At 40.0% G+C, this 129,744-nt stretch overlaps 2 protein-coding genes and 1 long non-coding RNA gene across 3 annotated transcripts; all 3 read right to left on the bottom strand.

Annotated features, from left to right (window-relative positions):
- Positions 1-3,378: 3,378 nt before the first annotated feature.
- Positions 3,379-23,582, bottom strand: tmem164 (transmembrane protein 164). Its single transcript, XM_071915229.2, has 6 exons — positions 22,755-23,582; positions 11,646-11,695; positions 9,330-9,396; positions 7,905-7,983; positions 5,552-5,652; positions 3,379-4,953 (listed from the first exon to the last, which is right to left on the bottom strand). The coding sequence occupies exons 1-6, from the start codon at positions 23,190-23,192 to the stop codon at positions 4,747-4,749; spliced, it is 942 nt and encodes a 313-aa protein (XP_071771330.1). The 5' UTR covers positions 23,193-23,582; the 3' UTR covers positions 3,379-4,746.
- LOC144541799 (uncharacterized) lies at positions 16,982-18,291 on the bottom strand. The gene is made up of 2 exons (XR_013506858.1): positions 18,097-18,291; positions 16,982-17,979 (listed from the first exon to the last, which is right to left on the bottom strand). It is a non-coding gene; the product is annotated as an uncharacterized LOC144541799 (long non-coding RNA).
- A 17,680-nt stretch (positions 23,583-41,262) lies between the features above and the next one.
- gabra3 (gamma-aminobutyric acid type A receptor subunit alpha3) lies at positions 41,263-119,992 on the bottom strand. Its single transcript, XM_071915215.2, has 13 exons — positions 119,884-119,992; positions 119,518-119,747; positions 117,827-118,061; positions 81,572-81,617; positions 81,045-81,166; positions 76,560-76,627; positions 59,902-60,122; positions 54,784-54,866; positions 53,717-53,860; positions 50,695-50,847; positions 47,904-48,109; positions 41,721-41,759; positions 41,263-41,583 (listed from the first exon to the last, which is right to left on the bottom strand). The coding sequence occupies exons 1-13, from the start codon at positions 119,990-119,992 to the stop codon at positions 41,263-41,265; spliced, it is 1,977 nt and encodes a 658-aa protein (XP_071771316.1).
- Positions 119,993-129,744: the final 9,752 nt, after the last annotated feature.

Raw genomic sequence — 129,744 nt, forward strand, 5'->3', positions numbered from 1 at the left:
TACTTCAGATTGATGAAACTTATCACGGTCTTGACAAGTGTTCCAAAACCAAATTACCATTGGGACGAATAAAGCTGAAACTTGAAGTTGAACTCACCGGGGTTCACAGCAGGAGGTACTGATGCTGAGTCATGTGGAATGTTACTTGTGATCTGCACTGAATAGACCACTATGAACATTTAAATACTGACTATTGATTCAAATTGATATTTATTTGTCTATCCGATCCTGTCCTGCAATACATTTTTAATTTCAGTAAATTTGTTTTTTTGATTTTTTTAACTGGACTTATATTGTGGCTGCACCTACTGTAAAAATGTTAACTTTCAGGACTTGTTACCTTGATTTCCATTGTTTTTGTATATTTACTTGTATGTTGTTGGTTGACCATTCTTATTTTTTACTTTTCATACTTTTGTACTGGCAAGACTCCCAAGAGCTATAGCTACATCTCTGAGCTGCAGCATGGACTGTGGTGAGGAGACCGGCCGCTCCCCCCGCCAACCCCTCCGCCAACTCCTCCACCCTTCTCCAGCAGCAAGAGCAGGAGAAGTCTGGGCAGGTGCATCTGAAAATACTTTGTCACATGATATTCTGGGGTGAGTTAACAAAATGCACTTAAGTGACCAGAGGTAGTTGGGTCTGCCGCTCACACATGTACCCCGCAACGCTGGCCTGAATCCCACCGGTACTTTCTCCCCTGTGTCTCTCTCTCAGCTTTCCAACTGTCTGAATAAATGATACTGGTTAAGTGAGCAGACTGCCCTCTTTCCTTTTGAGAAGTGTTAAAAAGACAAATGTGCTAAAGGCTGCATACAGCGAAAAGAAATACATGGAAAAACAATCTAACCCGTAACATTCTCTCACAGCAATGGGCCACTGACAGCATCTGCCTGCCTTGTGATAACTCAGCTAGATAGTAGATATATTTGCTCTCACTAATTTATGTTTATTTCCACTTCCCACGCTTCATATCACCTCTTCTTCTTCCTCCTTTATCTCAACCTCTGTCCAGCTGTACCTGCAACAACTACAAGGTCTGCCAGATTAACACACATAGATACACACATGCACGCACATATATATATTTTTTTTTTTAGCAAGCAATGCATTAGTGTTTCAGTCTGGTGCAGCAGAGCCACAGCAACACTGAGCACTGACAGACACTGCAGTGTAGTTTCCTTAAAGTCACAATCAAATGGCATTTTGAGAGCAAAATGTGATGTATTTCCTGTTGAAACAGGATATTGGAGCGGGACATAATGCAGAGAGGGATCATTCAAAAGTCGAGACTAGAGTAGAATAACGGTTTTATTTGATGGGAAGGTCGGAGGGGCGGGATTGTTCCAAAATCTGTGATGGTTTTATTGGTTCGAATTTTTAGGTACGCCTCCTGGTACACAAAGTCACCAGTAAAGATATTCTGTTTTCAAGGAAGTTAAAGAGATTTTGATATAAAAAATACATTACACATATTTTTTTTTTGTTTTTGCATTTTTGGGGCATAAATTGTCAAATAGGTATATGGTATGAGGAGCTAAAAAGGCAAAAAATCATCAGTCATCAGTCATTTTTCATTTCAGTGTGACTTTAAGTTATTGGACCACACACAATATTTCCACTTCCATTCCATGTAATCCTCATTTGTTTTATATTGTCTTACATTATATTTGTGTTATGGAATGTTTGAACCTAATCCTAACCCCTTCTCCATTCCCTTCCATCCTAACCTTTATTTAACCTCAGTGAACACTAATCTTGTAATTTTTTAAACCAAGTGGAGCCTCCTTCTGTTTACTTTCTGAGAGCGATGCCATATCATCCAAGATGTTGTACCACTCATCCTACCCTGCACATACAGTCACAGTATGTTTCTGCATTCACAACAAGGCCCAGTCGTGGTAGGTGTGAGAAAAGAGATTGCGAGACGTGTTGTAATCCACTATCCTCACCCCGGTGCCAGCAGAAGGTGTTATGGGAATAATTTGCACTGGGAAATGTATGTTACATGGCAGACGATGGATGTGATCACAAACCTGGGCAATACAGATTTGGGTTGCCTGTGATTATGTAGATCACCGTATCAAGCAGTCACAGACTAAATAAACAGCATGTGATCAGCACTTTCCGTATGGGAGTTTTTGAAAATACTTTTTTTTTATGGCGTTTGGGTAAGTCCGAGTAGCGAGAGACAGGAAGGATTAGGAGATAGAGGGGGATGACGTGTGACAAGGATCTCAGGCCGTATTTGAACCCTGGAAGTCGTGGTTACATGGCACGTGCCTTAACCAGCTGAATCACCAGGACACACCGGGCTGTATTCTTTTTGAAGTTGTGTATTCTCTACAAATCAGTTTATATCAGCAACTGTGACGCTTTATCTGGTACATGTTCCGTTGCACTTGGACACATCAGCAGTGATGTAACCTGGGGTCTCTGGGTGTTTCAGATATTTTGGGGCTGAGGTTGATCCATCCCAAGCTTGTGTCCTAGCAGCATGTGCAGCACACATAGTACTGCTATTGATCCACAGTCATATTGAGGCTCTCTCTACAGCCTTTGTAGTGGTTTTGATCGCCCAGGAACTACAGGCCATGCAGAGAGACTCAATGGACACACTCCCCTATCCCATCTTTCCAGAGAACAGTAAACCCAAACATACAGTACATAGCCATCTGTCTTATTGTGTCAGATGGCAACGCAATGTCTGGCACAAATGTAGTCACTTTGATGGTGTCTGGGTATTTCAGCTCTGCAGGTCAACCTGTAGCCGCCAGTTTCCCCCTGTGCTGTGAATCCCTGTTAACACTCTTGGCCAAGTCGGCGGCATTGTTTCAGTAGCTTCCAGTTCATTCCTAAGTCATCACTTGTAAAGCTAAGAGGATTACCCACCGTGCTAAAGGAGGCACAGAGTAGTTCTATTCCTTGGTGGTTACTAGTGTGATTCCCCACTTTACCTGGGGGTAAATAAAGAGTAACAGGTAATAGAGATTAATGCTTCACAATATGTGAAATATTTATAAGACAACAATAAAATGACAAAACAAAACAATAAATCTAAGAGAGTACTTAATTTTTAATTTGTATAAAGTCAATCAGGTACTAGTATGTTAACAATTATATTGACTTCTTTTAATTCTTTTGTTTGTTCTTATGTTAACATAAGGTTAGTTACTGATTTGTTAGTCAAGTGCTTGAGCATTAATTTAGGGGCCATAATGTGAAGTCCTACCATTTGGTCTACAATGATAAACAGCCTGTTTTAGGCCAGGAGACATTTAAAATGAGGAGAATAACTGCTCTTTTTTCACACATGCACTCTAAATCCTTAAGAGGAAAATGAATGTGAAATAGATGATGAGGACCCTGAGCAATTGATCAACTGAAATCACTTTTATTGTCAATACAGCACAGTACACTTGAACCCATAAAAATACAAAAGTTTGTCTTATCCCTTTTTTTCATATAGTTAAATATATGCTACAGTAACACACACACATCCCTCATACTTGAAATGAGATACCATGATTGAAGTGTTCCAATTTCCAATGCTAGTTAATACTTTCTTTAAAATGGGCACTCAATAAATGACCCAAATTAACTTCATGCAGATCTTTTGATGCATTATTTTCCAGGTATATAAAACATAGTATGTGACTCATTACACTGACACTGTTGGACTGAATTTAGAACGTCCTGTCAAGCAACAAATTATATTCAAGTGTTACGATGCGTGACTCCAGCCCACATAAATATTTTGTCAAGAACTACCTCATCTTGGCGACATACTATATTCATACCAACAATGCATTGACCTTTACACCATGTTGAATATGGTCCAGGATCACTAGGAGACCTTTTAAAAAAAATAAAAAATAATAATAATAAAATAATAAACATCCCAGTGTAAATGTATAGCACACTGCTCCTTGTTCATCCCTTTGAATCTCAGCACAAAACAACATCCTCACGTCCCCTGATCATAATAATCTGAATGATCCTCATAGGCTGGATGGGAGAAACTGCAAGAGATGCCACTTATTAACAATGTGATGCTTCCTTAACCTGTACACCTGCGTAGGTAAAGTGGGGACAGAAAGATACCATGTATAAGTTTCTATTTTCAGTCATGACAACACCGAGGTGATCACAAACGGCTAACAGAAAGCTACTCCGACCATGGACCACAACTCTTCAAACTATATACAAGTGATAACTTTTACAACAGCTCACATATCACAATCTGTTTAAAAATGTTCTGGAGACAAATAAAATGGCAACTTTACCCACTAACGTATGAACTAGCGCAACTACCACATAAAGAACTGAAAGTGTAACAATTACAGATCAGTAGTGACATTTGGGTTAGCCCCATTTTCTGTCTTTAGAACAATACATTTACAAAAAGGCAGCTTGAGAAATAAAGTTATTTCTCACAAATTCACTTACTTATTCTGGAAACCGTATTCCCAAAAGAAGGCTAAATCTGGCCAGCTCCACAATGTTGACTACCAGCCTTAATAAAATGTCTCTATTATGTTTGTGCATGCAAGTATGTATGAGAGCCAACTATAACACTAAAAGAATGACACATTGATTCATTGACCCTGAAATGCTCACTTGTTACAGTAAAAACAGATGGTTAAAAGATGCATTAAAATGCTCATTTAAAAAAAGAAAAAATCCACAATATAAGAGCAGGCATTTGGAGTGAAAGGCGATGTCTGTGTGCATCTTTGCGGACATTCAGTCGACCTTCTTGCTGCGCAGGCGGACAGTGTCCAGCAGGTGTCTGCAGACGGGGCCCGTGTGTTGGGAGAGGAGGGTGAGCAGCTTCCCGTGGATGAGAGTCAGCAGGGTCTGGTGGCCCGCGGCCCAAACCCGGTACCAAGGCCCGTAGAACGGATCAGACACAGCCGGACACAACATGTTGTTCAGATTGACCTCAGTCACCTGGAGGCGAACAGAGAGAAAGAAGCAGGGAGAGAGAGAAAGAGAGAGAGAGGTTGACTAAATGCATCCTCCCAGCTCCTAGCTGGATGCTTATTTCATCAAGTATACTACTACCAATCATAATAATCACAAGTATTACCCAACTGGATAATGAGTTTTTGATACAAATAGCGTGGTCGACTTCACTCCGCATATCTTACTATATTTATCCGTATCTACCGGATTTTTGCTCCATAAACTTTATCAGTAAGGAGACTGAGGGATGAGAGTCGATGGCATGTAATTTTATAAATGTGAGTATTTGACTGTGTAGATCACTGCTTTACATTGCTGGATCTCTGACTATTGAATGATTTATTTCATTTTATGATGTTTGTATTTGGCTATCTAACCGCTTGTTGCCATTTTATAATAGTTATTCTAACTTAAGGACAACGGTCTCATTGTTAACCCTCCAGATGAAACTGGTGACACGGCTAACAAGTGATGGAGGCTAAAGCTATTTGTACACATCATTCTGTTGAGGAATGTTTCCCAGATGTGAGTGTATTTTTCATGGTGAAATATCACATATGTCCAGCAGAGGGCTCTGTCTTACCAGGCCCAGAACCTGCAAGAAGAGGAAGTGATAGAGGAACAGGATGCCAGTGGATAGCAGCGCCCACCACATGTCCCCCAGGGGCTCCGGCTTGTACACACCTGCAAAAAGAAAATGCTCATGAAACATTTGAACTCATTTCTAGGTTAAAGAGAACGAAAGTGCACCGAATGTATCTTCTACTGCCAACGCTGGCCACCTGTTGCCAACACTTGGCCAAGCAAAAAAATAAAAAATAAAAAATAACTTAACAAAGAAGCCAAATGCTATTTCCACTCACTGATACGGTTCAGTTCATGCCATGTCAATTAAGTCAGCAGACCGAAAGCCGTGCGACTACAGCGGAGCCGGCGACAGGGAGATGTAATGGAGATAAGGTGGCAAACATGCTGTTCATGTTTCCTCCCTGGCAACAGACTACCACTTTGTTAGTGTAATGCCAGGGGAGTCATGACACACATCCGGATACAACACACATCTCATTTCAGCTGAACTAGAACATGTTGAATATTTCCTTTTGTGGTGCTCCAATATCATGTTACCAATGAACACTGAGGCACTGCTGGAGAGTTTCCACTCGTCTGCTCTGCCTTAGATAATCCACTCTGACGTTTAATTGGCTTCTTCCAATTAAAAACACAGGAGGCAGAAGAAGTAACCTTGAAATTACAGATGTGACCAAGGAGACATAAAATGGAATCCTATCTGTCCTTGTGTTTGTACTTTGTCTTGTTTATACTTCAGCTCTTTTTAAGCCTTCTTTAAACCTTTATTTATTCTTCAAAAATTTTCCAGCAACGCCCTGCTTCACATTCACACAGTTCAACAAATTCACACCTGGCAGCTGCCCAACGTAACCACAGTCCTGTACTGCTCCAGAGGGTTTAGTGCCTTGCTTGTTGAGGGAGGGGAGAGTGTTGCTCTCACTTTCTCCACGCTGAACCAGCCACTTTCTAGTCACAAGCCTGCTTCTCTAACCTCTGGGATACCACACCCACCAGGTAATCACTCCATGAGGACAATAAACATTCACTCAGCTGAGGAACATAAAACTGTGTTACACATTACAGCCTCATTTCCCTGATAGGTTAGATATTGCAGTGTAAACTTTAAATTTGTTCCATGTTTGCATACACTTTGAAATACCCTCTTTGAACTAAATTCCAAAATGGCCTCTAAAACCAATTGACTAACTTAAATTGAGTCCTAGGTGAGAACTAGAGCTAAATAAACAGAGGCTCTAGGCTTTAACAACTTCCTTAGTTACTGGAGTGTTGGTGGGGAACAGAGGAAATTAGCAATTTTCAGTCTTTAGTGAAATAACCGCTGCCTTTGTACAGGTAAAAAAAAACTGGAAGTTCAAGATCATGATGTAACCTGCAACGGTTTGTAAAGGGGTGCAGAGTTTGGAAGTCCCCAGTGAATGCAAATGTGTCTTTACTGTCATAGTACGAGCAGTTTTCCCTCATACCACTCAGAAGTACAACAGGTTATGGCTATAATCCTGGCTCATTAACACAAGAAAAATAGGTGCAATTTCTGGAATACGGGATTATTATGCAATTGCAGAACTTGAAGCTCTACACAACCTCATCTGAAGGACAAGCGAGTCATTTTTACATCCAGGGAAGGCCCCGGGTTTTCACCTCGCAGGTTCCAGGGACCAGAGAGAGGGGTCCAGTTTGTCCATGAGTGTGCTCTTCCTCGAATAGTTATGACCAGAGGAAGGGTGGGACCTTCCCCTGACACACAAATGATGCATTTGTTCTTTGGGCACAACTGTAGAGTGATTTAGCTACATTTCCCTGAGTGTAGTGACAACAGGAAAACCTTTTAAAAAAAGACGGCGGTGGATTGGTTGATGATTTAAATCAAAATTTGTGACATTTTCATATAAATAAATTCTCATTTTGCTACTATCGCTGATTGATATAACACAAAAGTGATTCAACCTCTACCCAGTCCATGAAAGCTTTTGCTGTTCTAAAGTCTCAGTAGGTAGCAGGTAGGACTTTCCAGGCAAAAATCCTCTGGTGCAAAGGAAGCGATACATTTTACGTTACCAGAGGCAGCAACAGAGGTTTGTTTGGAGTAAACAGAAGAAGAACTGGGTAGTTGGCAGCACCAGTGATAGCTACCATGGCTGAACAGACAAAGAAAAGTCCAGTGCCTACAGAAACTCCAAGGAAAAAGATGCCACAGTACTGACTGCACTGTCCAGGTAAAGAAACTGGAAGTCCAAAATCATAACTTCTTGACAATTAAATTCTTGACCGCTTATCACCAAAGATGGCATCTTGGGTGGCAATGACTGCAGACAACAAAGGTGTAATTACAAAAGAGCAGCACTCACCTCCTTTCCTTAAGAGGTAAAGAGGCACCAGGTAGAGCATGGAGTGCTGGATGTAGTAGATCTCCTTCTCAAACGGCAGCTGAGGAGAGGAAAAACAAAACTATTTAAATTCTGCAGAACCTTCATTACCGCTGGCGTATTTGTGATCCCCCAAAGACAAGATGTGCAGAGTAACAAGCTATAACTGCTCACATCTCAAATGGTTAGTTCAAATTTTTTTGTTCAAAGCAATATGAGAGTCTGTATAAGTTCTACTTTTATAAACAAATAGTGAAGGAGGAGTTGAAGATGCCGCTGCTTAAGAGCTGACTGATGACTTTCTATGTTTTCATGTTGTTGGAGGTATCACCGATACTTCATAAGGAAGTATTTTCTTTTATGTAATTCTTGTAAGTACATTTTCTATATAATTTATTCTTTTACTGGCAGATTTCTGGGGATCTGATGCAAGTTCTCAGGCATTCATAAAGGCTGTGACGCAAAGTTGAGTCCATTAACATCAGAACTGAGCATGCTGCTGCTCAGACCTCAGACTTGTGTTTGGCACATTTGGTGTATGAACTATCTTGAGAGTCAAAGCTGACTAACCAAGCAGCTAACACTTGCATGGTGAAAAGTACAGCACGGAAAATGCACCACCATCACCATCACACCTCACTGCGTCTCTCAAGGCATACTTCCCTTATTCTTAGAGTGCTACACGTTCACTAACTGACAGGGAAGTAAGTTCATGGCTATTTTAAAATTTTGCTTTTGTACGATTTTTTGCAGTTTCTCTTCTGTAGTAGGAACATCTGATCTTTAAAGGAATCATATTAGAAACTGAAAATTTCCTATATTTATGTGAAGACTGGTTAATGAACACATTGTCAAAATTGACCAGATAGATTTTTAAGTTACTGCATACATCCATTGTAACTGGTCGTTATTGGCAACCGTCGCAGAGAGAAAGCCTTCCTATCAGGCAGGGTTGGAGGATTTGAATGATCCCCTCTAGTTTGCCTCCACTCACGCAGCGGATTTGCATGATTATAATCATGAGAGCTCGTACTGCCTGCCACAAAAGTACTCCAGCATTTTGACTTCTGCATGTTAAATGTACTAAAACACTAAATGTACTAAAACATCACAAAACATATTCATATCATAAGACATATTTGTAAATAAGTACATAAAATGTGATCTTTGACCGTATCAAAGCTAAGGTAGAAAACTTTGAGTCATATTGAGTTGTAATAAAAATGCAATAGAAGGGATCAGGCTATAAACAAGCAATCCATGTTTATAGTCTGATCCCGAAACTCACACAATGAAGAAGACTTGCAAATGGCTGCAAAACCGGATCTTACAGGACAAAAGTTGAAGGCTTATTGAAATTGAAAGCAAGGTTTTATTGAAGATTTCTTTCCAGTATTGATTACTTACCAGTCTAGTGTTGACTACAGGGAACATTAGAGCCAATAACGCACCATTCAACATGTGGACCTGGAGCCTGAAAAAGACATGTCAAAAAATAAGTTCACTTGACACTGAAGAATTCAGTCCACACGCAACTTCTGGACAAATGCATGTTAGGCTACTAGTTGTGCTCTACACTACATGACTGCATCAGAGAGGACAGCATGTTAAACAGCCTGGAGATCTGCTTCATGTCCTCGGCAACATCTGCCTCAGACTTCTGTGAAAAATCTCAACAATCATTTCCACACTCCACACATCATCTCAACTAGAGGCTGACTGATTTATTAGTTTGGCCAATTAGTTAGGGTTGATTAGTGCCTTTATAAGCACGCGGTAATAGGTGGATGTGAGCGCAGATTATGCTCTGTGTTGTTGAAAATAAATCAGAGAGCTCCCTGGTGCTGTTAGCGGCAGCTGCCTCTCAGTGTTTGCTTGGCACTCTTTTGCAGGGTCAGATCCTCATGGAAGTGTTGATTGGGGAAAGTCAAGTCGGTGACCGTACAGGCGGTAATTGAATCCTTCATTCTATGCGCACGCTTTGGAGACTTGACATTTCTACCATCCATTAAGAAATCACACAAAATTGCAACAATCATCATGATTCTGATTAATCAGTAACTCTAGTTATTCATTCATAATTAGTATAATTTTTCACATATTTCAGCCTTTAGTTAGCACATATTCTTCTACTGCTCCCAGCTCACTCACCATTCAATACACACACAGCCTGTCTGCTCCTGCAGACAGAGGGAGTGTGATGCTTGTTTAGTTAACTTGCAGAGCTGCACATCCAAAATAAGGATAGATGTTTGTCTTCATCAACAATAACCTGCATATAAAAAAACTCCAGGACCTTCTGTGTAAAAGTCTCGACCTTAGTCGATCTCCTCTGATTTTACCGTTCTTTTCATCTCTTGTTGTCCTTGAGCTTAATGAGCCAAATTAACTGTTGTGACAACCAAGGACACTGGGAAAACACAGCAGTGCTGCTGGAATGTGTTCAAATTCCCCACCTGCCATTTTGGGGGCCTCCAGAACATTTAGAAAAAAACATTGAAAATATTACTTCAAAATAGACAATTTGGTTTTTGTTTTGAATTTGAATTTGTTCACAAATTAAATGTGGTACTAAACAAGAAGCTAAGTATAAATGCTATTCCAATGTCATAGGATGGTTCAATCAGTACTTAGGAAAATGAACGACTCTTTATGCAAGCCAGAAGCCAGGACTCAAATCTCTGATGTCAAACTGATATACAAGCTGGAGCCGCTCCACTGGATGAAGAGGAGACCGAGTTTATGAACTGATTAACACTTAAACAACCATAAAAAAAAACATAATTTAATCTTTCCCCCAGAAAATCATCCTAGTCACAGTCACATTTCCCATCCTATAACAACCTCTGCAGTCTTTTTTCTGGCAATAGTACACATATACTGATCAAGAGTAATCTAACATGACATTTAGGAATGACATATCCAAAGCTGTAACGTAACAGTCTTTCCCTTTAACCTAAAAAAGGTGGTTGTTTGCATCCCTTATTGAAATCAATGAGCATGGCTTGTCACATGTTGACATCTTAGCTAGTAATGGCAAATACTGACACTTGAAGTGCAAATACAGTTCTACTTGATTTTGCATTTTTGAGCTGCACATAAAAAGCCACATACACACAAGCTAAAAATGACATAAGGGAGTCTCCTGAACCAGATCTAATTCCTTGTGCACCCATTGTACATGGTGAAATAATCTGATGGGAAACCCCGTAAAACACCAGGTAAGCTGATACTGCATTATGAACTAATTCGCATTATGAAAGAGCATGAGAGCGATGACCCCGCCCTGATAATTAAAATATCTTATCTTACCATCTGAGGTGGCTCACTTAAGTATTTTCATGAGAGGTTTGTTGGGGAGTGTTTCATCACAGGTTTATTTTTAGTGCTTTATGGTAATTTCCGGCAAGACAGCAACAGATTGCCTAGATATCGCAGCAGCCACTCACTGTTTGATTCCCATGGGCTGTAGGAAGAGAAAGTGACCCTGCCTGTATTCATTCCTGAGCTAATCCCACTTCATTTTCCCCACTGACAAATAATTTCTCATGAATAATTAACTGCCCAAACCATAGTTTAGATAAATAAAGTTAAAAGTTATGTCATAAGTCATAATCCCCCAAAAAGTTGATTGAAATAAAGCACTGTCAAAACCCAATTCAATCTGTAGCAGCCTGTAAGTAATTACAATCAATTACAATCAAAAGACGTCTGAGTACTCACCTAAATACAACCATCGCTGTTTTACATGGTGGGCAGGCCAGCAGGAAGATCTGGTGAGGAAAGCACAGAGACAAGAGAAATGTCAATTAAACTCACTGAAAGTTAAACTCATGTTCAATCATTTTCACCATAACTGTAGGGATTATTGGACAGAATGTTTTCAGTGGTTAGAGCGCTGAGTGCTATAAATTAAAAACTATTTTAACTTTCAGCAAAGGAGACTGCTTTAAATGAGTTTTCTATAGTTTCACAGTAACAGCAGTAGTCATGAACAGAGCGCATCCCACACCCAACTGTTAAGTGCTTCTAGCCCAAACAAATAAAAATTAATTAAAAAAGAAAGTGCTGAGTAAGCACAAGGACTAAGAGCGACACACAGGAGGATGCTACCACAATTAGTGTAGGATTTGAAAGCATTAAAATGACTGCCAGTTGTTGATATAAATGTATTTTATTGATCGTTTGGTTTTAAAAAGGACTGTTTGGCTTGACAGAAACCTCCTTTATCTGCAACTCATTGCTTATGGAAGAGAGAGAAGGTTCTACAATGCAATCGATTCCTGTCAGAATAATACATCAGACGTGTACTAATTCAGGACTGGTTGGTCCCCAACCGCTCACAGTGTTAAAAAGGATTTTGTGCTTTCCTCAGCACTGTTTGACCTTTATGTTAATGGTCTTGCTTGTAAGGTTACAAAACAAAACCCACGGACTTAAGATTCTAGGTTAAATTCCCAGCTTCTTCATGCTGGTGTTTCCTCTTAGCAGAATCAGAAATAGTTTAACAAAAGATCCTATATATTTTCAGCTCTTAGTATTCAAAATGGAGGCTACTGTCAAAACTGAAGTTATACGTTCTAGAAGAAAGGATACGCTGTCAGTTACAGTCAGTCAGTTACAGTTAGAAAGGAGACATGTCATTTTCATTTCCATTTCCATACCTCTATTTCCCTGTCATACACGTTCATAGTATAGAGCTAGTTTTATTCTTGAATGAGCATTTAGGTTATAAGCTCGCTACCAGGATCTGCTGGTGGGAGCGTGCTGTCAGCGGCTCACAAATTGATGTAAAGATCTTGGATGTGGCTCGTAGTACCAGTTATATAAGTCTCATGTATGCCCAGTGATGGACTATGTGGCTTGCAGTATCCTCTAAGCGTCGGCCTAAAGGATACTGCAAACGTGGATTGGTTCAAAACACGGTTCGACACAAAGAAGAGATGGTTTGTCTATGGAAAAGGTTGAAAACTGAATGACCAGAAAGCTATTTATTTGGGACTTGTCGTTACCCATGGGCCATGCAGGGAGCTTTTGGATTTTTCTTTAAAAGGAGACTGATCTGCAGTATATACAGTATATATCAAACCAAAATTACCTGCAATGTGAACAGAACTTTAGTTATTTATGTTCAATTCTTATATGTATTAAGTATTTTGCAGAGGCCATCTGTAACAAACAAAAACTTGAACATATTGCAAGACTCACTACTACTATGTATAATCCTGAAACTTATGTTTATGTTGACTATGGACCCTGTGTTCTTCAAACTATGGATGTTTGATAATGCTCATTTCTATTTCTGAGGAATGAGAAAAAATAAAAATAAGGTACTTTACGAAAGAAAATTGCTTGGCAAAGTTGAAAGTTGTCATTGCTCGATCTAAATCTTGAGTTGTTTCTCTCACTGTGACTCACTATTATGGTATAGCCTATATGTTTGGGATTATGCTGCCATGCGGTAGAACAGTGATTCTCAACCTGTTTGGCTCGTGAACCCTTAAAATGAAGCGATGCCACAGGCTGCATATGCAGAGTGGTGAACAGTTCGACCAAATAATGGTTTTCCCTTTTCAGGTTGACTCATTTGATTTATTATCAGAGGAGGCCTGGAGGCTGAGAACTACAGTATTTCACAAGGAAAAAAAAGCATAAATACACAAAATAAATTTGTATAGTAGAAATATTTTTTTCCTATCCCATAAATCATCTCAAGACCCCCCCAAAGATTATCTTGCGACCCCCTGTGGCGTCCCGATCCCCAGGTTGAGAACCACTGCTGTAGAAGTTTGCCACTTGTTGGACTCTTTGTCTTATGCCAGAGAATTAAATAAAGTATTTTGAAGTGGCACAATGAGGATTGGCATTTTTAGGTACTATACCCAATTACATACAGCTCTTACTTTCAAAATTAAAATATGCAAATTAGTACCTACATAACACAAAAAATACAGCGAGCGGAGTCATGATCTTATCTGTAAGCGAGTACTACCTGAACAGAACTACTTGCACATAATCCAGTGCAGCACATACTCACTGGAACCAAGAAGGGAGACGAGACCCTGAGCTTTCATTCAACACACAACACTTGTGTATCTGATGTATTGAGGAATTTGCATGAATTTGCATATAGCATATGCAAAACAGTACCTAAACCGAGTACTGTGTCAGCTAAGGGCTTGATCTACCACTCTGCTCCTCTTCAGCTGTAGCACATCGAGCTACAACACTGGAAACGTTGTCATGGGCTACGTGACAAGGGCTGCGCTCCATAGAATTCAATCAAATATCTTGCAAAAAAATAATACATTTAATGCATACTTTTATTTTCCTCACATTAACCCTGAAAAACCTGACATTTCTTTGTCATTTCATGGAGATTTTCCCCATACCCATTTGTATTATGTGGGTGTAATAGCGCTTTGGCAGTGGCAGACAAGAGCTGATATTGCAGATGGCAGCTGTTAAACTTACTGTGAAATAGCACTTCCCTGCTGTGTGCTTTTACTGTCATCATTGCTAAATCCCCAAAAATGTGGTGAGACAGCTAAATTTTGAAAGAAATTGAGCTTCGACTTAATCAGCAACTTGAAGCAGTGGGTTTAACCACTGTATCTAAGCCTGAGACATCAGAACAAACATCTTTGGTACAGTTTGTTTTTACTACTTGCCCACGACCAATTACACACACGTCTACACTGTTTCAGACCTGCACAAAAATATCTGCCCAAGTCTTAACAAATAAGCAGCATCGTTCAGTTAAGAAAGGAGATTCAGTGACATTCTTTGTATGCAAACTCACAGCCGTTATCTGCTGATATGCATGTGGTCGTTTCCAAAGGTGGTTCTATAATTCAAACGCACAGCAGGAAGGTAAGAGAAAATTTGCATTCTACTCTCAGACGGTCAAACAGAGTCATTTGTATTGGGCAGCGCTTTGCCTCAAACAGCATCTTCACTTGCTTATCCAAAATAATTAGAATTACAAATTCACTGTCAGTGACAGCGTCTCCTCTGATGTGATTATTGCAGCTGTGTTACCAGCTAAGCTATTTCAAGAACTAGCAACTTAACTGACAACATCACACAAATACATATTTTGTCTGAAGTTTCACCTTCTTGTAGATCGTGAAAAGTTGTTAAAAGATGGTTTGGCAAGAAATTCCAATGTATTGACCTGTTACACGGAATCATTATTCATTATTTTGTTACAAATCAAACAATGGTAAGGATCTTTTTACTCATGTTCTTCTACCTCTGTACATTTTCAAAATTACAAGGTAACATCTTATTCCAAACACATGTCCCAATCTATACAGAAGTTCAATCAATAAACATTGAAACAATTATATGATAAAGCCACTTGCACTATCTGGATAGTGAGATGTTGACTTTCAAACATGTAGAAAATGTAAAATGGGCTATATTGGCTGAAATAAGTGTTCAAGCCTTAAGAGGTCAACATACTTCAGCAGCTGCCACTGAACCAACAGCCATCATCTTCTTCATCACAAGCTTCTGCAGCTCCGATGAAGAATGAGTATCAAACCAGCCTTGATGCTCCTGCTACAGCACTAAAAGACAGTTAACTTTAATGGTTGCTTCTCTCTACTAATTTTACAACTGAATTATAACTTTATCTGGAGGTACTCTGTGGCACAGCAGGCTGTGGCGTATGCCATCATCTCTCTCCTGTGTTTCCTGTTGCTCTTCTTCTATTTACTGCTCAGTGGAAAAAGACATGGAATAATCTGAAAAAAGAAAGCAAAAAAAATTGCAGTGTTGTAACAGAGAGTATCTCTATTTTGTTACTGTACAGGTGAAGACTGCTTTCATCAGAATGATAGCAGCGGGTAACAAGAAGAGGCAAGATATTCAGGGAGAGACCAGTCAAACAGGTGCTAGAATGACAACTGTATTGTTTCCAAAACAAAGCACGATCATCACATTTCCCAAGCCCAGACTCCAGAAAAACACTGCAAAGAATGAATGACCAGCCAGTGTTGAGCATTTTTGGTAGATTAAGCAAGATTGCGCTACCTTACCTTCACAATAGGCATGTGTTTATTGCAAATATTATAACTTAATTGTGATTGGACAAAAAAGCGATATCATTATCTTTGCATGTTAAGGGCTCATTACAGATTAAGCAATTCATTAGTGGTGAGTTATTACTTCCTTTTGATTTACGCTAGTGCTTTTTATAGGAAGCTATCTGATGGGGTCAACAATCCATTTGGTTGGTGATAAGATTATTGCTACATATGGCTACCATTACTGATAATATTGATAGTGTAGACTGTAACACAGATACTGTAACATATCAGAGTTTCTTGCACCCAGCGTGTTAGCGGTGCGGCGCTTCAATTTATAGATGAGCTCTACAAGGCAAAGAGCTGAGTCATTGTTTCACGTTAAGGTGCAGGTCACAGTTATGGTTGAAATGATATACAGGTCAAAGCTGCTGACCTTATGTTCATTGCTCCATTATTCCCATAACCAAGGTGTTAGACTATTTTTAACCCCTTCACAGCCACTGCAGAAATACCTAACGCCCGTTTGGAAAAAGGATAAGAGTTGTTTCCAGTGGTTATACTCCTTTGAAAGTTTACAGATGGTATTGGGAGGCTGGAGCAATATTTTTCGTCATCACCCTACCAAAAATTCATCATTACTGTATCAGTGTTTCAAATAATCAGTATGCTTATGCACATTAAACCCGTGGCAGGTTCTTCAGGGGAATTAAGTTCACTTGATAAAGGGGGTTGGGTTTTTTTTCTAGTGATTACTTTATCACAAATCAAAAGAACACGTTCACCTTCTGGGAGCCAGCGTAGAATCCTGTAGGTCAGGAGTCATTTGGACAGATAACGCTGACCACACACACACACACACACACACACACACACACACACACACACACACACACACACACACACACACACACACACACACACACACATACCAATACCAATACCAATACCAATACCAATAGGGGAATTCCATTACTTTGACCTAATCTGTCATCCTTTAAGATCCACTAAATGATGAACTATGACACCAGTCTATACTCCCTTTAATGATATTTAGTGTAGAGGACAACCAGGAGGCCAGTGCCAACAGGACGCCACCTCAACAATAATGACAAATTCAACCATTCAAGATTCAAAAACGCTTAATTATAAACATTGGAATATATTCACAGTTGCGTTCAGTAATTTCACAATGATCAAAGTCGTTTTTTGTATGTGTACACTAAGCATAGATACATTAAGATAATTTTGGCATTACAGACAATTTCTCTGTGTAAAAACACTTAAAAATACACAAATCCTCAAATCTTTGAACACCAAAACCAAAACACCCATTACAACAGGAAAAATGATCCAAAATCAATAATGTTTTTGCAAAACACTTAAGCTATAATCACTATTATTTTGAAAATATGTATATATAAATCTAACTTTGTATACAAAGCTAAGATCTTCCATTCCGGCTTTCATTTCTTATGAGCAGTATCCTTTTTTTGGGGTTGTGATGACTGAAATGTCACAGAGTCCAGGTCATGTATTCCCTAGTTAAACCAATACACTTCGAATCAATATTAGCTGTGTAAATAGATAGCCTACCTAAAGAAGCAAGTTTGTTTTACATGTGTTTTAAGTAAAGAATATAGTGAAAATACTGTCTGGGCTAGGAGACCAGAGGTAATGAATTGAATTCCCTCTTTGAAAACACTATCTGTTTAATTATCTAACATTGTCAAGGTGCTGAAGTGGCTTTGGGAGAGAGTAGAGTTATGCTATTTCTTCATGAATCACAGTAAAATAGGACAAATCATATAGCCATGATGGTGTGTCATGATCCAGCAGCTTCTGTAGGGTTATTGTATGCCTGCCTTTGAGCTCCATCCATCCATTAGGAGAGCTTGGATCAAATTGTTGTTCATTGTCCTCCAAGGTGCTCTCACAAGGTCCTAAGTGGCGGTCCCAGGGCAGCTTGCAGGCTCTCTCACAGTGAGCAGCTCTTTGGCAGCACCGCCATATGTGGACCAGCTCTAGTATGTTCAAGGGAAAAGATTATAAGGTTTAGTTTCAAGTCTGGAAAACATGAATATCAAAAATGATTATGTTAAATGTTATCGCTATAAAATCACATAGTGCTGCTTGCCTACCTTGTAGTCTTGCTTGTGTCGTCTTGATGCATCTCCATCAGGCCAGTGAAACCTTGGATTCCCCCCCCCCACACAACAGGAAGCCTACAAATCGCCGCACAGCGTTTCACAATGCTGTCTGTGCTCAAGTGGTGATTCACCTTGATGCAAGATGAGCTGCATGCCAAATGGGCTTGGCAGTAATTGCAAAACACGATGGTGCCGACAATATCTAGTCTGGTCAGATGAACCTTTCACACCTCACATTAAATTCGTCCCACTGACTCCCACCACCAGCACGTCTAAGTCAAAGTGGTGGGAGGTACCTTGACCCCCCCTCCCCGATCGGTTTGTCCTCATCACCCTTTCAATCAAAATGAAATCTCGTTGGCTTCATTGAAAGGTCTTCCACAAGTTCTGACTGGTGTGATGATTGCTGAAAGATTAAAAGAGTTTTTTTTTATTTATTTTTTTTAACAATGATCAACAGTAACTGCTTTATAACAAAGGGGTTCGGGGATGCATTCTCTAAAATCTTCTCATACATTTAGAAAAAAAAAAAATTCCAAAGCAAGTCCAAAACATCTTGGTCTGGTACATAATCACCAATCAATCAACCCATTAGAACAAACTGAAAAGAAAATGCATACAATTGTCTGAATGGTGAAAGTGTCATGAAAACCATATCAGATCTCAACAAAGAGTTAGGAAAACACTGTCATTACCCTGATTTTTCCATCACATCCATATTGCATGGTGTCATCCATTTGATCGTGGCTCAAGAACAAATTTGGTTTTGTTTTTTTGTGTCCTGACCAGATCCATGGGATGCAACTGAAAATGCATTATTGTTTCCCCACATGCAAGATGTGGGCATCAGGAGCCAAATTCAGGTCAGTCAATCGATCAGTCAGTCAGACAGTCGGTCAGTCATCAGAACTTAAAACCCTATATATCAAGGATGGGGCTAATGGGGTGACACCCTCCCCCCATCGGGTCAGAACACTGTCAATCAGACTTATTGACTGGCGATGTGGAAGACCGTCCCTGCAGCAGTGTGACTGCTCCTGCTCCATGCAGAGGAAAACATAGCAGACATCTCTGTGTTGCCAGCAACTGTCAAATGTGAGCTATGAACTCATCAATCAGTCAGTCAGACAGTCGGTCAGACACTTGACTCCTAACACCAACTGGCGCTCCCTTACCTTGTACTGAGTAATGCTCATTCGCCCGGTGTTACAGTCTGGCTAATGTGTGTAGACTTTGCAACTGCAGTGGCTAATCTATGCATGACAACGCATTATTTTTCACCAGGGAATGTAAAAATGCATCCATGATGTTGGAATTTTTGAGAGATGCAATGTCTTTTGCAGCTGGTTATGGGATGACAAGATTAAGGGCAAGCTTATCAAAACTGAAGCACACTAAAATCCAAGCCCTCTGTTTCACTGAGGAAGTGTTAACTTCCACCCCCCTCGTGGAGAACACCTCCACCTCTGCAAATCAACTGGCCTCATACTGCACAAAGACCACCTACAACAATGCAACATGCTCGTCACACATCCTGTTCCACACATTTTCTTCTGATCTCATACACTCAGGCTCCATCGACCCCTGGTGTTATTCCCCACAATAAATAAACTCCTCTAAACAGGAGGCGATCATATGAAAGCATTCCCAGTTGATAAAAACAACTCCTTCCTGTTATTTTTATTTAAAAATATTAAATAAAAATAAAATTTAATATTTTTTATATATTTTAATAAATTTACAACAAACCGACTGTTTCCACCTCCTCCCCGTCTCACTCCAAGTGCATCTCTTCCCTTTTCACCAACCGCCCTCTCTAATTTCTTCTCCATCTCCCTTTCTGACCACATAAAAGTGTTAACAGGCAGAACACCTAGTTAATCTAGACCTCAATGCTCATTCATCAAGGACTTCTTCCTACCATCAGTCAGCTCCTCATCACAGCAAGAAACTTATCACCGTCTACTGGCTATCACCCCCTATCTCTATGTAATCTGAAATAATCAGAATGAATCATTAATGTTGTTCTGTCCTTTCTACTCTCTGCAAGTTACAGCATCAGCGAGTGGACAGCATAGCTCCACTGCTCTTTGGAGGGAAGTGGAGTAGGCTAATTGATAGGCTTTGTTCAAATAGGGGGAATAGTTTGACTGCATACAATAATGTCTTGGCTTGAGTGGGCCCAGTTGCGATGCCTGTGTAAAATACAAATTAAAACACAGTGGAAAGTAACCTACTGCCTAGACCCGTGGTGTTGAATCGTGTGCCGCCATGGGTCAAATATATGCAGGTTTTCATTCCAACCAAACACTATGCCAGCTGACTTCACTAGAAGTTACCCCCTTTCTGGTTGAAGGTGTGAATGAATTACTATCTCTCACAGACACTTCAGCATCAACAAATGTCTGACTTCACCTGAGTCTCCCACGGTGTCCCACAAGGTTTTGTGCCTGGCATGTATTCTCTGCACTCTTCCCCTTGATCACATCATCTGCCACCATGGCCTCCAGTAACGCTCATATGCCGACGACTCTAAGCTCTACATAACTACCAAGTCCATCATTGCTGCCACCCGCTTGCCCTCACCAATTTACTGAAATAAAATCTTGGATGCAAACCACCTCTCTCAATCTCAACTGTGACAAATGAGAAATCATCATTATTGGTCCTGAATCTCAAACCTGCACCAGCCATGACTTCTCTTTCAGCACTGATAGCTCCACACAAGGCAAGCCAACCTTTGTGAGTTTTTGGATCGTACCCTCCGATTTGAACAGTACGTTAGCCAAATAAAAAGAACAGCACTTGCTCCCACCACCGCAACAACATGGCCCGCATCCATTCCCATCTCTCCACATCCTTCAAAATCTCCACTAGCTCCCTGTACAGTACCAAATTCAGTTCAATCTACTCTTCACTAGCTACAAAGCCCTCCATAACCCTGCCTCTTCTCTCACGGACCTCTTCCATGGTCATAACCCGTCCCACGGGCTCACATCATAAGACACCCAGCTCCTGACCCCCACCTCAAGGATTGAACTTAGGACAACAGGGCTTTCTCCACTGCAGCACTTTCCATCTTGTGAAAGCAGAAGTGCTGGAGAGATGGAAAGGTGATGCTAAACTACAGATGTAACAACTTTCCACTTCGTTTGAGAGTGTATTCATTCTGTACCTTTGACCTTATATCCAGTTTTGAGACTATGGGTGCTTAGCACAAGACTGCCACCCAGTATTATATGTTTGCAATACCATTTAGAGATTATGAAACTCAGCATGAGGGAATTCAGATGTGCAGGTGCCCCTATCTGATAGATACTGGGAGGCTAGGTGTCCTTGGGAAATAATGAGTGTTTATGACCAGAAAAGAGGGATTTCACCATTTTCTTAAAGTGTGCGTTCAACAGTTGTTACTGGTCGGCACTCGGCATAATGATGAAGTAACCTTTAACCAATGGTAGTGACATAAATTATCTGTATTCTCATAAACATGACTATTCAACACTACAAAATTGAAGTTTGAGGTTTTTTGGCTCCCAATCTGCAGATTGAATAAATTGTCAAAGTACCAACTTTCTCATTCCTGAGATTTCTTCAACAGTCAGAAACACCTCCCCAACATCACAGACTAAATCACTATCCATCTCTAAAAAAAGAAAAAAAAACTAAAATCCCTACTGTTTAAAGTAACTAATGATTTTTCACTAATGCCATTTTCTGATTTTTGTTACTTATTTTATAGTGGTCATTGTTGTTGTTGATAATATCCCTGTTGATTATTTTCTCCTCATTATTTACTGTTGCTGTCATGGTGACTAGCTCTTGTTTTCTGATTTTCAGGTGTTTTGTATTAGTAGTAGCAGTAGTATTTACAAAACGATCAAGCAAGTGGACAGACATTTTCCTCTCATCAACTTAAGTTTGGTCAAATTTGTGACTTGATTTGGATGAGTCATAAGTAATTGCACATGTTAGCATTGTTTATAATATGGTTTACTAACAGACAGTAAATATCATTGTTTACTCTTTTCCTCATACAGTTTTAGGCATTTCCAAAAAGGACCAAATTAAGCATCTAGTTAAATTAAATACCCTGGTTTTGACTGGACTTAAATATTTACTGAGTAGGCTAAGGGAAGATAAGCCAAGCAATGGCAAACTAACTTGTGCTGTTACTAACCACTCCATGTAAAATATATGTAAATTGATAACTGTTTTTGAACAACTCTGAAATGAAAACCTGGACAGCGCTGCTATACTTAGAAAGCTTTTAGTACAGTTTCAAGCACTGTAGTGTAGTGTTCAACTGACAGTCTTGGTGATTTTCTCAAGGAAGCAAAAAGTAATTAGGTAAAACTGAATGGAAAATGACTACATATGGTGTTTCACCATAGGCGGAAGAGATAAGGACAATGCAATGTGAATGCAAAACCACCAAAGCAGACAAACATCTTATGCAACTGATCATAAACTGTCACTCAAGTATGGCTAATTGTTCCGTTGAAAAGCAGCTGATTTACAGACATAATACAGATGTTGGCTAGTGCTTTAACGTTAGCTGTTCTCACTGGGAAGTGAAAGTGCAAGTACACGTTGCCTAAATAGTAAGAATATGCAAATCAGACATGACTCGGCAGTGTCATCCTTACCTGGACCATGGTCACAACATGGCATGGATTCAGCAGGTATATCACAGTCTTGGTCGCGAATTTGAACCCAACCTCCACTCCAAAAGTCATGCAAAGAGCCACCAGCAACAGGTTCTTGCCCAGACTGTCCTCCTTCGTCCTTGTCCAGTCTTTTCCAACCACTTTGAGGTCTTTCGAGATGTTTATTTTCCTTAGTGCCAAGACAATCTCCACGATGGAGATAAAAACGACGACAAGGCTTTCACTCATACGCTGTTGGGGTGCCAGGAAGGCGGCACACTCCGGGCCCCCGTTGCCCTCAAACTTCGGGTCCACACCGCCATAGACCCAGTCCAACAGACTGTATATGTTATATCTGGACATATTCCTCTTCTCGTGTTGGAAAAGATACGAACAAGACGGAATAAAAGACGTCGCACCGACTTCTTGGCGAAACATGAACTGCAAGATTTCTCTTTCGTAATCCGTCCTGTAGCTGAGAGGTAGACATGTATCCACCACCTTGTAATAAGCTAGCTAAATCACTAACCTACCTGCTCCACCTACTATTAACTGATGAGCAACTTTGCTAGCAGGAGGAGGAGGCAGCTGTGTAGACTAACCGTAGCTGCTGTTAGATGCAAGCCTCTGACAGTCTTCAAGCAAGCAAGCTAACTTAGCTAGTCACATTAGCATCAGCATTATATGAAGCGGGTACGCTGGCTGCCTACGTTTTAGTCGTGTCAAGATAGAAAGCAGTTTAGCTGGGGTTCAGTTAGCGTGTTAATGTTAGCCACAATGCCGAGTTTGCCCCGATAGATAGCTAGCTAGCTACCAAGGCTACCCTGCTGAGGAGAGCAAGGAGGAGGACACCCAAAACACGTGATGTCAGCCGATGGTGCGTTCAGGACAAACCTGGGAAATTGGGACACTTCCGACTTCGGTGTTGCGTTCAGGTTCATGTTAGCCAGAGGTTGCCACACACAGTAATGCCTCGAGACCTCCAGGCGTACTTTAGGGCAGTGGGTCTCAACGTGGGGTCCGGGGACCACCAGGGGTCCTTGAGGGGATTCCAGGGGGTTCCCAGCAAATGGATGAATTGTTAAACTTCACCATTATTTCATTTACAAGAAGTTAACACAACTAGAGAATGTAGAAGAAAAGACTGTTTTGATCATAGTTTGACTGTTATCTCTCTACCTACAATAGACTGTCATGGAATTCTGGACAAATCATATCTAACAATAAAAATATTCTCAGATTTGAGTCCGAGAGACAAAATCTCATCAAATGGGGGTCCGTGGTCCTAATGTGGACTAAATTAGGGGTCCTTGATAGGAAAAAGGTTGAGAATCACTGCTTTAGGGAGTTTCAAGGGTTCCCCAGCAAAATGAGGCATAATTTGATTTCACTAATATTTCCATCACCACATGTTAGCGTTATGTGAGAATGGATAATAATAACTATTTTGATCATGGTTCCTCTCTCCTGACAGTTACATCCTCATCTGTGGTATAGACAGTTATTCAGTTCTAGTTATTCACTTCTATTTTTGTAGTTTTTGCAACTACAAAACTGGGGTTCCGTAGTATGATGTTTATCTGTGTCTCTGATACGAAAAACTTGTGATCCACTGATGTAGGGAATGCAATTTTATCATCTGATCACGCCATTACTCATTAAAGGCACGATTCAGACTCAGTTAAGTTCCATGGGTCTTACACGGACTGAGATCTGCATGTTGGAGCTGTTCCTTTTAGGATTTTGAGGATGTGATCTGAGGATTTTGGGCGTGCCTATGCTTGCCTTGCACACAGGTTTATAGAGGTGAAACGTCCGCACCCTCTTTTTCAGTGGCTCTGGTTCCAGATATATTCCCGCTACTTGTCTCCATAGACATTTCAGGAAATCCTGATATACAGTGTTAAGCTTTGAACCAATCCAACCAGCAACGTGATGAATCACAAGCTTACAACATGAAAAATGGAAAAAAAGGCAAGGGTTCAAGACTGTGTACACCTTTTAAGAGGGAACAAACTACTAATCCCTTACAGCTTTGAGAATGACATTAATTCCCCTTCATTTTCAACAGTGTTACTAAATAATACTATAAGAGTGATTACTGATTTGTGATGATTTTTGCCCCTGCACACACTCCCCCCCTCGTCCCTAAAAAAAGAAATCATGTTTGACAGCAAAACCATGGTGGAATGGTGCCAATCACCGGTGCAGGTTGCTAGGCGACTAATGGTCTGGCTACCAACCATGTGCAACTTTTGAGCGGGTAACGTTCCTCTGGTAACCCTGTCGTTTACTAGATTGAACACTATGTTAAGGTAACAGCAAGCTCTCCTAGTGTTTTAATAGCATGGATGTATTACGCTAGGCCTATTTCACAATATGGCAACTAAAACTGTATGTAGGATTACTTTTCCCTTAGTTACCGTTGCTACTTGCTAAACTCGCGTTCATTTCTGACAGTGAAAGCATGGAGCCTCAACAGCAACGTGTGTTCTCCCAATCCCTGAAGAATGTACCAACCACACATTCAGCGATTTTGTTTAAAGTCATTATTAAGTGTGAGGAAAAGGCTACAAATCCTGGTTACGTACAGTATGTGAATTACAAAAAACACAGTACTACTTGACAAAATCACAGTGGACAAGGAATTTATGTGTAAGATATTTTCCTCCATGCCTCTTTGGTGTTGCACTTCCGTCGTCGCAGGGGGTCGTGGGATATCGCAAGTCAGCGTCGATGCACACTCGCTGTGGGAGGCTTACATAGTTCACTTCCCCTCCCCACTAATTGGTCTGGCATTCAGTATGGCAAACACTTCACACAAGCGTGCAAATGGAGGCAGAGCGGATCGGGTTAGGGCGGACAGGAAAGGAGGAATTGTGAAAATGTTTTGGGATACACCCAGTGGTTTTTGCTCCTCAGCGGCATTGGTAGGCCGCGCCTCTTTCTTAAATTAGCCACTCCCTAACATAATGTCATTGGTCTAGGTGTATGTCTAGTGCTCAGTGTAGCACAAGGTATGTTGGAAAACAGCTCCAGATTTAATAAGATTGTGTTGTCAGGGCAATTAACCACTAATTGGTTAGTGAATAGCATTCTGATTTGGTCATTTTTGTGATATAGTGCATGCTGTTCCATGCCACAATTTGGGCCTGAGTATCTAAACATGACATTTCTAGCAATGTTGGTGTATAAGTGATAAGATCTATATCAAAGATTAATTTCTTAATGCCGCTCACTGACAAGCCACTCTCCAGTTGCTTTGCTTATTGAAACAAAACTTTGTGCCAACACTCGTTCTGCCCATGTCTCCATCACATACTAACTGGATGTTCAAGGAGTGTTGGAGAAGGTTTAACTGCAAACTGCCGACACCACCTCAGGACAAGCTGCCTGACATGTGCAGGTGAGTTATTGTTACAATGGAAATTAATGAGACAAATAGTGTGAGTGGACTTGCTATTACTATGCAACTATCCACTAGATGGAAACTGAGTTCAATATGAACATCCTTACCACTCTGTTTTTGTGACTTTGACAGCTATGCAGTTAGTTCACTAGTTGTTGTTAACAAGTTAACATTATATTCAGCAACATATTAAGTCACCCTATGTGTTTTGCACTGTATTGTGAGATTGTTGTAGCATAGGCTAGTGCACTCAGTTACATGGTGCTTTGCTTTGATACTCTTTCTAAGTTGTGCATACCCTGCAACTAAAATATATTTGTCTGTAAATGCATTGTCAACTATCTAGTTGACATTATGTAAGTTTGATCTGACTGTTTACAACTATGCGGCTGGCTAATTATGAAATGAGATAAGTTACTAATATTTGGTCAGTGATATCTGCATTAGCATACTCACTATCTCTGTTGTAAGTGTGCTTTCTTCTCTCTCACTGGCTGTATTGTTATGGAACAGCACACTCAGCTGCATGGTGCTTAGCTTTGTTTTTCTTTCTGTGTAGGCATATTGTCTACCTAAGACATATTAGCTTTATATATTAACATGCATTTACTTTTTTTTTTTGTCCAAATTTATTCTGTGACTAATTACTGTTGTGGGCTATCTTTTCTCTTCAAGGTTCATGCAGCTCCCGTTGCCACTGGTTTCCCTCTGTTGAGGACACAGATCGGGCACAAGTGTCACCATGGATCTGGCTGCTGTGACTTGATCTGACCAATCAAAAGCAACCTCCCAGATGAATCACTTCTCTTTGGGCCCATATTTGGAGAAAATGACTTTTTACACACAAAAAACAATAACCAAGCCCAGAAGGCTTCAGGCTATTGCCTTTGGCCTCTACCTGCCCCTTTAGCAAGAACACCATGAAGCAGCTAGAGATGGCCTTATTCAACCTGGAGAGCTCCAAACAGGTCGTTGAGGTGGGTCAAGCCTCTGTTTGGGAACTAGAGAACCAGCTGGCATCTAAAAAAAACACTATCTAAGAGCTTGAGAGTCAGCTGAGGACCAGAAAGGCCGCTGTTGCAGCAATTCAGGAACAACTGAGGCTTCAGCTGATCCAGTGGAACAGAGAGAAACACACTCTCCTCAATGAGAAGGAGGAGGCGCTTAGAAAAATGAAATGGAGCCTGCCTTGAATGTCCTTAAAAGAGTAATATGTTGTCTCAGTCTCAGGAGGGAAAATGCTCTGGAGGCTCAGTTGACCAAAGTGTTGGCCAGAGTCCAGGCTTCACTTCAGGAGGTGGAGAGGAGCAGAAAGGCAGCTAAAGATCAACTGGCCTCCCACCGCATCCAGTGGGATGAAGAGCGAGGCGGTCTCCAGGCTCGAGAGGCTGAATTCAGGCAGAGAAATAAAATGGAGACCCCTCAGCTCCGGTGGAAAGACGCCAAGCCAGCTGAAGATAGATAAGATAGAAGCAGAGTGGAAGACGTGGGAGGCGGAACTGATTGAAAAGATCCTGCTGCTGGAGGGGGAGAAAAGAGAAGTGGCACAGCTTCAGGTGCAGACAGACGGGATATTTTTTATATATAACTGTTTCTCTCTCTACAGTTGGCAGAGAAAAGAACTATGGATGTATGGCTGTGATTCACGGATTCTGGAGAAATATGAATAATATACCTCTTACCGGCTAAAATACAAAACAAGCTGTGTCATTTTCAATATTGGCATCATTTTCCTCAATAAAGATGCATAAATTGACATTTTTGTTTTGTTATACTTGAAATAACTACCAATAGGTACAGCCCCAGGAGACTCATAAGAATCAGCTCTAAAAAAAAAAAAAAAAAGAATCATGTCAAGTGTAACTGTACCCATATGTCAGAAACACTTTTTGAGTTTGAGTAGACATCAGAATGGGAAGATGAAGGTTTTCCATAGACTTTGCTGTATGCAAAGGATAATTATTGTCACATTTTTCACTATTAAGGGCCGGTGCTATTATTTTCTTAGTCTTAGAGTTAATGTTTTATGGCTTTGTTGATTTTTATCCCCCAATTTTAGGCTCTACGTTCCATTAGCCCTGTGTTATGCCATAATAATATTCATGTAGGTTCATTGCTTTGTGATTGCTTTTTAAATCAATAATAATGAAACATTTCCCTAAAGAAAAAAGTGAAAATTTCCCTGAGGAAAATCAGGAAGAAAAAACTGTCAAAGCTGTCCGGTTTTCAGCTCTGAGCCAAACCAAAAGCATTAGGATTCAAAGCTGGTTTGATTTCTCAGACCTTTGTGCTAATTTACCCCTCCATACTGCAGAAATCACAGGCCAAGCAAAGTCACAACCTGAATCCTAATAGACACTGAAACGCTGGGAAGAGAACCTGACAATGAAATATGAAGATTCTGGTGATTATTTTATGGAGGGAAAGAGACGGCGGCTGTCCCTGCTGGTCATGTCAATTCTTGATGAAAATTCTTATGTATTCATTTATGTTCCCTTTGACAGATCCAAAATCTATCTAATCAAAACCATGAATTATTAACTTCATGGACTTTGCATGACTAGAAACGAAACAAAACACGCACACACAAAATCTAGTCTCTCATCTTAAAGTTTCTGTCCTTCTGTCCTCCTCCGTCTGCTCTGTACATCTTTGCGATATATGTGTTTTGTTAGAGGTTTATGAATAAATTTGACTGCACTTGCAAAAAAACTTTTTAGCAGCCAAAATGCACTCAAAATCACTAGATTTTTGATGCACTTTAGGAAGGACAAGCCTTTTCTCAGACTAGTCGATGTCACCAGGGGGCGACATTACCATTTTTCCTCCCTGTGGGTTGCAGACTTTTTTAGAAGTCATTCCACATGAAGCATTTCTGAGGATATTTGAAAAATGACCACATGATTGCAGATCCTAACCTGCCCAAATACTTTTTCTGTCCTGAAATGGGGGACCAATTACAAAAGTTAAAGCTGGCAAACTGCACTTGAACATGTCAGTGTGTCATTTTTACATTGTTAAAACATAAGAGTAAGCAGCCAAATCAATACTGCGTTGCTGCCAAAATGCATTTGGAATTCATTTTAGATATTTATCAAGTACGTCTAATGACAACAAGACAGCACAAGGCATTTTAGAATAGATGTACATACATGGTTCATATTTCAAATTTCACACCTGCATTTCAGTGTATTTTGGTCATCCAAATATTTCATTCGTTTGCATAACCTTTCCCAAGCAGATCTGATTAGTGAGGTTCTATAAATACATGGCAGCAGCATCACCTGTGCAGTTGGAGGACAGAGACAGCTGTTTTCTAATAGCAGGCGTGGGCTGCTGCTGGGCCCGAGGAGAAGGCAGCTAAATGGACAAGATATACACAGTATTTTGTGAGTCTGGGAGGTTTATGTTTGTCAGAACGGTGCTAAAATCAATGGATTCCTGAGGGGGCGGCTGTGCTCCGACACTCCTCTTCACCGCAGAGCAGGAATCAGTCAAGGATATTAATCTAAACATCAGTCATGCATGGGGAACACCCCACGAGGAGAATAAGCCTGCTCATCCATGCATCTCCTGAGGGAGGTAGGGGGCTTGAGGGAGAGAGTGACTGGGTAAGTATGTCAGGGTTTCGTCTCAGGAGATGGGACATGGACTGACTCCAGGCGCACAGACAATACAACCCAAACCGAAGAGGCTGGCGCTACTAAAACCCAAATTTTATGCAAAACTCACTGAACTTCACTATAATCTGTATTACCAAAAACTTAGATCTGAGAAGGTAATGGTCCAAAATGAAATCAGCAAACAGTGACCTGCAAATACAAACTTGTGTCCCCTGTGTCGGAAAAGAAGAGTAAAACATTTGTGCGTTAAATGTCAATGTGCTTCATCATGCTGCCATCTTAATCCTCCAGTCATATTTTAATAGGCCACACAAGCAGCTGGAAATACCAGAATTCAGGGGCAAAGCATTTTCTCATTCCCCACAATATGCTGTATCACATTTTCTCCCTATTCACCTTTCTAAAATGTCTCCTCCCCCCTGTCTTTTTCCACTGTACACACTGGGTGATGTTCCCAAGGACGAGTACAGCTGTAGAGTCCTCTCCTCCGTGAGGCGCCCCACACTGACTGCAGGGCACCTCAGCTCTCCCTCAGCTAATCCACTGCACCGGGACTGTCAAGAGCGCCAGCTGCAACGGAAACATGCAAACACAGTCCATTTTAAATCACTAATCAATGCAATAGCCGAAGCTGAATGCTAAACTATATTCCAGGTGGGATTTCAGATGCAACTCCCGGGGATGAGGCTGCTTATGCAAAGATGTTTTTTTAATCCATTTCTTTATTGTGCAGCAACGGGATGCTTTTCACTGATACCGCAGGTACTGTTATCAACTCATAACATATTTCTTTAAACAGGAATTGGTGTAACAAAAACATCATGAGAGGTTCTCAGGTATTAGGAGCATTACGTCAGATTGGTATGGTTTGCCACATGGGACAGTACAATGGGTAACAGAAAGTTTAGACCATCACAGCAAAGTAAATGAGAGTCGCATAAGTATACTTTTATGAAATTGACTTCATAACTAACACTTAATATTTAATTTCACCGATGCAGTACATTCCAGTCAGATAGATACTGTGATACTCCAAGTGGGTTAAACATTTTGAAGAATGATTATTTGCAGATGTAATTGTATTAACAATTGTACAATTGAAAATGTATGATTGAAGGGATTCACTATGCCAGCAACAACCAACATCCCTCTTTTTCTTTTTTCTCCGAAATATAGTTTTTTACCTTTACTCCAAAAAACCCCAAAGCTTCATGCAGTATCATCACTTCATGTAGGCTGCCCTTTAATATTCACATTTACCCAGTCTGTCCTCCTCACTGAAGGCAGGTAAATAAGCAAGTAAACTGTAAAAGATATCTTTAGGTCATAACATATTTATTTCCGAACCCATTTGTTAGTCTTCCATAGTTCTGAACCCGCCGGGCCTTTGCTTGTCCGAGCAGGGGAGTGTAATGTCAGAACGGAGAGACAGATGAATAGCCTCCTCCTAATGTTTATACCGGTCTGCTCTTGTATGCTTGAGAAATCATCAGCGACCACGAGGCGATCTCTTCTCAGACAGATAAAATGACAAGCCATCAAAGACACAGAGCGGCCGTGTGTTGACGCTCGCGACAAACACAAATGAACAAACATTTCTGAGCGAATCACTTCTGAGTCCGGAATGTGCTGAGTCACTAACAGACTGCTGCTGATGTTGCAGTTGAAGGTGTTCAGCACGGTTCTCATTTCAAAAACTTTATTTAAGTGGTCAAGGCCGCCTCTGAAGTTCAATCTCTAGAATCGCCCCTTGCATTACTGCGTGTGAGGCAATCTCTGAAAAGAATCTTTGAGTCATTAAATCATCAACTGATACTTTGCCGGCCAGTGGAAAACGTCTGGATGTTGTCGGAGGTCCAGTTGCAAGAAAAATGAACTTTCCTGCTGCAGAATGTGGCGTGGAGGTGGAGAGTGAATTAACCAACACTTCAAATATGTGACACAATCACCTGAGTCTGAGAAAAACAGCTTATTATGGAGTTTTGAGAACACATCAAAATAATATGTCTATACAGCAGATTCTGGCAGCAACAGCTAATATTCTATAGCGACCATGTCAGTGGGAAAGCAGTACAAGTCACACATTGTAATGTGCAGACACACGGACACGTTTCTTCTTTTCGGACAAGTACGCTCTTGGACGAGTAAAAGGTTATTCCACTTGTCCAAATGACAAGTGGCTGGAAGAATAATGGCAGAGGCTGAATTGTTGAGAAGGATCACGCACAAATGTAATCCCTCCTTGGTCAGTAACTTGAGAGGGACCTGTGGAACAATACGGTGGGACAATTAGTAAAAATCATTTGAATGTTTCAAACTGAGCAGCCAAAAAGGAGTATTGGGTCCAACTTGCAGGTGCAAATTGAGGAGAAACAGACCCAAAGGCCTAAAGGTGACAAGGCGGTGTGCTTTCTCATCATGTGGCTTTCATTAAAGCTAATAATCCTGGTTTTAATGTGGTTCTCAGACAGACCTGTGGCCATAAAGGTCAGGTCGGGTTGGAATAAACCCTGTGGAGTTGAAGGATGTTGAGGGATGATGACGGTGAGCCACGTCAGTCCCCGTTGTCATGCCGATGTTGTAAGAACATCGCTATCATCTCACCTATATTCCCATGGAGAGATGAGCACTTTCATAAATTAGTAATGTTAATAACTGACCTCCATATACAGATATCTGTGTCATATTTGGGTGTGGGTATGGTCAGAAAAATTTGTCCTGCCTATATAAATCTTGCCAAAGTGGTAGTTATAACCTATATGCATCAATTTCTATATTAAGATTACAGCGCATGGCCAAACACTCAAAGTGCCCCCGTTTGGCCACACTTGGATGGATTTTGCATCAAATTTGGTGTGATAGGAGTTGGAAATGTGGGGCTGCTGGAGCCTCCTGAACATTTGGACTGAGTTTCATGATGATTGGAAAAACTGACATTAGTTATGACGAGTTTTGGGATGGACCACATATTTTTGCAAGTTCTTACAAGTTTGTTGGTTAATATCAGCAAAATAAAATCTGAAAAATCTATGGACATCTTTTAATGTGCTTGGACTATAAATGCTCCGTGCCATATTTGATGGTGATTGGTGCAATGATGTAGGATGAGATGGTAAACATTAAAAAAACCCCACTCTTGAACATTTTAAAGGCAAATTGTTAGAGCACATCAAGATTCATGCTTACATGACCCCACCGTGTGCAAGATATATTTCCTTATTATTATTATTTTTTACTTTGAACTGTAGTAACTATCACTGGACACTACTTTGAGCTGTAGTATTCTATGAAATGTTCATGTCAATTACAGACCAAAATCACCAGTGAACTCCTTAAGCATTCAACCACAATAACACACACATGAAAGCACTTTTATCTTTATTCACTGTAAAGAACAGCAATTCCTGGACAAAGGGGATGGAAAACAACATTTTGTCAGTGGCCCCACAAAGAAACCTTCACAATAGAAAGGTGAACACTTTCAAAACAAAGGTTAAAAACAAAGGAAGAAACACCTTTATTTCTGGCAGGAATTCCCTGCACCGCCCTCGCAACTTCCCGGTCCTCACATCACTCAGAGGGTCAGTGTCACGTCAGGAATGCTGGCTGTAGATCAGTTGTTTTGTTTTATAACTTTGTATCCCATCCTTGACAATAATAACTGCAGGTCAGAGAGAAGCACAACAGCCCTATTTGCACAGGCTCAGTATTACCTGAGGTCATCCATCCACTTCTAATAATGGCTGAGGACATCAGTTTTCTGATCCCTGTATGAATGTGCTATTACCATAACTCTAAACTTTCAGACATTTCCATTAAATTTGCATTTTTTAAAATAAAAGCAGACATTCCCTGATATTAGATTGCTGCTCTTGTGAAAATCCAAATGTGTGTAATTGTTGGCACATTCCTGGTTTTCCATAACTTTCCATACCACTTGGACTTCTGACTGTTGATTGTTGAAACATGGTTTGCATGACATGTAATACACCAGTTTCATTAACCATTTAACTTGCTACATATTGATAAAAATGAGCTTTGTTATTGAAAAAATATTTTGACACAACCTCCCATACTATTCTTTATTTCTGGTAATTGAAATGTGTTCCTGGCGTTGCATGTGGTGTTGTTATGAACTTGTCTGAATTGCCATCATCAACCGCCAGAACATTTTTAATTTAGTGTCCTGTATTGAAGACTCAAGTCAAATGTGTAGGCGTGTAAAATTCAGTCTCTTCAATCTATCTCCTGTGAACACACCATGGAAAACACACGTGGGGAGTTTTCTCATTTCCATTAATCCTCCATGTAATACTGCCCCAGTACAAATAGGGCGAATGACACAGCAGCAGCCCAGAAGACGGCTTTCGCCTCGACTCAATCTGAATGTCTACAGATTTTGATTCGTACTGTGATGAGGTTCTCAATTGTGTCTGGCTTTTTTATGTTCGAGATCAAGAAGATGGTGGTGCGGCACACAAACACAAAGCATTAGCACAGTCCTCGAACCGGTATGAAAAATAGCCACTAAATGTGTAATTGATCGTTTCATTTATCATAGCAAGAACAAGCAGGCAAAAACAAATCCTGTCCAACCTGCTGGATAACCTTATATATCCAGGTGGGGCGTTTTATAGAGTTCTCCTTTCCCTGCGCGCTGAGAAAAATGAGGTTATTTAGCTTTAAACATAATAGAGTTTCTGTGCGGTCCAAGGTGCCTACAGGGCAGAGCAGGAGAGCAACACTAACCTCCTTATGCCTTGACAAAAGGCAAAGTCTGCAGACTAGAACCTGTCAGAATACTGAAATGTATTGATATTCCAGACCAAAGCTTATTCCCAATGCGAAATGTGCATGCACACATATTCTTCTACTTGATTCAATGCTCTGTACAGTCTTTTTTTGTAGTTGAATTGATTGCTATTGCATGTATCTCAGCTTCAGATACTGGAGAATCTATTGTATTAATAGAGTTGATACTATGTAGAAACCACAGTCACTTGGATATCCTTTTGTTTCTCAAAGAGTTGCAGCATTGGGTGGTGTTTTAGTTGCAATGCTAAATCATTTATTAAGTCAAATGGGTGAGGATGGCTGTTGCACCATCTTATAGCCAAATTTCACCAGCTTCTGCCTATGCAAAATGTACTCTCTGACCGCCTATCTCAGCTTTAATATCTACCAGCAGTTTTCAGAGGAAAACTCAATCTCTCTCATACTGCTCCATAAAATATCCCCATGCAAAAGGTTTCTGCTGTCATTCCAAAAAAATAGTAAACGACTGGGCAGCAATCGAGATGTATGTAACTAATACTGAGGCACCACATTAGATATTTAAATAAGGATCTTATGAAAAATTCCTTGTACGTCTTAAGTTATATGCTGTGTCATGGCATGACCATTTCATGTGTTTTGTATTTAATGTGCGCAGGTATTACTGTAGTATACTGTGAGCATCTGGATTGCATATTGTTTATGCAGCACTTCACAAAAATAACAGGTAATTTCAGGTAACTGTGCTTTGATTTGACCAAGCGTTACAATAAAGACTGTGCAGTGTGTTCCGTTCCCTGTGGGATGTCCTTATGCTGTACTGCTTCATTTTCCTAATAAGTCACAGTGTAAACACCACAAACAAAACGACTCGCATGCACAGCCCGGGAGACGGAGAAAACCACAAAGAATCAGAGGAAATACATTTCAATGAGCCACCAAAAGAATATCAGATGACTCCACCAGAATGTGTAGAAGATTTTCACCTTTGACCTTTGAACGTAACTCCAAGACAAAATACAACGTCCTTTTAATCCCCACTGCCGTTTGCTACATCTCATACAGTAAAGCACATGGATGAGAGAGGGTTATGCAACACACAACGTCCAGTCATTGAGCATATAGAGAGCGGTTTCTCGACAAAAACACAACAAGTCCACAATCTTCCCGTAGCGCTCTCTTTGCGGAGGAAGTCTTTGCTCTCTCAATGCTTGGGGACATGCAGTGAAATTGCTGGAGAGAGAACACAGCGTGTACAACTTTGCTTGCAGACAGCTGCTAATTCACAGTTAGAGTTTGAAAAGTGCACACAAGGTACTGATCTTGTAAGTAGCTTGATGAGTATTATTTCTACTGTACGTTTAAAAACACCATAACACTTAGTGTTACAGAGCTGAATGTAAGACAGCAGTACTTATCAAATGTAAAAATAAATGACCTGACATATCAATATTCACAAAAAACTATTGGAATTGGATTCACAATATCTACAAATTCACAACTTATTAACACTATTCTGAGCAATTAGAATTGTTGCCATTTAGTTTTAATAATCTGTTTAGTTTATCTATTTGTCTACGGCTTTCTACCCATCAATAGATTTGCATCAATGCTGTAGAGGTTATGTCGTATAAAACATATATCATGTTTAATGCTGTGCTGATTAGCATAAATATATTCATATATTTCTAATATATCTTATATATATATATATGATGAAATGTTTCTGCTGAAGCTAACTCTGGCCCTGTAAGGAGAAGCTTTCCCAGATAAATTACCACAATCTGAACCAAATCCCAACAGCAACAATACAGTAGAACCTCGTTTATCGAAACCCCTCAGGAGAGGTCAGTCAGAGGTTGAAAATCTTTGGATTCGTGAAGTACTTTAAAATACCAGACCGAAACCCTCGTCCTAATATGCAACTTGTGTGCGCATACTTTCCAAAACACCCTGTAACATCTATTTTTCCCATTACAAGTCTTTTAAATGGAATCGCTGCAATTAAAAGCATACATTTTTTGCATCACTGCATATTTTGTTCATTATGGCCATTAAGTTGTCTTGTCAGTTCTGAGGTAAGCAGTCTGGATGAAAGAGGTTCTACTGTAGTTCAGCTGCAGAGCGCAGAAGTCGTGGTTGTGTGGCTCTGGAAGTGTTTTCCCCAGTTTTGCTTCCACAGACAGCGGTTTGGGATGCAAAGGAGGCAAAAGGGGTGAAAGTCTTTCATAGAAAAGAGAATCCCGACACATTGTGCTCACGCATTGATTATGAATTTATAATTTGACATTTCAGTCTATCAGACCTTCATCAGAACTGGAGTGAAGCAGACAACATAGGGGCATTTATAACCATTTTGAGAAAGGGGTCAAAGGTCATCATCCCACACACTTGAAACATATAGACTTCAAATTAAATCAAATATATTTACAATGTTGACAATATATAAATAGTAAGTGTAGTAAACATTCAACAGTCACATCACAAATGGAATAGAATGAGTATCTCCTGGTAAACCATCTTGGATCATGTCCTGGAGACAAAAAAGTGCACATATTAACTCAAGATATTGCAAGTTGACCAAATTCATAAATGTTTAGCCTTTATAAAAAAATATTTTATTCAGGAATTATTTGTATGGAACAAATTTGCCCTCCTAATTTGAGTAATTTAGTATTTTTTCAAAAAAATTCTGTATTTATAACCCCTGAAAATATGTACAATATGCATGGTGAAATGAGAGATGTTTTGATGACATTTTTTGTCTGTTCTCGGTGATGAATGTGAATTGAATGAACTGATAACACAAACACTTTTAACAAAGATCTGAAATTCCCATGTGAGAGGATCTTTGTTAACCACATTATATAAGAAACTGACCATGTCACCCGGCTAAAACCGAGCAGTGCACGTGTGTGAATTTTGCAGACTAAGAAGGATGTGTCAGTCAGAGGACGATTCTCTCATGAGGTTATTTTACAACTGCAGTTACCAGCAGAAATGGGCTTGATGCATCTCAAATCGCACGCAGCTCTTTATAAGGAAGATCCAAAATGAAGAGCAAATGAACTGCTTTTATAACTGCTTATCTCCCCACATCACACCGACTCAGAGGAACCATAAAGAAGCATTAGCACTTTCTGTCATCTGACCCTGAATCAGCAGCGAGACTTTAAACACCCTCCATAGATGTGTATCACACAGCAATTAATTTGAGTCAAAGTGATCAAAAGTCTCATTTTGAGCCTGAAAAAGAGACAGGCGGTCAAGTCGTCACACGTAAACAGTGCAAAACTGAACATCACAGGAATGACAGGGAGTTTAGCGCTGCATTTTACTCACCATGACATTTCAAACTTACTCATCCATGCTGCTGAGAAAGTAAAATTACCAATAAAATGTGGAAATATTGAAAAATTGCTATTCAAAGGGAAACATTCCCTATATTCACCTTGCAAGCATTGGCACCAAGTGGCTTTAATGATTGAGTTTCTCACAAACCAAATCTGATTTTTATGTTGTTTATAATGTCTATCTAGTCAGTATTCATTTATAATGTGCATTCTTTCTCTTGAGTGTGTCCTAGAATGAATATGTATCTGTTTTCAATGTTGTGAATTTATTTGATCTCTATGTTACACATGCACATTGGATGTTGACCGCTGACCCATTTTTTGATTGGATGAAATGGTTAAAACATTCTTCCTGATGTCTGCTTCATTTCATTACTGATGAAGGTCTGATTGATTAAAATGTCAAATAATGAATTAAAAATCGATGCAAGAGTGCAGTTTGTCAAGCATTTTCGCCACCTAACACAACATTTAATTGATAAATTGTCATTCGTCTAATTTACTGTCTTCCACTGAATAAGACAGCAATTCAGTATCTACTCTAATGGCCATTAGTTCTGAATGTTTCAGGCTTTGAAGGATAATGAGCTACAAAACAGAATTATAAGCCTTAATTCTGCAATGATTGGAACAATGAGGAAGAAATTAGGGTTTACCGGAAAAGCCTGAGGTTTTAACCTGCAATTACAAGTTTGGAATGTGACCTGAATGGGTTTTCTGAGGCGGGGAATTGTCTTTACATTGATTACTCCACGACCAGAACAAAGTGTAAAACAAGTATTATAGTTTGTGGAAGTCATGCATCTCCTAGGCTGGTACAAACCGACACAAACTGTTATCTTAATCTAATTTTTGAAATTGAGTTACAAGTCCTTTGACCATCTGGATGTAGAGCCAGTTCAGTGTGTGTTTCCACACTGAACCAAACCTCTGGTAAAACCTGTGTGCTACAAAATGAAGGGTAAAAACACTTCCAGAACTTTGTGTCAGCCATGTTGTGTTAACTTCACATCGATATCCACAAACAACTGGAGCTTAAGTGAGTTTATGCAGACCTTGCTCAAGTTATGATCGGGTACTTAATGAGTAACTGGGATAAACTACAGAAACATTGATACTAAGCCCTATTTCAATGTGACAAACATCATTATTGGAGGTTGCAGACATACACATGTACAGATTGTCATGCATTAACCTATGTTTGATACATTGTACATGGTTTGTGTTTTCAACACCTTTAGAGAAGCCACAAAACAACTGCATTCATTCTCCTAGTGAAGGGTGCTTACCGCTGAAGAGACTGTCTGAAGAGATGCTTGAGAGATCAAATACATGTTGGGGTCTGAAAAGTACATTGGTCTTCATAAACTCTAGAATCAAATTAATGCAAATTATCCAAAGAGAGCATCTGGCAAAAAAAAAAAAACAAAAACAAAAAAATTTTTACAATCACACAACATCTGTATAAACATATACCAAAACTCAACACATAACGGAAATGCACACGTCACTTTGCAAAAAGTAAACAAAAATTGGAGACAGCTGGAAACAATCTCAACGTTTGATTAGCAACTTTGTAACAATAATAAAATAATCTATAAATTTGCCCTCCAAGGTAATGGCAACAACAGAAATGAGGTTTATTCTGTTACCTTTGGAGGAAACGTGGAAATTAAAAACTTTTAATGATCTGACAGCATTCTCCAGTGATGATGCGGTGTCTCCAAAATGTGTTTAAAAATATGTCAGTGACATATTGAGTTTTGTTGTCTACTACAAAACACAAAAACACAACAACAAAAACAATACAGCATATGTAGACAATAAAATGTACATAAATCAACACCAATATACTTTACACAACCAATATAAAAAAGGGCAAAAGTACAACTGAATCAAAACCGTGGCTGTGGCAAGGGAGAAATCATAATCTAACCCATAACAGTTTCTAATACAGAGACAGCAATGTAATAAAGGAAATCGTGGGCAGGCACCAGGGTTGAAAAACTTTCATAAAAAAATACTTAAGGAAAGAAGCAAAGCGTATCTGGTATGAATTTATGTATAAAACATATCAGATGTCATTCTCAGTTCAATGGAAAACTTAATAAACCGTGGAATCAAAATTAGACTTCAGTCTGAGGTAATGGCGTCAGTTTCTTATGACCGCTCAGCTCACAGAGACGCAGCACCGTGAGCCGAAACATGTAAATGCACATGAGAATTTTTTTTAGAGACTATGGTGGATCCTTTAATCTCTTTACTTCATCGTTTCACAGGCAGAGGTCTGTTAACCTTCCACACTAATGGGCAATTTTACACTCAGTGACCATGCCATGGGCCGCGGGTGGGGGGGTGGGGGGGGCAGAAGTAGACATAGCCACATACCGTACGGACCTTGCGGAACACCAGTATGTGTTTGCATGTAATGTACACACAGACCTTTGTGTGTACGTGTGCTGTAAATGCATGTGTGAGTGTGTGTGTGTGTGTGTGTCAAAACCTTTTCTCCTTATGATGTGGGTATTCACAAAGGCACATTGCTTCTCTGTCGTTGAACATACTCAGCCTGTTAAAACAATAAGAGTCACTGGACTAGAAAATGTACAGGCAGGCCCATGGGACACAAAAGCAATTCCAGATGATATTGCATCGGGTCTGTTGAGATTCAGCACAAGCTGAAGGCCAGACACTGACAATTATTAATGATGTTCCTATGGAGCTATACAGGCCGCCCCTAGCTAAGAGAGCGCAATATAGCAATAGGCAACCTACGAATGGCTCTGCTGGCATTTTCTGATGCACCGCTGTGTGTCACTGTGTGCGTGCCTGCATGCATGTGTGTGTGTGTGGTTTTTACTCAATGGATGTGTCTAGACCTTATCATCTGTAATGAGCTATAATGGAAACTTCACACTACACATGCTCGCCCTAACTCGGTTCTAAGAGAAGCGCAAGCATGTCCAAAATATGGTGAAAATACACTGGACTATTCTACAGAACAGCAAGCAATCAAGATACAGCAAAGGTTCGTCACGACAGGGAACAGGGCCAGAGGTAAGGGTTCAGAGTGGAGGGGGGAAATAAATGCTACACAAACACATTTTGATGTGAAGATTTCCTCTTTCCAAGGTCCGCTACTATATGTGAATCTATGCTAAAATTTGCCTTCCACCTATACAGACGTGCAAAATATCAAACTTTTAAGAAAAAACAGACACACAAAACACGCACACGCGCACACACACACATACATACACACACAATAGGATGTAATGGACTTGGCCTCTTGCAAACCTGTCTAACCGCCAAACCAAACCATCAAACCTAGCGTATTTACTTGGTCAAATTCAGTTTTGGTTGTTTGACTTCATAATAGCGGGCTTTCTGTTGACATATGTGGCCCAGTAGACTAGGTTGAAGATGAAGAAAAGAACTGGGAAAATGATACGCGATATCTTGTCCACTTTGCTGACACGGTTGTAGGACTTTTTGGCCTCCATGTATGGGTCTTCCATTTTTTGGAGATAGTGATGTTTAGCGGACGCTGCGGTGGCACTCTTGGAAATGGTCGTTAAACCTTGATCTTTAGCTACATTGATGGCGTAGGTAGTTCCAACAATGTTGAAAGTGTTGTTTGCCTTTTTGGACAAAGAGGCCGATTCTCTTCTCTGAAAAGGAAGGAAGCAGTAAAGGGCGTCAGGACAGAAGCACCAAACTCAACAATACTTCCATTTGGACTCATAAAGAGGAAATAGAAGCAACACCACAAGACACGACACACTTAGAGAACAAAACAAAGCCTAACCATATCTTTAATCCTGGCAATGTTACTCTGAAAGGGTTCCTGAAAAGAAAAGTAGAAAAGAAAAAAGTTTTACCAATTATATCAAATGACCCAACTCCATTCATTATCATCTACCTGGAAGTACAGCACAACATGTTACTGTTGTACTGCACTTTCAACTGTTAGCACTCCAAATCTGCATCATACCAAATCTGAATCACATAATCATATCATTAATCATAATCACATCTTTCTTTAAATTCAGATATTTCTTTAGCTGTGACAAAAGGCCATGACAGAATTCATGACAAAATGATCAGGCTGGGAAAAATTAAGAGCGTGGAAATGGGAACAATCCTATTTAGCGTCGTTGCAGGGTCAGGCTCAGCTGCCGTCTGATGCTGCAGACTGGCAGCAGTAGCAGAGAGAGCGGGATTAGAAACAGAGCAAAAATCACAGTGTCTGTGTCAGCGAGAGCAACCGGGGCGTCTATAGGCAACAACTTGTGAGAGAGGAAACAGATAAAACTGGCTAGGGGAAACTGGCTTCCTCTTACTACTGGAGGGAAATCATCTGCACTGTCTTTCATACTGAGAGCGGTGGCATGCAGTGTATGAGGCTATACTGGGGGAGTTTTCTCCTGCACAACAGTCACACCCACAGTGGTCACTGTAAGATCTGCAGCAACATAAAAGCAGCCTCATGTTTCACTTTCAACGTTCACTACTGTTTTGAGCCTTTCTGTAATTCTGCTCTACTTTTTCCAGCTTCATTTAATTTCCTTTCCTTTCCTCTCGCTCCATCTTTTTAATTAGCATAACTAATCTCCCCTCTTCCCTCAACTCAACCCCCCCCGCCCCTCCCTTCGCTCCAAAATGCTGCATGGTGGGTCTCTTTCCGCACACAGCTCATCGCCAACTGTTTTGTTATGTCTATATCCTCAAGACTCATTTTACATACACTCGTGAATGGAGTTTTTCACATGTGACAAGGCATTTACAAGAATGTTTTGTGGTTGAGATAAAACCGGTGTGTTGCTATTGTGCTAAAACACACGGGAAAAGCGCTTTTAAAGTGTGATACGCAGCGGAAAAGGTCAGTATTAGCAGTGTAGTAGGTCATAACACCGGTGTTATAAATCTCCCACCAACCCAAAGCTACAGACTACTGCGTCAAGGACAATGGAGCGATCTAACCTGGTAAGCGGGCTGGATGGAGGAGGAAAATGCATTAATTTCACCCTAAAACAAGTGAGTCACAGAGCAGGACAATAGGAAGTCGACTGCGCTTGGACTCACTTGCACACAAAGTGCTGCTCTGCAGAAACCAGGAAGGGTCTGGCAGAGAGCTAACAGAGCTTACAGAAAGTTGATTGTATCAAACAGAGAAACTGTGAGCCTCTGTCTGAAGGGTCTATCTCATGCCAATATCAGCGCAGGGAGAGAGTATCCTGGCAGCGATGCTCCCCGGATGACTAGATGCTTTCGTACGATATCGATTCCTCCGGATCTAACAACGCCACCTCTATCACAGCGACGGCTTAGATCAGCAGGAATAGGGGCCGACTATTAAAACGTGTCTTACGACTCTAATCACAGCCACCTAAACTCGTTAATCCCTGGCATTGGGAATGTTCTTTGCCCACCAACCTGACATACAAGCCCCATGAAGCTCATTCCTGTCAATAAGCTATTTGGCTCGGCGGTCGTCATCGGCGGCAATTTATGGCCTGATTATTAGGGAAACTGCAAATAGCATTGGGCTGTTTATGTCTTTATGAACTTAATGTGACACAACACAATTTACTTCAAGCCAAATATTCTTACACACTGTTCAAAGTCATTCGGCGAGCTGCAGGCACAAATACTCCTGAATACAATGCATCTATTGACCTTGTCTTTGTAACTTCTGGAAATGGTTACATCAAAATTTCTTTATTAGTGTGATTAAGTATCTTGGGGCTCAATGTGCCGTGCAATGTCTTGCTTTTTTGAGCTCAGTGTGTGCTTGTGTGTGCGTGTGTGTGTGTGTGTGTAACTAAACCTTGTGACAGTCTGTCTCTGTCTAAGATTGGAGATGAGGTGTTGGCATATTTTATAGCCTTAAGTATGTGAGCATGTGTGTGTATGAGGGTGTGGACACTGTTTATTGAGGCAGACTGTCCCCGTTTCTGAATGTGTGTGTGTGTAGTGTGTGTGTAGTGGCACTGAACTACAACGTTTCTGGGAATACGGATCGCTGTAGCGGTGGCTTGAGCTTGGTCTCAACACAGCGGGCAGAGTGTGTTACAGGCTACCTGTCGGCCCGTATTAATTAAATATGCTTTAAAATCCCAAATCAAGGTAAATGCTGCTCCCTCTCACTTGTTCCTGTATGTTATCTCCTTTGTTCCCTCTTTGTCCCTCTCAAAGACTTTCACTTCCTAAAACGGCATGCCACTGACAAAAAGGTATCTGTTTTCCACCAGATAGAGAATGTTTAACATGTATTTACTGCAAGTTTACTGCACTGAATTGATGAAATCCTGCCTCTGATGACGACGTTGAAACAGTGTGCTATGAAATCACAGTTTAGGGATCATTAGTCATTGTCTCATGTAACATAATTTCACCTCACTGTATTGCAATGGTTAATCCTAGTTGCGTCATTCAGAGAAAGCATTAAAGTGATGTTGAACTTGAGGAAACTTATACCAATGGAACAAGAAATAGTAAGATTACCAATAATTGTAAATAGGCGAAAAAAGGTGGGAGACAGGACTTTGACAAAGCAGATTCTGCCAATATATAAAAAATGAGTCATGAGTAAACGTACTATTTTCTTCGTTGCATTGAGATAAGTTTCCTCCGACCGGATTTCGGTGTTACACTTGTTCAAACCAAAAGATTTAATAACCATAAAGAAAGCGATTCACTTAAACACAATTCAGCAACATGACTATTTTATTTCCATTTGTCAGAATCTGCTTTGTTTGCGTTCATTTGTGTGCTAAAAGTGTGATTTTCAGACCTGTTTCGCCATACAATGGCAGTGAATGGAGAGAGAAAAAAAAGTAACAGAGAATCACTGATTTTGGGGTTATACCATGGCCAGGCAGCTGCACAAGCCAAGGTACTACCAAAGTTCAACATCACTTTAAGTGCATGATGGGACAGGGCTCCTCACTCAGTGGATTAGACCACCAGATAATGCCCATGTGCCACGGAGGGCAGAGAGTATCCAGGCTTTCATTCCAACCGAACTCCTCACCAGCTCATTTTGCTAATTAGGGGAGAACTAATTTGGTAGATCGCTGGTCGAACAGGATGTATGTGACAAAAAGAGGAAGATAAGCAAGGAAGCTCCATAACCACCAAATGAGTTCACATTGACTCGTCTATGGCTCACCATTTCAGGCCTAAAAAAGACGGCGCCCAGGGCCAATGAAGTCATCATTTGGTTCCGGTAACAGCGGTGGCTGAAGCCCGTCCTCGGATAACTGGGTATGACTCGTATTCTCACCATATTCTCTTACTGTGCTATGATGCCTCTCCTAAAAAAACACTAAAAATCCTTCTAGTCTCCCTTCATATAGGCTCCTTTTTAATGTAAAATATGTCAAACAAGGATAAAGCGTGTGCGGTTTTATTCCTTTGCTCTCCAGTAGCTTATACTAGTGAGGACGGCGATGGGAGTGCCGTGTCTCCCTCTGTGACCCCATTCTTTTTTATCTATCATGACAACTGCATGCTCAGCACAGCCCCGAGAACACAGGCTGTTGCCATTAAGACAAGGCATCAAAGGGAAAAAAAACCCTCCACTCTGCAATGTAATTCTGAGAATTATCCCTGCCGACTGCAAAGTTTCATGGCAGCAATATCCAGTTCTGCCAATCATTTAGAGGACCAAATGTCAAGCTATAAAGACTGGAGAAGTTGTACTGATTGCTGCAAACAATTTGTACATTAGCAGCGGGAAATAGATTTGTGGCACTGTATTGTCTGTGGCAGTGGGTGGAGTATGCTCTTCCTTGTGTTGTGACTGTGGCTAAGAGAGGTATTCCCGTTTTTTGATCTGCTAGTAATATGGTTATTGTAGCAGAATATCGGCAACATTTAGTCACCATTCACCAAATGAATGAGAGTGATGAGGGCAAACAGGGCATAATTTCATGATTCCTGTGCAAACAGGCTTTTCAGTTTAAATGAATGTAAGATAGAGGGCAGATGTGAATCCTTTCAGAGTAGTTTTACTTAAAGGACAATTCCAGTGTGATTGGAGTTTTCACTCATTTCCTGCATTCCCTCGCTGTTTCACATCACTGTAGATCGTTTTCCAGTGTTTTTATCACGTTATGATATCTGCTATTTATCCTATGTCTTAGTACTTAGTTTCAAAGTAAATATTTTGAAATATACGCTGTCTAATATTACGCGGTACTCCAACCAACTACTTTAACCGGAATTGTGTAAAATGAAGCTTTATTTAAAGTAATGAAAATATGAACCATTTTCTTTCAATTTCAAGTTATCCTTTAACATATTTTCAACATTTTGATTGGTTTCCCTCCACCACCGAATGCACTTGCACTTGTTATAGGCAACTGATCTCAAAAAGCTTTTGGGCAAACCATTAAATATTAATCTATATTTGTTGACAGGAAAAAAAACATTTTGTGGTAGACTTTTCAGCTTGGCCAGTAGAAACCAGAGTAAGGCTAGCAACATTTGTTTCATTTAGGGTCTACATGAAAATGGGAAAATAATGCATTTGTTCAATTCAATAACAGAATGAATGGGCCTATTTTAAATGTATACTATATCTAAATTAATTCAAGAAAAAATGAGTATATTCATACATTCATCACAGTACCAAGTGCATTATTTTCCTCCCTGCATCTCGGCACCTACCTCAATACTCCCTCATGCCTCTGATCTATATCAAAGCCTGTTTATTTGATGGACATAGTAACCATCAGTTATAAAACATCATAGAAATCATAGCAAATTAAAGCGTCGAGATTATCATAAGAAACTTGTCAGGCTTTATTTATGAAACTTCCTCCTAGCTTCAGTTTGAGTGCAGGATCAAAAGTGAGCGGGACGTTGTTTGGACCCCCACACCCACATTTGGCAGCTCCCTCCAATTAAAAACACGCTGGAAGCAGAAATCCAATCCTTAAATAGAGTCATGCACGTCAACAACGCTCAGTATCCGTCTGCACTTCTACTTTCTTATACTCATGCAACAAGAAGTTAATTTACCATACTCTACTCTATCTTCATAAACAAAACAAAGTGACTGAAGGAAAATGATGGCAGCATTAGCCCAGACTATTCACAAACTCAATTTCTGTAAGCTATAATTCATCAGATGATATGATTAAAACAAAAACAAAAAAGTCAAATAGACTCAGGTGGCAGGTTTTAATAAGTAATTCACACTCACTTTGTCATTCTGTGCGTCTATAACATGCAGCGGACTGCAGACTAGATGTCAGAATACCATCTTTTTGCGGGAGAACGAGCCTACACTCATTTTAAGATAAGAGCGGAGCACAGGCTGCCGTCATAAATCAGGGCCACTGTCTCTGGGAGTTTACCCCTGTTTCTGCTCTCGCTGCTCCGCCCCACCGTCCCTGTTCCATTTGGCTGTTAATGAATAAATAAAGGGTCTCTTTATAGTCTTTATAGAGTACTCAGGGCTGTTTTAAGGAGGGAACTTTCTATCAGTGTTTCCAAAGTGCAATTTGTCCTCATCGCTACACCAGTGTAAAATGAGGGCTTTCTCAGCTTGCCATACCGCATTTCTAAGCCATCAACTTTGAGCATACTCATTTTTCACGAGGTTATCAAGGGAAAAGATAGAGAGCAATTAATCTAGAAATGAATAAGCAAAAAAAAAAAAAAACTTTCAAAACTAGGGAGAAGAACCAAGGAGGAGACAGACTCATTTGAGGCAAACTATCCTGCAGATTAATGAGGATGGCGACGTGTTTGTGATTAGTAACTTCTGCAACACCAGCAAATGCACAAAGAGTAAAACAAGATGTAAGAGGTATGCTGATGCTTTGTTGTGCTGCAATACACTCTAACTACTTGAATGCTCTGGTATGGCATATGCATCTATTTCATTCATGCAATTGTACTTTTTGCTTTTTCTACACTGTAAAGCACTTTGTAACATTTGTTTTGAAAAGCGCTATACAAATAAAAGTTCACTCACCCTTATTTCCATGCCCTCTTTTTTCCCATCCCATGCCCAGCTGCGCTTGGTGAAGTAGTTGACTGTGGCAAACTCAATCAAGGCAGAGAAGACAAAGGCATAGCACACTGCCATGAACCAGTCCATGGCAGTGGCATAGGCCACCTTAGGTAGGGAGTTTCTAGCACTGATGCTCAGTGTGGTCATGGTTAGGACAGTGGTGACTCCTGAAAAGATCAGCATAGAGAGTCTCTATTGAAGACACGCTTAACAAACACAGAAACACACACACACAATCACCATGGTACTGCAATACTCATTTAGTACAAATCTCAAACACAGATGAAAGTGAAAAAAAAAAAATCACAGATCTGGACATTCATTGCCGTATAGACTTGAAAACTGTCATAGATCATTGTACATCCTGGCCTTTATGTTCAGTGTTGCTGGGAATGAGATGGGGAGCAGAGAATGGGTGCCCATCCAAGCAGATAAAAGCAATCACTTCACCTGTTCCCACCCGTCTCATTGGTTGAAAAATAAAATAGGCTCTGAAAATTAATATTGTGCTGCAGAGCAGGGAGGTCAACTCATTTCGGTGATCCCTGGGTGAGAAATCAGAATTTGTGACTCATAAGATTGATAGATCACTATTCACATTCATAAAGGATAGAGATCGCTTTATTATACAGATACTGGATATTGCCCAACTTGACTGTATGTTAGCATCTTAATAGTATGCTATGTTATATATGTTGAGATATTTCTCCTTTCATCATTCCAGAGGGAAAGTAGTCCTATTCGCAAAATGTTAACGGTAAAAAGGTTGCATAAAGGTTTCCATCGGACAGTTTAAAGACACGAAATGGAGAGCGACTTGTAATGTCAATGAGGATATTCATATAAATATAAATCAGGCATTTCGCTTGGGTAAATGAGAAAATTGCAAACCTGATTATCCATCAAAAACATATTAGGTCATGCCTGCCAAACACAACCGGGCAACCTACCAGGGAACAAATGATTAACTAAATATCAATTTTAAAAATGCTGCACAGCTGTTAAACACTGAACAACTCAGAACTGGTTGTATCTAGCAAACTTTTAGTCCGCAGTGACTGTTATGGCAGCACACAAAAGTGGAGAATTCAGTGAAAACATCCTTATTTCAGCTCAACAATATGGCAATGAGAACAAATAATGTAAGATGTCAATGCCACTGGGAGCAGCATCCTTCACAGTAAATGTTTCAATCATACCACTGAGATAATGACATTGATTGAAGCTTCTTTCCTCATATGAAAGGAATTGTACTCTGAAAATGGGGAATCCTTGCGCCACTGAAATGATTGCGATGAGTTCAGAGGATACAATGAAAAGGGTTCACGCCGGTGTGTGTGAATGCGTGCATGTGTGTGTGTGTGTGTGTGTGTGTGTGTGGGGGGGGGGGGGGGGGGGGGGGGGGGGGGGGGGGCATGATTGAACAAGCTGTAGTTATTTAAAATGCATTAGAAAAGGCCGGCACACTACAGCCTTTGCTTCCTGACCATCTTGTTGAAAATAATCCTTTGCTTTGCTTTTCTACTTGTAATGTAGAATGTATGCTTCACTTCATTCCCTGTTCAAAATACTAATTATTCAAAAAAACGTCAATACACCTCGTGGGTTGGGGGTGGGGTGGCGGGATGCACTGGGTTGTAATGGCACACTCATCATATTTCATGAAGCAAAACTGTACATTTCCGTTAAAGAAGAGAAAGAAGGGCAAATTACTGAAATGACTGTATGTGGACAGTCTTATGTTTGAATATAGTATAGAGTATATTAGTCTAGTCTAGAGTATAGTAATCTTATCAGACAGAACAGAGAACAGAGAAAATGTTAAATATGTAGGTAATTAAGTAATAATTAAGCCATTAACAGTAATAGCCAGTAAAAAAGTAATAGCCATAAACATGTTTGTATTTAAGAAAATTGAAGGTAGTACTGTATAAACCTTGAATGAACTCTTCCTTGCTTCATGTTTTGGTGCTTTCATTATTAACATGACATTGTTTTAGAGGACTGAGTGCTGCGTTTCTGTTCCTCTGTCATTTCCCCCTAAACTTAAAATGGACTAACTTCTGTCTTTAACACACCGACTCAAAGTGAGTCATGGTTTGTTTTGTCCCATCCCGGTGAGAAGTGGGATCTGACCCTTCCTAAGGCCCTGTGGTGATTTGGGCAGGATTAGCCGTGTTTTGAAAATGATGTGTCTGCTGTAGATAAAACGAGACACCCTGCCAAAATTAGCTAGAGCTCAGGAAGCAATAACCCTTAAAACTTGGCTGGCTGTTGCAGTCTGCAAAGCAGTCCAAGATCGCTTTCAAGAGCTGCAACTGCAACACCTCCCTCTATCACCTCTCCCCTTTCAAGGTGGGCGACTGCACCTTCTCCGACCTCATTCTTTCCAACTTTGCTCCCACTAATCTTTAATTAATTAGGTGGTTTTGCAATTGCCGAGGTAATCACAAGGCAATGTTGCAATTAAAGCACATTAAAACAAATCATCACTCACCCAGGCCCAACTGCACCTGAATGGGCAACAAGCTCCATTTTACACCTCACTATGTGAATTAGTACTTTGCAGAGACATATTTTTTATACTCTCCACATCCAGTCTGCTGAATGAATCTGGTGATGCACCCTCTCATTACTGCACATTTGTTTTGCTGTTACTTCATAATTTAAGAGGTCCATTTTTTTTGCCAGTCACTAAATTATTGGACTGGTTGAATGAATCGTTAAGTAGAAAACAGGAGATGGCACTCACCAAACACAGTGCGCGCAGGAACTGATTCTCTGTTTAGCCAGAAGGAGACCTGAGACAGTATGACAGTCATGATGCACGGAAGGTAGGTTTGAATCACAAAATAGCCAATTTTCCTTTTCAAATGGAAATACGTTGTCATCACTACATATTCTCCTGAGGGTGAAGAGAGAAAAACAGGGAGAGACGGAGAGAGAGAGATGCAGAGGATCATAATTATTAATACAGGTATGCTCAGTTCAGAACAACACAGGCTGAAATATTCAAAATTAGATTTAATACATGAGCATGTACATCATCAAAGCAGCTCAGGGGATTGTCTTCAATTCCTGAGGGGATCTATTATACCATATGACAAGACAGAAAATGTTGTCTGGAGAAAGACAAAATGTGCTAAAAAATATTCCAAATTCCAGTGTGAGGCTGTGATGTGTACTTTGTATAAGAAAAATCCACTTCACTTCCCTCCATTTCACTTCAATTCAACTCGACCTATGATTTATTCAGGCAGGTAAGGAAAGAGAGGAAATTAAAGGGTTGGAAGGATTGAAATGGCAGACGATATTGCTAGCTTGAAAGACTTTTGCACAGATTTGGTGATGCAATTGTCCTTTCTGTCAAGGGAATTAAAAGGTCACTGCAAGGAGCACCTCCTCTATTCCTCACATAATGGAAATGGGTGACAGTAAGTATAACCGGCAGCCTTGAGGTGTGGTGCTAATGTGTATCAAAACAAGGTACTGTCTGCGAAAATAAGGCTGTACAAAACACTCATGCCCGAAGGCGCTCATCTCCAAAATCTCTGCACATCTCTCTGCACAATAAATCCATTAGCCTTCATATTGATTCTTGTGCGGATCATTATGGACTGAGCAATAACATACCAGCACTAACAGGCTTCCAGATAACCAGAGATTAGGCAGTGCCAATTAGATAGATTTTGTGTCTTAAAATACACACTTGTAATCTGCAGTTCAACCTATTTTACCTACAGCTGGTAAAATAATTTGATTTGGTAGCACTTGAGAAATACTCCTAAAAGAACAGGGCAAGAACTGGGTAATAACACAGATTTATTAGACTAACAGCTGTAATGTGCAAGTCTTATCTGCTAATATGTCATGTTAAAGGATATATAGTAGGTATTCACAGGTATGGCAAATTAAAACAATACAATAATCACCATGTAACATATATATAAATGTATTTAATCATTAAATTATATCTCCTTAGGATATGATGTCATTTCAGTTAAGTATGCTTTTGGAGAGCAGGGATCTTAATTGGATGTGTAATTGGGGTCCAGATCTGATGATTAATTTTCTGGAGATGTGCAAACAATCTCTGTCTGCGTCATTCTAACCCTTGATGTTCAACCCTTCCTTCAAGTCAGATTTTTCCACTCATTGCAGCCAATGGACAGATTCTGCGTTCCCCTAAGCACCAGCTGTCAATGCCATGTTTGGAATCTGTGTTGCACGGATAGGAGAGAAACAGCCTTTCATTCCCTGAGACGATTCTCTGGACCGACTCCAACTACGGTTGAATTGGCTCAAAACCTTCCACTCAACTGGCTGAAATCGTAGTCCATCGGGTTTAAAGTCTTGGTAGGAATGCGAATGTCTGAGATCCAGGAGCTGAACCAGTGTTGTGACTGGAATCATGTTGACACTACCAGCAAAATAATAATCCCCCAAACTGCTGGATGCAGGTTCTGTTATTCCTCTGCAGTCCACTTGGCTAAAGGAATTCACGCACAATCTCCAAACAGCAAAACAATACAGATGAGCTCAAGAAAAGTGTCCTCTGTGGATTCACACCAGTACAGTCATTCCAACAGCCGATGCCATACATCTTATCATCTGGGCAAACCTGGTGAGTACCATCCAACAATGCTTGGACGTGGTTTTGGTCTCTAAACGCACCTTAAGTCAGGCAGATCTCTGTGACTGCTCCCCTCCTGAGAGCCAAGCAAACAGCCTCCCAGAAGAGGTTAAATCTCACAGGACTGGGGAGCCAGTGTTGCTCCGTTGTAAGCTAAGCGCTCTTTCAGTAATTGCCAACTGCCCCATTGAAGAAAGCTATTATCTACAGCTTTGCAGTACTTGGGTACTTTAGCACTTTCTACAGTCTCCTTGCACTGTAACCTAAAGCTGGTAATTGACATAGAAAAATGTTATTTGCTTGAGAGATTTTCATCGAAAATTACTTGCCGACTGTCAGTAACAGCACGGATCATTTTTTTCAAACTTATTTCACCAACAACTCATAAAAAATAGATTATTTGGCTGCTGCAGAGTTTTAACCATTTCCTGGAAATGATGAGGCAACTACTGATAACTGTAATGAAGCCCTGCTAGATATTACCAGATAATTACTGTGAATTACCTTGTTGTCACTAGTCTGTGTCATTTCCCAGCCCTTACCTTGTTATTTCATCCTTTTATGTTAAAGTGCTACCATAAGCTTTAAGTCCCCCAGTGGGGAAATGAAGAAGTGATTTGATTGTGTGTGACAGATAAAGGGCCTCTGCAACAGTTTTGGCAAGGAGAATTTAAGATCAAATGAATGTCTAATCAAAAGTACAGGCTGGCAGACTTTCCTTTAATTCTGTGCTTATTAAAGTTGACTCTGGACTACAGCCTAAAACAGAATGAAAATAGAGTTTCACCTCCGGTAAACCTCCTCATATTATCTTTGTAAATCTGCTGAATAGTTTTCCTAAAAATGAAAACAGTCATCATTTTCTTTCTGGACCCCAATAATGCAAAGCTGAAACCAACCGATGACAGAAGCTTGCAAACAGTGCAGATCAATTACTTTATAAAAAGGCAAAAAAAAGAGTGCAAGTACATGCCAACAGAGGAGGGTAAATTCATTTACCAAAATGCATTTTATGCAAAACAGAAACTGAAAAGACTTAAAATTCATCTCACAAAACTTTGATTCTGATTTTGTTTCACTATTAGAACCTTGATAGCAGCCTAACGCCACCTGGGCTGAGGCAGGACAGTGTGTGGTGTACCTGTGCTGGAACTGATGGTTTCTTTGCCAATAACATGTCCCAGTAAGTCATACTGGTTTAGTCTGGAGCCGTCTTCCGCCACAGCTACAGACCTCTCGTCTCCCTGGGTCCACAGATAGATTACCTCATTATTGGTATAAGCATCTGCGCAACAGAGAGAGGGTAAAACAACAGGGGGGGAAACATGTGGATGTGAAGTCAAAATATGAGGCATATTTTTTCCCATTTTACCCCAATGTATAACTATTCTATCTATCCATGCTTTACAGCAGATGATCAAAATTTATTGTAGCAAAACAAAAGCTCAAAAGAGAAACTGAGCTGTGCATCCTGTGTATTTTAAATATAGCAGTGGAAGAGTGATCATTTTCTTTTGTCTTCTAGGAGATAGACATTCTAAAGTCCCATTGAGATATACTGAGTAACATTTGAAATTAAATAAATGAGGGTTGAACACACATTTAGCCCAAAATGAAACAAGGCTGTGTATATTTCTACACTCTGGCTTCGTATGTTATTTGAATTTTACACCTGCTTTTAGTATTTATAATAAATGTTGTTTTTTTACAGAGTTTGAAGAAAAGACAAGCCGCACACTGCAGTAACGCTCCCAGTGTTTTCTTATTACATCAACGTTTCGACCCAGCTGGTCTTCATCAGGACAGGAGAGTCGCCTTTAAACAATGGTGAATAATTGCACACACTGTCTGAGCACAGAATATAGCTAATTAAATGTGTTGTTTATTTTCTACGGACTGGCTCATCTTTATGTGCGTACTCCCACTAACATCACTGTCACACACTTCAATCCGTTGGTTGCCTACTCTTGCCATGCTGACGGGAACTTTGTCATGCTGGAACAGTGTTTCAAGAAAGGAAAGCTTCGTGGCACGACAGTTACCGCTCAGTATCATCACTTTAGTGGTGACTACAGTTTGATTAGCCCTCTGAAGTTGTTCCAGGACAGGAAAGGCACCCAGCACCTGCGGAGAACTACCGCCACTCTCATTCTGTGGTGGGACTTTATGTTAGGCTGTCTTTTGTTGTGACCATCTGGACTGACTTACAACTTCCAAACTTCAGAGGACAGGCGTGCGCATCCATTGGGAAATCCTCCAGGTGCATGGGGCACTCAGCATGGATGGTCAACCTGAGAGAGAGAGAGAGAGAGAGAGAGAGAGAGAGAGAGAGAGAGAGAGAGAGAGAGAGAGAGAGAGAGAGAGAGAGAGAGAGAGAGAGAGAGAGAGAGAGAGAGAGAGAGAGAGAGAGAGAGAGAGAGAAAACACTTCACTGGTCAGGCTGCAATATGGTTGTGGTTGCCGTTTTTAATGCAACCTGTCACATGAGAAAACTATAGAGTGTAATTCATGACTGCAATTCATGGTCAGACATGTTAAGAATTTCCTACACAGACTGTGTGAGACACCTGGGGAAGACAAATCAGTGTTACATGCATGGAAGAACCTGGCAATTAATTCTGGTTAAGGTCTTATTCAGATTAAGCCGTTTACATTAACCTTTGATAGCCTATGATACAATGGAGCATCCCTATTGCCATAAATAAACCAGTTAACAGAATATTCCTGTCCATCTCTGGTGTCCCGCCCACAGATAGAACAGTTCACCAGCAAAAAAAATAAATGAATAAAATAAAAAATAAATAAAAGGTGCAGCTGTCAGCTACCCCCTCCCCGTTTGACTGAGATTGCTTCTATTACAGGGGAAAGACATGATATTCCATACGGTAATAGCAAATATTGCTGCCCTACAAAGGCAAACAGCATTCCCCTCGGGGTGTTTGATCATGACAAGAGATCAAGAGATGTTTATTAGGGGCTGAGAGGGGAGAGAGAAAGGGCTGGGGGAGGGGTAGTACAGCATCCTATGGGAATAGATATGGGAAGGCTATGGGAGATCAAGGATTTATGAGTGGTATGGAGGGTTGAGGATGGATCTTGGTGGGGCAAGACAGGCTAGGTAGGAGGCGTTCGCATCGGGACACATGGGAGGGTGAGGGGAGCGGTTGGGAGAGGAGAGGGAAGATTTAGGGGTTAGGGAGCAACTGGCAGCAAGCAGGTACATTTTGTTTTTATTGATTTCCATATTGTTCCATATTGTTCATGTTACTATTTAGATCTTTCTTTTTTCATTTATTTTTTCTTAATGTTCGCTATTAAATAACCCGCAAATTATTCAAGCTACATAATTTTTCTTTTTCTCATTGTAATTATTTAATACTGTATTGTAAATGTTCCTGGAGATAATGAAGATGAAGATTTTCTCAGTTTCACTCTGTCTCGGTCTCATGCAGTTACTACCTGGCCTTTAGCTTGTAGGGCAGATTGCTCGCTGCCATGTTTTTTGTTGACATCAAAATATACCCATAACCCTATGCAAGTCTGAGTTTGTGCAGACAGCATAAACCAAAAATGAAAGGAGTAAGATGTTTACATGTCACAGTAAAACGTTTAATATCGGAGTAAGCCAGGCATCTTAGGCAAATTTGAAGGAAAACAGGAAGATGAACGCACTCAGCCCCCCGCTCCCCCCTATCTCCTACACAGTCAGCCAGCGGCGGTGAGTGTGCAGGTGATTGACAACTCAGAGCAAAGCCCCCCTGCTCGGTCAGATGTCTGAGCCACAAAATTTACTTTGAAAGCAAATAGCAGAGCAATGGCACTATCAGTATTGCAGAAATTCTGACATGTTACCTTGCTCTTTCTTGTTCACCCAACATGGGGATTATTTTTGCTGAATTCAAACAAAATGTCAACTTATAAAACCTACGTATAGTTTCTCATAACTGGAGTATAAGGTTATTTGAACTTAATTATGTTTACAGTACATGCAACAACCTAAAACCAGTTAAGAACAGAATTATCTGTGCATGTAAATGTGATAACTGTTTGTTAGAAATCCTCATTTCGAAAGCAAAATGTAGCTTGAGCACAAAATGTAATATGTAAACCTATATACTGCATGAAAACTATGATAAACGAAGCAAGCTAATGTGTAGAATCTGACATTTCGTCACTGTCTCATACGGGACCAGAGGGTGACATTTCTAGCCCAGGAGATCCCTGTTGCAGAATGACCCACATGTGAATCTTGATGCAGCCACACTCTATTAATAAAGCTACAATGGATTGTAACAAATTAAGTTATTGTTTCTAATTTGCACCGTGTGTTGCACTTGTAACAACACTGTGTCCTTGTCTTACTGCCCTCTTGTCTCTGGCACGGCCTCATCACTGATAATTGGCTCAGTAACTACACAAATTAACTGAATACAACATAAATCAAATGAGAGCAATGCATCACACATATCCTACTTAAACGTAAATTCATCTCATTACTAAGTTGTACTGACATTCTGGCAGAAACAAAACAAAGGCATGAAATTACACAGATCAGAAATAGAATTACTTTGATCACAGACCACAGTAAAGGAAGCTGAAGGTGCACACATGGTGCAACGATGACAGAACCTCACATGAAGTATAAAGGGACAGTGCAAGGCATACTATAGATGAGAGATTATACAGTACATCCATTATGTATACTCTATTCCCTATACAGTATATTGAATATAACGTATATTCAACATCCAACAATATTCATTAAATGGTTCACTACTGGTCCATTGGACCTTGAGATTGTTCAAAACACTTTCATAACCCTAAACCATTTGTTGCAACAAATGGATACACAGTTATATTTGTTTTTGGTGGCTGATCATCCATGAACTCCAATACAGGTATTTCACTGCAAGTTGTGTAAGTATTACAAAAATGTTCAACCAAAGAGAAATATCACTGCCTTTGAAGGGGATACTTTAAATTTTACGTAAATTTGTTATAAAATATTCTCTTCCACAGGGAAACAACAACGTGTTTCATGCTTTATTTCAACCACACATAGCTTGGCTTAAATTTAGGTTATATGAAATGAATGTGAGTGAGAAATTCTCTCACGCAGAACAGCACTGGACCATTATTGGCAGACAATACCAGCTCCTTCAATTCAAATGAAGCACGCCTGCAGAATGGAGGCTTTCCAGAGTATTTGTCAATATAAATGCTGCAAACAAGCTGATTAGATGGATTTAAGCAGTTGCTTAGAGAGGCGTGCCAATCAAGGCCAAGTACTATTGTGATGCATTAACATGACCCGATATGAACTTGCTATAAGGATTGCATATAGATGGATTTTCAAAAGTCTAATAAATATACGTTTGCTCAAACAATTCAAATGTTTTCCGTGTCTTCTTTAGACAGTGTTAATCCAATACCTGCATCAAAATCTAAATTCGAACAATCAGGCCCATTTCATTGAAGAGTTAAGGCTCCATTATGAAGGTAAGATGGATACAAAATGATTGCCATTGCTGATTAAAAAAGTTCAGGTTCAGGCATTTTATAATATGTATTAACAATATCATTTTTCATGATATTTCTTACATTTTCCAGTTGAAATAGCTGGCTTATATAATTAAACTGATTCATCATGAATAAACTACAGCATCTGAATAAAGCCCAGTACAATAGAAACACATATAATGGTGAGTACAGAAATTCATGTTTTTTTGGTAGCTCCTAACAGAGAACAGAAATGTGGCTTCAAACTGGGTAGACTTGCAATACTCCATTGGAGATCAAATGTTATTTCTAGCCTTGGCAGAAATGCCACCACATCAAATGAACTCATGAGGGACCTCACATATTTAAGAATTAAATTCTTTCACCGTTTCATGTAAAGCACACGCAATTAAATTCACATGAGCAACCTTAAAAATCAGCACTGACCTTCTGGATGAGCATCATAAGCATCATGTTTACAAGTCACAAGGCTGACGCAAGGTGGAGGGAAGGTTGCTTTGACTGAAACATTAAATGGGTTGAAACCAGTACATTTTTGCATTATGTTTTACTTTACTGTTACTTTACTGTTACTTTGGGGGTTTCAAACCTATAGAGCTCAATCCCTATTGTTTTTGTTAGGATTCTTCTTCTTCTTCTTTCCCTGCCCTAAAACGATCTGTGCATCAGAGACTGTAAGTCGTAGAGCAACCAAATTCGATGGATAGGTTTCAAATCCCCCCCACTACAACAAAGATTACACTGATCGACCAGATTGGGGATTACGTTTTGGCTGATAACTCCTGAACCATAAGGTCTAGAATCAATTTTTCCACCCCTCAGATTCCTTCGCTCAAGACAAATCCAATCCATCCACATACGCTTTTTCATTTCTGCCACAATAGTGTTTTTTTGCCATTATGAGTTGTATGCAAATCCTATTTTCGCTATTTCTCCCGCAAAATTGATTCAATCTCAACAAAATTTTTCACACAGCATATATGGACTTCCTAGATTATGGCTGTTACCCAGAGTTTTGAAAATCCAAACCATTTGGCTGTGGAGCACAAGTTTAGTTGATGGCAAAGATGTGCAAACAGGAAGTGAGGAATAGCTCCTAAACGCCTGATGCAAGAGAAACCCAACTTGAGTCCAAAGTGTGACAGACCGGGTTTGGTCATGCTGAATAGCGCCACCATCAGGACTAACTGGCAAATTTTCATGTCAGGCAACATTTCACCTGCAGTTGCAGGACTGTCACAGAAATGTTCCATCGTTGAGATGTAAACTTTTCCATAATGATGAATGAAGTTTATATTCTCACTGTCAAATCATCTGCCCCATAGCCTTGGACCCCGCTAATGGTTGCTTACAGATATATTTTGTTCTGTTTTTGTTTTAGTCCTCTAGATGAAGATGTGTATCTCTTGGTAGTACCTGATGCTATATACAATGTATTTACGGTACTGAATACGCATAGTGACAATCCTTTGATCAAGTGAGTGTTATTCACTGAGTCTAGTTACCTGTCTGTTTGTGTGGCTGGGCCAGATTGGATCCCAGTCACTTCTCTGACAGTCGGACACATTGCTCCAGGTAGCTGCTGCATTGACTCTCTACAACTCCATTCCCCAATTCATTTATCAAGGGACATCTGTGTACAGGTCACCTTATTGGTCTATCTGATTCTCAACCCCAGGTGACACCTACTGTGGATTTTCTCTCCTGACGACTAGCAGAATATGTAGCAGAGGGTGAAATGGTATCATGACAACCAGCAAATGAAGAGTCAGTGTGGATTGTTGGGTAAGTGCAACAGTGGTTCACCTCATCGTGTAGAGAAGGGTGCCGTTGTCAACTAGTCGCAACAGCTTGTTAGGAGTTGTCATGTTGTGGGCCACAGATTTCTTTCCGTTGTGGAAAAAGGTATCAGGAGTCCAGATCTTACTGGCCAGGAGGTTGTTGAGGGGAAGGACCTGCATGGGCCCGTCAAACTTCAGCCGCTCGTCCCTCCAGCTCTGACGGAAGAACACATCAATGGTGTACTCCTAAGGGAAAGAAAGAAAGGGAGAATGATCAGTTGCTATTTACAGAGTTGGGGAACAACAAATCACACTGGACGGAGCACTGATTACAAAGAGGTAATCATTATTATATGTACTGTAAAAACTTTTGCATGTTATAATCTACTGTTATAAACAGATTATAACATGCTTTTTTGGAAGCATGTTTGGAGGGAAAAAAGGCATTTAGATTGTGAGATTGTAGACATTAACTTTGCAGTTGCTGAAAAAAATAGTTGAAAATGGCTGCAGATGATGACAACACAATTCAAATTGTGGATATTTGGGATTTTCCAATAGATTTTGCATGTGATGTAGTCACAAATGAACTGAATGTAATTCAATTATGTTACTGAGTTTGAGAAGTGCGAGTTTGCCTGTGGATTATATTACTAGTTACAATTTTAAGAATGCAATCATGAATTAGCTTTAAAAAATTACCCTCCCAAACCTGCAAATACTAATCTCATATAAAGCCTGTCCTATCCAACATTACCTATATGGTTAACCTTAGATCAGTATTACACATGCAATTTGGTTTATGAAACTCCATCTACAGTACATCTGTTTTCAGGAAGTAGCCAGTCAAAATCGTGAACTTATTTCACATCATTCATTCAATAGAACTTGGTGTCCTAGCAACAGAATTCCCTCATCAGCTGCTTACTGCGGCTGTGGCAGACTGCAGTCTTCTTGAGAGTGAAGAAAGCTGTCTGTATCTCACGCACCAACACACATTACTGGAAATCAATAAAAAAAACATCCCAGATGTGTTTCTTCCTAATTCGCTCTGTGCTTTTGCTAGTACAGTATATGAGCTCGCTTACTATACTGTTCACTAGTAAGTTAGCAAAGACATAAAACCTGATGAAGCCATTCTGCAGAGGCATCAACAACAAGAAGTATCTCTGTCTAGCAAAGCAAGCCATCATATTCATCAGGACAGGTGTGTAGCCATATTAACATGGACATCTGTAAACTGAACTAGCAGAAACAATTACACTTCATCTTTTTTTACACAAACCCTCTAAATAAAGCCCACAGAGTTTCACAGACAGTTAAAAGCAGAAAAAGCAGAAACAGAGGGAGAAGTAGTGAGTTTGACAAAGGTACGGTTGGTTCAACTGATTTCACTTCCTTCTTTTCCATACCACATTATTTCCCTCTTTTAACTGCACTTTCTCTTCAGTTCTCTCTGAGCTATTTCCTGATGTCTATTAGCTTTTTAAGAATGTTTTAAAAAAGAATTTAGTTCATCCCTTTTAAGTCATTTATCTGCTGTATGTTAATTATATCAGCTCGAGGTGGTAATGAAGTAGATGCCCAGTGCAAACACCACAGCACAAGGAAGATCGATGAACACACACACATGGGGGATTAGGAGCTAGCACACACACCACATGGTGATTTAATGTTATGCCTGCTCTTGGACCAAGAGTTAGCTGCTGCACTCCAAGAAAGTTTGCTACATCTTGGCACAGAAAGACCTTGGGCCCTTTTAGCTTCTGGTGCCAAGGTTACACTCATGCTATGGACCATTTTTCTTTCTGCCTTTTCTTTATTAGGTCCAACAACACTTCTCTCATCCCAACCAATGCCAACATCCATTGATGAATACATAGAGCACTCCTGTTTGGCTTAGCTGGGCCAAGGCATCATTTGTTTGTTTTTTTGGACAGGGATATTGTGTCAAGATGGGGGATTAATTTGAAGACTGAAAGAAAGGAATGAGGAAAAGCAGAGTCAATCACCACACAGGGCCAAATGGCACACCCAATTCAAATGCCAGCTGGTATTCCTCCAGGGATGGAGTGATTGATTTCTCCTCGACAGAGGAGACGGAGCGGAGCATCTACCCAAATGAAACAGGAGGGTTGGGGTTGGCCTGTCTTCTTAACGTGAGTGAGGATCACAAATGGGTGGTACTGTAGCACTTCATTCAGATGCCAGTTTATAGCACATTTATGACACCTGAATGACAGCTTTATAAATACTTGCTGCATTCTTGAATATAGACTCAATAATTGTACAAAACCATTGTAAAAAACATATAACATCATATTTAACCTTTTTTTCACAGATGTGGATACAAATGGGTAGTTTATAACAATCAGCATTGCACTCACCTGGGAGATTTTTATTTTGGAAATTCTGCTCAGTAAATGAAATCACTGCTACACTGATTTTCACAAATGACAAATATTTTGAAACCCTAAAGTTGACACAAGGATGGAAACTGTATTAATGAATTATGCCATGTAGCTGTCATGAAATCCTTGTGCAGTCATGACAATGTGTTACAACTATTCATTATTACTCATCAGATGTGTAACCTCCAGCTGTAGAAACGCTGGACTAGATTTGCCTTACAGCTGACTTGACATTCAAGTGTAGCCTAGTCTGATGCATTTGTCTGACAGAAACCTACAAATTTAAAAAAACAATTTGATAGTGTTTTGACAGTGTTTTCATTTAAAACTGCAATTTCCTGCTCTCTCTGCAGACATATGCTTTGGCATAAGCTGATAAACAGTAAATCCAACATATTCCAGTGAAAAAGCTTCACTGTGTCCAGTTCAGCACTATTTCAGCTACTGTATCACTGAGGTTTAAGCACTTTTTAAGTCATAGGTGAATTGTAATGGAATCACCTCGGTTGTTGGATATAGACAATAAAAACAGAGATGTATAAATGACATTCTTCAGTGTGTAACAGTGATGCATTGATTGATTTCTATGAACCTGGTCTCTTCTGCCACTTGATCTGAATTTAGCAAAATATATCTAGTTTCATTTGAATTTGATGTTTCACAGAGATGTGGGAATCACTTATTTTCTTATGTTTCACAATTAAATGTTTCAAGTGAAGTTTATTTACAGAGCACTTTTAACAAATAGGATTGTCACATAGTAGACTGTGCTGAATGAATCGGTCTTGAGTCTAGACTAAAATGAGGCAGTGTCTGGGTCCCTGATAATGGCAGGAAGGTTGTGTCTAGTATCTGATATAATATTAATGCAGCCTTTTAACTTGAATTAATGAGTTCATTAAATTATGAACATTTAGTTATTACGTCACATTTTAATAATGTCATCAATTTTTAGTTTTAATTTTGTTTTACTCAACAGATCTGGACATTTTAGTCTACTTCTTGTCATATCTATTTCAGTCCTACTTCTCTCTTGTAGTTCTACAGCCAACATGTCCTGCCTTTTTCATCACATTTGAGTGAATTACCCATTAAATCTAACTAAATTGATGTCATTTTGAAAACCCTCTATTCATTTTCCATTTTCAAATGAACAAACTACAGCAGTGAATTCAACCCATTGAAAAAGAAAAAAAACAATTTTGAAAACATGAAATGAGGGAGAGTTGATTGACAGCTATGGCTGTCCTGGTGATCTCACACTATGCACTTTGCCATGTTTGCTGTCAAATATTTCTGTTTTGGTTGTATTAAATCAAATTATTTTACACATAATCATTATGCAATTAGTCTGAGTCGACCATTTTACCATTTTATCATCATGGATGAATCAATAGTCAAATTAACAGTGAGACACAATAACTTGTCTAACAGCGGTCCACAGCCTAAGATCATTTAGCATCGTTCTTGATAGGTCAGTTTTGCAACTTTCATCAGTAGTCTGCAGTTGTCTCTTCTGCTTGTTGTTTTATAAATTGACAGTAGAAAATACTGGAGGCCTATGGGTTTATTACTTTCCATAACTTGAGGAAGAGGAAGAGTTTATCGAGTGTTACCAAGATCAGTCATCATTATCTCTCAGCAGTTTGGCAAACAAAGAAATATTTCTATTCTATAACACTTTCAAACAGGTAAACAGCTTTATAGATGGATGATAAATCCATTCCTGCATCACTGTCTATACAATGGCTGTGGTTATTGTTTGCTTGCTAATTAGCAGTAGTTAAGTGGGAGTGACTGGACAATGTATTAGCCCATTAAATTTAAATTATGTTCAAAATTAGCCTAATTATAAACACTTGCCAATCAAGCAGGCAAAGAACAGGACACATTACTGATGTTGTACAACCCGCAATTCATGGCTGTTGGTGTCACTTAAATAGGCTTGGTGAAATGCATTTTTCAATACACTTCACATAATAAAACAGCATAGAATTGCATGATCTGAAGAATATGCATGAGAAATCAGGTTACCGGTACCAAGCTGGTTACACAAAAGCTTTCCAATTTAAAAACAAAATGCCATGCATAGACACAACATTATCCCCTTGTATAATATGAGCAGTGCTGTCATCTTCCAGGCTAATTTAAAACAAATTAAGACCTTCTTCTGTATTTCTAATATGGTGTCCTATCACCTCACTACTGGCTTTGTGATTTATGAGATTGAAAACATTACTTTCTCATTTGTAACATTTGTAATGTTCGGAAACACTGGAATAAAATACACCAGCATTTTGACTTAAGGTTGGCTATCAAAGTTCCAAAAACTGTTTTTCTTCCCAGCGTGTATCTTTAAATTGCACTTTCAGACAGCAGTCTGAAAGTCAGAGATACCTGAAGAAGGTCACTTGACCGAAACGTTGTGTCTTGAAATGAAACCCTTGTAAGTGAAGACAGTGTGCAGGAGTCTGCAGATTTTGACTTAATCTTTCTCCTCCGACGCACCCGGCACATACATACGGCTGTGCAAAGATAAGTGTCTTTTTAGAAATTAGACAGCAGTCGTAACAAACTACTGGCTGTAGGACAGAGGATAGTAGTCTATGGGAGCATAGATGGGGATTTAAGTCAAGTTATGACTTAGACTCAAGTCTGACAGAAGTCGTAATTTTGATTAGAGACTTGCTTGATACATTAATTGAGAAATGACTTGAAACTGAGAACATGTTACTAACATTTCATTTTCATATGTGACTGATAAGATTTTCAGCTTATACAGTCCATATAGTGAAAAATATCTCATTTGTTAAGCTCTCTGCAGAGGGACAAATATCACTTATTGACCATGCTCTCAGTATTGTGCATCTCTACTCTAAAATGTACCAGCAAACAACGAATGCCATCTCCGAGGGCACAGTGAAGGCAGGGATGGAGAGGACACACCTGGGCAAGTTGCTCAGTCCAGGAAACTGAAATCAGTGAGCAGTCAACCACAGTAACTCACTGTGTGATGTTGATGTTTTACTTGGCTCCAGCTTGAGGGACACATATTCTTTATCTCTAGTTTAGCCGACTGTCTGGCTTGGTGGATTTCATTTAGCGCCTCTGGCAAGCTACTGTATCATGTGAGAGAGCTTGTTTCCACAGTTTTAAGTGCAGAAATCTAACAGACTATGTGTATGTGTTGAGTGGTGCTGTAGAATAGATGACGCTACAGTAGGAGTGATGTTCTAATTTGCTAGTGTCAGGGGTGGAAAGAGTGCTAGAATGTCTTACTGAAGTAGAAGTATTGTTACTTTGCTGATATTTTACTTAAGTAAAAGTACCGGTGTAAAAATCTACTTAAGTAAAAGTCAAAAGTATCTCATTTAGAATGCACTTGGAGTAAAAGTCACTTTTTAGAAAAGAGAATTCAAAGAGTTCACAGAGTTCAAACCACACTCTTTTAGTTGGAAAAACTAGAAATTACAAAATAAAGTGCACAAACAAAGTAAAGCCAGATTTCTCTTCTCAGTGTGAATGGCTCCACAATTTGGATGTCCATGGATGTGATTTAAAATGTAGCAAAGTATAATACTTGCGCAAAAATGTGCTCAAGTAAAAGTAAAATGACTGACGTTAAAAAATATTACAGTAATGTGAGTAAAAATAATTAGTTATTTCCGCCCTTGGCTAGTGTGGTATTTTATACTGAAACAAGACGAAGTCACAGCAGTAGCCTTTTTCAACCCCCAACATTCTCACTACCTGCAGCAACCTGCAGCTATATTAAAGAAAAAAAAAACAGACCTGGTTACTAAAAGCTAGGTCAGGACCCACAAGGCCCACAGGAGTTTCCACAATGATACAGACCGCTTGCTGGAGGCCGCATATCCATTAGTCTGGCTCCTCTGAACTCCTTCACTCTCTGAGCGCTGTAATGATTAGTCAGAGATTTGATTAATGCCTTAATTACTTGTCTTTCTGGCTCTCCCTTTGTCAATTATTCTCTCTCGCTCCATTCCTCGTGTGCATCTCACCTTTCCCTGCTGGGAGTGTAACCTGTGTGAGACTTGCGATGAGCTGTGAATCTCATACCCATCCCAATTATTTTCAGTGTTCAACAGCTTCAGCAGCTCTGAGGCATAAACACGAAATAGCAGTAGATGGTTCCAGACTTCAGACGCTACCATTCTGTTACGTGAAAATCATCCTCGATTCAGATGGCAGCAAACAAACAAGGATGTGGAGCACTGAACATGTTGTGATGAAGGATAAATAACCTTGACTTGACTTACAGATTGATTTATGTTTTTAAAAACATTGTGTTTTTGGTCTTAACCACATTATTTGATTTAATCACTGTGATTTAGCATTGCTTCCAGAGAGGAAGAAACAAGATATTTCAAGTGGTCCAGTATCACGCCTTGAAGAAGGAATTGATCAAAGTATGGTTGGTCAAAGTATGGAAAAAAAACTATTTCTAGTTCCTGATCATACAAAATGATACAGAAGGATCAGAGCAAATCACATTATACTCTCATATTGCTCCCATCCATCAAAGTTACGCAAACAGAGAAATAAAAAACACAAACAGGTTCTAGTGGATTTTGTTTAGTTGACTCTTAGACACAAGGACAATTTAGGAAAATGTAATTTTCAAAGCCTTACAGTACAAATACTGCATTTTAATAGAGATTATACTGTTAATTGTAGAAGGGAATTACAGTATGTGGACTATACACATAGATCATATAGTACTGTATACTCATAAAGAGTGAAGTAGTTCACATTATCACAGTTTAAAACAAAATGACAGATGAAATAATCATTTGAAATGACTAAGCAGAATTGAATTGAGAGTCTGAATTTATGAGGGAAACATAGAGGGAGGGAGACTTGTGTTACACCACAACTACACCACATGGATTTAAAGCTGCACTAGACAAGACTTTAATGTAGAAATACACCAGTCTTATTAGCCTAAATCACAAAGTGAGGCTGCAACATAGGAGAGCATCCTATCCGCCCTAATTGAGACAACATTGAACGCCCTGTTTGCCCAAATTAATTTCTTCTCTGTGCTCAGGAACTAACAAATCGAAACTTGAGAGCGAAAAGTTGCTCCTAAACAGTTCAATTCAATCAGTTACCAGTGGCTGCCATTTGCCTGGTGCAGCTTTGAGATTGGCTTGATGAAGTGTAAATAAGGTAACAAAATACAGACTCTTAAGATGCAAAAAGACTCTGCCTGTCCTGCTTTTAAAAATCCTTCCCTCCCAGCACATGAATCATGTTGTGACAATGGGGGACATGATGACCTGCAAGCCCTATTTTAAGAGTATAGATTTTTCTCAAGAGTGCATCAAATGAGTTTTCCTGAAAGGTACTGGAGACTGGAAGGCAATGGTTTTAATTTAAAATGCACCTCTTCCTGATCCCACTTAATTCTCCGGAAAAAGGACTTAATTGGGCTTGTATCCCCTTGAACAAGGGCAAAATGATTGATGCAGAAGGACCTTAGAGGATCTTTAACTATTCAGGTATTCTAGTGTTTGGTATCACAGCGTTATAAAATTATATTCAATTTGGTAGATAGAATTTGGACCATGTCCAGGTTTTGTTGCTGTTGTTGCTGTTTTTTTAATAGATAATAATGAATGAATAAGAGAATAGTTTTGTTGAATAAGCAGAAATATGATACTTGAGGCACGGCCGATACATGGGGGAATGGAGCAGAACAGCATTCAAATCATCAGAACAGCAAAAAGTTCAGTATGCCAACTAGCTCATAAATCAACATTTTCATTAAAGCTCCTACCAGTAGAATTTGAAACTTGATGACTTTGGCGTCCCCTTTAGGCCGTCAGTGGTCGAGTTTTATATCACTGTCGCAAAGACGACTTGGCACTTGCTCGCTCACCCTGTGTTCGTATCGCAATGTGTTTGTAACTGCAGGGGCTAATTCATGTGTGACAAAAATATTAAAGATATTTTATTTATTGAACTAGGAAAGTAGTTTTGCCTTACAGATGTGGAGTTTGGGCAGCTAACTAAACATTTTGGCTAACAGGCTACTATGATAGTGAAAGACAGCTAATAGTTGTAGAGTGGATCTATTCTTATTGACAATACATTGGTGAATGATGTAGTTATCCTGATTATTCCAGGACTGTAATAACTTCAACTACAGCAACAGTTGATGCTCACCTAGCTAGGCGCCGTGGGACTGGACAGCATCTGTACTTGTCTGTGTATTTGTTTCTGTACGAACAAGTAGCACAATTCAAAGTGAGTCCTCTTTCTGTTTTGGTTGAGACTGCCATAAGTCAGTCCTACACATTTCGTGCAAATTCGAGTAAGTACATAGAGAGTAAAACATAGAAAAAAAACATTTTCACCACAATGGTTCTCATTTTTCTACAGCTATTTATTTTAAAATAAAAGTGTAAAAGGAAGGTAAATAAAACAACAGACAAGTAGAGACCTGATATATTTGTTATGTCTTGCACTAGCACTCTTTCGCAGCTGAGTTTTCTGAATTTTAAAGCAATTTTTCTGTCCATTAGAGGGCGACAGAAACCGCAACACTTTTGTAACTAACACACAGCAAAGCCACTTCACTACAGAGGCCTATGAAGGACAAATGGAAGGATAAAGGTTAATAGCTAAGCTAAACAGACCTGCTGAGAAGTGTCACCGGTTACCAGTGTCGCTTTAGCGTTACATGTCCCAAAATGACAAGTGAAGAGGTAGGTGGCAAGTTTACTAGTTTAACAAGTTTACTCGTTCGCTTCATCGATTCCTCCATTATGATAATTTTTTTCAGGAATGGGAGGGGGTAAGGGTCGCTTTTAAACAGTGAGGGAGGAGACAAGCTAGTTTAAAAAAAAAAAGAAAATCTACTGAATGGACCGGGAGGACCTTCGTTCCGAAGCAGAATTTGACAAGTTTTAGAAAAGAGGTGAAAACAGCAACACAGCATACACTGGTGTGCTGAAACATCAGATATTCCAGAAATTTTTAGGACAAGCGATTGTGAAACGAGAGCAAAACATGGTGGGATCAAGGCTGCCTACCAGACCAGCGCTGACATCTTTGTCAAGCAAGCTTCAACACAGTACCTGTGACAGGCTAAATAGCTCCCCATATCATCAGACCAGACCTGTCAAGGCCTGCCAGAAAACAGGTAAATGTGCCACGACACTGCAGACATGAGAATGTGATGGCACTCCATAAACCTTGAGGGAGTGAGAGAGAGAGAGAGAGAGAGAGAGAGAAAAAAGGAGAAACAGAGAGGAAAAAACAGCAAGGAAAAGAGAGAAGGGGAGGCTAGAGGTGGAGCAGCACAACCACCTACTTTCCATATATCAACGTCAAGAACATAACCCACATTCTCAGGATTGATGTGACAGTGTGGAAATCTGCCATGTTCAGATACTGTAACTGCTCCATACAGACTATACAGAATATTGTGCCCCGTTATTCCAATATTTAGGTTTCGCTCGGATCACGCAGTTAACTTCCCTCCTGTTGCGATGGAGGGACACTAAAGGCAGATGTGGCATATTGGGGTCCAATGTGAAGGCTGAGCGACTGGCCCTCAGGGTGGGGGAGGAGCAGACAGTTCTGGGACACTTGATGTTACAGAGATGGGTAATTGGACCTCTGTTTGTGCACGACATAAACCGTGAGATGCCTTGGGTATACATTGTCCTCTATCTCGGAAAATCTCAGTTACAACAGTTTCTCCAAGCGTTTAATGGTCCAAATTCATAATCCATTTCAAGAAATTAACTACTTAAATAAATACTTCTGATACTTAAAGAGTTATTGAGTTAATGGTAACCTGCAGTTCATGCAGTGAATGTGCTCAAAATAATACAGTAAATGACACTCTTTTTTAATAAGTAATAGCCTAAGGGCCTTTGCAGAATGTGCAGTGGCTCTCTCCAGCTTTGGTGATTTCTTTTCAATGCCGAGCCCAGTAGTGTGTGGGTTTAGTAAGCTGCATCTCCTCCACCCCTCCCCCACAAACAAGATGCTGATCCAGAAACAGTATTACATTGAGGGCACTCCAACAGCTTCGAATGGGAAAATCTGTAACGCTGGATGGTGGCACCGACAGCATAAGGCATGCCGTCAGCAAAACTGGCCAATTGACGCACCTTTGTGTGCATAGTATCATAAAGAAAATCTGCTAATCATACTTTCAGGTTCACAGTGCCGATACAGCTTTGATGGACGCAAGACTTTCATCGGCCTGAATAATTTTAGATTCTTATTAATGGAGTGAAGTCAGCGAATTAAGTATGGTAGTGTATGGTATGTAAGAATTTTTTGTCTTACATATGTAAATGCTTTTTAAGAAGCGTATGGGACTGCCGTAAGCCAGTCTTGAATGTCGTAACCTCACTGTTTTGCGAGGCACTGGATGGCGCATGCATAGAAACGTCACTCAGTGGAAAATAGACATTTTTCTGTGACAACACTGTCCTTTGGAACACAATTTAACATTCTGTGCTGTATACAATTTGTCAGTGTTCCTAAATATTAAATGCAAATGATGATATATACATATGACAGAACTTTAAACACAGATGGCTCCCCATTCAAAGAGATAGGGATTTTGTCTTGTTAGTCACAAACTTACTGCCTGGCAGGCGTTACAAAGACGCCTGAAAGAACTGACTTCTCTTAAAGAGACTTTGGCTGATTTTAAAAACAAACCCATCCTACACACCTTAAATTCTGTCCCATTCAATATGAAAACAGGTCTTGAATAAATCCCTTCATGTCTGTTTCCAGCTTTAAGGTAAGTAAAAGCGTACCAAAAGTTGGTATGAATCAATCAATTTTGACTTAGTATGTTCTTAAATATGATAGAGGCATATTTTTCAACATAAAGGCTCAGCTTCACATCCATTCCCATATTCACATGCAGAAACATTAACTATTATGTCAGTGTGAGATAAACCCACAGATATTCGCCCAATCTGGAGTTCTTGGCCTCAGTTCCCTGGCAGACAGTAGAAAAACTATGCATCAAAAGCAATGGTAGCATTTTATAGAATAGTATTTTATTTTATGTTGATTTATGATCTATCTACCAGGTATATATGGCTCATAAAAGAGATAAAAGAGGCTTATTAAAATAATCTATGGTGAAACAACTAGCTTTGACAGAACGACGCAGAATGACGCAGTAAAAACACAATAACAGTAACAAGCAGACGAAATTGAAGTGCTTTTTTTTTTTAAGCCCTTAGCAGTAAAAAACTCACTTCTCTCACTTTATTTATCTGTATAGTTAGCCCAAATTAATCTGTTGTCTCAGATCCAGAACTCTCCCTTGACAACCACATCAAGGCAATATCCCAAAAAGCTGATTTTCACCTCTGAAATACCTCCAGGATTAGGCATTTCCTCTCCTTTAACTGACCTAGAAAAACTGGTCCATGCCTTTGTTTCCTCCAGTACTGACTGCTGCAATGCACTACTCCTGGGCCGTCCCACTCCACACTCAAAAAAACAATCCAACTGATTCAGGACTCAGTAGCCTGGATACTCGCGAACCAGAAAACATGATCACACCACCCTGATCTACTGTAGGTTTCCCTTCGTCGGCTCTCAGTAGCAGAACGAAGTGGCTACAAAGTCTAAAATTTAATTTAAAAAGCATGAAAAGGCCTCACTTCACAGTGCTTCACCGATTTACCTGCACCTGCTCCGCTCTCCACTCCGCAGCAGAGAGGCAGGACTCCTTGTTATTCTCCATATTCAGAAGAAAAACCGAGCCACCCTCCCTCCCACCCACTCACCCTCAGAGGGTGCCCTCCCTTTGGAAACAGCTACCCATGTCAGAGATTCAGACACTGTCTCATTATTTAAGTCCAGACTCAACACCTATTTAATTAGTACAGCCTACAGTGTGCCTTTGCTCCCTCTGTAGAACAGCCATTCCTTCCCTCCTCTGCTTAAAGGGCCCCGGAGCTCCTTTTGCTAATCTGGTACAGACTGTTCATTTCTGTGGACTGTCCTAGTGATGCCTGGGAGCTTCCTATGTGTCTGCACATACATATAATCATACAAACACCCACACATAAGCTCTAGCTTTGCATCTTAAAAATGTGATGCGATTTCTCTCTCTTGCTTTTGTTTGTGTTGGTTGTGTCCTTAGTTGCTCTGTAAAGCACTTTCTGCTGGAGGTTTTTTTTTTTCTTCTGAGTGCTTTCTTGATGCTTTTGACTTGAACTGACTTAACTTGACAGTTATTTTTTTTTTACCCTGACTCTTTCCTTTTGATTGAGTTTAATGTGGTACATATTCATTGGTACAATGTAACAATAACTATGAAAACTCAGTACCCTGTTCTGAAGCACAGTCTGTAATCTTTATTGACTTGTACCCAAGTAAATCATTGAAGCGTAAAGGAAAATGAGCAAGAGGCCTCTATAAATCGCATTTTGAATGCAAAGCTGACAAATTAATTCTTCTGCTTATGCAATGTCTAACTTTCAAAAGAAAAGAAAAACAAGCCGGACCGCGAATGCAGCCATTTGACCCAAGACTTTCTGTGCATAAATGGTACTGGACCCTCTTTTCATGTACGTTCCAGAAGATGCTTCCTCCCTGCTGAAAGTCAATGAGACGTAGGGCAACATTTTCAGGCTCTTGGGCAATGCACTGTGCCCTGAAACAGATGCTGTGACAGAAAATGTGGCATGGAAAATGGACTGGAGTGCTCTGAAGCTACACATATGGTAGACTCAAAGCAATTAATTTCAATAGGATTAATTGCTTGTCCTTACCTACAGTGACAGCAGTGTGTCTGGTGGAATCCAATGGTAAAACAGGGGGAATATGCCAGTATCTACACTGCACTCATGTTAATTCTCTATCTGAGAAACTCACATGTGTTTGACACATCTCCAATGAGAGATCCATTTAGATCCATTTCTATAAACTGACCAAACAGCCGTGGCAATATTGGGGCGGCACATGTGCGTTTCAACAATGGGGAGTCAGTCAGTCAGTCAGTCAAGGACAAGTACTATTATAGGCCGGCCCCGCTCCGCAGTCTGGCAAAGAAACTCTTAGCAAAACGTAGCATGATTTGGGCTTATTAACTCTGGAAAATTTCCACTAACAATTCTCTGCTAACGCTTTGTTTCCCTGCTAACACCTGAGATTCAGATTTATTCCAGGAACATAATTCTCTCACGTTTTAATGCAATGGAAACTAGGAATACTTGACTACTCCAGCAAACTGCACACCGTAGTAATGACATGGGAATGGTGTAGTTTTCTGCTTCCAAAAAAGCTATGAGCTGATAAATTAACACCATGCTAGCAAGCCTTAATGCCACTAGCATTGCCTGTGGTTGCCAATTGATGAATGTGGTCTGACTGTGTCTGTTACCATAGCTAGCAGCCTAGCTAGATATTTCATTGTCCCCAGAACAATGTACCGAACAGAGTATGGAGTGAGTTATTTCTCCTGTTAGATGTAGAGTGGCATGGTTAATCATGTGATGTAGAAAGTACAGAAAATCTTAATATAGTAAACTGATAACGCAATAGCCAGAAAATAAGATTTAGAAGTGAAAACAATTTCGATTTTATGTGATTTTCCAAATTTGCAGCATATAATACATGGCATAAAAAATACAAATCTGTAAAAATGTACTTCAGAAGTAATTTACAAGATGATACTGACTTGGCTGTTCCATAGACTGCAGGCCCTGATGGCAAAAGCCCAGTCATCTCTTACTTTAGTCTAGACTGCAGAGAAGCTTGAAAGGCAGCGCCTGAGGATTTTATGCTGTGCCTCTGTACTTACAGAGTGAAAAGGTGTGCAGTGTAGCCCGGGGCCAGACCTGGCCCTGCCTCAGTAGTGATCAGTGAAATCCTGAATTCAATTCTAAAACTAACTGCTAACCAGTGCAGGAATTTTAAAACTAGGATGATGTTGTTTCCACATCTGGAAACAGAACCGTGGCAGCTGTTATGTTCAGGACGAGCTGAAGGTGTGAAAGCGACGTGTGAGGCAGGAGTGTAGAGAGTGGCAGCAGTTTAAACAAGAATGAATAAAAGCATGGATGACCTTCTCCATATCAGTTAGATTTTGGAAGTATTTGTCTGTTGAATGAAGCAGAAGGACTGCAGGACCCTCTTGACCTGCTTGTCAAAACTGAGTGGTTTGAATCATATTTGTTGAGTTGGGAAGGACAAGAGGAGCTATTTCAGATTCGCTTTTGAGCCATTATGTTTATGGGCAATCTGACCAAATAGGAGCTAATGTTTAAAATCTGCTTGGTTTGATTATAATGAAAACTTTTCTCCACAATACTAGAACACCATAGGAGGCTATTTCAAACATGTACTGTTAAAGTATGGAAGCGTATCGCATGCATAATTCAAATGGAAATGTAATATGTAAAATGGCCATGTAATCCTACATTTGAATTTAAATTTGCCACTTGCATGTGCAGTTTTTGGCTCAAAATTCAAATTCAAATTCAATAATGTCATTTGCATTTGACATTTCCTATACTAGTATTGACATTTCATTTAAACAGAGATTTGCACGCTTTATTTTTAGCTTTATTCAAATGATGATGCAAACTGAAAAATTAAAATGTATTTCCCGAACTGCATAGATATGTATATATAATTCATGTGATTGTGCAATAATGATGTCAAAATTATAATTGATATGTCATTTACCTTATATGGTTTTGCACTCTCTAATAGGGCATTTTACATTTCATTATCAAAGACAATATTATGCTGTAAAGGTGGCAAATGTAAATGGTTATCCAAATGTAAAAAGCGAAACAGCGCCTCCTGTCTTTGCCATTTAATACACTCGCCACTGTGCTGATTCCCTGGCAAAATGCAATTGCAAATGCATTTTGAGAGGACTGCATTAACATTGTCACAGGTGTCCACCTGTCAGTCATCCCATTAAGGCGGGTCTTGCGTTGCGCAATCAGAAGTAGTTCACAACGTGGGAAAGGTGAGAAGGCGGGGAGTTTGTGAAGCTGGCCACAATATCATTTCCGGTTCTGTCGCTGAAGTGCATTTTCTTTTCAAAAGTTCCAGCGTAATGAGAATTGCATTTCCCAATCTTATTGTATTGCTAAACAATATTGTCAATGTAAAGTTACCCAAAATACTGTATTATAACTGTCATTGTGGAAATTTGACTAATGCAAGAAACTATCCCCCAACAAAATCAAACTGTTTTAGATATCTACTCTCCGTCCGGGAGAAAATTATATATTGTGCTTATTTATTTTTTTACGTGTGCAGGCTGAGTTACCATAGCGATGTACCCCTCTTAAATGTGACATGATCAACAGTATCAAATGCTGCATTAAGGTCTAACAGGACAAAGATTGCACAATATCCTGCATCTCCTGTTAAAAGGATGTCAGTAACTTTGAGAAGGGCTGTGCTCTGATATAAGAACAACTTTTTCTAAAATTGTTGATAAAGAAGAGATAGGTCTGTAGTTGTTAAGACTAGATCTAGACTAGCTTTGTTCAGGAGGGCTTGAACTTTTGCATGCTTGAAAGTAGAGGGCAATGCGCCAGTGGCCAGAGAACTATTTACAATAAATAAATTACTAGAACAGTGTCAAAAACATCTTTAAGGAACTTTGTGGGAACAACATCAAGCGGACAGGTCGAGCACCTCATGCCGAAGGCAGTTTCCTTTGAATAGAAAAGGAATATTGTTTTAAAATGGCTGCAGTATGTCAAACTGTAGCCAGGGACAGTGTGAAAAAGAGAGGAGAAAGGCAACCAGCCACCAAGGCAACAGTTTGCCTTGGTTTGCTATGATATAATACTATTCCACTGACAATGAATGTGATATTTTGATGGCATGGAGAAGCTGTGCTTGAGCTCTAACATCCAAAGAAGCTCCATCAGTGGGGAAAACATTGTTCAATTAGAGGCAGTAATGGCTGTTTACTAATGCAAACTGAACCATCCTAGGAAAACAAGAGCTAAAATTCAGTCCAAATTTTATACTGAGAAGGAATTTAATCTATTGCACAAGCCAAAGAGAACAGTAACAGTTTTAAGACCTACATGCACATTGACAAATAATCTCAATGCAAAGTATTTTTTGTCAAACTACAACAATAACCTCATGAATACAATTACAAGTTAAACAGAATGTAGACCGATAGCCTGCTTAGATCAGATGAAACAAATTGCAGCAGATTCTTCAACAAACTGAAGAAGAGGAAGAAGAGGAAGAGGAGGATGATACTCACCATGTCTGTGTCTGACACCGGCCCAAAACTGGTCACATAGATGTTCGTCCTCACTTCTGTCACACTCTCTGACAGTGAAAGGAGAGAAGAGAGCTGGTGGTTGGAGTCAGAAAAACATTACAGTGCAGTCTTTATACATAAAGCCATACTGCAGCTCTGTCTTTGTTTACCTGGAAGTCAGCCAGTTTGCATTTCAGAAAGCCAAAATTCAATATGCACAAAAAAAAACCTTCAATGTTTAATACCTAACTACAAAACAACATAAACAAGGGTTAAGTTCTCTCAGGAGATTGCAGTATTTTACCTGGTGAGGTTTACTTACAGGGAAAGCTTTTGTTTTATTATTACCACAAGGTAAACAAGAACTATGGCGAATAATAAGAATACAAGAAACATATTTGGGTTATATGATGGGGCGATTTTTGCTGAGTTTCTGTCTGTGGCTAACCGCTGGCCGGCCCACAGCTCTACTGGGCACTATGACTGGAGAACTTACAGGGTGAGAAACAATAAGTGTCATTCTCACACAAGCTGTCCTCCTTTTAACATTCACATCTCATTTGATAATTTAAGGGGAAATCTAAATCTGTTGGGAACCCTGTAAAATATTATGTTATATATCAATAATTACGAGATATATGATCACCACAATCTTAATCAGTGTATTCAGACCAGAGATCTATGGATGAAATCATTTTGGGCCACTTCTACAACTGATTTATAAGTACAAGCTCACATATTTTCAAAACACATTGCCTCTTGCCCGGTCCAAAGGGATTTGTGGTCGAATATGTGACATGTTTCTAGTATTACTATTTTGAAAGTAGATTGTCAGGTTGAAATAATACCACACTGTTACAAGTTTGTGACACTATATCCAGGATTCAATTATTTTGAGTCGCCAATATGACAGGTGTCCCTTAAATGGAGCCTTAAGCACAGCTAGATAGCACTGGTTCCAGCCTGGCACAATAAGATTTTCAAGTCACGGACCAATATTGTCCTGAAAGCTAATTCATAGTAGATATATATAAGACCTCATGTTTTTGGGCCAGGCAAACTACAACACTTAGGTCAATAGCGATGCCTGGTCTCCCAGGAAATAGACCTGGTCCTGACCCAGTGCAGATTTCATGCTGTTCTGGACAGCTGAACACATGGATTCTTATTTGTGCATCAACATTTGTCAAAATCATGTCATGCTCCCTCAATTGCAAGTTTGTGATGAAATATCAATGGATAAATAATTTTGGGCCACCAATATTAGAGATGTCCTATAAAGGGAGACTCAAGCACTGCTAGATAGCATTGGTTCCAGCTGTCCCAACTATCCTGGCCTGATAAAGTTTTCAATCTCAAATCAGGGGCCAAAGATGGTGCTGTGAGCAAATTCACAGAGGCTTTTCAATGGTTGAATGTTTTTGGGCCAGGAAAACTACAACTGTTTTGGGTCAAGCCAGTTTTTCAGCTCCACAACAGCATGAAATCTGCTTTGAGCCAGGCCCAGGTCTATTTCCTTGGAGAGAAGACATCCCTTTTGACCCAAAATAATTTTAGTTAGCCTGGCCCAAAAACATTTAACAGTCCCCAAGGGACTGGCTCAGGGATAAAATGCAGGATGTCAGCATTAAGCATGCAGGGTCTGTATGCTTTCTTTATTCAACTTAGGGTAACACTTTAGTTGCCATTATACGGGACCATAGGCACATTATAATCACATTAGAAAATGACATAATGTAATATGAATGTGGCATGACTGTGTTATGAGGTTGTTCTGCTCTATATATTGCTAGGGCCTGTATATTTCTTTAAATTATAATTTATTACATGTATCATTAGACATCAGCATGCATTATGAGCTCCAGAATAACTATTATTCTGTCATAATGCTTTGTAACTCATTTAGGATGATGTCGATTTGATCATTTGTCAAATTGATCATTATAAAGTAAGTGAGTCATGACACATTAAAAAAAGAACGTTAATTAATCATGAGCTGTACAGAAATTAACACCAAATACTTTACAAATGATTTTAACATAGTGTAGCATTAAGTAGGGCATAACAAGAAAGTGGTGACATATCAAAATGTAGCCTCTTTAGTGTGGGCTGAATCAGCTCCTTTGGGGGAAATGTGTGAAGCAGGCTTTTGGGCCATTGGTGAGACAGAGTAGCTGCTCCCAGCGGTGCAGAGACTAGGAGCGATGAGCGTTTTCTCGGAAAGCGAACAGATCTTCAGCTCTGAATCTGTCCCAGATCTAGGAGACCACCCACAGGTAAAGTCTCCAATCTTCTGGCAAAGGGCCCCCTTGAGAAAGGGGATCCTCTTCCACATTAATCATTCCTGGGACGCAAATGGCCCTCACAAATACGTGATGATCACAACACCAAGTCAGCAGTTTGCATGGCAGGCATAGGAGGGGAAGAAACTGAGTTGCCCCTTTTCTGTTTATGTGCACAACGGAGCACCAGAGCATGAGAGCCAGCTAATAGATGCTGCTGAAAATGGAATTAAATGATGATTTCCAGTTGCTACCAAGTCTGTTTGTCTGAGATGGGTTTCTCAGTGGGTCTCTGGCTGGGGGGGCGGGGGGCATTGTAGAGGTCTTATGTGGGGTGGCCAAATGGATGAAGATCGGTTGTCTTGTCCTTGACCTAGGGGACAGCGCAATGCTTTCTTCAGGGAAGGGCCCTAGGCTTGAACTGAGCATGTTGAGCAGAATAAGGAGAGACCCAACATTGGTGAGCACAGCTGTAGCCTGGACTAAATTTTTAGTGAGGTCCAAAAATCCTAACCCTTATGGGGTCGGGGTTACGGGTTGTCACCTAGAAAAGTGTGGATCTTTAAAACCTATTTTTTTTTGTAGTTTTACAATATATTTGCACAATTTAGGTCCATCTGAAACAGCAAAAATTACTTGGAGTTCTACTATTCCTGACAAATACTTAAAATTAGATGTGGGGATTTGCCAGGAAGGCCACCTCCTCAAGAGCTACTGGGTATAGAGCGTTTTGTGCATTGTTTGAATTGTAGAAAGACACAATAGTCCCTCAGCTTGCCATGGAAAGAAAATGTCATTCAGCAGTTCACCTACAAAATATCTGCAGTGTGAGAGACAGACTGGACAGCCTCTAGGGCCTGGTGTCAAAGCCCACTTGGCTTCACTGCACCAATATAGGCATGTACGTGAAGTCACTGCACCATGAAGGACCTCAGCATCAGTGCCCTTGCCCTTGGAGATGTAAGCGTCTTGTGCCTGGTGCCGCTTCCTGGTCACCGCCCTGGAGTCCAGGTCAGCCGGCCTGGTGGGTCTGCAGCCTGGTAGCCACGCTCATGGCTGCAGCAGAGGCACTAGAGCAGACATGACCACTCCAGCTGGGTGGCTGAGACATGGCAAGGCCTGCTTGGGTGTGTGGGCTTGCTGGTCAGCAGTTCATTGTCCTTAGGGGCCAAATATTTGGATAGCATGGCATCAATTAGAGGGATTTCCACTGACATATGTGCATATTTGCCATTTGGGCATGATTGAGCAGAGACTTCAACCCCAGGGTCTGGGAGGGCACATTTCCCGAACTGCACAAAGTGACCTGAGTGCTAATAATACGCACTAGCTAGCAGCTTACCGGTTGGAGAAGCCTGACTCCATGACTCATGACTCTAACTGACTAGCTAAAGGCTAAGCTATGTGCCAAGCTATACAATAAAAACTACAATTGGAAAATAGTTATCTAAGGGCCTAGCAACACTAATGCAATTATTACCAGTAGTGACAGAATACAGTAGCCCTGTTCTCAACTCTGCCAGTCTGCCTGGGGAAGCAGCTAGTGGTTGTGTGAACAAGCCAGATGTGCTGCCTTTGCCACAACAGTTAATTCAACTAAATCAGCTGGAAAAACAACTAGTGACCAATTTACTCAGGTCTAGCCCTGCTGTTGTATAATGATGCATGACTGATTTGAAGCAAGATAAATACACTGTATAGGTCCTAGCAGTATATATTTTTTTCCTCTCTCTCTCTCTGTATATACAGTATATATATGTATATATATATATATATATATATATATATATATATATAATATATATATATAATATATATAATATATAATATATATATATATATATATATATATATATATATATATATATATGCATATATATATACACATACACAGTAGTTTACAGCAGCATTATAAAAAAGTTATGCCAAATTCAAAATTGATTACATCTGACAATTGCCATTTTCTCACATGACTACAATGCCCTTATAATGTGTAAAGAGAATATATACATGATTCCTTTTACTGTAATGCGTATATTTCACTTTAGCCCAATGATCTATGGCCATCCTCAGTGTTTCCAAGTCACTTGAGCTCAAGCAGTGTCACACAGTGAGCAGTCGGGGCCTGTGCAGATCCCACTGAACCCTGGTCCAGTGTGTGGAGGTGTGTGGAGGTTTGTGGGACATCTAACATGCAGCTTACCTCCCAGCCCGGGGCGTAGCCTGTTGTCATATCCGTCCAGCAGCCTGTCTAGGATTCTGGTGAAAATGGTGATGTTGTCTTTACTGTCGTCAGGCAACGGCTCTCTGTGCCCGACTACCGCCCTGCCGGTGGAAATGGAGAGAGGAAGGGGGAGTCAAAAATAACCCCAAAAAACATTTGAAGAGCCTAAAAAGTTAAACTTTTTGTTCCAAACAAAGCACTGACACTGATGTGGTTATTGAAAAAGTCTGCATTAATATGACCTCAATTTGCACATTAGAGGTTTTTATACCCATTCTACACATTCTATTTGCTTTGCAACTGTTTTACTAGAGGCCCGAAACCTTTTTCATAATGTTCAAGAATATCAAGTTACATCCTTTTGTAATTTATACAATGGTACTACTGTATGGTATGGACACAGTGCCCATTAAAACACACATTTTCATAACTTGCTGGATCTTAAACTAACTTTATTCACAAATCAAAAATGTTCAAAGTTTATTAATATTGCCACTGGTCTCAACTTGACAGCAAATGGAACATATGAGATATACAGAAGATACTGTAGCACTATTGAAGTATGAATAAATTATGTGAGAGGATGAATCTTTTTAATTTGTGACCATGGCCGAGGCTGTATTTCATCTAGAAATAGGCTAAGGCCTATATTTATCCGAATATAATTTAATACTATAAATTTGATCCACTTGATCGTTTTTTTCATTTATTTCTCACTATCAGATCCTCAAGTCAGTGATCTACCTTTGGCTGCCACTCATTTGTACAGCCTTAGGCTACTATCAATATTTGGATTATACTGTTTTGTAAAAAATCAATTAAATTCATTTTCATGAATCAGTTTTATTCATGCCTACAGCAAGCCATTTTAGTTTAGGGCCTATTCTTATTCAGAAAAGACATGATTGTGTTTTTCTTAAAAATACTGCTTGGTTGCCTTATTCCATCTTCTCTTCAGAGGATATTCTGCCCATCTAAAAATACACTTAAACTGCAAATCTGAGTTAAAGAAGCAAATTTGAATTAAGGATATCTTGGGGCATGTCTGTATTGTGGGGAAAACACAACCCACATGCACAGTTTCCCAGGGATACAAAACAACTAGTCTGAGGTCTCAATATCAACATTTTTGGCGTTAAATTACCACTTTGTGGACTTAACTAAAAATTCACATTTGGTTACATATTCAACAATCCCATTTTCACAATCCACGTTTAACTGTTATAATAAGTTAACAGTCTAACAGCAATATTTGACCAGTATTAATGTATATTAGCATAGGATGTACCAAAGAACATCTTACTGTTAACTGAGTAAATTTACCAGATCAATACTCTTCATCATTACAACGACTCAAATTCATTTGGAAACTGAATGACGGAGCCTGTTTTGCCCTCAGGGGGCCTGGAGGTTAATGGAGTTGCACAAATTGTGTATATTACATTTATGCCCTTGCTTGAATAGGTAAGGACTTCTAGTTATCAATATTAAACATAACTGAGTAAGTTAACATGTAAAATAAAAAAATGGGTTGTGAGCTCTAAGAGGTTAATTTATTGTGAAATGCCCTTGAGCAAGGCAATGAATTCCTAATTTCTGCACTGTGGGCGACCCTCGGCTCTCACCTCTTTGAACAAATACATGAATGTGTATTGGCTACGCATGTGTATATCTAGGAGAGAAATGACAACATAGAATTTCCAGTGATCTTGTGTTAAATAACGAAATCTTAATCTTCATCTGAGTAAAATTTTTGGAAGATTTTACATCTTTATAACAACACAGGATTAAATCCTAGTTCTCTGGTTTCTGGGTTTGAGATCGAGTTGTTCACAAGAATTGAAAATTGATCAGACTTTCCTAGACCATATGATTAACAAATAAATCCTGAGAAATCACTGCACTTGAGATGTGTCCCTCAGAAGTGAACAATGTATACAAGTTACATCTAACAAACAAGATTAACAACACAACAAATACAAATCGGTAAAGAAAATACCATTTCTTGTATGTTTTGCAACTGCTTGAATGGCTACATCACTATACTATGAATTCACTGTTGGGTGACTTTATAGCCAAACAGATCATTCAAAGAGGCTAGCCAATAGATCAGGGGTCTTACTAGAAAGGATGCATACCCATAACTTGGTTATCATAATTTTATTCCTTTTCACTGACAGTATTTGCAAAATGTGACTGCATAAGGATTGAAGGATTCTGCCTATGAATTTTTACTCTGCATAACATCTTATAACAAATGGGATCCTGCGTATGAAAAAGTGACAACTATTAAAAAATGATTAATAGTCTAGAATTAAAACAATTATGGTACTATTGAAGGAATAGTAAGTAATTTAAGCCTTTCGTTACAACATTTTAACAGACTGGATCATCAAAATAGAGAATACTGAATCATGAATTTAAGGTAATTATTCTTTTCAAAAATGTATATATGTATATACGGTAGCATTTTGTTACAGAATTCATCATATGCTGTCAGCCACTGGTTATTAATTTACTGGGCCCACAGTTCCCCACAGACCAAGATGATGGTGAGATGAAAAGGCCCCTATACTGTAGACACAACGCTGATGAGTTAATTAGGACTATCTTTAATTAAACCAAGATCCCCTGAGCAGCTGACCTATAATATCCATCAACAATCACTCCAAGTATTGACACACCATCTCAGAAACGGACGTGTACCGGTCGGCAAGGATGGAGCTTGAGGGTTTTCAGGTGCGAGTAATTCTTTGTTCTAAACACTACATCTGTCATTACTCGGCCACCTAAAATGGCCTTCTGTAACTTAAGTCTATCCTACAATAATAATTCAACATTAGAGTCCATCTAAGCAACAACCCCATGCATTAAAACATTACCTCCTGAGTAAAGGTCACTACTTAAAATGTATTTGAATGTAATTTTTAGCAGTTTGAGAGAGAATTTAATAATGACATTCCTGCACACTCCCAGTTGGAAGCCCATCATAATTCTGAGGTATTTTTGCAGATGGCTCTAGCCCTGTCAGTTTGCCAAAGCGGCCATTATCTCTGAATGGATGTACTCTGTGGGCGATAAATAAATATCAATTAAGCATCGCTGCTCCCTCATGTCCCAAGGCTCGCTTCCTCCTCCTGTAATGGTCCGCAGTGATGTACAGTACTATTAACTGAGACAAAAAGATGTATGAGGCGCAAAATAGAAAGACAAGATCTAGTGTTATTTCAGGTAAGGAGGAAGTACATGCACTGTTGAGAGAGACAGGAAGAGAGAGAGTGTGCGCGTGTGTGTGTGTGTGTGTGTGTGAGAATGGGAGAAGGGTTTGGGGGGTGGCAGCCTCTTTAATCATTAGGCCATCCTGCTGCCCCAACAGTAATTAATAATAATTTATACAACAATTTGGGTGAAAGCTCAATTGTTATTGCCTGGGATGTTGACACTTTTTTTTAAAGGACTAACTTTGAATTAATACCAGCAAAGTATAATCACCTTTCTAAATGCATGTGCTGATCAATACTTGCACCTTATTGAGTGGAGCATAGGTTGGCATCTTCTGGCTGTCAAACAGTCAACCTATTCTCTAAAGACAGATGTGGAGTGTACAACATTTATCTAATATATTGTCACGTTATTGTGAAATGGCAAGTATAACTAAGTTCTGCAAAAATCCAAAACAACTGCTATTCAGAAATCTCTTTCTACATTTCCCTCATATACTGTATCAAGAAGTGGTGCAAAAACACACAAGAAAACTAGAAATGGCTATAGGACGTTGCAATAGTACAACTGCAGTAGATAATATCTCACTTACCATGAATCATATATTAAACAAAAAGCCTCCATATCCTCTCTGACAGCAGCAGTGGAAAATTCAAAAATTAATGAGAAACCTTTAGTCTCTAAGAAACCATTCTAACAAAACCATTTGGCTGCAGTGCCAGCTTCACACTACAAATCCACTTGAGAAAAACAAAAGTACTCATGTGGTGTGTAACATCTGCCTGTCATACTGCAGCACACACACACACACACACACACACACACAGCCTAACCTCTTCCAATATCAGCCTGCTGTTTTAAGCAAACCAGCCCACAGCCCATTGATGAAGGCAGAGAAACAGGACAGTCTATCTGAATTTGACACAATTTTCAATAATAGATTCAATAATCAAGCCTGCCACTTCCTTTACTTCCTCTCTCGCTTTTATTATTCTCACTATCTCATTAAGAGGAGTAAAATCAGCAAAGAAGGAAGAATATAAGAGTAATTCTAATCTTCAACTCATCTTCCCACATCTCAGTGATTGGCCAATATCATTCAGAATTTACCGCAGTTGAAGAAAGCAAAACATGGACTTTTTCTTCTGATAACTGACCCTATTTGAATTAATCTTTGTATGAATCTTCAACAAGTTGCACAGGAGCAGAAAAGGTGACGGCTTATGCGTAAACAGTGAGGACAGTTGCATGCTGCAGGTGCAAAGCCAGGTGCCTCAAATGTTTCACTCCGCCCAGCATTACTACAGTTTACTCAGCTGTGTTACCTGCTTGCATTTCAATTACATGTTGAATTATGTATATCCTGCATCTATAAAATATTGATATTGGTCACGGGTTCAGTGTATAAATAATACTCGATTTCAATAATTGTCAAGTTGTCTGATTGTATTATTCTCATTGTGAAGTTATTTGATGGTTAAAAGTGAATTGTGAATATTTGATGAGATAGGCGACAGTAATCAATGCTGTGTGAACCTTGTTTGCAAAAGGCCCAAATACAAACCAAACAAAACACAAAAGAAAGAAAACAGAAGGTCTACTGAAATAACCAGATTGTAAAACTGCCAAATATCAACTACACATTTCAAAAGAAGAGAGAAGATACAGGCAAGAGAGCTGAACCGTGGTTAACTGAGATAGGTAGGCATGGAAAGATATCCTGCCAGGTAAGAAAGTACGATATGTCGAGGCATTGGCTGTTGCAGCAAATACTGGAGCCTACATTTTGTTATTGCAAAGACATATAAAGTCCTATTTTTTGTATACAACAGGTACACATCATGTATTAGTAGCAATTTCAACACATCTTATTAGACTCTGACATTGATTTGAAAAGGTGGATGATTAATCGTTCTACTGTACAGCTATAGACTCTGTTACTAGCAGAATACCTCAAGTTCAGGAACAGATCCATTTAACTTGTGAAATCACTGAGAAATAAGTCTAGTCTGTATTGTCATGATCTGTCACTCAGCAGCATAATCAAGCAGTTTATGAGGCTTGACCATGCATGTGTGAATTGGACTAATCAGCCGAGTGGGGCTGGGTCTTTCATCCACTAACTATACCTGATCTTTTACTAAAGTGACTGCTGATTGGCTCACAAGGTAATAGTTGCCACAGGCAGGAAAAACAAACTTGTCCAGGTGTCTCTACACCTTCATGTCTTGGAAGTACACAATGTTGCAGACACGGTCCAAGGTCTGCCTATATTTTAATAAAATTGACAGCGACAGCACACAGTGCAATATTTCTGACAAGAATATAACCGCCAAGTCCGGCAACACCTCGAACCTAATGAAGCACCTAATAGTGCACAATGTTAACCTGAGGCAAGAGAGCTGAACCGTGGTTAACTGCAAGAAAAAAACTGTGACAAAAATTGCTTTTTTAAAAAGTCATGTTAAACTGCATTTTACATAAATGCATAAAAGACTTACTAGCACTTATATAGTTCTAAATGTAAAGTTTCATTGACATAGCTCAAAATATTTTAAATTTAAACTATGAAACAGTTTTAATATAAGATCTTGTGTCTGATAGTTTGAGTCTGATAGTTCAAATGTTATTTCTTTTAGTTGGAAAAACTAACAGCACAAATTATATGACAGTCCAAAAAATGCAGGCTACTGCTATTGTTTAGGGTATAATTATTACATAATAAGCAAATTCAAGGTATCAAATTCAATGTTCATTCATTAATTGGCACCTTGAATTTTCAATCATTACCCAGCCCTAAATCTGGGTATATTTTTTATTAACTTGAGTAGTTGGACTCCATAATAAAGGCCACTGTCAACCACACTCCTGCATTTTTCTGTTATTTTCTTTTTATTTTCAGGGACGGTTGTGGCTCTAATGAGCCTCGGCCACAGCATAGGGCCTGGGTTTCCATTCTTGCATTGGGGCCCAGTGTGGTCACAGTGTGCTGCTCATTTGATTGCAAAGACTTTGAAACCCGGCTGTGGTCTTTCCATCAACCCTGTTTAGCCATGTGAAGGCAGGAAAGTGGCTCCTCCACTCAACCTTAATTTGTCAAAACAACTTGACTTTAAATGGAAACTAACCCCTCAAAAAACACACATAGTAATGACAGAGTGGTGACAGTGATGAAGGCACATAGTGGTGACTGAATCAATTTTAATAAAGATTATGTCAAGAGAGGTTAGAATAATAGTGCAGTGTAGTCAAATTGTTTGAAGGGGTGGGGATGGCGGACAGGTGAAAACAGATTAAGAAGGACTAGAACTTAAGATGGATAGTCACTGGCATGGTGAGAACTGGTGAGAACCCACAATGGAATAATCAAAGCCAGTAGTTCATGAATGAATTTTGAATGAGTTTTACTTTGCTTTAGTACTTTACTTTGTACTCTATATACTATAAATCAGTTCTGTGGGTAAGTACTACTCTGCCACTATGACCAGAGAGCCTAGGTTGGTGAAAGTATGAGTAATTTGTGGGAGGGGTGGAGGCAATCTTCCTGTGTCGCCCAAAACAGGTCAACGTTACTAACATACTGGACCTTAATGGAGGCACAGTGGTCCTTGAGCCAATTATGAACAGGCTTGGTAGACTGGTGGGGACAAAGGTGTGTGGGCCCAGCAGGCCGAGTTGGGGGAAAGGGCATGTATCGTGTACTGGCCCTCATCCAAGGCAAGTGCATCGAACCGGTCTGACAGATGAAGAATTGCAGACTTGGCCAGGGAGTGGGTGGCGTCTTGGTCTCCCAGGGCACCCAGAGGCCCCCTGGCAGGAGGCCAGGTGGGGGGGGGGGGGGGGGGGGGGGAAGAGCTGGTGGGGAGGCTGGAGGGAAGTGAGCAGCAGTGAGGGAGAGGAGCTGTTTGGGTGGCTGGTGGATGAAGGTGCTTCCTGGGCTGGCAGAGTGGCGGCAAACAGTCTTGAGTGAAAGGGGTCAAGCTCCACTAGACCAGTTAAGATGGCGGAATTAAAACTGTCCGCAGTCGGAGTTTGTCCTTTTAAAAGTGCGTTACGGTCAATGAGTGATTTGACTCGTTTCATGAGATCAATTACTTTGTCCAGCAAGCTCCTGGATCTTGAAACATCTAGTGAGTTGAAAAACAGTGTTGATGAAATCCTCTTCAGTCATGTTGCAGAGCACACATTTTTTAATCAATTATTTATTGCTTATTGAGCATACATTTCATTACTTTCTCTCCCCCAGCCAGAAAGCTCTGAGGAGGCATGGCATGAAGAGAAGCTAGCAGATAGTCAGCTAGACAGCAAGTGGCAAGTGGCAACTTGCATGTGAAAAAGCTTATAAAAAAAAAAAAGGCAGTTGAAGGCAAGCCGCTGTAGATGGATGAGACAGACAGATGGTGGGGACAGAAACAGAGGTCAGCTTAGCTCCGAGCTACACAAAGCACAACATGACATGATGACGTGAGTACTGGGGCTTGGTATTGTACCGATGCTGGTGCCATTTTCGATTCTTCTTATCGATCCGATTCTTTATTGATCCCCCTAGTGATTCCTACTGTATAAATTGTCAGGGGTAAAGGGTTACATACAGCTACAGTAAAGTTAACTTTGTTTTATTACTAAAGAAAATACATTGCTGTGTAGTTAGTTTTGTGTCAGAATTACTTTTCAAAATGGCTAAGGAACATTTGGCATAATGTCTTAATTGAGAGAACATAATACAAGAACAAGTGAAAAAGTAAACATCTCAAACAAAAACAAAATATTTACCAATGTATTTACCTCTTTATTGGCTCGTTCAAGTGCACTCTTCCTGTAATTACAATATTTCCAAGAGCATCTGAAGGCAGCATCTGCTTGCTACTGTTGTGACGATTGGCACGGTGCAGAACAAGTGTGGAACATCTAGGAGATAATGAGCTAAATATTGGACTTTTGGACCCAGAGTGCAATTGTTTGGCTTCAGAACACTTGGATTATGCTGCACAAGCTGTTTGGAGTAATTTAGCTGTTTTTGGAGCTCAACTGACTCCAGCAACTTCTGTTGTTTTGAACAGCTGTGCTAGCAAACTTGCTGTATGTTATACTGTATGGACATGCAAACTTCACCGCTGTTTAGACAGACATGAGGGTCAGTAGTCGAATTACATCATTGTTTGCACAGCTACTGGAGAAGCATCCAGCTGTTCAAAATGCTTAATGATCGATAAGAGGAATCGTTAGTGCAGTGGCTTATTCCGGTGAATTAGACAATTTGGAACTGGGACTAATTTGCTTCTTTATGTTAGTTAGTGGCCTATCATTTGAGTCAGAAAAGATGAATATTGTTCTGTATTGTGTAATTAGCTTGTGCAAAGTTAGAAAAACAATATACTTGTCTGAACAATCCATATGGACTTAATTTATCAGGAGCAAGATTTTCTGGTCAAATAAATTATGTTTCTAAAATAAATTATATTCCATTTCTAGTTTCTGCCAAAATAGATTTGTGTCATATCTGCTATTTCTGAATTTGACATTTTATGCAAGAATATGTGGAAAGACACAGAGATTGAGACTGCAGACTAAGACTAAGAAAAACTTGAGTGTAGAACTGGTCTTCAGAGTACTATAGTATTATACCACAACTGGTACTCTGGCAAACAGCACATGGTAGCTTAACACATAAACTTCTAACTTATTGCATCCCATTATCCCAGATAGCAGATAATATCACAGGGCTCAGCAAAAAAGTAAAAAAAGTCTGTTTGAGTAACACTGCAGAGCAAGGGGAGACTTGGCCAAGAAGAGAGGGGGAAAAGGATATGAGAGAGGAAGAGAAAAAGAGTCCACCAACAACAAACTTCTTAACTCTCTAACATTAGTGGCTGCTGCTTATACATCCTGAATTCAAAGCGGGCGCCTCAGGAGGTGCCCCAGCCTCCACACCCATCTACCTTGCTTCCCTCTATCTGTCTGTCACCCCCTCCCCAGAGTGTTGTGTGTGCCACTGGATGACTGATAAGGACCCTGATATCCATCCACCATTAGAGTGGATGGGCCCAGACAACGCACACTCACCGTCTTGCTGCTGAGCACCAGGGGCGACCGGAATCGAATGGAGGGGATTAGCGGGGCCGCTTGGAGCTTTGTAGAAAAGATATATTGGAAGCTGATGACTTTCCTCAGCCGTGGTTACGGGGGCACTGCTTTATTTATTTATTATGGCGATGGGAAATTTAATTCCATCTCACTGTCATCTAAGTCCAACAGTGGAGCAAACGCATGGGGGCGGGATCTCTCATTAGCACTCTCTTGATTAATAAATGCTGAATTCCATGCTTGAATTCATGACTGAGCTAACCCTTACCACAACTAATCTCCTATACCAGATCCTCCCCCTCACATTCTCCCCAAGTCTACCAACAATCTATTGATAATGTCATGCAGCAGCACATTATGCAGCACATTGTTTCTTACAAAGACTTGCCCTGTATCATTCAAAGCCTTCACAATATGACTGTTTTTTCTTTGTTTGCTTCTTTCTTCTGTCTTCCAGTTGCCTGTTTTGAGCAGATAATATGCACAGGAGAGAGAGGGAAGGGTTGACACAATGCAGTAGCTGCTAACACAGCTTTGATTGACTCCAGGGACAATTGCCACATCTTACAGTAGTTCACCTACGACAAGAATTCTCATTTTACTTCTTGCATCCACTTCAAGCTAATAAGAGCTTAGGTTCCTGTTTTTCAAGAACTGCTCTGGAAACTTATTTCAGACTTAGTGGAAACTGGAACTTGTGTAGTTCCAGTTAAACAGATAAAACTGAAATAGTTTTAACATGTGATATCTAAACTGCACAAGGCTGTGATTTTAGACTATTTTACTATTTACAAGGCGTCAATTACGACACTTTTTAGACAGTTATAGAGGTCCACTGGAGAGTCACACGTTATAACGTCCATACATCCATTTCCATCCATTTTCTAGCCACTTATTGGGGTCAGTGCTGTGGTGGAAACAGGGCAAGCAGAGCAGCCTGGACATCCTTTTCCCCAGCAACTTCATCCAGCTGCTCCACAGGTTTTCCCAGGGCAGCTGGGAGATGTAGTCCCTCCAGTGTGTCCTGGGTCCGCCCTGGGGTCTCCTCCCAGGCCGTCCTGCCTGGTATTCCTCCAAAGGGAGGAGCCCGGGGGCATCCCAAACTACCTAAACTGGACACACTTTATAATGCGTCTGCAATAGATGCCAAATGAGGTTATGTGTCCACTGGGAACTTCTCTTCATAGCACTGGCTACTTTTTGCCATTATGTTGACTTGAGGGAAAAGCTGGAACATATTCCAGACAGTGGCAAGAGATTAGCAAAGGTTTTACTGCCCAGAACATCGGGTGCTAGTTGTTAAAAATATTTCAACTCGGCAAAATGTTTCCTATAGTTGCGTAGCAATAACAACAGCCACGGCCAGCTCTCCCTCCCAAGCATCTGTTTTGCACTGCCAGTTAAAAAAAAGAGGTGGCTGGTGGACACAGGGGATTACTGTTGACCAAATTAAGGCCTCCCTGGCCCATTGATCACAGACAGAAGCCAAACATTTGAGGCAGTGTTTAACAGGCACAATCTGGTCAGGTAGTGAGACAAAATGAGGGAAAAAAAGTCAATTGGAAAATGTTAAAGCTATTGTTCAGTGGATGTTTTAAAATCTTTTAGCAAGTTCCAGTGAGCAAACTTTTGAAACTGGTAGACTGGTATGACCAACATACTGTATCTTCCAACACTGCCATTCCATGTCCTACACTTTATGTATAAAAATAGTGTTCACTGACACCGTTTGTGGAAGCTGTCTCAATAATTGCTTGTAGCACTTTGCAGTGTCAGCTCTGCATAGGAGTTTTGATTGGGTGAAGTCAAGGCGGACACTTTACAAGCACAAATTGAATTGTGCATTTATGTGTATGTTTTCGTGACATTTCTGCAATCCATTGAGAAATCACACAAAATTATTCCATCACGACTCAGGTAAATCTACTAATATCTCTAGCTATTTTCTCATAAGCCAGTATTATTCGTGGTATATTTCTGCCTTTCGTTAAAGCACATTGGTCAATTAGTGTTGCTATCCCCTCTAGTGCTGTGCCCCTCTTACCATTCAATACACACACAACCTGTCTGCTCCTCACACACACACTGTCTCAATTCCCCAGACATCCTCTGTAAAAGCCTCAGCCTTACTTGATCTTGTATTTTAAGAGTTTTCGCATCTCTTGTTGTCCTTGATCTTAACGAGCCTTAACTCACTGCCATGACAACCTAGGTCACTGGGAGGACAGAGAAATGCTGTTAGAACGTCTGGAAATAGAAAGCCAGCCCGTCATTTGGACGGGCTAAAGAACATTTTGGAAAAATATGGAAAAAAGTTATTTCAAAATAATGACAGCTAGGTAAATGAAAGAAAGGTAAATTATCTTTTTTTTTTAAATCCAGTTCATTTTATTTGTTCAGAATTCAGTGTGTTAATATATGAGTGAGGCTCCAGGTACAGGTGGAGGTCTGCAGCTAGATCTTATTGTAATTAATTAAAATTTCATTCAATGTCGTTCATCTACTATTGTATTAAAAAAATCACCTCTACTTTTATGGACACATAAAACTGGGTGTCATCTGCGTAAAAGTGATAATGGATATTGATTTTGCAAATGATGTGACCGAGAGCAAGCATATATAATAAAAACAGCTGGACAGGATAATGCGTTCCCTCCAGCAACAGGAAATTATCTGACAGACAGATACGATCTGAAGCATGTGGTAGCGGTGTGTGTGACACCAACCCACTTTTTGAGGTGCGCAAGAAGAATGGCCCACGGTGTCACGTGCAGCACTGATATCTAAAGGGATTACAGAAGCGCAATCACCAGCATCAGCAGCAAGGAAGAGATCATTTGTAACTGTTAGAAGGGCAATCTCGATACTATGGGGGAGCTCTAAAACCTGACCCTCTAAAAGATGTGGTTATTTTTCATGGAGGGCAGGACCAGGACAGGATGAGGGTTTCAGACGGCATATAGTTTCCTCTAAAGACACAAGCTAGGTTAAAAAACTGCTGATGGACGGGGGAAATCTTGAGACTGACATTCCCCATTTTTTTGTAAAATAATTCAAAAACTCCCTACACTGTCCAAGGAAAACAGTGTTATTGTAGCTGGAGGAGGGGACAAGCAGAATCCAATACATTAAACAGGACCATGTTGAGTTTATTGTGCTTTTTGTAATGGGGCTACACTGGCCATAACATACTCCATCAAGGCAAACTGTTATAATACACAACTAAAGAGTATGTGTATAATTTATTTTTTTTTATGGCTCGCGGCGCCTCGACCCAGTGATCCTGAACCCATGCTGTGAGGGAGCCACAGGTAAAGGACACGTACAACAATGTCTCTCAGATTAACGACAAACATATGTGTCCCCATCTGGTTGGGCAGGCTATGTCATAGTGTTTGGCTCCTCTCTGAAACAGGGGCCTGAAAATATCGGAGCACATCGTTTCTCTCCCTCTTCATCACTTGCATCCTTGACAGCAGTGTTATCCTTTCATCATTTTCCATCTCTGTAACACATGTTCCCTCTCCTCATCTCTGATCGCCATGCTCTTCCTTTTAACTTGATTTCCCTTTTTTCCTGAAACCAGCAGAAATGACTATATTTACAACCTGCAAGGAGGTGTAAATGTTACTTTCTATTGAGTTACTGCGTATTATTTGCCAGGTATATAGTGCATTGTAGGAAATGTGGGGATTGGGGAAATGGCTTTCTCAACAAATGTATACATTATACAGGAGGGTAAATATGAGCGTTTTCCATTGTAAATTTGGTAAACATTTACATCTTTCAGTTAAAGTGAGTAGAAAAGTCTCTGTGGTGCAAGATTCATTCACAAGCCTGTGAGGTATTGCTGCTTTTTATTGTGGGTACAATATGAACTCTTTGGATTATATGGCAACCTGTGTCATTGTCAGTCACAGCAATCCGTTCAGCATGCCAACTACAATATACGATATACGGATGAGCCATAATTAAACAACAACAACAACTGAAATAGACAATAATGAATGATGCTTGTCACTTGTTATTATCCCCAGTTTAAGAGCATCGCTATTGTTCGCTGTGACAAGTAGATCCACAGCTGCACTATGTTTAAGGAAAGCTATATTTAAGGATAAGCGAGCTGATAATCAATGTTCACTTGTAGATGGATTGAGTGAACTCTTGTGCATGGCAACCTGTGTCATTGTCAGTCACAGCAATCCGTTCAGCATGCCAACAATAATACTGAGGACATTCAAGTGACCTTCCACACGGACAACAACACATCTAAGCAGGCAAGGCTGACGAGCAACAGATTATACATGACAGAATCTTACATTAGTATGGTTATAAAAATGCTAATTGTAATCTATTACAGTAACTAAAAAAATCTGTCATGAGATTACAGATATTTTGAAAAATATTGGTGGGATATGGACACAAATATCACATATTTTGAATGATGTAAAGAATAGTTAATAATTGTTATGGATACTACAGTAAATAATACTATTCAGTCTGTATATCTGCTGCTGTAGCTCACATGAGGAAAATAGTTTTTATCAGAGTATCCAGAGATTATGCTCACATGACACTGACTTCCCACCCTCTCACCTCTGCTGTCGACTCTTAACACTCTGTAATCTGACATTGCTCTGCTAGACCGATCAAAGACAAATAAAATCCATTTTACAGGCTCTTTATGTCTGAGACCACGCTGCGGCTTAAAATCAAGTGCAGTTTCCAGGTAGTTTCACACCAGTTGGCCAATTTGCCTCAATGCTAGTTTGACTTGGAATATCTGTAATGGTATCTTTTGAAAAAGTGTTATTACTAAGACTCAAGCATAGCGGCCAATTTGATTAATTTGATAGAGATTTAGCCCCCTCAGTTCTGTGGCAGGAAATGACAGTGCTATTACCGTGCAATATAACAGTTCCACTTTTGGTACCTAAGTAGTCTTGTTCATTAGTTTGGGACAATACCTTAGGGTAGACATTTCCTACTGCACAGCGTGAATATTACAACCGACGAAATAGGATCCAGTAAACCAAACTGATTTTCCAAATATAAATGCTGAGCATATACTGTAGATACGAAAGTGCTTGTCGAGCCAACTTACACAGTTGTAAGTCATTTAAAAAGTAATCCATATTAGACAAGTAATCACAGGTAGGAAATTATTGGACTGCACCCAACACTAGAAAAACAATGCCACAAACATCCAAATTTTATGCCTGCTGCATTATTTTTAGGCCTTGGTCGATGAGTTCATGTGCAAAGTCCAACTGTCCAACCAGCATAATAAATCTTATCCTGCCAATGTACTGCCATTATTATAATATGCCGTGAATGAACGTTACTCCCTTGGGTTTGAGATAGCAAAAAAAAAAAGTCTTTGCTAGTGCAGCAGAACTGTCAGGGCGTACAAGGAGAGCAGAGAGGCAGAGGAACAAGATTCAGAGGTTGTGCTGTGCACTTACGTAAGAGGAAAAGCTAAAAACACATCTGTGTATAGAGTTTAATTTAAATCTGAAGCCCAACACTGGGCAAATTTAATATCCATAAGTTTTCATCTCATCATGCTGAAGGTGATAATGATTTTTAGGGATGGGCATGATTAATTAATCTTTTGATTAATCGCAATGGCCAGTCGCTTAGCACTTGTAGGTTCTCGTGCAAGACATTTCAGATTTTCTTTTACTGACTTCTGTCAAACGCTATCCTGTCGATTAATTCATGTTAATCACTTTTTTGTATGCCTATTTCAGAATCACTCTGACAAATGTTCCCCTCATTAATGCTATTAGCACTATACTGTTGGAATTGGATTTGTATCTGTGAACAAGGCCTTAGACTGTCAGATACAGGGGTCGCTGAGTGCAGTCCGCTCTATTGTGTGAGTAACAAATAGATTCCTTGACAGACTCCTTCCTCCTGTAAGCCTCTATTGGTATGCTAAGAATGGATCAATTGGTGATAAATATGAATATCTGCCTGCATGGTTGATTTGATTTTAAATACAACCAGGTGTGATGATTTTTGCTCACTGGGAACAACATTGTTCACTACACTGAAAGTTATGTTAAATATATAATTGAACAGTATTTGAAGTTGCACTGTATTTGAATTGTTTGTCTTCTGTTTGTGTATGCCTCTGGCATTCTAAAATGAGCATTCATCACACCAAGGAAACAGAGAAATTAAATTAGTGTTTAACAAAATCAAAGCCAGTTCTCTGAAGATAGATAACATCCCAGAATGACCAGCACATTCTAAGTCTCTTCGACTTCATCTGACTGCTCGGCCCATCACTACCTCATGTTGGGAAAATGTGGTGTGACTAGTTGATGCTGACGGCTAGACACGCTCTCTCAGTTACTATTCATTCCAAACTGTGAGTCTGTGTTTGCCTCATGCAACAACAACAGTGTAGAGAGATTAATTTAGGTTACTTGTTGCTATGACCATTCTGCAGGAATTAAGAGCCACATGCTGAAGTTTGGCTTCAGCACTGGGCTATATTAGGCCAACTTTGGCCTTCTGTTCACTTTGTGTTCATGTCGTTCCAGTTTGTCTTCCACATCTTTCCCTCCTGAAGTGCTGTTAGAAAATAGAGCAAGTGAGCTGCACATGTATTAATCCTTTCGATCACAAGCCACAAACTAAAAGTTTGTGAGGAGTTAGTGGATAGGATAATCAATAACAACTGAAATAGACAATAATGAATGATACTTGTCACTTATTATTACCAGTTTAGGAGCATTGCTATTGTTCGCTGTGATTTTCCAAGTAGATCCACAGCTGCACTATATATAAGGATAAGCTAGCTGATAATCAACATTAAAGGATTATCAACTTTACTAGTGACAGCTACCATTTAAGTACACGGATACTGTGGTGAATTATTCTGATGCTGTAATTCAGTTGCCTAGAAAGAATGAATTATTCAGACTTTGCAGAGCACTTAATTGCTATGAGCATGGTCTGGAAAATGTGGTAGTCGTCTACTTTAGTAATTATTAAATAGCCTATTTCCAAAAAAGCAGTCTGACAAGCTGCCAAAGAAGTTCGACAATTTATTTGGGGGGCTGTTAAAACACGTAATGCAACTGGTCTGTGTCATGTTGCATTGTGATCCATTGCACAGCTCCAATGTCCATGCATTTTATGATTACGCATACAATTTTTGGCAAACGTGAGCCAATGACAGGGGGATTCTTTCCAGTGTGTTCTGGGTGGGAAAAATTGAGGTTTTTGATCTGAAAATCTGAAAATCAAGTATGCAGCCTTAAGCAGTAGTGGGAAAGAAGTGTAGGATGTGTGGTATATATGATTTAAAATCAAGTCAAATCTTAGTAGTACAAATTGAATGTTTATTTGCCAATATGCAGTGCAAATGTCTTATTTCATAGTTCAATAAAATTACCCTGAAAAGGACCACAATGCACATGTAAATCAGATCAAGGGGGTCTGAAAAAAGTTTCTTACTCTGGTTAATTGTATTACCTACAGTTTTAATGCAAGCCCATCGCATCAGAACACTCTTTATCACACTTTACCACAAATTCTGAAAACACATTTTTAATCTATACTGAACAACCCTGTTTCAACTTCAGATTCAGTTTCAACATTCAAAGGAGATGGAGCGGGGTGGATGCTGGTGGTGGGGGTGGAGGGGGTGAATATGGGATATGTTGAAATAACTGTTCTTTTTAAATTCTGCTCTGTGTGAAGTGATACTGAATCAGAACAAGAACTAGAATCTGAAATTTCTTACGTTAGCATTTTGGTCTCCCAATGTAATGGGAATGGGCAAAATTTCGGACTTCTGTAGAATCTTGAGATAAATATATAATCAAATAAAATACATTCAGTAAGCCACATGAAAACATCATGCAAAAGCCACTTTTAGCTATGTGAACAGTAGAAGTTGAGCTATGTTGGAGCAATGAAAAGAAAACTAATTTTAAATCTAATAATTTCACGGGTCGATAACATCCTAAGGGTTTAATTCTGAACAGGCATCAGACATTAGTTCAGTGTTTTAGCATCTGCAGGATTGAGTGGTCTGTGTTCAATGTGCAGCTGTGCAGATGCATTCTGGGGGATCCATCCCTGCTTCAGTTTGATTCATGCCTGCTGGGGATGTTCACTAATTAGTTACTTTCAAACTCATTGACCAGTTACTCACTATATCAATAGAATATTGACTGAAACCCAAGGTAATTAAAACACAGATCAATGAAATTTCAAAAGAATTTGGGACATTGGAATATGGAATTGAACTGAAATGAAAACATGGCCGCATATACATTTTGTATTTTTGCATAATATTCACTGATATGTTATGCTTTTGATTCACTTTATCTTAGCTACACACTCGAACCTGCGACTTTCTCCTCTTGTGACTCCAAGTAGAAAGTATTATGCCTGGTCATTCAATCAGCAAAGTGGCTCTCCCACGAATACATTACCCTTTTCCAGACCTGTGACACATTAACCTTGACAACACTACCGTAACAGAATGTTATCTGTTGACCAGGTCGCATCTCAAAGTGATGCCCCTCTCCGCCATGCTGTGAATAATTCATGTGAGATGGGGCGAGGAAGGGAGTAAAAGCTGGGCAACTTCAGGCCCAATCCATAGGTAAAGTGTACATACAGCGCTCTCACCCTCATAGCTATTGATTACGTGTCACTTTAGCCAGTGGCGTTGAAACAGATTACAAACAAAATAGACAACAACACGGCCAGACTGTCCACACTTGTTAGATGGCGACTGTGGAGGGGGAAGGCGGGGACTGGAAGCGAGGCAAGTTGACTGATTGAAAGACCTTCGCAGCATGGAAATAAACCCAGCCTGCTCATTCATATGTAAAAGATGGATTGTTGAGAATAATAGCTTAATCATGCGCTGTCTATCAGTGTGTGTGAAATGAGGAAATGTGGTGATGCACACAGTGATAGAACCTTATATAGGGGATTTGTCTGTTACACCTTAATCCATTAGGAAAGTCTCCTGCCTCAACCGCAGTAAAGCCGATTTGGAGCCTGGCGATAGTATCAGTGGGCATCATGGAGGTGGCAGTTCTCAGGGAGAAACAGCTTTGCTGATTTGGAGTTATTTGGGGGGTATGTGCGCTCTGGTGTGCTGAGGTCTAAAAGGATTATTTGTAAACTTCAACAACTTGAACTTCAATCTACAAGTAATGTATATTTTCACTTCAGAAACAAATTTCCTGAGAAAATACATTTTTGGTTCAGAGATGGACTTGAAAAATGTCCCCACAATGTTGCGCACTTAAACCCTCAAAGAACTGAGGTAAAACCTCACCAAGTACTTTACAATATGAAATATGCTAAGTGGAGATTGATGTGCAAGGACTTTGCTTATGTGCACACTGTCATGTCTCAAGTAATTGTATGGAGATTAACATTTGCGAAAATAGTGAAATCCTTGTCATCATGGTATGTTATGTCCATGCATAATGAATCACAGTGATTGCTTTGGCCCCGTTGGAAGAGAGCGCAGTGTTGACAATTTTCCGCCCCTGAGGATGTCTACACTTCAGAAGATTCCTTAATTAACCTGCAGCTGTCATCGCGTCTTACAATTTGGCATATTTTCTTTTATTAGTAATGCCGATACTAATGCCACTAAATAATGCCCCATTTTATTTTCTGGACTCAGAGTCAACCTCACTCCAAATGATCAATGGTCATAGTCGGCAAGGTAGTTTGTTCCCATCGTGAATAAAAGAATTAACAGGAATGTACACAAGGTTTATAAGTTTCCAAATTTTTGAGCATACACGGTTTTCATATTTTGTGCTTACACAATCATCTAGTGTTGAATTCAGCTAAGGTTTTAGAAATGAAGGCTTTGATCGTTACCCTAATTTGAAGTGTTCACCTCTGTTGTCTCTTGACCTTATATATGGCCTGAGCAACACTCTCTGACAGTCTGACTTTTCTGCCGGGCAGCAGTTTGGCTTTTTTTTATCCCATAGATACTGCCTTTTGTGCCCAGAATTGGGCATGGTGGCCTTTAATGTCCAGTCTCATCTTCTGTACGCCTCCAGCCCTGTTAATACGTGTGAATGTAGTCTCAAATGTGGACTTCTGAACATTCAATCTCTCACTCAACAGACGGTATAATAATAATATACTAATACTATACTATACTATACTAAATAATATACTAATGTTCAAACTCCAACGTTCATCGACTGGCATGTTGGTTTTCTTTGTTGACTGGATAATTATACCTCACATCACTCATGTTATGCAGTATTATAGGTGGCTTTTTACGGAACTACTTCCTAGATGGCGTTTTTCTGATGTCCACTCACCCCAAAAATGAAATAGAATATCCTGGTCTTTACTGATGTTGGGTAGAAATTTACCAACTAAACTGTTGAAAAATTGTTCAAACTGTTTAAAAAAACACTGAAAATATCTAGAGGTCAGTAGGAGCATTGTTTTTTCAGACAGCCCTTCCAGTCTCAGTAAATTGCTACACTGCACCTACATTCACCTACTGTACAATATTCTGCATTTCAAAGTAAAACATATGCTCAAGAAAATAATCTTAGGATGATTTTAGGATGCTTTTTTTAAATATCGAGAGTATGAAACTTATTAATCAGCTCTGTGAATCAATATGACTGGACCACTGTGCTGTAATGCAGGTTTGGCATAAAAATGTTGCTCAACTGACTGTGGGCCAGGTAAACGTGTCCATGCCCTTGAATGAAAACATAGAATAAGGCCAGGGCCAAATTCTTGTAGATCTCTTGCCAGGACTGGCCAACACCTTCTCCTGGCCACACGTTTCCACTTAATATATGTAATTACAAGTACTGTGTGCTGCTAATAAGCAGTGAGAGCCAAGTGGCACGATGACAAAGCAATCTGGGCTAATCCCTGTCACACTGTTCCCATTTCTTCCCCCAGTCTGCTTTCTTCCAGGTTTGTTGAGCCTTTCCTGGCATGCCAAATCCTAAAGTGATTTACACGCAGCCACATCTCCCTGCCATAGCATCCTACCTTATCGACAATGCAAACATGGCAACCTGTGCAATCTCTTCGTGTGATATTAGAACTAGTGCGATTAGAGTGACTTCTAGACACGCTGTAGCTTTTTTTGCTGACTCGAACACGCGGTCTGAAAAATGTGCACAGGATGCAGGAGTGAAAATGCTGTGAATGGGCAATCATAGCTGTGGTGTGCTGCACAATGCAAATTAATTCACCAGTCAGTGAAATTCAGAATGGTGCAGAGGAGAGCTACATTTAGATGAGAGGATAAGCTCACTTCATTTTTGCTCTTTGTTGGCCTCATTTAGGTCAAGGTGGCACGGATCCTATTTTAATCTCACTCCAGAAATGCGGAAGTCACATTGTTGTCCAGCAGGTCCTTGAGTGGACAAACCCACATCCACTGAGAATGCAAGGGGAAAAAACAAGACAAACCAACCGAGAACAAATAATACACTATCCCCAATTATTCAGAGTGCTTGCGGCCCAGTTGTTTCATTAGGCCAAGCAGCAAACCTACAATCACAATTGAGACCGTCTCACTCTCAAACAACAACAACAACAAAACAATTTCTCCCATTCCTTGTTTTTTTCTGCTTACAATACAATGGAACCTTTGCTTCTAATGGTATTGGCCAGATCACAATATCGACCGTGGCACTGAGCCTGATTAATACATGCATTCATCAAAACACATCCCCAGACCTTCAACGACAGGGACGGAGGAGGAGGGGGGCCAGAGGGGAAAAAATGGGTTGAGAGAAAGGAAGATAAACAGTAAAACGATTGAGCGAGAAAGACAGAGACAGAGAGGCGAGATACATTTTCCTACCTGACTTGAGGAAAGAGGTTGAGGAGCAGAAGGGAGATCCACATGCTTGAGTCCAGTGACGTTAGTTTCCCACGTGTGGCAGCCATGTCAGTTTATACACACGATTCCTGCGTAAATGAGAGAGGAGTGAGAGGTAGAGGGTTTGGTATTGAAGGTATTAATTGGAAAGTATGGATAAATAACCCATTTCTAACTTGGTACAATGTTATTTAAAGTGTTTGACAGGTAAAGGTATTTTCATATAAACATAATTGAGCTTGCAGGGAAAACAGCCAGGGACATGAATTAATCTCTTAAAACTTGAAGATACTTCAAAATTATTCATTAAAGCTCCACTTCTTCAGTATGCCACCGCCCGTTCACACCCTCCCGCCCTCGTCTTTGTTTATATTTTGATTCATTTGATTGATGGCATGTTTTAACTCTCAAATTGACACTGACATTTTTTATATATGGCAGTGTCTGGCTGCCAAAAGTAACAGTGACATAAACTACACCTGCTTTTTTGCTTTCCATGTTCAAGTGAAATGTTTCAAAACTCTATTAGAATATACCTAAAATGTATATGGCCATAAATGTCCTAAAAGGCTCAGGGGCCTCATGTACAACAAACTTTCCCAAATTCAATACTGAATGATTGTGTAGGCACCAAAACAGAAAACAGTCTACACCACAGTAATTCAGATTAATAACCCTTGCATACATCACTGGAAAAACGTTTCTAGTTATACAGCAAAATAATACACATACGTACTAAGTAGTGTGTGTGTGTGTGTGTGTGTGTGTGTGTGTGCATATACCCACACCAAATTTCCTTTTGTTCTTGTTATCGCTAGTTATTGTGTAACCATCGCATTTCTTACATAATAACTACTGGCAATTATTACAAGTAATTTGGCATCTGGTAATCTGAAGTAAGATTAAATGCCCCCTCATTAAAAAACAAACACAGAGATCCGTGTGCATACCATTGAAGGCAGCCTAAGATCTTGAGGAACACTAGGAAAAGCATGCAAAATGTCTGCAAATCACTCTGGAGCCGCAGTTACATGACCGCTCAAGCATAGTACTCATGTAGCAGCTGTGTCATCGTTAAAAGCCTCTCATTTTGCTTTTGTGAGATTCAGACCCGCTTTATTGCCACCATACAGAGAGAAGATCAAACGTCTTCCTCGGGGGAATCAATGTTCTCTGTACAACAGTAGAACACAGATCATTACAGGAGGAGTAAACAAATGTGCCGATGAGAAGATACACTTCAGGTTTAAGTGCTCAGATGGGAAGCCGGGCGCTAAATGCTGCTCCGGCCTGTGACCACGCTTCTACACCATGTTTCTGATGGCTCCGAGGTGAAGATACTTTAAAAAAAGGGCATTCTCAGTATTGATTATACAGCAGCTGCAGCACCAAATGATTCCAAGACTCACATCTACTAAATGTTTTGCGCTGGTACTGATGCTCTTGCATGGGTCAAAGTGGAAGACGCACAAGAATTTCAAATGTGGAAGGAACTCGGGCTACAGATTGTTTCTGCAGCTTTTAACCCAATTAATGGGTATTTGGGGGTGTGACAGTGGTAAGGAGGGGAGGAAATTAATCAAATGATTCCCTCTGTTTTAATAAACCAGAAAGTGATGATTTCACGTGACTGCATGAGGTACTTAGCTCCTTAGAGAAAGCGTATCTTCACTTCTCATTGTGCTGTCAAACAGGACTACTGCTGTGTGCTACATGCTCTGGAACAATGCAGTGAAGAGGAGGAACAAAACTATCTCTCTCAAGGCGGGGGAAGCAAGGCATGCAAGGTGTGAGGTAATTGAGAATTTTTTTCATTTTTTTTTTTCTGAAAAAAAAATAAATAAAAATGTTTTACTCTTGTTGCCAATGGAGAGAGGACCACAGTTTTATACTAGTTTAATATTTAAAAATGTAAAATGGGGCAACATGTCCGGGCACACACAGATAGGTCAGTAGAAATGTTGCCCATCATTCATAATGGCGGACCAAGCTTACAGGAGATTTATTGCTAGTCTAATTTATTCTACTGTTATATTATTGAATCAAGTATGGCAGATGTTTACAACTTCAGCCAATGGCTACGTTTACAAGCAACATGTAGGCATCAATATGCCTCGTCATATTGATTCATGAATCTACTGGCCATACTCCGGTTAAGGTCTTATTAAAGTGAAGCTGTTTACATGCATCTTTATACCCTGCAATTGAGTATCCTTGTTGCCATAAATAAAACAGTTAACAGAACACTCCTGTCCACCTGTGGTGTCCCGTCCACAATAGAACGGTCTGCTAGCAAGAAAAAATATGAAAAGATGCAGCTTTCTCCTCCCTCTTTGACTGAGCAGTAGATTATTTGTAAGAAGGGGAAAGAAATGATGATCCCAGTTAGTAATCTGTGCGGTTTTTGTTGACGTCAAAATGTACCCATAATGCGGTGTGAGTCCGAGTTTGTGCAGACAGCGAAAATCAAAAGGAGTAAGATGTTTACATGCCACAGTAACCCGTTTAATATTGGAGTAAGCCAATAGTCTTAACCAGGTTTCTCATAATCTGAATCCAAGTTTACCTGGGTTGTTCTACATGCATAGACCCAAAACTGGGTATCTTGTGTAACTGAGCACATTTCATCTCTATAAATGTGCTCCGATGAAGGTCTACTTGACCGAATGCTTGGTTTAATAAAGAAAGTCACAGGGACCTAAGTGTGCAAAAGTACATCATGAAATAGTCTTGTTGTTATTTTTCAGAAGAAAAACAAGACAAACAGAATGAAATGTACCAAACATTTGATAACATCGCAACAAATGTCAGCATAGCGGGACAGGGAGACAGCGTTTGTTCTCCTGTCACACTTTTAAACCTGTCTAATTTTATTTTAACTGCAAAAAAATATCAGCCCTCTTTTTCCTTTCACCTGATGCTATGTTTCAAGGGCAAGCCAAGCCCCACAGAGTGTCGGATTACATTATCCTTATTTGCATGACAGGTACTGGTAAACTGGAGACAGCTGAGTTCATATAGATTTTTTGTTTTTTGTGTTTGTGGTAATGGTTTGGGCCCAAATGTTGAATCTATGTCTCTCTGTCTCTCTCTCTTTCTTTTCCTCTCTCTCTTTCTACATTTTGCAGAACGGGTCTTCATTACAAGTAATTCTGGATTGTTAGACATTAGAGATTTTATGTTCCCCATAAAAAACTACAGGATGCCCTCTGGAGCCAGAGGTATAATTTCCGTGTCTTATAATGTCTGTCTGAAAATTGCATTGCTAATTTCCTGACGTATATTGCTACCTATTCAAGTCGGTTCCACTCACATGGGGGCTATCATCGCGTATGTGTCATCTTTAAGGCTCTAAACGTCCTGGATGAATTTATCTTTACAAAATACTTGGTCCTTCAGAGCCTTGAGGTTCAATCATAATACGGTGTAGCTGCACCATTGACAGTCGTTATGGTTTGTAAGAGTTAAAAGCATATGGCGGATGGATTTTCATGAAAGACAGATGGAGCTCAATCAGTCAGTCTTGTCAAATTTCCAAGCAGCTCCTCTTTGATAGGATTTATGTTCCGTTTGTAATGGTTCACTGCGTTAATGCGACGTGTTCTCATGCAGCGTTCATATGATATCTTACGAAAAGTTATGCAAACTTGATTTGCACCACACCTACGCATTTGATTTGTACTATGCCTATGCATGGCCAGCTGTATAATCTGCAGTTACAGTTAGGGTTAAGCAGCTAAAACATTGTTTAATGAAAACCTATTTCACAGCAGAAAACTTTTTTGAGATGGAAATCAACGGCAAGTATGTACGCCCATCCCAAACATAATTTCAATGAATATAGAATATCATACAAAATTTCAGTGCATTACTTTTCGGAACTATAAGTACAAATCTGACATGAGAAAACCCTGATTAATGTGTTGTTTGATGTTTAACATAAGAAACCATTAGAGCTGCACTGAGCAGTCATGAACTAGAAAGATTCCTAGACAGCCCTCTTACAAGTGTCGGGTAATCGTCTACATGAGAATAAGACAAACAGGCACTAAAAGAAGGCTGCAGGCGACTGTCTACAATTCTCCACCCGATTTACCAATACCTGTCATGCAAATGAGGGGTTCGGTGGTCCCTGGGGCTTGGATTGTGCTTGAAACGCAGCATAAGGAGGAAGGAAAAAAGAAGCATGATGTTTTTGTAGGCAAATTAAAAATAGCATGCCGAAGGTGACAGTAGACCAAAAGCAGTCTCCATTTCTCCCTCTTTCTAGATTTGTTTTCAATTCTTTTTGTCTGCTCTATTGTCAGTTTATTTTATTTTCTGAAAAAAAAAAAAACCAAAAAAAAAAAAAACAACATTATTCAACGACTACTACAATGATATCTGACAGAATACAAAGGCTCTGAATAGCTCCGATAGAAATTAGTTAGCGGTTCTGCATAATCTGATTGGACGACTTTGTGGAATGATTTGTTGAACAATAAAAATAAGGAGTGGTGCAGACCTTAGCTTCCCACTAGTGAGATGTCAAATCTGGTATGTTAATTTTTTAATTATTTTTCATGTATCTTTTGCAGGCTGGTGAAACCAGTGCAGTTGCACCAGGGCCAGGAATGTCAAGGGGCCCTTTGCCATCCAAAAAATATTGGACCTCATCGCCCAGTAAACACTCTGTCTACCACAGTGATTGTGGAATTTAGGATACAACTCTACTGCCATGTAATCCAGATGGCTGTAAACTATAAATACCCCTATATCTCTGTGTGTTTAACACTTACGGTTTGATTTGACGGTCATGTGTCGAGCATTAACCAAAACTACTTGAGCTTTGTTGTTGCTGTGTCATTTAAGTGCATATCTTGATGTCAAAAATAAAGAATTTCAGCCTGCAACGAATGTCGTTTTGAAAGGATTGCTAGGAAACACGTGCTTAAATTACAGTATGTGTCCAACATAGCAGTGGGTCTTCATCCTTAATCGTCAATCACTAGCTAGCTAGTTAACCATGTATAGCAAACACACAAAAGTGGTACACAGCAGCAGAGGGAGGAAAAGACTAGGAGGAAGAAACAGCTAAACTCCTGACAAGTTTTTCCCAGCTGCTGCTTCATTGAGACAGGATAATCCAGTAGCTGGTGTTAGCAGCAACAAAGGCAGGAGTATGGAATTAAAGAGACTTGTAGATGATTTTGCCCTGCACAAAGCACATAGGGTGGACTTCAAATGAGTCGGTACAATTTCCTCACTGTTTTGGGACTTGCCTGTGCAATATAATGACGCCATATCAGCGCCAAATAACCAATGTATTAGGCTGCCGGGCAAAAACTTTTCCACTGAGGCCTATCACTATTATGTGATCCTTTGTCAAGATTGAAATTATAAAGACATTTGTGCCTCACAGAAATGTAATAAGAGTACAATGGATCTCCTCTGAACACAGCACGACATGACAACTCGCCTCGGTTGCCATTTTAAGGGCAGAAGAGAGACAATTTTCATGCTGTCATTTTCATATTGCTGTGCCAAGACTTGGCCGTCTGCTGCTCATTCTAAGTGTGAGTGTTCACAGGTGCTGAAAGCAACCGTAGAACTGTAAAATAAAACCACACTCAAGTACTCCTGACAGTCCAGGTTAATCACAGGAAAATATATTTAATCTCCTCCAAATACAAGGTGAGGTGACTTGATAAATGTTCTTATGGGTATTACACTTGGCAGTAGTTTAAGTAATAAGGTCTTGCTGGTTATACAGAGTTCTGTTTAGGAAATGCTTACTCTCCTTTGACTAAACACATTCACAGGGGTTGAAAACCATAGTGGAGTAATTCATCAGCATAACGAAATGAATTGCATCTACCAGATTTATTTATTCTCACAGAGACAGATTTGGAATTTTCATGCCGTATGCACAACCTCAAAAAACCATTATAGAAGGAATAACATAAATCCAAAACGAGGCCAAAGTGGTTAAAAGCAAAACATTGTGACACTGTATTTTAATTGATGGGAAGAGCTCAAACCAACAATTTCCACAAACAAAATGTAAAATGATAATTGCCAGTACAAGAAAGTGGTCTAAGTGTGGTGACAATAAGAAGACAGTGCATTTGACTCAGTGGCTTGAGCTTTTTCTAGTCAACACCAGATCAGAGATGGGTGACAAGTGACAACAAGTATAAGAGCAACAGCGGAGAAGTCGAAATTACTGTAATTACCTACTTACGTATAATGTTTAAACGAACAAAGATGTGTCAACTTGGCCTCCACAATAATGTGATGAGCATATGGCATACTGCTGAAGGACTGGGCCGGTCCGAGTCTTGGGTCTGTATGATCTACTTCAAAGGATTTTTACTTCCTCTATTACAAGAAAAGGGAGAGATGACAGAGGGAGAGGAAGACACTGACTGTTGATTGGATGCTGGATCGGTCCAACAGTCTCCCTATGTGTCCAACTAATGCTTATTTGGCCAAACACTTTGATTTAATATTACTATAATAAGCCGTCAACAGTTCTCAACTGTCAAGCTGCAAATGGGTAAGATCTATAATGCTTACCCACTTCAGTATGTTTGCCCAAGCAGAGCACAATTGAGTAATTCTCTATAGATATTGCGGGATCTGCAATATTTGATACCCATTTATCAAAATCTGCAAAGTATACAATACAGAAGTGACTGTGTCCCCATAGTGATACCCATGGATCTAAATGAGCAATAGTAACACGATCAACATACCTTCATGGTTTAAAAAAAGCTCTTATTGTGTGGGGAATACACATGGTTATTTACAGAATATTTCACGCTATGGCATGATAGGTTATTGTTAAAACAATTCAATCTGAAAGAGGGTTAGTTGACATGTTACCCTTCAATATACTCTTCCCATATGGAAATCGCACACGATTACAAGGCAATCTCCCCTGCAATAACATTAATTACGCCACTAAAAGGGACAGATTTGATCAGATAAATAGAATAATCACGTAAATCAGTGTGACTTTTACAATTAGTCTCCGCAGAGACATGGAGAACACTGAACAACTGCAGATCCGCACACATTTCATTGCAGCAGTAAATTAAATACACTTTTTTTCTTCAAATGGAAAGCAGCTGTTTTACTGGGGATAGGATCTGCCTTGTAGGTGAAATCTGTCAGAGTTCATCAAGGATTCCTGGTGAAGAGCAATACCTTCTCTAGCACACACCACCTGCGCAGATGTATTACCTAAGGCTTCGTTGCTTTGTGTCTGCAGCTTACTTGCAGCTTGCCTGAACAATTCATTATTGGCAGGGTTGCAAACCTTCACTTTCTTTTTTTAAATCTGTTGACCATTTTAATGACCAAGCTTATACAGATTTAAATTTACTTACTTACAGAAATCAGGTTTTTAGTCAAATGGGAGCAAAGTAAATAGGCCACATTTGAGCAGTGCTGTCTTGGGAGACATAACTTATCCTCCTTTAACTGCTCAAAGTGCCTCTTTCATCATGTAGTTGTGTGTGCAGATGCCATAGATGGAAGGGGAATAATAGAGAAAAAAAAAATCATGGTTACAGAATAAACTGTGTCAAGCAAATAATTTTCTGCTAAGTGAATCCAGTTTCAACATTCAACATCATCACTAGAAAACAGGGAAAAGAAAATCAAAGTATCCTTTGCGGTAGTTCTTAGGCTAAGATACTGTCAGCCTTAGGGCCAAGAGCAAGAATAAGAAATCACTGTTTGCTCAAGACAAGAAGAAGAGAGCAGAAACAAATCTCATGATAATTAATGTTGCTTAAGTGCTCAGTGGATCATATTTAACTAATAGCATTCCAGTCCTTGGGGCTTAAATGCAACCTTACTACCCGCACAAAAAAAAGAAAAAAAAAAGAAAAATGTTTCTTCATTCATAATCCATGGCATAATACAGACAGTGTTGAAACTTTTGGACTGATTTTATTATCTTTTGATCATTGTTCCAATAATGTCTTACCTATATGAAAGGGATAATCAGTTAACTTGTGTGTTATTAATTGGCTTAATTAAAAAACATGCCATTACAGTAATTTGTCTGGGCATCACATAGTGTTGGATACAAGACATATCTTCTCTTGCGACACTAGAAAAAAAAAAAAACATATGAAGAATAAGATAGAATAAGATAGTTAAGATGGTTAAATGATTATTAATTTAAAGTCTAAGCAACCCACACATCTCACACTAAGACAGGAGCAATTTTACAAGCGCCTAAACTGAGAAGACAAAAGCTCCCAGCAGCAATGCTTTCATTCTGAAATTTCCATACTTTGTGCTGCTTTGTGCCGGTGGCTCGGTTGGCTAGAAAGCATACTGTACCGGATAACTGCGTCATGCCGTTTTGAATCAAGCTATGAACTATCTAATAAAATAGAAACGCAATGAAAAGAATCTTAACAAAGAAACCCAAACTGACAGTGGATTTCCATTTCCACCTCACTTCTTCCCTTTACGTTAACCACCATCTCATCTCTGAAGCATCAGTGCGGTTCTAAGCAGGAACCTAGATGTCAAAGCACATTTATGAAAGGCTTACTCAGACAAGAGTCCCTCAAACTATAGCATTACATGGCCAACAGAGCAGGGCCCCACATGGAGGGGCAATTAATGGCTCAATTCAGACTGTGACAAGTTATGCATCTCCTCCACGGATTAAGATTACTGCTGGAACAAATTCCTTGCCCAGTGGGAGGCATAACCAAATTGGCTTCCAATGTGAAGGAGAACAAGTGGGCTCCAGTTGGGACAGCTAGGGGAGGGGAGGGAAGGGATTGAGAAATGTGAGCGCACATAACCAGCAATTTACAGTCCTGCCATAGATAGCCAGCACCAGCCTAAGACCTGACATGGTATTGTGGGCCAACACTCACTGTGGGATCTTGCTGTAGGTAGGTGGTAGGCCAGGCATATGAAATAAAACAGCTTAGATACCCTAAACTAGCAGCTGATTGAACAACGAGGCTGGAAAGCCAGGGTATGTTCTGTGGAAGATGAGTGCTGTGGATTTGTAGTTACTTTGTCTAGCAGTTACCTCAGGGAGCCAGGGACTCGTGGTCAGGTATTACAGGAGCCGAAAACAAGTGAAACATGTCGTCCCCCACAAAATGATGCCGGCATCCCTTGAGCCAAAGATGCATCCTCCGTCAAATTTTCAGCAAAATCGGATCAGTGGTGTTACAGTTGTGGCCTTTCAAAGTTAGAAATTTAGAGCTTTAATCATGTCGCCCCCATTGGGCCAACCAATATAATTTTTTAAACACTGAAACACAGTGCAAGGATGCATCATCCCTGCAAGTTTGATCAAAAACAGACCGATGGTGTTTAAGATATTGCCTGAGATATCACATTTGGAGGGATGATGCGTCTTGTTACTGATTGACCCAGGGGCGGCCTGCATTACTCGTGGGGGATGGTTTGCGTTATAGTAATTGTCTTATAATTAAACCTTTTGTTTGCTCACTCAATTCATTTTCTGAGCTGTTGAACAGCTGCCCCCTTTAGTCCCTTGTTATTGAGACTGAGGGTGAGAATGGAAGTTTTGATTGAGGTTTTGTGGACTAAGTGCAAATCTAAGTATAGTGCAATGTGCATGTGTAGAGTGGGTCAGTACAGGTCTGGTCAGTGGTCTGATCAGTGTTACAGATCCGACGTAATGGTAAATTCCTGTGTGCATTGTTTCTATCCAGACTTGGCACATTTACAGTATTCAGTGAGAGCTGTGGTGTGCCATCACTTGCACGATAGCTCATTCGACATCTTGGCTTCTTTGTCCATCCCATCTAGATGATGGAAAGTCTAGTCAAGGATTGATCACATTCTCAGTTCCTTGACAGTGAGCCCATTTCTCAAGTCTGTATAGATGTTGTTACAATTACTGGTCACTGCAAGGAGGGCTCAAAGCTGTCAGTAAATAGTGTCATTCATAAAAAATCTCGGCATGAACACACCTCGTTTACAATTGAACCTGTTAGATTTGACAGCATCCTCAACGCACACTACACCCCTGGAGCCTCAGAGCAATGCCATCACTCTTATGGATCATGAACGCTCAATATGGAGGAAAGTGGAAAAACACCCTGAAAATGAAGTGTTAAGATGGTGTTTGAACTAATTTTCTCTAAACTCATTTCTTGAGAGAGGACATATCTGTTACTCCATTATGGATAAATTATGGACAAGGAATCACTTCACGTTCTATTAAACTCCACGCATTACATATAGATAGGTTACATTCCTGTTTCTTATTTATAATACCTATTCATAAACAATATTTGAATAAACTACATCACTACAAAGATGGTTTAAGACAAGTTCAGAAGTGAATGAAATAAGCAGGTAGTATGCTAGCATGCTATTTAAACTTTTTCACTTTATAGTAGTACCTGTAGCCTCCTTGCCACATTGGAGTTCTCAGGCACTTTTCTAATATTATATGTTACACTAATAAACTACCAATTCAATGTGTAGGGCAGCTCACAAATATCAGAGGGTTCAGATGTTCTCCTCCATAAAACTGACTCATTCTAGGGTGTCAGGTATGCAAGGCTGATGGGTTTGTCACTGACTTAAATCAAGTTTGTAATTTGCTTATCTGTGTATTTTGTTGGATATGCCTTAATTAACATAGATCTCCACCCAAGTGCACATCTTGCTGGAGGCTGCTTTTCTCTTTGTGAATCTTCAAGGTTGCAGAGAGGAGTGTTTGTATAAAAACAAAATTAAACACTGATATGAAGGTCTCAGGTGTTAAGTGAAGGACTAAATTGCACCCACTGCACGTATGGTCTCTTGTTTGTGGATTTCCAGGTCTGACCAAAGGTAAATAAACAAAAAATGAACTGAAAGCAATTTTGACAGTTATACTGAACCACACAGACAAAACTAAATACATCTCCAGCATCATTCACTGTTAGGTCCATTAACTTAATACACGGTGACTTGTAAATCAAAGCTTTCTAGGTCATATTGCAAGTCTGAAAAATTCAAGGGCATTAATACATTAATCCCGCAGTCCAGTTAGACGACTGACAGATCTAACTGCTAGACAGACCACAGCAGTGAGGGAAATGGGGTGCGGAAAGAGACGGGGGCAGAGGGCAAACATCTGTCAGTCTTGATTCCGTCCCAAAATTGTCATACCCAAGTCTTGCGGTTGTAAGGAGAATAATGACACACCAACAGAAGAACATGAGACAGGCTGCTTACTCTCTGTGGGGACTCCCAGCCTGTCACTGCCATCAATCAAATGCTCCACATATCGCTTTGTATCACGACTGTAACAAAGATGCTCTGTTCATGAACATGGCAGGTATTCTCCAGACCTTTAGTCTTCACTGCCCCTTCAGCAGATCCCGGCTCTGTAGCCTCTCATCACCAGCTACTAACCTTTAGCTTACTCAGTGTCGTTGTTTGCCTCACATCTATAGTATGTGGTTTTTTTTTGGAAGAGATTGCCATCCAATGGGACCAATCAGTATCCAGTTAATAGAAAGAGGTGGCTGCTATTCTGCAGGCTGTAAAAGGATAAGTTTGTTCTTAAATCCTCTCTGGAGATGTGCTGTGTTCACTGTTTCTATGTGTATGGTTTTTGTGCATCTGTCGACCAACATATTAAGATAGAGCTATGAAACAACACCCATAATGACCACTGGAACCACAGAACAAAAAAATAATCAATGACGTTGCCCCAATAGATTCGAAGGTGATGCTACAGTTAAAAGATCATTTGAACATTTTAAAGGCTGCAGCCCCAAGAGACCTTGGATCCTATTAGTGTGAAACATGGGACGCATATAGAGCTGACCATGTCCTGCCAATCTGTTCATGGAATCACCCAAGTGTGACATGATGGATTTTCCACCATTTTAAAATTTCCTTCAGGTTTTGGGTCAATCACATAATGGCTTTTAGCTCAGGGTAAGTTTGGACTATCGTAATCAACACTGGTATACACACTAGGAAATCTATTTTAAACATCGTACATACTGCATGTCACATATATGTTACAAGGACTTCGCCGTTTACTGCCTGCTTATTTTTTTTATGTGACAAATAGTTATTCGGCTTGAGAGTAGTCTATGAGAAATCATGTAACTTCACTGGTTGAAGTTTTGTCCTCTGATCTGATCTATCGAACGCTATCCACCAATTTAAGAGTGCTTTTTGAACTGGCTTGATCGGTAGCACTGCTATCCATCATGCTAATAGTCATAGTACTCATGGGCAGGGAAGAGATTCAGTCTGAGTGGAAGCTATAGTCATTACTAACATGAATGACACCTATATAGCTCAACTGTAATTGGAATGCAAGGTTTCACTCTCTGGTAATAGCCATACAAAGAGCAGCAGAGTTCAGCCAGCAGTTTGCAAATGCAGTCGACTGGCCCGGCAGAATAATATGAAATCATAAATCAAGTAACCATGCTGTGGTTCACCTTGAAGCACTATAGGCTTATCTTTGCCTCTTAGCCAGAAATAGTGTTCAATGTGTTTTCTTATTCTATCCAAACAAGCCTATCCAAGGATATACATCACAATTTAGGCTGTATGCTGTAGCTTTATGATTAATGATGCGGGCTCCTGACCTAATGGGCTTGTTTCATTTCTGAATCAACAGTAAATTTCATCTGATCTACTGGGTCTATAGTATCGCCTAAATTAAATTTTATATTAAAGAACCATCGCTGACATTTACAATGATATTTTAATATTAGATAGTATTAATATTAGTGACAGTGATAATTATTTGCAGAAACATATTTTATATACAATCTATTTTTTAAACCTTTCTGTGTGATTCTGGAGCATCCACATAGTCTAATAAAATGTACAGCTTTTGATAGGTTATTAAGATGTATGTGTCATATTATACACGTCAATGAATTGATCAAACACTGTAATTTGTTTGAATTTCAAATAGATGCAATAAATAAAAAATGCATGTTTTCTGAATTATCATCCTTCAACCAGATATGCCTATTGATATACACGTGCCATAGACTAGAGCTGGCCACTCAGTTTACCTTATCACACAGAAAAATATTGATGGTGCTCTTCCATGAAATACAATTAGGTTTGCAAGAATTATTTCACCTCGTCTCAGTAGTAGTGTGGATCACAGTTTCATTACAGACGTGTTACACCATATAGGTGATATAAGATATATGTGGGTTTCATCCGTGAATGTGTGAATACAGCCCACAAACACACACACACACAAGCCTGTAGTGACTAAATAGCTTTTTCCAGCTCCCTCCACCATGAAAGTTACCTATCCCGGTCTAGAGAATCATCAGCTTTGGCTCTCGTGGGATGAGGCGAGTGTGACTCTGACGAGCATGACTGCGATCAGCTTTGGCTCCTGCTGCGAGACTCTGTGGAGGAGGTGTTTACTGGGGCTATTTCTGTGGCCAGTAGGCTTCCAGTTAGTGTGAATGATAGCAGCTGTGGGGATGCCTCTGGCAAGTGTGACTCAAACTATGGGTGCTTGGGCTGATGGAGCAAACAGAGCCAGCTGCTCAGGCTGTGTAGCACTCCAGTGAGCATGACTGATTGTGGCTGAGGTTAGCGTGTATGTGGCGAGAATGGCTCTGAATGCAGCTGAGGTGAGTGTAACTGTGGCTAGTACTGTGGCAAACTGCAGCAAACATCACCTTGGTGCAGCTGACTACTTGGGCTGTGACTGTGACGAGCCCAACTCTGGCAAGCGTGACTGAGTAGCGATGATGAGCATGAATCTGGCCGCTCTGTGTGGGCTGCTGCTGTAGCGAGCGACTGACTGTGGTGAAAGTGATTCTGGTGAGCAAAGCAGCTTGGGCTGCTGGTGCGGCAAGTGTCACTCTGGTGGAGCTGGCTGGTTGGGCAGTGGCTGTGATGAATGGGATTATGACAAGTGTGACTGACTGCAGCTAGGGTGAGCAAGACTCTGTGGAGCGTTGTTCTCGCTGCTCTGCCCTGGTCACTGCTGTGTCAAGCAGGGATGGGATGTGGGAGTTTGATAAGTGGCATTATCGGTGTTCTGCTTAGGCAGCAGCTACGGTGCGAAGTACTCCTGTGATTAAGTTTAAGTTTAAATTTAAGTTTAAGTTTATGTAATAGGGACCATGTACAGTAAAACAGAAACCTCCAGGGGGGGGCAATGACAGAGGTGCTTGTGGCTATTAGTCTTGACTGGCAAATGGTTAAATCTGGCTTAGATACCGACACTTTTTACTGCATATATAGTATAGGTGAGTAACTGATGTAGGGGTTGTTTAACATTACACAGGATCTGATGAAGCCATCACTAGTGCTAATAAACTAGGGTGAACTCCTACACAGATACCTGGGGATGTTAGAGGAAAAGGGCATGTGGGAGCAGACATGTTATTACCGTTATCAAGAATGTCCCTCATATTACATTTTTTAAATTGAATTAGGTCCATGACACCTCCAGACGACTCTATATTAAATCAGATCTAACTCCTCCACACCAGCTCTTAGCACTGCTAACTTGTAATCAAGGGTGGCAGGGCCGTCACAGGGGGGGTCCTGTACGAACTTGATGTGCGAGGCCCTGCTCATTGACATGCATGCGCATGAATCACAGTCACACGCACATAGCTATTCTAGTTCTACTGCACGCGTAATCTCGGTGCAATACATTTTTAACAAGTAGAATAATACAGCATCATCATGCACATAGTCTCAGCTATAACTTTTTGCTATTATAGTCTTTCAAAGCAAAAAAAATCAACTGTAAAACTATTGGCTTTACATCATCAAGTCAGCTCAGCTGTCACTTTATTTTGGCATGTTGAAGTATGACAGTATGTTACAATTCAATATTTCAGGTCTATAGCCTACATTTCATTCAGATGTTAGATCACTTTTCAGACCGGTCATTACACGTAGCCTACGGTCACAGTCACATGCATATAGCTATTCTAGATCTACTGCAGGCTGTACAATACGGTAATATATAGGCAATACATTTTGAACGAGTAGGCTAGAATAATACAGCATCATGTGTACACTGTCTAAGATCATCACTTGTTGCTATAGTCTTTCAAAGAAAAAAAATCAACAGTAAAAACTAGCCTATTGGCTTTACACCCACTGATGACAGTCATCTCATCTGTCACTATTTTGACATGACATTTCTATGGAAAAATGACAGGTTAACAAAAGCTGGAATGTTTCAATTCGATATTTCAGGTCTATACATTTCATTACGATGTAGGATTCTTTTTTCATACTGGTCAAGTCATACACGGCCTAGCCTACTGTAGTGTGCACTGTACTGTAACTCAAACAAATGAGATCGACTCACCATACACATAAATGGATTAAGTGAAAGTCACTTTCCTTGCCTTCTTGGCCGCAAACTCAGCAATAAAATCCTTGTAATCCAGCTTGGATGCAACATCCTTTTCAACTGATAGAAGGGCGAGCCCACATAGTCTGTCCTGCAACATGGAGGTGCGCAAATAGTTTTTAATTAGTTTCAACTTTGAAAAGCTTCGCTCGCCTGATGCCACCGTTACTGGGATAGTCAATAGGATCCTGAGCGCAATCTCACAGTTGGGGAAGGTTCCTTCAATCCTTCTGAGGAAACGAAGTGTTTGAAGTGCTGTAGTTGTTCCCTTTGGAATTATCTCTCGAAGTATCCTCAACTCGTGGAAGAGGTCTATGTCCTGAGATTTGGACGTGCTCAGAGCATCATTCAGTCTTGTGCACTGTCTTTGCAGGTCAGTCTCCTCCATTTCACACAGTTTGGTCAGATCAAAAAGAAATCCAAACATGTTGCCAAACTCCTGCATTTGTTTAAAACGGGTACGGAGAGCAGTGACAGCCTGGTCCACTATTACGATAAAGTAGTCCGTTATATATGCTTGCTCTGGGTCTGGGGTATATTCATTTTGATTTTCATCCCGTTTGCGTTTCACTCGTCGTGTTGCTTTGATTACAGGTTCAATGTCCATATCAGAAGCAATCTCTGTTGCAGTGGCTTTTGCAGACACAAATCCGGTGTCTCTATATTTTTGCATGAAGTCAATTAGTCCATTTAGCTGCGACAAGGCCACTTCCAGCTGCATGTCCCTCAACTGGAGTGTCTTACTGACAGTGTTCACGGCAAACAGAATATCATACCATATGACCATAGACATAATGAATTCAAAGCTTTGCATTTCACTAGCCAGCGACTTGGCTTCACTTTTGAATGATGGTTTGAATGAATGAATGAATTTCCCACCGTTTAGGAGAGCATGCGAATATCGTATAAAGTCGTTGTACAATACCAAAGAATGATATTGCTTTTGGACAACATTTTGCCATATCTCCCAGTGTTAAATTCAGGTTGTGGCAACCGCATGGCATGAAGTAAGCCCGGGGATTGAGACGTAGAATATGGGCTTGGACACCCTGATTTTGTCCTTTCATGTTCGCCCCGTTATCGTATCCTTGGCCCCGACAGTCATTTATGTTCAGTCCAAGGGCCTCTAGTTTGGCCAAGAGTGCATTTGATAGTCCCTTTCCAGTTAGGTCGTTTACTGGGATGAAATCAATTAAGTGTTCTTCTACATTCGCTTCTAATGATGTCATATTGACAAAACGGAGAATCAGGGACATTTGCTCTTGGTGGCTCATATCTGGTGTGCAATCAAGAAGCACAGAAAAATATTTTGCTCTCTTTGTGTCATGCACAATAAAGTTTTTGACTTTTGTGGCCATAAGAGAAATTATCTCATTTTGAATCTGAGGCCCTAGATAATGTGCATGAGTGTCCTTATTTCTTATGCGTCTGACATGTTCTTGCATAGTGGGATCAAATTTGGCGAGCATTTCTATTAACACCAAAAAGTTACCATTGTTCTCTTCATAAAGCTTTGCATTTGTTCCTCAAAATGCCAAATTATGCTCAGACAAATATTGCACGGCTGCTAGAATGCGCGTTAAAACATCCTGCCAGTGTGCCTTTTCTCTGTTTATCTCTCTTTGATGTGACTCGTCTATAGATGTCATTGTATCTAATCTTCGTTTAGTCTCCATCCATTTTGCGGCACTTGTGATATGATCACGGTGGGACGTTTCGTATTGTTTCAGCAGAGCAGCCAAATGTCTCCAATCATTATTGCCCTCATTAGCAAGTTTGGGCCGACTTGTACAGTTGTTAAACAGTTTACAACAAAAGCAAAATACAGAATATGTTTTCTTTGAATAGACAAGCCAATCTTTACGAGCCTTTTCACCATTGGGCAACTTTCTTACATAGAAGTATTCGGAAAGGTGTCCTTTTTCTTGATTCACGGGGAAATCAAAGTTGGCCACCTTGACAGGGCCTTTTTCCACGAGTAAATCCACTGTCTTGGCATCTAGATGCACAGGCCAATTGCTGGGGTGGTCAAGGTCTCCAAGCTGTGCTGACACTTCTCTCTCACTGTCGGAGCAATGCTCTTCATCAGTAGGCGTTGGCAGGACCTCGTCTTCCAGCCCAGTCCCTAATAAGTTGTAGTAGAAAAAGAAGGGAATTGATCGTGTGGTCCAACTTATACTGAATCGGATCCAATTCAAAATGGCACAAACCTGATTATAAATATTTGTCAGCCACAGCCACTTCTTATCCTCGTCCTTCACCTTGGACTTCATCGTCATCCTCAGTGTCCATGTTCCCGTCCTGCTGTTGTTGCGGCCCGGTAGGCTTACTAGCCACAGTGCCAGTGTGGGTGGTGCTAGTTGTCGCCATATTAGCATTTTCACACTCGCTAGCTTTGGACACGTGCTCAGCCACCACATCTCTGGAAGTGTTGACAAATTTATCCAGCGATCCTCGCAGTGACTTATGAAATTCTTCCTTATTTTAAATTTTTTTCCTTTTCTCAGCACCCGACTTGTGTTTACGAAATCGGTCGCGCTCTCGTGCAGCCGACATTGTTTCCCCTTCTTCCTTGCAGTGAGCAGCGAGATGGAGCACCCACTACGTAACGACGCAATATCGAAAATGAAAAAACCTGAATAATTTGTTCGATTTTTTCATGTGACCTTGACTATGCATAATGGAACTGACACAGTAGTTTCATTTTAGAAGCATGTTGGGTCAAGAACAGTCATAAAAAATTATATATTAAAAAAAAGCAAAACTGCAGGATTGCAGGCCAGGCGCGAGGCCCTAGAGGCGCGAGGCCCTGTGCGGTCGCACACTTCGCACAGCCCATGCGACGGTTCTGAAGGGTGGAACTTAAGGATTTTGGGCACTCTACTACCGGTCCAGTAGAGTGAAATTTCTACTAGCCCAGAAAACTTATTACTAGCCCAGTATAGATAATGTAATTTGAGTTTAATGAGGCAGGCCATGCTCTAAAATCATATACATGTATGGAAATCACAAGTTTGTATTCTTTTGTATATTTCATATTTTGTTATAACGAGGTCAGTGTAATAATGTAATGGTCAAGTTCAACGAGGTAAATAATGCTTTAAAATCCTATACATTATATTACAATTATATTGACAGGCTGAACACAACTTTGTGAGTTTATTATCTGTACATAGCCAGTACCTACCAGTCTTATATATCTGTGAAGAGTATTTAAATAAGCAAGCGCATAATTCGTATTACAACCTATCTGGTTCTATGAAACCAAATACAAAAGCCTAATATAGCTTATTAATTACTTATAGACAATGAAAAACAGCCAATCAGGAAAGAGGGAGGGTCATGAAAGACATCATCAATCAATCGGAGCCGTCACACATCTCAGTTTGGTTTTAGAATCAATATAAAGACAATCTAAAAACAGCCAATCAGGAACAGGGGAGGGGCTTAAATGAAATCACCAATGGACAGTAAATTATCCTAAATTCAATACGCCATCAGACATGCAAATGCAATTTTGGGATGAACAACAGAACAACAGCCAATCAGGGAAGGGGGGGGGGGGGGGGGGGCTTAAATGTAATCAATAGGAACCCCCATCTATGAACTGAATTAAATGTCCTGAATTGGATAAGCCTTTTGCATCTCAAAAATACATGTGCTATCATCCATTTGCAGCAGGGACTGGAAGAAAAATAATTCCAAGATAAGGTAAAAGTGATATTCAAATGTAAAAAAGACAAACAGAGCGTGATTAATTTATGAGTAACTTAATACCATAGAAGATTAATTATATTCTGTGTTGCTTTGAATTTTTGGTAGGTCCCTAAACTCACTCACCTCGTGCAAGCCGGCAAACTTAATTTCATACCCTGCTTCTAATGGCCTACTCAGTAATTCAAAACCACATTTTATCAGCACACAAGAGAGTTAACTATATATAAAAATATTTATACCAGAAATTGTGGAGAATGTAGGATGGACAACCCACTGCTGCAACCATAGTTATGCCATCATCACTTCCTAGGGCCTTAATTGGTGAGTTTAGGACCTCAATACCTGGTCATGGCTGATGTCATGTTAGATGCTTTCTGTGTGCTGAAGTTAAAACTTTTCAAGCAGTTGCCTCTTACTGCCATTTGGAGCTGCCATTGTGCAAAATTGCGTACTGCGGCTTTAAAAAACTGCTGCCATCATCTTGCTGCTTTGTCCTGCCAATGTGCTCTACAACTAATTTCCTCTTTTCTAGGAGTGTTGCTTTGTTCCGTCTAGGTTTGCTTGTGCCAAGACCAAGGCCTCCACAGCTGTGGTACACTGCCTTAAAGTATCCATGTGCTAAACTGTTTCTTTTGGGGTCATTTTCTGCCCAGTTTCTTGGCAGTTTCTTTCTTCTTAATGTTGCGTTTTTAGCCTCTAGACTAATTCCTCTATCAACAACAAGCAACAAGATGCATCATTCCTCCAATCATCATTTGATTGACCTTCATCAATAGCGTCCTCATTAGGCCAATCTCTGCAATTTGTAAGTGTAGGTGAATTTATGCAAGCAGTGTAGGAGTTAGAGCCTTTAAAATTTTGAAATTTTGACCTTTAATTATAGCGCACCATTGGTGTCTGAGATATTACGTTTGAGCTTCAAGTTTTTACCTTTAATTATAGCGCCAATTAGTGTAATTTGTAAGGATAGCTGTATGTGTGCAGCAAGTTTCCTGTCAATTGGACTTCCAGTGGAGGTGTTGGGGTCTTTCAAATTTAGAAATTTTGACCTTTAATTATTGTGAGGCCAATTAGTGTAAATTTTGTAAGCACAGGAACACAGTGCCAGATGTATTATCACCCTAAGTTTCATCAAAATCTGACTAGTAATGTCTGAGATAGCTAAAATTTTTGACCTTTAATTATAACATCCTCATCAGGCAAGCAGTGTAAAATTGTAAAAGCCAGAACACAGTGCCAAAATGCATCATCCCACCAAGTTTTGTCAAAATTGGACCAGCGGTGTAGCAGTTATGGTCTTTCAAATTGTGATACTTTGACCTTTAATCATAGCTTCCCCATCAGGCCAGTGTAATTTGTTTAAACGCCAGAACACAGTGCCAAAATGCATCAACCTTCCAAGTTTTGTTAAAATCAGACCGGTGGTGTCTGAGATATAATTTCTGAGTTAAAATTTTTGACCTTTACAGTGCCCTAGGCCAATCAGTGTAATATTTTAAACGCTGGAACACAGTGCAAATATGCATCATTCCCCAGAGTTTAATCAAAATCAGACCAGTGGTGTCTGAGATACCAGCTGAGGCTTCACGTTTGATGGGCAGATGGACAAACGGACAGATAGAGAAACACAGCAAGATCTAGTCCCCCCCACCCCCGATTTCATCGTGTGGGGTACAGTTAGGCTAGACAGAAGGAACAATGCACAATGTAGGCATGATGTCATTTTTGCATTTTAAATTATAGTAAAAGTCCTCGCAGTCAAGAAAAGAACTGATGAACAAGCATCTGGTCACTGTGCATTCCCAACTGGAAGCAGTAGCAGAGGACAATGTGGAAAAAAACATCTCTGGGAAATGTCGGGTGCGTTTAGGCTACCTTCTGTGATGGCTCTAAATACATTTTAAATAAACTTGAGCATTTTTGTCTCTGTGTGCTTCCCCTTGTCTTGCACTAGGCTACATGTTAAATTACCAAAGATCAAGGAATGTAAGTTGGCAAAAAATCAACAAGGGAGTTTTCACCGGCAGTGGATTCAGTCCATCGCTGGTGCCCAATGTATTCATCTGACATAACGATCCCATTAGTCAAAGTGCTTCATCGCTTTCATCTATTCACAGAGCTTTCTAGAGCTTTAGATGGCATTTCTAAATTAGCCAATTATCAAAGAAGGCTACTGCAAGTTATTTTAGCTGCCAGATGCATAGGTATAACTGTGTAGTTAACATTAAAGTTAGTTAGTTTTAGCCATCTGCCTCTGGTATAGTGATCTTAGACATCATCAATTCAGCCCAAATTATAAACATCACAACCTAAGCATGCCGGAAAACAGTGACCTGACCTCTCAACACACTCTATACACTCATCCTGCCTTAATTCCTGAATCTGCGCTTTGTCTGTAAGGTTTGCGTTATACCGTTTTTCTAAGCTTCTGACAGGCTTCTCTATTATTTGTGAAATTACCTCATCATCAACGTAGATGTTGAATTCAAAGTGATGGTTCATTTGAGTACAACATATCAATTTTTAATGCACTTACTTTGATATGACTTCAGGGGCAGTAAACCTCCGACAATAGCTTCCATGAAGTTTGTATTCACTAAGGGCGTCCCGGCTTTTTTCTTTCTTTCTTCATCCATAATTGAAAACAAGCAAATTTACTTTTTTAAAACTCTGACCGGTACTCAACGCAGAACACTAAACAGAGAGCATGAGGTCATTCCAGTTTAGTTTGCATCAGCCTTTTAGGTAGAATTTAAGTATGCCAGAATAAAAATGGCAGCAATCACATGACATGACAACAGACAGTACAACAGACAGTAAAAACAGGCAATATTGAGCCAGATGATATATACATGTGTGAATGTAACTTTTTATGACAATTCAGCTTTGTATTCTACTTGATTTACAGAAGACTCTAGAATTTACAGAAAAGGTTTTTGCGATTTATACCTCATCATGAAATTATCTTCATGGGGCAGTAACCTCTAGGCCTTGTCTGTACATGCCACCTTTAGGGGTCATCATCCGCAGGCACAAAATAGGTTTCCACTGTTACGTGGATGACACCCCACTTTACATCTCAAGCACACCATCGGACCTTAGCTCCCTAGATAACTTTACTAACTGCGTCTCAGAGATTATGTATGGCACATAACTTCCTTCAACTGAGCCAAAATAAAACTTGAGGTTTTAATAATTGGAGCAAAGGGACAGTGAGAGAGAGAAGCTGATTTCACAATTCTGCACACACAGGAAAGCTTGTCCATGTGTTCATTACCAGCAGGCTGCACTACTGTAATGCTTTGCTCACAGGCCTTCCCAAAAACACAATAGGGCAACTACAACTTATATATATATGTACATATGTACTGCTGCAAGAGTTTGAATTGGCACCAAGAAGACAGCTCACAATACTCCTGTCTTAAAGTCTCTGCATTGGACACCAGTCAGTTTTAGAATATTTATAGAATTTTAAGATTCTTTTACTGATTTTTAAATCCTTCCATAGACTTGCTGTCGAGTATATGAATGACATGCTACCAAAATGTGTTCCGGTATAGAGCCCCCAGATCCACAGACTCTGTTCTGCTAGTTATCCCCAAAACAAGGACGAAAAGACATATGGGTGAGTCTGCTTTTAGCTCCTATGGACACAGGCTTTGAACAGTCTTCCCTTTGATCTGAGGGCAGCGGAGCTTATTTTTATATTTCTCTTTTTTTCCATCTTTTTTATTTACTTTTACTTTAATATGTAATGTTTGCTCCTGCTTCTCTTCTTTTACAAAATGTGCTATATAAATAAGGTTTGATTGATTGACTGATTGATTGATTCCCACAGTTGAGAGTTTTTGACTGACAATCTTGAAGGTTAAGAATAGCCTATATTGTTTAGGTGAGAGTAGGTGAAAACAAGTGAGGACATGAGGGCAAAGTCATTTCCAAGAGCTCAAGTGACCTATGAGTTCATCTTGAAATGTAAGCAAACTTAAATAAGATCAAAATAAAGAGGTTTTTCATTCCGACAACAACCAAAAACATGCATATTTGATGTTCATGCTGGTCCCAAATCAGAGAAGTCAGTTTAGATGATGCCTGTTGGGATTTGCTTTTTTTTTTGTTTTTTTTACTGGCACATATTGCAGCACTGTAAGAGAGGCCCTGTGACCCACTTTTGATCGCAACTGTTTGAGAAACACTATGTTACAGTATGATATTGAGATGAAGATTTCCAAATATATACACAAGGAAATCAACAGCGAGAAACAAAACTTGAACATCTGTGGTGACCATAGCTCCCCAGGGCAGCTATTGTTAGAAGATGAATGTTCATGAACTCATTTGGAGGCAAGTGCGCTAAATATTGCAAAGGTTAAACTTAATTAATTAATTAAACTATTTCTTTCACCGTTTTTGTCATTCTACCCGAAAACCAAATTCAGCACAACTTATGTGTTTAACAAGCATACTCTGTCAACTTATGCTAGGAAATTTGTATGGCTCAAGTTCTACTAAATGAGCTAAATGTTCTTTCGCACTGAAGTGTTCAGCTACAAAGGAATTCAACAGGAATTAATAACAACACCAAATGCACAATCTGAATGAAGTGCTTTTCAACAGCACATCCAATCTCGATGATAATCTAGCAAGGAAAAACTGAACTGGATAAATGTGCAGCTACTGTGCAACCGGCAACAATTTTTCATCAAGCAATAGTCAAAGACTTGCTTTGCTATTATCATAATTTACTTGTTGGCAAGCAGTTTTAGTCCCTAAATTACTGGGATGTACATTCACATGAGATTAGTCTTATCGGGAGTCCTGTCTTCGCCAAAATACAGGAGGTAATTTGTTTGTGGAATTTTCACTTGACAAATTACAGACATGGCAGATTTGCACAGGATTAAAATCACAGCAATTATTACAAATTACTGGGCATCCCAAGGTAATATTATTCTTATGTGAATAGAGCTTTAATGATTAAACTTACTCCCCTCCTGCACATAAATGGAGAAAAGATGGGAGCTCACCAAGACAGAAAATAAATAAGTAAAAATCTAGGAAGTGCTGCAGATGTTGAACACAGATTTTCAATAGCCTTGAATGTAGAAGCACTCCACCACCTCAAAATCGTCAATTAGCTCACTGCGTTCTAAGTTGTGTTAGGCTGTACTGGTTAAGCTGAGTAAATGTGTCTCCATTTCTCCTAATCTGTATCAAACCCGCATGGCCTTCCTGTTGTCCTCTGCTCCGACTCTCTTCATCTTTCCCCTCTGGTCCCAAGATGCAAATTTCCCCTCGAAGCTTTTGGTCATAACTGACATGATCATGGATGAGGCTTCACTATACTTAGAGGGCTCTCGTGATTACCTCCTGTCAGCTATCATCATTATCATCATCATAGCGTTATGCCTTAGCCCCTTTATTTGAGCTGTGAGATGGATCTCTGATTTCAGCACATATTGACATCTCCAAAACAGGCTTTATTGAATGAGGGCGATGTGTGTGCACGCTCCTTTATTAACTGTAAGTCCAAAAATGTCAGACAGTAGTGGAGGCTAACCCTATTATTTAGCATATTGAGTTATTTACAAAACGTGTTGTAAACATTAACATTAATTTATGGGTGGAATATTTGCTTCCTGCAAAAACAAAGACAGTGCTTTCCCTTAACACTCTGGGAAACATTGCCCCCATTTATTTTGCAATCACTCAAGATATTTTGCATTTTACTGCATCATGCCTCAATGTGCCTCAAGGAACAACATAGAAATGCTAATCCCTGCAACAATCTGCCCGTATCTTCACTGCACGTTTTACTTTACTGCATCTGTATGCAAATTCTAATAATGGTAATTACAAACAGATCTTCTAATTGTGCCACTTCAGAGGTATCAGGTTTGCTAAGTCACATCCATCTGTAACTCTCAAAAAAGATAACACCATTTCTCTCCACAAAATCTGTCCTCCCTGACACATTCCCTGCTGGAGCCATAAATCTGAGTTTCCTTTCCTTCAACCACACAGCCATTTACTGTGAAAGGGGCTCTCTGCTCCATATGTCTCAACAGATGAAGAAACTGGCTGAGCAAAGTCATTTACTTGTGGTCACACTCAGAGTCCAGGGAGTCATCACATTATCAGCCCGGTAGCATGCGGAGAGAAAGACGGCATGAGAAAGCCGGGCAGAGCCACAGATGACTGTGCAGCATGTCGGACGAGAGGTGTGGTAAAACATGCATGTCTGACACGCAGGGGAGTAACTTCTTCAACCAGACAACTTTGGCAGGCAAAGGGCCCAGAGGAGAGTGGACAAATATCCTTAAAGTGAATGATGCCTTATATAGCCTTGATCTGGATGATGTCCCATAGATAAGACCAGGGCTTCGCCTCTGATGCTGGCCCTGGGCTTTTGACTTGAAAAGAATACGGTTAAAAAGCATAAACAGAAGAAGCAGAAGAATGAATGCAATATCACAGTTTTTCTGATGTGAAATTTCTGTCATTAAGGCCACTTTATAGGCACTTTTCAGTCTACAGAACCAATATCTGCTGTTATTAACATGTTGTCTTGAAGGCTAATCATCCTTTTTAAGAGTAATGGCCCTCAGTCACAGTCTTCATCCAACGCTACACCTGGGTGGAGAACATTTGTTGCCTGTGTGGCCTTATTTCTTCTTTTGAAAAAAAAAAACCAGACAAACAACAGAAGAAGCCCAGTGCGAAGGTGTTACTCAAAATCTCTCTTGCTTTTATAATCTGTGTTGACCCAATTTCCCATGATTTTTTGGGGGGGTTGCATGTACCTCTGTGATGGATAAGCAGCAGTTTGGGGCAGATTTGAATAATTTGAGCAATTGGGTCCATTGTTATGGAAACATCATTCCCATATGACATTGTTTAACATACTGTTTGGCCATTGACACACATGCACAGCGAGAGAGAGAGAGAGAGAGAGAGAGAGAGAGAGAGAGAGAGAGAGAGAGAGAGAGAGAGAGAGAGAGAGAGAGATAAAGACTGAGAGGCAGACAGAGAGAGATAAAGTGTGAGTCAGAGCGAGAGAGAGAGATAGACAGAGGGATAAAGAGAGAGAGACAGACAGACAGACAGAGAGAGAGACAGACGGAGAGAGGGATAAAGAGAGACAGAGGAGAGAGAGAGAGAGAGAGAGCGAGAGAGAGAGAGAGAGATAAAGAGAGACAGTGAGAGAGAGAGAGAGAGAGAGAGAGAGAGAGAGAGAGAGAGAGAGAGAGAGAGAGAGAGACTATGGGTCTATAGCAAGAAAGAACTGTACTTGTGCCCTCTTTTTTTTAAGGCTGGCTTATGTTTCCTTACTATATGCACATCAGAAGAGACAACGTTGCTGTTTAGGAGAGATGGGGAAGGGGGGAAAAACTATGAAATGAAGACATGCAGCCTCATCGAAATGTCGAAATAATATTTTATGTTATCATCAATTAATCTGTTATTTGCGTCAGTCAAACTTAACAATTCAGTACTATTCAGTCTGTATAAACTGCCCTACGTAACACAAGCACAGCTTTGACTTTAATTTTTCTTGCCAATTTTATGGGGGACATCGTAGAGAGCTGTAGCCCCTTGCAATAATGGGGTTTTATTCCAAGGTTAAGTTAGCCTATGCATTTTCCTCTGCTCAACAGTCTTGTCACTGGTTGCGGTAGCCCATTTCTAACAGGATTTCCAACACGCTAGGTTAACCCACAAGACTGGAGTTGCAGTGCAGGTGTGGATTTATTAGCAGACACACCACACGGGCTATTGTTTAATTGGCTATTAACGAAAAGTAACAATTATCGCCACAGCCAGAGTGTCGCATTGTGTTGCCATTCGACGAGAACTGTCCTGACAAGTCGACTCATGCTGGAAAATCATTCACACCGCGCCATTGTCGGAATTGCATGCCTAAAAAAAAAAAAATTCAATTGTTGCTTATGCAGCCCAAACAGTACTTAAATCCCCAGCGAAACCCTCATCATTGCGGGCTACGGCAGCACCGCATTCTCCGGTCAGCATCGTTTCAAAGCCCACTTCGCAGGCGAGGGGGACCTGTTAAACCATCAATTATGCGGTACACAAACAGCAGTTGTTGCATGTGAATGAAACATTGCAGCTGAACACATTTGCAACGCTTTCCCGCGATTGTCAGGGCAGCGACATGTGCACAACATTCCATATAAGGTAACACTATACATCATAGGTAATGTTGCCTATGACAAACATTTAAAAAAAAATCTTACCAGCATAAGAAAACGTTGTCTTCTTGCTGTTTTCTTTTCTCTCTCTCTCTCTCTCTCTCTCTCTCTCTCTCTCTCTCTCTCTCTCTCTCTCTCTTTCTCCCGACTCGTTTTCCTTTGAGTTAATAAGGTTCTGACGTTTGGTCCGATTGG

This window comes from Centroberyx gerrardi, chromosome 11 (genome assembly GCF_048128805.1).
Source record: "Centroberyx gerrardi isolate f3 chromosome 11, fCenGer3.hap1.cur.20231027, whole genome shotgun sequence".
In the NCBI taxonomy this organism is placed as follows: domain Eukaryota; kingdom Metazoa; phylum Chordata; class Actinopteri; order Beryciformes; family Berycidae; genus Centroberyx; species Centroberyx gerrardi.

Excerpts from the sequence above, each read along its gene's own strand:
- tmem164 (XM_071915229.2), bottom strand. The coding sequence starts at position 23,192 with ATGTTTCGCCAAGAAGTCGGTGCGACGTCTTTTATTCCGTCTTGTTCG. Across the intron at positions 5,653-7,904 it reads TTACCTCTTAAGGAAAGGAG|GTGTGTACAAGCCGGAGCCC; the intron begins GTGAGTGCTGCT and ends TTCTTTTTGCAG. Across the intron at positions 4,954-5,551 it reads TCTTGCAGGTTCTGGGCCTG|GTGACTGAGGTCAATCTGAA; the intron begins GTAAGACAGAGC and ends GTTCGCCTCCAG.
- gabra3 (XM_071915215.2), bottom strand. The coding sequence starts at position 119,992 with ATGGCGACAACTAGCACCACCCACACTGGCACTGTGGCTAGTAAGCCT. Across the intron at positions 76,628-81,044 it reads GCTACGCCCCGGGCTGGGAG|AGAGTGTGACAGAAGTGAGG; the intron begins GTAAGCTGCATG and ends TTTCACTGTCAG. Across the intron at positions 54,867-59,901 it reads ACCCTTCTCTACACGATGAG|GTTGACCATCCATGCTGAGT; the intron begins GTGAACCACTGT and ends TCTCTCTCTCAG.